At 42.6% G+C, this 115,549-nt stretch overlaps 15 protein-coding genes and 3 non-coding genes across 25 annotated transcripts; 9 read left to right on the top strand and 9 right to left on the bottom strand.

The window, feature by feature from the left end:
- Window positions 1-567: 567 nt before the first annotated feature.
- On the bottom strand, window positions 568-10,606 carry LOC115757502 (paired amphipathic helix protein Sin3-like 2). Of its 4 annotated transcripts, none has more exons than XM_030697755.2 (23): window positions 10,213-10,602; window positions 10,020-10,130; window positions 9,131-9,310; window positions 8,870-9,050; window positions 8,697-8,795; window positions 8,408-8,581; window positions 8,025-8,322; window positions 7,210-7,346; window positions 6,595-6,670; window positions 6,478-6,507; window positions 6,077-6,270; window positions 5,366-5,520; window positions 5,002-5,129; window positions 4,636-4,890; window positions 3,713-4,399; window positions 3,549-3,625; window positions 2,804-3,406; window positions 2,623-2,720; window positions 2,408-2,546; window positions 2,158-2,310; window positions 1,883-2,046; window positions 1,350-1,461; window positions 568-1,199 (listed from the first exon to the last, which is right to left on the bottom strand). In XM_030697755.2, exons 2-23 carry the CDS (start codon window positions 10,091-10,093, stop codon window positions 1,065-1,067), a joined length of 4,149 nt encoding a protein of 1,382 aa, XP_030553615.2. In that variant the 5' UTR covers window positions 10,094-10,130; window positions 10,213-10,602; the 3' UTR covers window positions 568-1,064. The 4 variants fall into 4 exon arrangements, with proteins under 4 accessions (XP_030553615.2, XP_030553614.2, XP_030553616.2 ...); XM_030697754.2 differs by having other exon boundaries at window positions 10,020-10,095; XM_030697756.2 differs by having other exon boundaries at window positions 8,025-8,319; window positions 10,020-10,095.
- A 1,742-nt stretch (window positions 10,607-12,348) lies between these two features.
- Window positions 12,349-17,205, bottom strand: LOC115757462 (ABC transporter B family member 15-like). The gene is made up of 7 exons (XM_030697689.2): window positions 16,789-17,205; window positions 16,646-16,700; window positions 16,318-16,496; window positions 15,761-16,218; window positions 15,050-15,590; window positions 13,979-14,878; window positions 12,349-13,878 (listed from the first exon to the last, which is right to left on the bottom strand). Exons 1-7 carry the CDS (start codon window positions 17,053-17,055, stop codon window positions 12,493-12,495), a joined length of 3,786 nt encoding a protein of 1,261 aa, XP_030553549.2. The 5' UTR covers window positions 17,056-17,205; the 3' UTR covers window positions 12,349-12,492.
- A 5,919-nt stretch (window positions 17,206-23,124) lies between these two features.
- LOC115757490 (ABC transporter B family member 15-like) lies at window positions 23,125-27,943 on the bottom strand. Its single transcript, XM_030697729.2, has 7 exons — window positions 27,320-27,943; window positions 27,182-27,236; window positions 26,871-27,049; window positions 26,331-26,788; window positions 25,619-26,159; window positions 24,611-25,498; window positions 23,125-24,510 (listed from the first exon to the last, which is right to left on the bottom strand). The coding sequence occupies exons 1-7, from the start codon at window positions 27,566-27,568 to the stop codon at window positions 23,125-23,127; spliced, it is 3,756 nt and encodes a 1,251-aa protein (XP_030553589.1). The 5' UTR covers window positions 27,569-27,943.
- Window positions 27,944-28,272: 329 nt separating this feature from the next.
- Window positions 28,273-32,989, bottom strand: LOC115757463 (ABC transporter B family member 15-like). The gene is made up of 7 exons (XM_030697692.2): window positions 32,729-32,989; window positions 32,567-32,621; window positions 32,264-32,442; window positions 31,503-31,960; window positions 30,789-31,329; window positions 29,771-30,661; window positions 28,273-29,634 (listed from the first exon to the last, which is right to left on the bottom strand). The coding sequence occupies exons 1-7, from the start codon at window positions 32,972-32,974 to the stop codon at window positions 28,273-28,275; spliced, it is 3,732 nt and encodes a 1,243-aa protein (XP_030553552.2). The 5' UTR covers window positions 32,975-32,989.
- Window positions 32,990-36,105: 3,116 nt separating this feature from the next.
- Window positions 36,106-36,926, bottom strand: LOC115757466. Its single transcript, XM_030697698.2, has one exon. The coding sequence runs from the start codon at window positions 36,845-36,847 to the stop codon at window positions 36,257-36,259; it is 591 nt and encodes a 196-aa protein (XP_030553558.1). The 5' UTR covers window positions 36,848-36,926; the 3' UTR covers window positions 36,106-36,256.
- A 2,522-nt stretch (window positions 36,927-39,448) lies between these two features.
- LOC115757465 (putative rRNA methyltransferase YlbH) lies at window positions 39,449-43,643 on the bottom strand. 2 transcript variants are annotated; one of them, XM_030697697.2, is made up of 10 exons: window positions 43,352-43,643; window positions 43,136-43,233; window positions 42,854-42,949; window positions 42,406-42,510; window positions 42,188-42,292; window positions 41,878-42,016; window positions 41,270-41,385; window positions 41,135-41,191; window positions 39,748-40,005; window positions 39,449-39,664 (listed from the first exon to the last, which is right to left on the bottom strand). In XM_030697697.2, the coding sequence occupies exons 1-9, from the start codon at window positions 43,497-43,499 to the stop codon at window positions 39,925-39,927; spliced, it is 945 nt and encodes a 314-aa protein (XP_030553557.1). In that variant the 5' UTR covers window positions 43,500-43,643; the 3' UTR covers window positions 39,449-39,664; window positions 39,748-39,924. The 2 variants fall into 2 exon arrangements, with proteins under 2 accessions (XP_030553557.1, XP_030553556.1); XM_030697696.2 differs by having other exon boundaries at window positions 39,449-39,649.
- Window positions 43,644-45,125: 1,482 nt separating this feature from the next.
- LOC115757464 (probable prolyl 4-hydroxylase 7) lies at window positions 45,126-48,280 on the bottom strand. Its single transcript, XM_030697693.2, has 8 exons — window positions 47,626-48,280; window positions 47,436-47,522; window positions 47,183-47,240; window positions 46,985-47,089; window positions 46,494-46,551; window positions 46,226-46,401; window positions 46,076-46,136; window positions 45,126-45,690 (listed from the first exon to the last, which is right to left on the bottom strand). The coding sequence occupies exons 1-8, from the start codon at window positions 47,727-47,729 to the stop codon at window positions 45,380-45,382; spliced, it is 960 nt and encodes a 319-aa protein (XP_030553553.1). The 5' UTR covers window positions 47,730-48,280; the 3' UTR covers window positions 45,126-45,379.
- Window positions 48,281-50,464: 2,184 nt separating this feature from the next.
- Window positions 50,465-51,761, top strand: LOC115757477 (thaumatin-like protein). The gene is made up of 2 exons (XM_030697715.2): window positions 50,465-50,758; window positions 50,948-51,761. Exons 1-2 carry the CDS (start codon window positions 50,599-50,601, stop codon window positions 51,682-51,684), a joined length of 897 nt encoding a protein of 298 aa, XP_030553575.2. The 5' UTR covers window positions 50,465-50,598; the 3' UTR covers window positions 51,685-51,761.
- A 569-nt stretch (window positions 51,762-52,330) lies between these two features.
- On the top strand, window positions 52,331-52,408 carry LOC115757514. The gene has a single exon (XR_004017341.2). It is a non-coding gene; the product is annotated as a small nucleolar RNA Z199 (small nucleolar RNA).
- A 229-nt stretch (window positions 52,409-52,637) lies between these two features.
- On the top strand, window positions 52,638-52,730 carry LOC115757516. Its single transcript, XR_004017342.2, has one exon. It is a non-coding gene; the product is annotated as a small nucleolar RNA U54 (small nucleolar RNA).
- Window positions 52,731-52,858: 128 nt separating this feature from the next.
- On the top strand, window positions 52,859-52,955 carry LOC115757517. The gene has a single exon (XR_004017343.2). It is a non-coding gene; the product is annotated as a small nucleolar RNA R64/Z200 family (small nucleolar RNA).
- A 4,628-nt stretch (window positions 52,956-57,583) lies between these two features.
- On the top strand, window positions 57,584-64,467 carry LOC115757469 (AAA-ATPase ASD, mitochondrial-like). Of its 3 annotated transcripts, none has more exons than XM_048272993.1 (2): window positions 57,584-58,710; window positions 63,906-64,467. In XM_048272993.1, exons 1-2 carry the CDS (start codon window positions 57,682-57,684, stop codon window positions 64,440-64,442), a joined length of 1,566 nt encoding a protein of 521 aa, XP_048128950.1. In that variant the 5' UTR covers window positions 57,584-57,681; the 3' UTR covers window positions 64,443-64,467. The 3 variants fall into 3 exon arrangements, with proteins under 3 accessions (XP_048128950.1, XP_048128949.1, XP_030553561.2); XM_048272992.1 differs by having other exon boundaries at window positions 57,587-59,109; window positions 64,305-64,467; XM_030697701.2 differs by lacking the exon at window positions 63,906-64,467 and having other exon boundaries at window positions 57,588-59,319.
- A 4,673-nt stretch (window positions 64,468-69,140) lies between these two features.
- On the top strand, window positions 69,141-71,024 carry LOC115757491 (AAA-ATPase At3g28580-like). Of its 2 annotated transcripts, none has more exons than XM_048272994.1 (2): window positions 69,141-69,206; window positions 69,327-71,024. In XM_048272994.1, exon 2 carries the CDS (start codon window positions 69,350-69,352, stop codon window positions 70,802-70,804), a length of 1,455 nt encoding a protein of 484 aa, XP_048128951.1. In that variant the 5' UTR covers window positions 69,141-69,206; window positions 69,327-69,349; the 3' UTR covers window positions 70,805-71,024. The 2 variants fall into 2 exon arrangements, with proteins under 2 accessions (XP_048128951.1, XP_048128952.1); XM_048272995.1 differs by having other exon boundaries at window positions 69,144-69,206; window positions 69,340-71,024.
- Window positions 71,025-71,148: 124 nt separating this feature from the next.
- Window positions 71,149-72,954, bottom strand: LOC115730422 (AAA-ATPase At3g28580-like). The gene has a single exon (XM_030661032.2). It carries the CDS (start codon window positions 72,862-72,864, stop codon window positions 71,293-71,295), a length of 1,572 nt encoding a protein of 523 aa, XP_030516892.2. The 5' UTR covers window positions 72,865-72,954; the 3' UTR covers window positions 71,149-71,292.
- Window positions 72,955-82,232: 9,278 nt separating this feature from the next.
- Window positions 82,233-82,838, top strand: LOC125312960. The gene has a single exon (XM_048273055.1). The coding sequence runs from the start codon at window positions 82,233-82,235 to the stop codon at window positions 82,836-82,838; it is 606 nt and encodes a 201-aa protein (XP_048129012.1).
- Window positions 82,839-93,803: 10,965 nt separating this feature from the next.
- Window positions 93,804-95,535, bottom strand: LOC115732579 (AAA-ATPase At3g28580-like). The gene has a single exon (XM_030663254.2). The coding sequence runs from the start codon at window positions 95,514-95,516 to the stop codon at window positions 93,948-93,950; it is 1,569 nt and encodes a 522-aa protein (XP_030519114.2). The 5' UTR covers window positions 95,517-95,535; the 3' UTR covers window positions 93,804-93,947.
- Window positions 95,536-96,994: 1,459 nt separating this feature from the next.
- Window positions 96,995-99,133, top strand: LOC115731277 (AAA-ATPase At3g28580-like). Its single transcript, XM_030661930.2, has 2 exons — window positions 96,995-97,111; window positions 97,347-99,133. Exon 2 carries the CDS (start codon window positions 97,372-97,374, stop codon window positions 98,899-98,901), a length of 1,530 nt encoding a protein of 509 aa, XP_030517790.2. The 5' UTR covers window positions 96,995-97,111; window positions 97,347-97,371; the 3' UTR covers window positions 98,902-99,133.
- Window positions 99,134-107,671: 8,538 nt separating this feature from the next.
- On the top strand, window positions 107,672-109,555 carry LOC115731278 (AAA-ATPase ASD, mitochondrial-like). Its single transcript, XM_030661933.2, has 2 exons — window positions 107,672-108,180; window positions 108,262-109,555. The coding sequence occupies exons 1-2, from the start codon at window positions 107,720-107,722 to the stop codon at window positions 109,280-109,282; spliced, it is 1,482 nt and encodes a 493-aa protein (XP_030517793.2). The 5' UTR covers window positions 107,672-107,719; the 3' UTR covers window positions 109,283-109,555.
- Window positions 109,556-115,549: the final 5,994 nt, after the last annotated feature.

Raw genomic sequence — 115,549 nt, 5'->3', positions numbered from 1 at the left:
GATATTTTCTTATGGTTTAGAGATTAAGTTGAACATGTTCCAAAAATTCAAAGACCATATTGATTAAATTAAAATTTTGGGTTCGGGGACGACATTTAACATTTTGTTATAATTCAAAGACTAAGTTGAACATGTTCTAAAAGTTCAGAGATTATATTTAGTCAAATTAAAAATTTATGGACCACATTATATATTAGGCTAAAATTTAAAAATCATATTGGTTAAATTGAAAATTCAAATATCATATTACACATTAAATCAAAATTTATGAACCATTTGTATCATTACCCCAAATTTCTACCCATAATTACTGCTGCAATTTCATGATGAGCCTGGGCGTCTCTTCATTTCTGCCACTGAATTTACAAGTTGTGAAAAACGATTGAATAAGCTCAAACACATTCCACATTGTTTCTGTAGGAATGCAGATGCCACTCCAAATCAAAGTTCACTTTCCAGATTCAGAAACTTTTATTGTATTTCCAGCATGTTAAATTTTTGCATAATTTTAGGAAATGAAAGAAAATCGGGTGAAATATCAAAAACAAACATCTATGCCGGGCTGAGAAAAAACTTAAAAAAAAAAAATCTTATTACCATTGTCAATCCAAAGTTTAGTATGTGATTACAGAAAGTTCCCAACTTTTTACCCAATAGTCAGTCACGACAGTTATCGGCCAAGGGCAGAGCAGCTCCTACTCGGACATAGTTTATGATGCTACATTTCAACCATGTAACATACAACACTATATACACAGCTGCGATAGATCGCCGCGTGACGCCAGACGAGACAGTTGGCCATTTCCAGATCACGGACTGTTAGACAGGGCAACTGATGAGAACACTGGTTGTCAGCTAGATTGTAATTGCCCAAAGGAAACCACCATAGACCTCGTAAGTCAGTGTTCTCTTCTACCCACGACGAAGTCGATTACCGAGGTTTTCCTCAGATGACTTTGTTCATAGAAAGAAGAGACGATGCCCCGTGCACAGAATGGAGCAAGGTTTCCGACATACTAATCTTTCGCCATGTTTTACTAGCTTCTGCTGTAACATTTGTGCTTCTACTTTGTCGACAAAAATCTGTGGAACCTTTGTACCTTTTCTTGGTAACGAGATGAAGATCGAAACCCGGGCGAGCTTTTCCTTCTCCTTCTCCACCGGAAAAGGAAATCTTCAGTGTCCAGGACATATGAGGTCTGTCATTAAACACTTACAATATCAGAAAGTGATCAAAACAAGGGAAGTAAAAGATGTTTAAGCTTGCTGAGAGTAGAATCTGCACTTCTCTTATCTAAACAAAAGACAGCAACACGTTACATCATCTAGAGGGATAAAGTAATCAGAACCTTCGATGAGTTGCAAGCCACTTTGCATTCCAGACCATTAACGACATGAATGCCCTCCAAGGCCATACAGAATACAGAATTTTCATCCAGGCCAGCATATTTACGTTTGTTCCTGTGTATATCAACAGTGAGTTACATTCTAGAAGGCATAGATCCTTGTTCGCATGCGACAAGTGGGTATGATGTGCTGATGGGACGTGCATGAAAAATCAAGAAACGTGGGTGAAATATCAAATTACATGAGTATCTATTTCAAAAGCTCCCATGCTCCTTACAGAAAAGAGTCGGGAAACATGAAGAAGGGCCACACAAGTCTCCACCTCAACCAAACCACATTCTTAATCAAATACTTCTCTGCGTTTGCTGTGCCTAAATGGCACATTAAACTAACAGTCTAGAAACCACGTTGGAGAACCAGAGAAATGGGTCCTCAACTAATTTAGAAAAAAACCTCTTGCTGATGCTGAATTTTTAAAAATATCTACTGTCTTCTCGGGAGTTCTACATTTGTGAGTTTAAAGAGTTATACCCACCTTGAAAGAAATATGTCATGTGGCTCCTTTCTGATAGGAGAGGCTATCAGATAATCATTGTGCAGATAAGCAGCAAAATTAGGGTCTATGCAAACCGCAAACACTTCCGGTTTTTCATTTGGATTGTCCATCAGCTGAATGGACAAAGAAGGAGCAGCAAATGACTGCAAAAGGAACAGAAAAGGTTATGGATACCCAGAAGGGGAACAAAAGAAACAGAAAGTTCACCAGGCAAGTTGTCAAAAACAATGTCATTCACGGAAATTTGAACTTACAAATTCAATTCTGTATATGTTCTCATCATGGAGGAAGATGCGTGCATTCTCATAATACACTGGATCAACAAACCTCGCACTTTTCCTTGATTTCTCGTAATCAAACAATTGAAGAAGCTTATTGTCCATATCATCAGAAGCAACTAATTGAAGCTGTAAGAAAAAATTGCCATTCAAAATACTTCTAAAAACTTTGAAAGGTGAACTCAATGTTGGAAAAAAAATTATATATATGTACGAGTCAGCTGACCTGCTTCACGAGCTTATATATCAACTTGTCCAATGTAAAGAGCACATAAGACTGATTTCCAATTATGTCTCTGCATTCGTCCTCAAATTTTGCATTATCAATGGTCCCATCAAGCAGGTTGTACAGGATCCTCATAAACCTGCAAAGTGTAATAACTTGAAGTAAGGAGAATCTATCTACTCTGACAATAATTCAAGAGGTGACTACTACTAGACCTGGCATATGGATCTGGAGAACCGATATCCTCCGAAATTCTGCGTCTATCAGTGTTTATTGAGTTCGTCTTTGCTGATAAAATTCTTTCGTAGAGAATCTGATTTCCAAGGATGTTCAATGGATTCAGTAGCTGCACAGAAGAATAAACAAACTGCAGAACCAAATTTCAAACAGCCTTACTTGATGAAGCCTAAAAAGCACATAGAAATCATCATTTCCATAGAAAATCTGGGAACACTTCCTCTCCGCAGGTAGAACAGCCAGCACACGCTTTGAAAGGGGCTTCACTGAAGAAAGGAAACGTTCTGACAGTGGCAACGAAGCAGAGTCTCCATTGCGAGGCGCATCAGATGTACCCTCTGCCTCATCCTCACTCTCAGCCTTACCATCATCATCATGGTCCACATCTTCCTCCTCTTCATTCTCTTCATGAGAGCACTCATCACCCGCAGAATTGCTACCCGATACATCACCTGTTTCAGAAACATCTTCACTGTCTTCCTCATCAGCATGATTTCTTCTCCTACCATCCCGGTTACATGCCTGTTCCACACCAACAGGGTGGTTCTCTCTGTCATCTGCATGGCAATTCGCCTTAGGCAGAGCCTTCGCTCCACCATCTCTATTGGCAGCAGAGTTGTCTTCCTCGTAGTCAGCAACTGGAGATAATTCACCTTCTTCTTTTTCAATTTTAGGGGACCCAAATGAATTTCCATTGTATCTGTTGGCTTTTGTGCCTTCCTCAAGCAATCCACTCCCAGCAACTTTTGTAGCAGTACCAGCCTGAAGCACCAAATTAGCTATAAATAGGCATTAAAAGAAACGGAGAATCGTTCATCAAGGCATATAGTCCACAGAGTCAATGGATTCAACTCTAACACTGGTGAATGTGCTATGAAATGCCTGAATGGGCAGAAACTCATACCTCCAGTAAGGGAACAACATCAACCTTTCGGTCCTCACTTGCACCATTGCTAGAATTACATGGTGGCACATCACCCCCTAAAATAGCAACAAAAAAAGTCATCATTGAGATCACTATCAACAAGTCAAGCAATATCATACATGTCATTAATTCATCTCTCAGACCTGACATTGCTGGCAATTTAACTCGTCCAAAACAATTTTCTGAATTTGCAAGCTTCGCGTCGTCAGTGGCTGGTTCGGCAGACCCAGCTTCTATCTTCAACCTAGACATTTCTTCAGTCACATCTGCATTCTTTAGTTCCTTCCCAGGAAAATGAACGCAGTGACCAGAATCATCCCCACGGGCATGCTCTGGATCTAGGCAACTGTTCTCTTTGATTGACATGTTTCCATTTGGCAAATTTATCCTAGAAGTACTTGCCCCGGATGAAATATTCTCTGTCCTACTGTCCACAGGCTTTGGATGCTTTAGATCTACTCTAGTACCGTCAGCCTCTGGACTTCCATTAATTTCAACTCCCTTGGATGAAGTGACAATTCTAGCACCAGAAATGGTTTTGCCAACAACTTCAGCACTACCTTTCTTGTGGGACCTACAAGGAATACTCAGCATTGGCTCCAGAAATGTAGTCCATAGCCGCATAACTTTATTTAACTGTTCTTTGGTGGAGCAAACCTCTTCACATGAGTACTTAACAAGTTTGTGCAAGTCTTCATGAATGCTACCATCAGAGAATAAATATTCAAAATGGGGGACAATGGGCTGCCTATTTGCAGCGGCAATGGCGAGAATACTATCATCCTCTTTTTGCCTCTTCTCTTTCATTTCTCTGATCTCAGCAACCAAAGCTGCACAACAAAGTTGCATACGTTATTAGGCAAGAGAATAACCATGAATAAAGAGACCAAAACACATGAAGACCCACACACCCTACATAGTTTTCAAAGAAAGAGATGTATGCCACCAATAGCAAGCCTGCTGGTGGTGTGCAAAGGGATAAGAACAAGAAATCAAAGAGACACGTCTATTCGATGAGACATACGTCTAATGTCCACCAGAATTCTGGAGAATCAATTAAGCTTACATTTTGTGCTCAAGTTCTTTGAATCCTGCTGTTTGAAGTAGAAGCTGCGGTGATCAAGTGATTTGTAGTGGTTTTTGGCATATATATCAGCCCAAACCTTGTTAAAATCTGAACGACACTTTGTCCACTCCTCCTGCTTCTGTTTAAGGCGAATCAGTATGACAGGCAATGCAAGAGTGGGGTTTTTCCGAAGGATCTCCAGTACATCCAGGCCATGGTCACCATATAAACGTTCAATGCATCTTAAGTTAAGAGCTGAAAAAATGCAACATATGAGACTTGATGTGATTCAGTTGTAAACATAAACCTCAGTTAGGAGGCACTAAATTCAAGTATTTATTGAACAGTTTACGCCTGAATACAGACCAGTAAAATAATTCTCAACATGGATAGAAGTCTCCATATTGTGTATGTTGTCGCTAATGTTATTCAGAAGCTCCTCTGCACGCTTAGAAGTTGAGCTTACAGATTCCAGTAGCATGTCCAGTTCAAATCTACAGTAAGTTGCAAAGAGTCAGTAAGAAGCCACAACCTTTAATCCAATATTAACCAATTTAAACATGATATATGCACAGCGAAATGAAGCATTTATTAGCACTACTACTAATTTATAACAAAAAGGGAAACAGCAGCGTGCTGATGTACATGCCAAATTTAAATGTCCATGAATTGTACGACATAGAAAAAGATAAAGATAAAATAAGCTTAACTACAACTAGAAATGCTCTACCTATCATCTTCACATCTGAACAAGCTCTCTTCATACTGATTCCTTCGCATATGTTTGAAAGAGTAATCCTCGCTACCTGAAGTGACTGACACCCAGTGATCATTCAGTACTTGCGCACCAACCTCCGATCGCTGGCTTGCAGAAGGTATTGGATACTGCAAAGCAGTACAGGAAGGATCAAGTATCCCACAGAGAACATTACTCTCTTATCGGTAGTAAACAGAAGATGGAAAGACTTTCTATTGAGAAAATTATTTGCTAAGAAACAAATCTATTTTCACAACCTCTCCGAGAACATGAGAAAAATACGCAAGCACAAAAGTGAAGGCCTCTCAGAAACCAAAAATCAAGAAACATGAGGACATGTCGAGGAAAATTACATATGACATGTTAAATGAGAACTAATCTTCACAGCACTATTCCAATGTAGAATACAGAATAAGGCTGAAAGCCCAGGAAAATACACAATAAGCAAAGCAAGCAACAAACTACAAACCTCTCAAAAACCAAATTAGAGATCTCACAAGAGTTATCAATGCATCAGGAAAAACTGTAGATGCGGAATGAAAACCACCATTACACACAAACATAAGGATGTCCACATCGATTAAAAAAGACAAAAGGTCATCGCTGAAAATAAGAGCCATATGAATAATGAACAAGCAACCCTCACCAACAATGCAACCAAAAGTAAACTAACAAAACACTTACATCTTCTGGCAGAAGACGGTAGCTCGGAGTACAACGTTGACAATCAGAGAGGTCAAGTTCTTGAATGGATTTCCACATGTACTTCTCCTTATGTCTTTCCTTGTCCTTTGTTCCTTCAGGTTCACGCTTCTGTTCTTTATCTCTATCCTCTGCCTTCACTGATCTGGGTACACGACTATCACACGAGAGCGACTCTACAAGTGATAAAATAGCTATATCAGAATTTTTTCCATAAGGAAAAATATTTCACATGATTCCAGAATATAGCAATTGAGAATGGTCATTGGACCACCTCACACCAATATATGTAGAAAAGTTTAAGGGAAATCACTCAGAAAGGACAAAGAAGTGTTCTAAAGACTGACTTCAGGCAAAAGGTATGAAAGGGTAGTTTTACTTACTCTTACTCATGACACCGGCCAGAAAGCCATCTGCAAGGACATCAGTAATTAAAACACCTAACATGAAGCGAGAAAAGAATAAACCAGCCAACTTATGAACAATATCTCAGTCAATACCAATGTTTTCACAGCGTTCCAGAAAATCATTGAATTCATCCATGAGATCTGGAAACTTCCCCAGCAAATCAGTCACCTGTAAAAATTTGTACCGAATCACAAAAGATAAAATATGATTACATTTCAGTCAAATGAAAGTGATGAAGACGACAGTGACTCTCATTGGGCTCTATTTTATGACGTAAAAATTTCCTCTGTAAGGCTTTTGCCTGCCAAATTAAAAATTTTAAATAACTCTGAGTCCTCAAAAGATATCTTGAGAACGTTCATTTTCCCAAGTTCACTATCAAAAACCAAATGATTTAGTTACATCAAAAACTAGCAGGGCCAAAGTCTGAAGTCCATCTAGGAAGGGAACTAGCAAAAGGCAATAAACAGTTCAACAGTTCAATCGAGGAGCTAATAGATTCAGAAAGATTATGACAAGAACATATGAGGAAGAATCGTCTGTTTCAAAAGATAAAGAAAAAGACACGAAAAGATGGATTAGTTCATAAGTAGGATCACCTGACATCCTTTAACAGAGTGATGGCTTGATCCATCAAACATATGGATATTTTTAATAAAACCAGCGACCATAAATTAAAGAATACAGGAGCTGCCTAGACAGCCTACCAAATTTTGCAAGTCAATTCTTTTAATTATTCCATTGCTATACATGTGGAGACACTTCAGAAATGCCTGGTAATCATCTGAGCTGCCCAATCGCTCCTTAACCTTTTCACAGAAAATAAACCCTTCGTTGTACATGCCTGCACAACATTTGAGAACTGCATATGTAAATGAAGGATGAAAGAGAAGCAGCAAATAATTTCTCAACATCATGATGAACTGCTATAGTAAGCAAGAATTTAATTTACAAAGCTAAAATAATAATTTAAAAAATTCCACTTCAATCAAAGGCATATATTCCATTACTTATGTAAAATGGTTTCATGATTCTTCAATTGCTAAAAAAAATAAAAAGGAAAAATTGCAAATTTTACCAATAAAGATACGGGAAAAGCTATACTTAGGTACAGCACAAATTATCTATTTCCTAAACATGACAAGCCTATATAATTATACACAAATATAAACGATGATACGCCTAGCGGCAATACTACTATATGTATTGACACCATGACAAACCAACAGCTAATGGTGAAAATAAAATGGAAACAGGCAAGAAGAGAGCACAAACAGAAGAAGATCAGGAACCGACAATTTCAAATCCAATCATGGATTTTATGTTAGTCAGATTAAATCTTTGCACTCAAGAATTCAGAAATGAAGACAAAAAAACTATCTGCATGTATGTACGGAAGTTTTGTGCATGCATACACAAACATAAGATCCACCCCTAATGCCATGTATGAGGTTATACAAGAAAAAATGCAAATACTCATAGTGGGCATACAGTATACCATCTAGTTTCATGATTGACTCACTCTTCAAGGCATTTTTGTCATCAGCAAATGGCACATTCGCATTCATTCCAAAACCTTCAACTTTCCTGGAAGATTTCCTTTTGTCGGAAGACCTCTGCAAGTGGAGATCCTTATTATCATGTCCAGACTCTCTATCATCCTGTTCACGATTTATCCTATCTCGGTTATCCCTCTCGAGACGCTTTTTCTGGTCCCTATGTACCTTTATCATAGATTTCTCATCTTCCACGTCAGGACGATCAACACTAAGATCACGATCAGCATCTGAAGCAATAATCCTATCCCGACGATGGCATTGCTGACAAAAAGATAAGAACCAAATCCTTGTCCTCAAATCCCCCAGAAAGATAACATAAGAATTGTCAATAAGATCGAGCAACTACCTTGTCACTATGCATTTGCCGCATTGCAGGTGTGGCCATATTCCGCTCATTATAATGCTGTAATGAATTCTGACTGTACGGGATATTATGTGCCAAAGGTGTTGCGGAATTATCGGGTAAAAATCTTGTGAATTCCTCCAGCAAGTCTGCATGGTCCTCAAAAAGAGAAGCTACCTAAAGTAGATGACAGAGACAAGTTAAAAAAAAAAGATAGGGAAAGTTAGATGAGAAGAAACTCCAAAAAATTAAAAGCCGGAAATATAAAAAATTCCACAGGTAACAAGCTGACCTCGCTGTAGACCTCATTTATATCCTTGTGCTCCTTCCGATACATATTCAAAATCTCTAGAAATGATTTATAAACATGCTCATCATTTTGAAAACGTTTCTGCAGTTTAACAAAAACAAATTAGGGATCTGATGCACGCACTGAATCAAACGAGAAATAGGCAAATACATTACCTTTATCTTGTTTACAAAACTAATAGCTTCTTCAAACTCAACTGTCCTCTTAGTAGGAGCTTCATCCTCATCCAAAGTTATTTCATACCCTTTCGGTAAGAATGTATTGAAGCCCAAAATTAAATTGTTATGCCCCTTGAACAATTCCTTTACTCTAGCTATGACACCTACAGTATCAGTTCTGCAAATGTGAAGAAACACATCAAACTGGTGCTCATTAGTTCTCGTCGCTCAAACATCTGCTAGGGCTGTTGACACTACCTTTGAGCCTTGAAATCTTTCATGACCTCCAAGAACATGTCATACTTCTCCCTTTGATCTTGAAACATGTCTTTGACTTCCTTGAGATATGTTAAGGCATCATCTGTTGTCAATTTCTGAGAGGCACTAACCCCTCCTCCTCCTCCCATTCCGACTGCAGGAACTTGGGATTGCCCATACCTTTACACTCGAAAGGAAACCACAATATATACTCTACGTCAGCATAAATAGATACAAAAGGAAACTAAGTTTGGTACCTTATTCAATGTTAAGTCACAACATACTCTGATATCAAACCGCATAGTTTCCAAAAGTTATACACAACAGCATGAACAGGCAAAAGAAAATAGAATTTGTTATATTTTTAGATCTAGATAGTTTACGAGAAAATAAACCTGCCCAATACAGCAGACTATGATTATTTTGCATAAGACGGCTAGAGCCTAGGACAAGCATCAATCGGATCCACTTCAAAAGCATACTCTGTTGATGGATTAATAGGGCATGATAGCAAAGCGAAGAAAATCTGATCTTAAGTAACCATCTTGGCCTTGTTCTCCAGAAAAGTTCAGCAAGTCCCACCCAAATTATATGTCAATACTTGATCCCTCCCACAAAGCAAACTACCATCCATACAATCTCACCCAGAAACGAAAAAGAGAAACTCCGTAACTTACGTTTCCAATATCCCAAGATCAACCTTGAGCATCAACAGTGACCAAAAAAAAAAAAAAACCTATTTACAGGAGAACAAGAGACCGTCCCCTGAGTACCACGATCAAGCTAACTCGTTTTCATCAATATAAATAACCAATAGCCAGAATCTCCCACAAACACAGAAAGACAACATAACCAGCGAGATCAAGAGAGAGAAAGATTGGAAACTTACAATTCCCCCTTTGAAGAACCAAAGGGCCGTTTGAATTGAGAGTCAGGGTAGACATCATCCCTTATTCTCTTCATTGCTAACAAAAGAAAACATAAACACACAAGAACAAGCCTGCTCTTCACACCAAATACACAACAGCATAAAAATACAAAAGCGGCAAGACCCAGAGGACAAAATCTCCTGATTAACTTACTCCGCAGTTCCTCAGTTGCTTATTGCAATATATACAACACTGAGGAATTAGCAGATCTCAGGCACAGAAGAAAAGAAAGGAAGAAACAAAAGCACTAGGCTTTGATCGCTTTACGAAGGAACGAAAAGAAAACAGCAGTGAACAACACGTCTTCCAACTCTCTACCTCTCAAAAAACTCACAATCACTTGCACACATGAGAGGGAAGAATCGGGAGACACCCAGAGAGCGAGAGAGAGAGAGAGAGAGAGAGAAAGTGAAGAAAAGGATGAATTTTTGCGAGGAGCACGGGGCTTATATTGGGAGGGTATTGGCGAGAATAAGTGGAGTCGGGACGTGGAAGAAATCCTCGTTAGATTGCGAAATGTTTCGAGGAAAAATACGCTGCAAACAGGGAAACAGGAAACAAAAGAATGCCTTTGTTTGAGCTTGTTGGGGCATAAGGTGGTGTTAAAAGCCAAGAAAAAAAAATTAAATTAACGTTTTTCCGTTTTGCTTTTTCTTTTTTCCTTTTCTTTTTGTTCATTTTAAACTTAACGATGAGGTCTTTGAAGTCGTGTAGTTTGCTTCCCGTGGGCTTCAGACATGATGCATGGAAACGTTATTCTTTTTTTGTTATTTCTTATTTTAGCTCTTGCCCTATTCGTTTATTACATCAAATTTGTTTGATCTTGACCGTATCGAATTAGGTAGACGTATTCAATTTTGGCGTCCTTATCAACCTTAGCCATGTTGCATACGATGTTCTCTCTAAAGTATCGTGTGTTTAACTTTCTAGTTCCGGAGAAATTTAAGTCCAATTTATGTTTATCCAATAAAGATTAGATCATACGTTAAATTTCAAAAGAGCCGGATGCCATTCAATATCCTCTCGTGATTGGGATTGCAAAGTGAGTATGCTAATTGTAATCACTAATAGTCTAGATTTAGTGAAAATCCTATCTGTTCGGGATCGACTTTCGCTTTTAAATGTTAACTTTTAATGTGCGATATTTGACTTTTGACAATCTATATGATGACTAAATCTTAATAAGTGGATAAATTCCTTTGCGAATATAGAGGTCGACAAATGAAAGTCGAGTATGATTGTAGATGGCTATCTATATTTCCCAAATTGAGTGAACAATCCAATACTGAGCAGCAAGTATTCTTTTTCAGAGATGAAGGTTCTAATAAATGGATTATAGCGTGGTTATGGTTAAATAGACATGACTTGTCAAACAACCTTATTAAGAGCTAAATCTTACATTCTACCTGAGAACTTGTAAAGAGAATTATAACAAAATATTCGCGTTTGCACAATTTTAGTACAAAAACATATGTTTGTCAAATAGTTTTATCACTGTTTGTTTTACGTTGAAGACATAGATCAATTCTCTATAAGCGCAAAAGTTCGAGAAGATACCAATTTTTTTTGGATGGTAACAAATTATCAATTTATTTATTAACTTGTCAACTTTTATTTGCCTAATTGACTAGCTCTTGGAATTTTCTAACTTTTATATGAAATTATCAACCTGTGTTTGATTTTTTCTAAAAAAAAAAATTACTACTTTTTCATAGTTTATTTATCTTAATTACCAACATTTTGCATTTATTAACTCTTTGTAGAAATTTACCAAACAAAAACAGTGCGACTCGCCAACTTTTCTCTATTGAACTACTATAAAGTGTTGGGTTATTTATCTCTCTTTTGAGTTACTTGTTTATTTGCTTTTCTTAATTTGCCAACTTTTCTTTCGTTTACAGACTTTCATTTGCAATTTTTTCTAATGACTTAAATTACCAATTATCTTTAAAAGTTACCAACCTATCTAACAACTTTTTTTCAATGAAATTATCCACTAATTTTTAGTTACAAGCTCTGAGGTGAAGCACTTAACAAAAATTTTGTAACCCTCACGAACGTTTCCAGATAAAGTTTTGGACAGGCCTGGGCATTGCTTGGGTTATTCATCCTCAATGATGTATCTCATTAAGTGGTGTTTTTACTTTTTAGTTACTGTTACTGTTGGATTAGTGGAAGATTCTTTTCTTAATCTCTGTTTTTTACAACTTTATGGACAAAAAGTAAAAAATAAAGTTATTCGCATCTGATATTCTTCAATACTGAACATGTGGAGCAAGTGAACAACACTGTACCATAATGAAGCATTTTATTCATGTAACTATAGCAAACAAGCATGAACCAGTCCTTACTGTTATCATGCTCTTAGTGCCTAGACAATATTTCCCATGGTTTTTCCCCGCTGTGTTGACACAGATAGATTCACACTGCACATTATTCGATACGTTCCGAGGCGCTCGGCGCGCTCTGGAGGTTCACCAGCGAGTAGTAAGCTCCAGTCGGACCCTTAGCCAACAAGGAAGAGTGGCTCCCCTTCTCCACCACCTTCCCTTTGTCTAGCACGGCAATCACATCGCACCCTTGTATGGTACTCAACCTATGCGCCACCACTACTGTGGTCCGTCCGACCATTAAGCGCTCCAGCGCGTTCTGCACCACCTTCTCCGACTGGCTGTCGAGCGCGCTGGTCGCCTCATCAAGTAGCAACAGCGTCGGGTTTCGCAGTATGGCTCTCGCTATGGCGACTCTCTGCTTTTGGCCCCCGGAGAGCTGGACTCCTTTGTCCCCGCACCACGTGTCGTATCCATCCTTCAATGCCACGATGAAGTCGTGAGCGTTTGCAGCCCGTGCAGCCTCGATGATTTCCGTTTCGCTCATCTCATGCGATATTCCATAGACAATGTTCTCTCTTATTGTGCCGGCGAATAGAGTCGGCTCCTGACTAACCAATGCGATGTGCTTCCTTAAGGCCCTGAGGTGGTATGACCTCATGTCTCGTCCGTCAATTTTTACCGTGCCTCTGATTGGATCGTAGAACCTTTCGATCAAGCCGATGAGGGTTGATTTTCCGGATCCGCTTTGTCCGACTAATGCGGTTGATTTCCCCGCTTCTATTTTGAATGAGAAGTCCTTTAAGATGATGACATCCGGCCTTTCCGGGTATGCGAAGTCCACCCTGCAAAACTCTACATGGCCTGTTATTTTTCTTGGTTGGTAACCTTCAACGTCTTCAGGTTCTATTCTGGTCAGCCGGTCCAATATGGCGAACACGGACCCAACCGTGTCCGAGCCCTTGGCAAGGTCTGTGGTCATGCTTCCGGCGTCTGCAATCACTTTGCCGGTGCTGATCAAGATCATGAACGTCTCAAAGAGCGCTTTTGATGTGATTTGCCCTTTCGAAATCAACTTGCCTCCGTACCAGAAATCTAAAGCCCAAACGCACTTGGTAAAGAACTGCGAGGCGGCTAGTCCGATACCAGCATACCACGACTGCCGGATGCTCTCTTGTTCCGGGGCTTCCTGGGCTCTCTCGAGCATTTTGAGGATGCGCTCTTGGGAAGAGAATGAAGTGATAGTTCGGTGGTTGGAGACAGCATCCGCCGCGAGCTTGCTACTTTCGTCCTGAGCCTTGATGGCCTTCTTAGACATGGTCTTTAGTAGCATTCGTCTCATGTAGAAGGAGACTATGACAAGGGGTTGCGCAGCTATTATTACGACGGCGAGTCTCCAGGCAATGATCAGACCCATGGTGAACGCGATTATTATCGCCGAGCATGTCTGCACGATAAGAGCCATTCGGTCACCCACCAAAGATCTCACCTGCACAGAAGTGGCAAAGCAGAAGCAGCATCAGCCATCAAGCATGGACAAGATATAGAGGACTAGAATGAGCAAAGTTGCGGTAAGGAATAGTATTTACCACATTGGCATCTTTGGCGAGTCTAGAGCAAACCGAACCGCTGGAGTTCTGATCTTGATCGAACCAACCGACTTCGAAAGTCAAGATCTTAGAGAGCATCTTCTCTCGGATCCTCTTGGTCAAGTACTCCCCCATGAAAGCGAAAGTGTAATGCTGGCTCACATTGACCGCGAGCGAGAACACGGCCAAACCCAGAAAGGAGAATGCATAAATCCTTATCTTTGCTTTAATCTCCTCGTGGTCATGCAAAAAATAAACCGAGAGCATTGAGCCCATGGCGAAAGAATACACCGGTTGAACTGCGCCAAACAAGATTGCGCTGATGCACCCCAGGATCGCTTGTTTCCATTCTGGCAAGTTCAATGCTATCAATCTTCGGAAAGATGGATTGGGGATCTTTTCATCATCCGAAACAACCGCCGCCGCCGCCGACCCCGCCGACCTCGCTGAGCTGGTGCGACTCATCTTAGATAGGCTGTGGCGGCTACTAGTAATATGTCCATCCATGCTAAGTATGGAAGATGCGATTTGGTTCTCGGGTTTCTCAACTTGATCTGTCGGTTTCTGTTTCTCTGATTTCTGAAGATTGACTAACGAGGTGTAGAGGCCGTCTTCATTCTGGATGAGCTCTTCATGATTGCCAGTCTCTATCACTTGCCCGTTCTGAATGACAGCGATGTTATTGGCATGTCGTATGGTAGATAGCCGGTGAGCAATGATGATTGTTGTCCGACCAATGGAAGCTCGATCGAGCGCATCTTGGACGATTTTCTCCGATTCAGAGTCTAATGCGCTTGTTGCTTCATCTAGGAGTAGGATTCTGGGCGCTTTAATAATCGCTCGCGCGATAGCTATTCTCTGCTTCTGCCCCCCTGACAATTGGATGCCTCTTTCCCCTACCTGCTGATTCAAATGTAAGCTTATGTACCTTCACATGGTTTATGTAACACAGTACAGATGCAAGATTCTCCGTATTGAAAACCTATAGCACGTCATTGGTATCGGACTCGAGGGAGCAGGCACCTAACGCATTGAAAATATATACAATTTGAGGAGAGAGAAGGACCGGACCTGCGTATCATACCCCTGAGGCAATTGACTGATGAAATTATGAGCATTCGAAGCCTTGGCCGCTTCGATCACCTCCTCCATCTCGGCGTTCTCCTTGCCAAAGAGTATATTCTCCTTTATGCTAGTCGCAAAGAGTGTCGGCTCTTGGCTCACTAGTCCCATTTGAGATCTAAGCCATTTGATTTGCAGCTTATGAATGGCGATCCCGTCGAGGAGTATTTGTCCGCTGAGTGGGTTGTAGAACCTCTGCAGGAGCGATATCACCGTGGATTTCCCGGAGCCACTGCCACCAACCAAAGCTAGAGTCTTTCCTGACGGGACAGTAAGAGAGAAGTCTCTGAAGATGATGTTTTCAGATCTCGACGGATATGCAAACTCGACATGGCTAAATTCGATGTTTCCTTCCAAATTCGGTATGGTCTCGCCCTCCATGTTCTCTGGATCGATCGAGGGCACTCTTCTTATCACCTCCTCTATACGCTCACCTGCCGAACACGCTTCCGAGAAGTACTTGAGGTTGGACAAAGCAGTACCCAATGCCCTTAAATCGTACAAGACAAGACCAAACAAGTCAGGATCAGTTCCGTCTAGAACAAGGCGATTTCCTGAATCTTAAAGCAGCTTAGGCACAGGACTACTTTTCCCGAATGTATTATCAGCAAGAATGTGAGTTAAAATCAAAACTTCAAAAGAAAGCCGGACACTACTTACACTCCGCCAAAAGTAATGGCCGTGCCAACGACATAAACCGTTCCCCCTTTATAACCATGGTCCATGACCATCCTACTACCATAATATGCCATGAAAGACCAAATGGCGAACACGATACTGTTGCTTCCGATCGCCAGGCCTTTGGCCAACCCCTGCCTCAGCCCCAACGTCACAGAGCCTTCAAGAGCTTTAGAAAACTCGGAAAGCGTTTTGCTCTCACCGACAAAGGCATATACTGTTCTGATGGAAGAAACCGCCTGTTCTGCGATTGTACCAGCCTTATTATACTCTTCCCTCATCTTTCTTGCAATTATTATTAGACTCCTCCCATATATCATGCCCGGGATGATGAGAAACACAACAAAGGGGAACCCAACTATTGCCAGTCTCCACAACATTATGAATGCCGCAATGTAGCTCCCAACAAACAGCGATACGTTGACAAGAAAATTGGGGACCTGTAATTTCAATTCAGTCAAATTTAGCTAATACGCAGGTAATCAAAAACATAAATGAAACACAGAATATCGGAGAGATTAAGATTCTGAAGCGGGGACCTTCTCGCTTAGGACGTCCTGAATCACGAGACTATCGCTGGATACGCTGGTGACGATATCGGACGTGCTCGTCACATGCATGTCGAAGTAGGTCACGTCTTGCCTGAGCACAGCTCTCAAGTATCTGGCTCTCATTCTTGCCGCTTGCCTCTCACCAGTCCTGGTCCAACAATACCCTTCTGCATATAATCATCATCATCCCAGCACGGTCAGGAAATGTTAGGCAACTAGAACACTCAACAAAATCTAAACTTTACTCCAATTTGCGATTCTTCCCAAGATAAATGAGGAAAACCCAAAAGGGAACAAGAGAAACGGTGCGACCCACCTAGAAAACAAGCAAACGTCAATCCACAGGCGATGTATAAGAGAACGAGTGCATTCTGCAGAAAACACAAAACCAGAGTGAGGGAAAGAGATCACTATCGCCTGCCTAGTTACGAGAACTCAGAGAGAGATGGTTGTGTCTACCCTGTTCATGCTGTGACGAAACGTTGCAGGATCCAGAGAAGATGCAGAGCCGATGTCGTTCATGAGCCGACTGGTGACGAAGAGCACGAGGGGAGTCGAGAAGCCATCGGCGACGGTTCCGATGAAGCCGAAAACCATCAAGCACTTGTCCGCTCCATCCGCATGCATGAATATGGAGCCTATCGACGACCACCAACCCATCTTCTTCTTCTTCTTCTTCTTCATCCTCTCCTCCGCTGAGACGTTGCTCTGCGTCTCGTTTCCCATCCCTGTCTTCCCAAGTTTCTATCCGGAACTGCCAACAAAAAAGATTCTCAACTCTCACATCTGTTGATTGGCTGAATGGTGAATGGTTTGACTCTAAAATGTTGGGTGCTTCCTCCATGGAAAACAGTGAAAGGTGAGATCAGAACCGAAGCTTAAGAGGGCTGGTGGTGTCTTCTCTGGCCAAGAGCAACCATTATTTATAGGCTGCTCGTGGTCGTGGAGACGGAAGATGGTTGATTAAGTGTATCGATTGAGATTCTGACAGCTTCAAAAGTCAACTGATCTCAAGAATCGGGACAAAAAAAATAATCAGTTCTTGCCAACAAATGTCATTTTTGACGCTACTAAGTAGTTTAGGTACGTAAAAATAATAAAAGACAAGTCTTCAATAAAAATTGTGTACTTTAGTACATACGCTATACTCAGCAAGATTATCTACCTCGTTTAATGGAAGAACTTGGATTTTCAAAGCACCCTTTTAAGGAAAATTTACGATTGACCTAAGAACGAGATTTTCGACGTTTTCATAAGAAAACACCGACATAGAACAGAATATGCCGAACGAGATAATTTACAAAGCAGATCGAACAATCATGGATAGATTTTGATTTTTAACTTATCACCGGTTAATTACTATTTATATCCCGAGTTGACAGGATAAAATAATGAAAACAAAAGAAGGAGATAATTTATGTCTTGATTACTGTCACCGGCGAAGTGAGGTGAGGAGTTGACTTCAACGTTCCGTGGTTAGGCGTCATCAGTGACGCTTAATCGAGGCCCCTTCTTTTTCCAGCTCGCGGGGCTTAATTTCTCAATTCGCTTTGATTACGGATGGATCACGACTCTAAATATTTCCACGTTTGTTGTTGTTGTTGTTATCCTGATTATATTTGTATTCTGTATTCACATTTCACGTGTGCAGCACGGAAAAATTGTCCAAAACGTCTTGAATTTACTGTAATTTTGTCGGTTCGGTCTGAAATTATTTAATTATGCTAATTGAGCCATGATTCTTTTCACGTTTTTTCAATTGAGTCCATCCCATCAATTTTGACCGAAAATTGCTGACGTGGACGCCGGTCGTGCCACACAGCCATCTTTCGTGGCGCGATCGGTCTTGGCGTGGATAATTTTTAATTATATTTCATTATTTTTTATTTATTTATTTTTTAACTGTGTCTAACGAGGGCCAACGACCCCCGCCCTCGCCCATACCTTGCGAAGGTCACTGGCCCTCCCCGGTGACCGACGATGGTCGATTAGCGGCCTCGCGGCCATAGTTAAAAAAAACAAAGAAAAGAAAAAAAAGGGAAAAAAGTAAAAACTAACTAAAAAGATTGCAATAATACATTAAGATATAATTAAAATTTTCCATGTCAGCGCCGGCCGTACCACGTAAGATAGTCGACATCCACGTTAGTGGTTGTCCGAGAAAATTGGCTGGATGGAATTAATTGGTAAAACGTGAAAATGTTTAGTACCCAATTCGCAAAATTAAAAGGCTTCCCTTTTCTGGTAGTGATAGCCCATGTCACCTTGCCCTAGAATTAGATAGATGAGGTTCTTGAAAGTTAGTTTAATTCCAAGATTATATTAATCTAGTAGAAAGAATATCGGGGTGGTCTCTTTCGGAATCAGAAAGATGCTTACGGTCCAAATCATATGCTATCGTTATACGTATTGACTATTACGGAGTAGTTATCGTTATTATTGTGGAGCACGCTACTGGTTGGAACGATTCGCCGACGCGGGGCTTGAAACAATAGAATAACTTGGGTCTCGATTAGCCAAGTCACAGCGGGGGTCACATTATTTTTTGAAGAAAAATAGAAATTTTTTAAATAAACTTCAATTCCAGGAATCCTCGGACAGAATTAGTAACGGTCGGAACCGAAAATCGGAGGGAACATGGGGATCGATTCTTCCAAAGAGCGCCCCCTTTAGTCCCGTTCGCAACATTTCAATCGGTTCACGTGGAATCTGGATCGATCGGACTATCGATGCGTACGGGATTAACTTGATTTAATGAGATGAGTTTCGATAGATAGATGGGTTTTATGGACACATCCTTTCTCCGCCAAATTTGCCCTTCTCCGACACTGCAGTCGCATCACCATTGTCAAATTACACTACCACAAGGAAGCATTCTCATCAGGTAATTACCAGAAACAAGCACGGTTATAAAGGGGAATGGTTTATAAAGGGTGGATCCATGGGACTAACGGATGGCTTCTAGTTCTTATTTTTTAGAATCGGTCTTTAGTGGGCGGTTCCTGGTTCGACGGTGGGAACCGTCCATTCGGAACATGCTCACCCCTAGTTTCCTCGTGTGCTGGATCACTTTTGTATATACACTAACTTACAAAACATTTCATTAATCATATCTAATAGAAGAATTTAGATCTCCATAGCACATCCAAGGAAAAATTAATGAGGGTCCTAAGACCAATCTTCGAATTTTTTCTTACTGAGAAATCGACATAGAATGAAATAACCAAAAAACCCGTAGGATGAATAAGATTAACGACGTGTACCGATGCAATGTCACTGGTTAATTACTATCTATATCACAATGGGATGACCGAAGGTGTCAAATAGATGGGTCGAATCGGGTTTGGATCGGGTTAAATATGGTCCGACTTATATTGACCCATTTAACCCGTTTTAACCCATTTTTATACCGTATAAATTTAATGACCATATCCGACCTAACCCATACTAGACCCGACCCGACCCGATCTGTATTACTTAAATACTTATATATTTAATCAAATCATGAAATATTTATTTTTATATTAAAACGGTACTGTTAAGGCACTTCAAGTAATTGAATTTTTTTCATTTTTTTTCATTTTGATAAAAGTAATTTTTTTATTATTCGCCCCCACCTCCGCTTGCCGCCAACCACCGCCACCACCGTCTGCCACCGACCGCCGCCACTGCCACCACCGCCCGCTAGCCAACTCCGCCCGCTGCCGTCCACCGCCATCTCTACCCACTGCCGCCACCGCTCGCCGCCAACATTGACAAACTCCCGCTTGTGTGTCGTGCTGGAAAACCAGATATATATCTTCATTACCAGCGAGCCGCCCTCGGTTTTGACTCGCCGTTTTCCTCTCCCATACACCTTTGGCCTGACAATTGAATGGAAATTTGCGCATGTCCAATCTATTCGCGTATGACTCAAGAGGCAGAGAGAGAGAGAGGGGTCGAGCAATGGAGAGAAGCCATGTGAGATTCTTGATGAAGTAGGACTTCCACTCATCCCAGCAGTCAATCTCGCACACCGTCGGCATGTAAATGAATAAAAACGTGTTGGAATTAATTTGGTTTTCCATAGCTGGATGACTGGGTGCTATGCCGAGTCTACAAGAAGAACAACGCCCACTGGCCAATGGATCACGAGAGGGATGACTCGACGGAGGATACGTTCGAATCCATCCCTCCTTCGTTGACGATGATGAACCCTCAGAACATGAAGCTACACCTCCCGAAGTCGTCGGCCACAAGTTACGGCACATTTTTCGAGCACGAGCAGAACCTTTTCGAAGGAATGATGGGGGCTAACGGTGGAGGCGGCATCACCGAGAACGCGATCTCTCACCTCGCATCACCCTTGGGCTTAAAGCCAAAATTGACCATGGTCCACGCGCCCAACGGTTCGAGCCCTCTTCCCTTGAAGCGGCCGCTTCACTCGCTCTATCGGAACGACGAGGACATTGCCGTCGAGGCGAGAGACCATTCATTGGTCAAAAGACAGTTCGCCCGGAGGTGGCAGAGGTGGGTGGTGGCAGGCGCCCAGTGGTGGGCGGCAGCGGCGACCGGTGGTGGGCGGAGGTAGCGGTAGACGGGCGCGCACGGCGGTGGTAAAAATGGGTCGAAGGTTACAAGTAGTGTTTAGGAAGCTATAAGCCATGGGTCGAAAATAGGTTTAGTTAATACCCATATTTGAATAGCCTTTATAGGCCTAAACCTATATTTGACCCATTTTTTAAATTTACTAAACCCATATGTGACTCAAATAAATGAAAGTGAGTTAAAAAGTGGGTTAATGACCCATATTGACACCTTTAGGGATGACAATAAATGCACTACCCATAAAATAGAAACACACGATCGAAACAGCGATCGCTCCGACGGCATCAAATCTTTCCGGATATGCGGGATGCAGCCACGGCTCATCATAGATAAGAGTCGACTTCAACGTCCGTTCCGCCCGGATCACGGGAGATGGACGAGTTTCATTCCTGTAATGAAGTCTAATGAAAGTGTGCGTGGTTTCCAGATATATTTTTTTGGGGTGGGTCTCTTTCGGAATCAGAAGAATGCTTAGAATCCAAAGTACATGATTAGCATCTTTATTATGATAATGCATTATGGAACACGCAAGTGGTTGGAAGGATCGCATTCATTAATTAGTTTAGGATTACCGCAATCGAAACAAGTATGCCAACGTTAATTAGCTGGCCCGATCTCCTTATAAAACATAAATCTTAGTGCAGGGCCCAATTCCGGTCAAAACCCATTTTTTAATTGGTGTTCCAAAACCCGGCCCCTGTCGAGTTTTCGCCTACCGATACTGTTAAAAATTCGACGCATCATTCCATGTGTGTTAGCATTAGGTGACTCAAGGCTCTCGTCGCCGGAGACGCCGCTGGAATTTGAATAGGTTTAAGCCAGCCAAGCAAGAGAAGGAAACACGAGCATTCAATTTTGGATTTCGACAACAAAAGTCAAAACGGACCGAAGAAATGACTCCATCATGGCAAACGAGACACGACCGAGCAATTCGCTGGACCGAGCATGGTCGGAAGTTTATAAAAAAAAAAAAAAAAAAAAAAAAGGGAATCTTGAACTTGCAGCCCGGCTGTGTCCGAAAATAAGGAAGCACATGGATTGTTATGTGAAGCACTTGAAGTGTGTATGATCTTTTCACCGCGAGTCGCCGAGTGTACGTAGAACGGCATGCATATCGCATCTTTAATGTTATCATTGGTTAGAAACTTGATGAGAGAGCATTTTGGAAAAAAATTAAGATCCGAGCTAAAATGTGCGTTCTTTATGAGGGAAGAAAAGGGAGAAAGAGTTAGAATTGAAATCCAAGTTAAAGTTTGATGCAGAGAATTAAGACTGAATTGCGTCACAAACATCGGTATACCCTACGGAGAAGATGCCGCTCTCCATATCATTTTAACTTGGGAGTTCTTTTGGCCGAAAACGGCTGGGGTTCAGCCCGTGGAATAAGTTCGACATAGGGTCGCATTATTTTGAATAAAAAGAAGATTTAAGTAAACTTAAAATTTATGAATCACCATACAGTACCAGTAAGGAAACTGAAAAATAAAGAGTAAACATGGGTTTTGCTTTTGTAGAATCTAGGCTCCAAACGATGCGTCACATCAAGAGAAGAAAAGGATACAGGCATGAAGGGTCTACACTTGCGAAGTAACATTGAAGTAGTCACGCAGCATTGTTATCAGGACCCATTCAGAAGGTGGCTAGAGAGCTGTAAAGCTCGGCCAGGACCCTTGGCCAACAATTTCCCCGTCTCCAACATCGAGCGCGCTCGTTGCTCACCTCGTCCAGCAGCAACGCACTCGAGTTCATCAGTATGGCCCGGGCTATGGCGGTGCGGCTGCTTCTGACTCTGCCCGAGAGTTGCACGCCCCTAACCGGGGCATTTGGTGTCGTGCCAGTCCTTTAGTCCCGAGATGACGCTGGGGAGACAGAACTGACTTGTGGAACGGCTGAATACGATACAAATGAACAGCAATGACTTTTCCTGGCCAGACCCAACATCACTTGGTGCTTTTGGAACTGCAATGGAGATGGAACCGTTTCTGGTATATCTGGTTCAGAAGAAATCGGCAAACCTATAGGAAATTGAAAAGGAAGCTGGACTCCTACCTAGTTGATTCTTTTCTTAATCCCTGCCTTTGACAACTTTACGGACAAAAAGTAAAGCAAAGTTATTCTCAGCAAATCTTCAACACTGAACATGTAGAGCAAGAGAAAAACAGTGTCTTATAAATGAAGCATCCTCCGGAAAGAAAAGAACTATCATCATTACTCGATACATTCTGAGTCGCTAGGCGCGCTCTGGAGGTTCACAAGCGAGTAGTAAGCTCCGGCGGGACCCATAGCCAACAAGGAAGAGTGGCTCCCCTTCTCCACCACCTTCCCTTTGTCTAGCACGGCAATCACATCGCATGCTTGTATGGTACTCAACCTATGTGCCACCACTACTGAGGTCCGTCCGACCATTAAGCGCTCCAGCGCGTTCTGCACCACCTTCTCCGACTGGCTGTCGAGCGCGCTCGTCGCCTCATCGAGTAACAATATTGTCGGGTTTCGAAGTATGGCTCTCGCTATGGCGACTCTCTGCTTTTGCCCTCCAGAGAGCTGGACACCCTTGTCCCCGTACCATGTGTGATATCCGTCCTTTAATGCCACTATGAAGTCATGAGCGTTCGCAGCACGGGCAGCCTCGATGACTTCCATTTCACTCATCTCGTGCGAAATTCCGTAGACAATGTTCTCTCCAATGGTGCCAGCGAATAGAGTAGGTTCCTGACTGACCAATGCGATGTGTTTCCTTAAGGCCCTGAGGTGGTATGACCTCACATCTCGTCCGTCAATTTTTACCATGCCTCTGATTGGATCGTACAATCTTTCTATCAAGCCAATGAGGGTCGATTTTCCGGATCCGCTTTGCCCGACTAATGCAGTCGATTTCCCCGCTTCGATTTTGAAGGAGAAGTCCTTTAAGATGATGACATCCGGCCTTTCCGGGTATGCGAAATCTACCCTACAAAACTCTACACGGCCTGTTATATGTCCAGGTTGGTGACTTGCCATGTCTTCGGGTTCAATTTTGGTCTGCCGGTCCAATATGGCGAACACGGAGCCAACTGTGTCTGATCCCTTGGCAAGGTCTGTGGTCATGCTTCCGGCATCTGCAATCACTCGGCCTATGCTGATCAAGACCATGAACGTCTCGAAGAGCTCTTTCGAGGTGATTTGCCCTTGTGAAATCAACTTCCCTCCGTACCAGAAATCTAAAGCCCATGCGCACTTTGTGAAGAATTGCGAGGCGGCTAGTCCGATACCAGCATACCACGACTGCCGGATGCTCTCTTGTTCCGGGGCTTCCTGGGCTTTCTCGAGCATATTGAGGATGCGCTCTTGGGAAGAAAAGGAAGTGACAGTGCGGTGGTTAGAGACTGCGTCCGCCGCGAGCTTGCTGCTATCGTCTTGAGCCTTCATGGCCTTCTCAGACATGGTCTTTAGTAGCATTCGCCTCATGTAGAAGCAGAATATAGTAAGGGGTTGCGAAGATATTACTACAAGGGCGAGTCTCCACGCTACGATCAGACCAATGGTGAAGGCAATTGTTATGGCTGAGCATGTCTGCACGATAAGAGCCATTTGGTCACCGACCAAAGACCTCACCTGCGCAGAAGTGTCGAAACAGAAGCAGCATTAGCCATCAAGCATGTCCAAGATATTGAGGACTAGAACGAGCAAAAGTGCGGCAAGGAATAGTATTTACCACATTGGCATCATTGGCGAGTCTAGAGCAAACAGAACCGCTGGAGTTCCGATCTCGATCAAACCATCCAACTTCGAAAGTCAGGATTTTAGAGAGCATCTTCTCTCGGATCCTCTTGGTCAAGTGCTCCCCCATGAAAGCAAAATTGTAATGTTGGCTCACGTTGACCAAGAGCGAGAACACGGCCAAACCCAGAAAGCAGAATGCATAAATCCTTATCTTTGCTTTGATCTCCTCTTGGTCTTGCAAAAAATAAACCCAGATCATTGAGCCCACAGCGAAAGAATACACTGGTTGAACTGCACCGGACAAGAACGCACTGATGCATGCCATGATCGCTTGTTTCCACTCCGACGTGTTCAACGCTATCAATCTTCGGAAAGATGGAACCGGGATCGTTTGATCACCCGAAACAACTGCTGCAATGGACTTCGCTGAGCTGGAGCGACTCATCTTGGATAGGCTAGGGTGGCCACTAGTACTATTGCCATCCATACTTAATATGGAAGATGTGATTTGATTCTCAGGTTTCTTAACTTGATCTGTCGGGTTCTGTTTCTCTGATTTCTGAAGATTGACCAATGAGGTGTAAAGGCTGTCTTCATTCTGGATTAGCTCTTCAGGATTGCCAGTCTCTATCACTTGCCCATTCCGAATGACGGCAATATTATTGGCATGTCGTATAGTTGATAGCCGGTGAGCAACGATGATCGTTGTGCGACCAATGGAAGCTCGATCGAGTGCTTCTTGGACAATTTTCTCTGATTCTGAGTCTAACGCGCTCGTTGCTTCATCTAGGAGGAGGATCCTGGGTGCTTTAATGATTGCTCGCGCTATAGCTATTCTCTGCTTCTGCCCTCCCGACAATTGGATGCCTCTTTCCCCTACCTGCTCAGACAATGATACACAATAGATAGATGCAGGATTATTCCTATCGAAAATGTTTAGCATGTCATCAGTATCAGACTCAAGAAAGATGAGGGAGAGAGACAGAAGAGGGAAACGGACCTGCGTATCGTACCCCTGAGGCAACTGACTGATGAAGTTATGAGCATTCGACGCCTTGGCAGCTTCGATTATTTCCTTCATCTTGGCATCCTCCTTGCCAAAGAGTATATTTTCCTTTATGCTAGTCGCAAAGAGTGTCGGCTCTTGGCTCACTAGTCCCATTTGTGATCTAAGCCATTTAATTTGCAGATTATTAATGGCGATCCCATCGAGGAGTATTTGTCCGCCGAGCGGGTCGTAGAACCTCTGCAGGAGACATATCACTGTTGATTTCCCCGAGCCGCTGCCACCAACCAAAGCTAGAGTCTTTCCTGACGGGATCGCAAGATAGAAGTCACTGAATATGATGCTTTCAGGTCTTGACGGATATGCAAACTTGACGTGTCTAAATTCAATGCTTCCTTCCAAATTCTGTATGGTGTTCCCCTCCATGTTCTCTGGATCGATCGCGGGCACTCTCTTTATCACCTCTGCTATATGCTTACCTGCCGAAGACGCTTCCGAGAAGTACTTGAGGTTGGATAAAGCAGAACCCAATGCCCTTAAATCATATAAGATAAGAGCAAACAAGTCAGGATCAATGGCTTCTAAAACATGTCAATTTCCTGAATATTACACCCTCTTAGGCACAGGACTGCTTTTCCTGAATGTACTATCAGCAAGAATGCGAGTTAAAATCTGATAATCTAAAAGAAAGCTGCACGCCACTTACATTCCACCGAAAGTAATGCAAGCACCAACGGCATAAACCGTTCCGCCTTTGTAACCATGGTACATGACCATCCTACTACCATAATACGCCAGGAAAGACCAAATGGCGAACACAATGCTGTTGCTTCCGATCGCCAGGCCTTTTGCCAAGCCCTGCCTCAGCCCCAACTTCACGGATCCTTCAAGAGCTTTTGAGAACTTGGAAAGTGTCTTGCTCTCACCGACAAAGGCATAAACCGTTCTGATGGAAGCAACCGCCTGTTCTGCGATCATACCGGCCTTATTATACTCTTCCCTCATCTTTCTTGCAATTATTATCAGAGTCCTCCCGTATATCATGCCCGGGATTATGAGGAACAAGGCAAAGGGGAACGCTACTATCGCCAGTCTCCACAACATCACAAATGACGCTATGTAGCTCCCGACAAACAACGACACGTTGACAAGAAAATTAGGGACCTATAATTTCAGTACAGAAAACATTTAGCTATCACAAATAAAATATGACATAACAGAGAGATTTAGATTCTGGATCAGGGACCTTCTCGCTTAGGGTGTCCTGAATCACGAGACTATCGCTGGATACACTGGCGACGACCTCAGACGTGCTCATCACGTTCATGTCGAAGTAGGTCACGTCTTGCCTGAGCACAGCTCTCAAGTACCTGGCTCTCATTCTATGGGCTTGCCTCTCACCCGTCCTGGTCCAACAATACCCTTCTGAATACAATCATCATCAGCATCATAGTCAGAAAATGTTCGGGCAAAATCTAAACTTTTCTCCAATTTCCAACTCTTGCCAAAATAAAACAAAAAACCCAGAAAGGGAACGCGAGAAACAGTATGACCCACCTAGAAAACAAGCAAATACCAATCCACAGGCCATGTACAAGAGAACCAGTGCATTCTGCAGAAATACAATCCAGAGTGAGGGAAAGAAGATCAATATCTCCTCATCACGAGCTCAGAGAGAGAGATGGTTGTGCGTACCTTGTTGATCCTGTGATGAAACGTTGCGGGATCCAGAGAAGAAGCCGAGCCGATGTCGTTCATGAGCCGGCTATTGACATAGAGCAAGAGGGGCGTAGAGAAGCCATCCGCAACGGCTCCGATGAAGCCGAGACCCATCAACCACTTGTCCACTCCATCTGCGTGCATGAATATGGAGCCCATTGACGACCGCCCCTTCTTCTTCTCCTCCCCTTCCTGAACCACATTGCTCTGTCTCTCATTTCCCATTCTTGTTTTTTTCCCAAGTTTCTTCCAGGAACAACCAACCAACGTCAAGATTCTCAACTCTTCTGTTGATTAACTGGTTCACTTTAAACGTTGCTCTGCTGGTTGCTTGATCCTAGAAAGACAGTGAAAAGACCAGATCAGAACCGAAGCTAAAGGGGTTGGTGTTGTCTCTTTCTTGGCCAAGATCAACCATTATTTATAATCTGCTGGTGGAGATGGAAGTTATTGACTGAACTGTATTAAAGTATGCCTGGACAGATCCGTAACTGTTTTTATGGCCCATGCTAGTGGTTGGAATAATCGCCAAATATGGGGCTTGAAACAAAAATAATTGGATAGGACTATCACAATCCAAGGCTCCAAGTACGCCAGCATTTAACAGAGGAGTCCCCTCTACCTATTACTATAAGGTCGGCCGTGTTCGGCCAAAATGTAGTGGGGCCAAGCCCGTCGAATAAAAAATGTTCACGTCAATGCCGGTCACACCACATAGGATGGCCGGCGTCCACGTCAACTATTTCCGGCCAAAATTGGCCGGATGGAGTCAATTGACATAAACGCAAAAGGTTTAGAAATGTTTTTTATACTTTTCCCTACTTTTGTGGAATCTAGAGTAGATCAACTGTTGATTATTAAAAACTTAATTTGATTCAGTAAAATGCATCCCTTTAGATAACTGATATTGGAGTAGTCACGCAGCAATGTTAGGACATCTGCAAGCTGGCTAGAGAGTAGTAAGCTCCCCCAGGACCCTTAGCCAACAAAGAAGAGTGAGTCCCTTTCTCCACCAATTTGCCCTTCTCCAGCACTGCGACCACGTCACAGTTGTGGGTGGTGCTCAACCTATGAGCCACCACCACACTGGTCCTGCCCACCATCAAGCCCTCCAATGCGTCTTGCACCGCCCTCTCCGATTGCCCGTCGAGCGCGCTCGTCGCCTCGTCCAGCAGCAACACGCTTGGGTTCTTCAGTATGGCCCGGGCTATGGCGATGCGCTGCTTCTGGCCGCCAGAGAGTTGCACGCCCCTGTCGCCGCACCAGGTGTCGTACCCGTCCTTTAGTCCTGATATGAAGCCGTGGCCGTTGGCCGCTCTAGCGGCTTTGACGATCTCCGTCTCAGCGACAGCACGGGAAACTCCGTAGATGATGTTCTCCTTCACGGTGCTGGCGAAGAGTGTCGGCTCCTGGCTGACCAGGGCGATGTGCTGTCTCAGAGACCGTAGATGGTATGATCTTATTTCTCGGCCATCTATCTTGATCGTCCCTCGGAGTGGATCGTAGAATCTCTCGATCAGGCCAATGATGGTCGATTTCCCGGACCCGCTTTGACCTACCAAGGCGGTCGACTTCCCCGCCTGGATAACGATGGAGAAGTCCTTTAGGACCATCTCATCGGGCCTAGCTGGATAAGCAAAGTCCACATCACGAACTTCCACATGGCCCGATATCTTTTCGGGTTTGAGGCCTCGCGGGTCGTCGGGCTCGATGTTCGTTTCTCGGTCCAAGACGGCGAAGACCGACTTCATGGCATCCCAGCCCCCGGCGATGTCCGTGGTCATGCTTCCGGCATCGGTGATGACCTTCCCCGTGGTGATCAAGATCAGGAAAGTCTCGAAAACCTCTTTGAAGGTGATGTAGCCCCGCGAAACCAGCTTCCCACCGTACCAAAAGCCGAAAGCCCATGTACATTTGGTAAGGCTCTGGGATGCGCTGAGCCCGAACCCAGCGAACCACGACTGCCTCTTGTTCTCGCTCAGCGGGCCTTCTTGCGCCTTGCTCAGCATCTTAAGGATTCTCTCTTGGGAAGAAAAGGCAGCGATGATTCTGTGGTTGGACACTGCTTCAGCAGCTAACTTGCTGCACTCATTTTGTGCTTCAATGGCCTTCTGCGACATGCCCTTGAGCAGGGATTTTCTTCCATAGAGGCAGGCAATGATGAGCGGCTCGACAGCTATCAGGACAATGGCAAGCCTCCATGCAATCACCAGTCCCATTATGCAGGCTATGGTTACTGCTGAGGTGGCTTGTACGAGGAGAGACATTTGGTCCCCTACTAAGGATCTCACCTGCGAAAAATATCGAGAACCAGTCTCATCACAACGATTATGCTGTTTGATCATAAACAGAGCATGTTAAAATGGTAACAATTCTCGTTAAGCCTTCCATGAAATGGAAAACAGCTCAGACTATGCGACGGCGTACCACATTGGCGTCTTTCGCAAGTCTAGAGCAAACGGCGCCACTCAAGTTCTCATCTTGATCGAACCAACCGACCTCGAAAGTCAGAATCTTCGCTAACATCATCTCACGGACCCTCTTAGTCAAATGCTCCCCGATATGGGCGAAATTGTAGTGCTGAGACGTGTTGATCAGCAATGAGAGCACAAAGAACCCCGCAAAGCAGAGTGTGTACGTCCTTGTCTTCTCCTTAATCTCATCATGATCTGTTAGGAAGTAGACCGATATCATCGACCCCATCAAGAACGCGAACACCGGTTGAATGGCACCCGCCAAGACAGCACTAACACATGCCATGGCTACTTGTTTCCATTCCGGGCGACTGAAAGCTAATAATCTTTGAAGCAATGAAGTTTGAAATGTTTGGCCTTCTCTTGTGTTCCCCCTCTCTTTCGATTCTTGAGTTGATTCCGCAATGCCAGCTGAGCGGAAGACGAAGGCAGTAGGATTGCTTGCAAAACCGATCTTAGGAGAGGATGGTGACCTTGTGGATGTGACCTCAGCTTTGTCTTGAGTTTTCTTGCTCTCCATTTGTTGAAGATGCACGAGGGAAGAATATATGCTTTCTTTGCATTGGATCAACTCTTGATGCGAGCCGGTTTCCATCACCTGGCCATTTTGGATGACAGCGATGACGTCGGCATTTTGGATGGTAGATAGCCGATGAGCGATGATGAGGCTGGTTCGCCCGACCGCAACTTTTTCAAGGGCTTCTTGAACGACCCTCTCCGATTCCAAGTCCAAAGCGCTAGTTGCCTCATCAAGGAGGAGAATTCGCGGCGATTTGATTATAGCTCTTGCAATGGCAATTCTCTGCTTCTGTCCTCCAGACATCTGAATGCCTCTTTCACCGACCTATCAACGTATATTTGATCGGATAGGATCATAATTGAGATATCATCAGGAAGAAAGGTAGGTGTAATTAAATCCGTCCCGACGAACTTAGAAAGAATTGAAAGAAAACCCGAACCAAAAAATGCACCTGTGTATCATATCCCTGAGGCATTTGAGAGATGAAATTATGTGCATTGGAAGCTTTGGCTGCTTCAACTATCTCTTCCATGGTGGCATCTTCCTTACCAAAGAGGATGTTCTCTTTTATGGTGGTGGCGAATAAGGTTGGCTCTTGGCTCACCAAGCCCATCTGTGACCTTAGCCACTTGAGCTGCAACTTATCAACTGGAACTCCATCCAGAAGGATTTCCCCATTGGGAGGATCATAAAACCTCTGCAATAAAGAGATCACCGTAGATTTCCCCGACCCGCTGCCGCCCACGAGAGCGACCGACTTCCCCACTGGTACCGTCAAGCAAAAGTTTCTGAAGACGACGCTGTCAGGCCACGATGGGTATGCAAACTCCACGTGCTTGAATTCGATTTCCCCGGAAACTTTGTCCAAGATCTTCCCTTCCAAGTTGTCAGTATCAATCTTGGGGACTCGATTGATCAACTCCGTGATATGATCCACTGCGGAGATCGCTTCCGCAAAGTACTTCAGATTTGATAAACCAGCGCCAAATGCTCTGTGTGTTAAAGGTCTAGTAAGTTATTAAAAAGACTAGAAGTGCATCTATCTTTGGCTCCATGCACCACAAACACAATACTTACTACAATTCAAACATTAAAAAAAAAGGGAATGGGGGCTTCTCATCAATCAAGAAGTTGCTGCGGAAAAGCAGAATGTAAAGACACTCACAATCCTCCGGCGGCTAAGCCAGCTCCGACGGTGTACACCGTACCGCCCTTGGCGCTGTGGTACATGACCATCCTGCTACCATAGTAAGCCATGAAGGCCCAAATCCCAAACACAACCCCATTGCTCCCAATGGCCAGGCCTTTGGCCAAGCCCTGCTTCAACCCCAGTCCGACAGATCCTTCAAGTGCTCCAGAGAAATCACTCATGGTCTTGCTCTCACCGACGAAGGCATAAACCGTTCTGATGAAGGACACGCCTTGTTCCGCGACTGCGCCGGCCTTGTCGTACTCTTCCGCAACTCTTCTAGCTAGTCCCACCAGAGTCCTCCCACAGATTAAGCCGGGGATTACGAGGAGCACCACGAAGGGAAGTCCCACAAGGGCTAGCCTCCACTGCAGGAGGAATGCTGCTACGTAGCTCCCAATGAACGTGGATGTGTTCATCACAAAGTTTGGCACCTGAAAACAACCGCACAAAAAATTGCTACACTGATGTCATGGTTATATTCAAATGGAACTCAAATCACTTGATCACTCCTTTTCTTTTCTTAAGACATTGGCAATTGACCGGAAGGGCCTCCCGACTGCCGGGTTCATTAGTGTCGAACTTTGGTAATTTTCCGCTATATTGTGTGTGATTTCACGCAAATAACATGACGGGTCACTGTAATTTCACAATGTAATCGTCGTCAAATGAGCTTAGCTCCGTTTTAACTTCAATTTTTTTTTATGGGTGTGGGTAAAATTTGGGCTGCTCATTACCTTGTCGCTAAGAGCATCTTGAATCACGAGGGTATCGTTGGAGACGCTCGTGATGATGTCGGATGTGCTCGTGACATTCAAGTCGAAATAGCCCACGTCTTGCCTGAGCACTGCCTTCACGTACGTGGATCTCATCCTCGAGGCTTGCCTCTCTCCTGTCCTCGTCCAACAATATCCCTCTGATAAATGTAATAAAAAAAAAAAAAGACATTGGAAGATCAAAACCCTATGAAGACGAGCTGACGAGGCGTCCATCCAGAAATTGATAAATCATGTTGAGGTTGCCACAGACGAAAAGCCTACCTAGAAAAGCAGCGACGAACAGTCCGCAAGCCACGTAGACCAGGGACAATGCATTCTGCAAAATACACATGCATTGCCAAAAGGAAAATGCTCATCAGCTTTGCTGTTCTTTTTCATCCTCTGCAGCTTTGCTGTTCCGTAGCCCAAGAGCAAACACGTTACCTTGTCGACGACATGCGTGAACTGGTCTCGGTCCAGAGACGACGCGTCGCCCATGTTGTTCGTGAGCCGGCTCCACAGGAGCAGCAATAACGGTGCCGAGAAGCCGTCGCAGGCCGACCCGAGAAACCCCAGAGCCATCAACCACTTGTCCACAGCATCTGCATGCTCGAGAATGAAACTCGCAGACCCGGCGATCCTCGTCTTCTTCGTACCGATCGCGCCGCTCGCATCTCTCTCGCGCCCCATTGTTTCCCCCCCCCACCCCACCTTCCGATGACGTTTTGTAGCGACGAGGATGAGCGTGGTTTGAGAAATGCGCGAGACGGAGCGGCGGCATTGCACGTGTATTTATAGCTGGAGAGAAAAAGGCGGCATTTCTGGCGAATTCGCCGGTCGGGAAAAAATGACGCAGGTGGTCTTCTTTAACGTTAACGCTTGCGCAAGAAGTACAATTTAGTTACACTAAGCAACACTGGCACTTGGCAGTGGGTTTTGACCAGAGAAAAAACAAAAAACTTGGCAGTGGGTGTCATTGGTGACGCGTACGGAGCCAATTTTTCCGTGCACCATTAATCGCTTGAAGATTTTTACCGGTCGGTTATGATTTTCGCGCTGGAATGACTCGTGTCGTGACTTTAATTTTGATAGGTAGTTTTGAGTGCTCCGTCTCAAAAGTTTAAACAAGTAGATGAAGTCCGACGGAAAGGCATGATTAAAAAGAGGTACGTAGATTTCATAGATGAGAGATGTGAGATATTGTAATTCATTTCTCAGGTGCAAAACCGGATCTAGAACGTCAAGCGAAACTGATGAACGAGGAGTCTCCCGTTGCTCGAAAAAATCTGAAGTCCACAGACATCTGTACCCTATAGACTTGCAGTGCGAGATGTTTTAACGAACGACACACTTCGGGCATCTTCGAGGTGGATTGATTTAATTGCATCGAATCGATTGATCTATTTCATGTTTTTCCGGCGAGCCGCCGTCAGGAATCTAGATTTTGGTGTTGACAGATATGTTTGGGAATCAACATTCCCGAAAGTTGTAAATAGTTCCCTCTTGTTCTTTGACCATTTCATGTAACTTTACCTTCCTTACCCTATGCAAATAAATAAATAAGGAAAACTACCATAAAAAATTCTACACTATCTTCATTGTAATACATTTATTCTAACTTTTTTTTGTGATATCAAAAATTCCAAGCTTGTAATAGAGTGACACATTTACCTTTCATTAGGATTGTATTAAATATTTCCGTTAAAATCTGACATGGCGCTCACACGACGCCACGACAGAAATAGTTAAAAAGAAAAACTAAAATTAAGTCAGCGTTGTTCGTGTTTTACTGTTCATCTTCTTCGACCTCGCCGTCCCTGGCCAAAGCTCTTCCGGAGCTCGTTCGTCGCTGCGCACTGTCGTTTGGACCTCCAAAAGCTTCGTCATAGCTGCTGGCCATGGCGGCCGCGAGCTTCAAGATCGGATTTAGCCTCTAAACTTGCGACCGCCATGGCCGCTCGAGCTCGAAGCTTGGCCTGAGGTCGGATTTGCCAGACTTGGACAGCAACCAACGACGATGGTTTGGTTGGGGTGAAATCAGCTCGACAAGGTATCAGGGTTGCCCAATCTCACCATTTTTCTCTCTGTTTCTCTCCTATTTCCTCCGAGTGCATCGGGTTTTCTTGCCCCCTTTTTGTCTGCTCCTTTTTCTCTAGAAAATGGAGGATGCATCTGCTGGATCCTTCTTGGCCGAGAGCCTCTCTGGCTTTTATTGATGATGACGAAGAAGCAGAAGACGATGATGAAGAATATCCGCTTTCGCCAAGCTTCGAGCTCGAGTGGCCATGGCAGTCGCAAGCTTAGAGGCCAAATCCGATCTTGAAGCTTGTGGCCGCCATGGCCAGCAGCTACGACAAAACTTTCGGAGGTCCAGGAGGCAGTGGGCAGCGACGGACGAGCTCTGGAAGAGCTTTGGCCGAGGGACGGTGAGGTCGAAGAAGATTGACAGTGATGATGAACAGTAAAACGCGATCAACACTACTTTAATTTCAGTTTTTCTTTATAACTTTTTTCCTGATGTGGCGCCATGTAAGTGCCACAGCGGGCTTGAGTCAAATTTTAACGGATAATAAATGTGTCATTCTGATGTAAATTTAAGATTTTTGGTGTCATAAAAAAATTAAGATAAATGTATTACAATTGGCATAGTTTAGAATTTTGGATGATATTTCTCCAATAAATAAATAAAAATAAGGAGGGGTAAATCGGAGGCCTAGTAGTTTAGATTATATATGTAGTTTGAGCCACTTCTCATTGACCAAATCAACAGTTCGCAAGCTTATGAAAAGCCCAAATCCATTTGAGCTAAGGGAAGCTAATTATACATCATTTGCGCTAAGGCAAAGCAAATCAACAGATCAATATAATTTTTGAATTTTAGCTAAGTGTGCAATATCGCTCATGAACTTTTAATTGTTGAAGAAACATCTCATGTAATATTTTGATGATTTTCAAATTATACATGATATTTATTTTATCTTAAAATTTTTGCATCATGCGATGGGTAGAAGACTCGCATTTAAGCTGTAAATTTTCCCTTTTCTTTCAAGTAAGTTTATCTATAACTAAACACACCCACACTTACATAGCAACAAGAACTTCTCATCATTTCTAAGGGACGAATCCATTCGAGGAAAACACAGTCGCATTGTACCATAATCTTAGTAAAAGCTTTGCTTGGACATGACATATGTGGACGAGACAAGATGAGGAGGAGGGTCATCACATTTTTGTAGATGCCCGCTTGAGTGTCATAATTTTGTCGTTCACATTAGTGCCGCATTGGAGTAAAATCGATCATTTGAGTGCTATTTTCGATCGAAAGACGTACGTAGATTTTTTACTTAAATTTTTTTTAAATAAAAATAATTCCACATAAAAAAATACCGCATTGATTTTGTTGTTATTAATATTATTTTGAATTTTATTTATTTTTCTGTGTTCTTTTTTTGGTGTCGACGGGGATCGAGCTTTGTTGGCTGCTAGCGGCCCTTCGTGGCCCCACCGACCGTGGGTAAAGCAAGGTCTTTTGCGTACTCACCCGCGGTCGATAGGGTAGCGAAGGCCCTCGCCGGCCAAAAAAAAAAAAAATAGAAAATTCAAAAATTTAAAAGAAATAAAAATAATGGTCCACGTCAGCATCAACAATGTCACGTCAGATTTTTTGATATTCACGTCAAATTTTCGACGAGGCAAATTACCGATGGCATTTAAATGATCAATTTTAAATTTATATCGCTTAAAAAAAATTGGCAAAAATGAGTGTCGTGTCAAAGTACCGCCACTCTTGCTGGTCACATAAGTATGGACCTTGAAAACACCATGTCATAATTGCTACCATTCGATTTTGCAAATAAATAATAATATAACTCAAATATATATTGCAGCAAATCACGAGGAAAAAAAACAGAAAAAACAAATTTGTGTTGACCGTTCGTTGAATCTTCTTCACAAGACCAACCCAAAAAAATTTCACCTCCGTCTCGCATCAGAAACCAGGTGCTGCCTGAACGTCGCAATGAACGTTTCGACTCTCTCGTTCAACTCCTCGTCCGACAACTCCTCGTAGACTGCTCCTTGATCGTCCTCTTGTACCGCATCTCGCTCCCCAGCCCCACTCCAACCATCTTTTTCTTGGCAAACAGATTCCTCGCGTTCGCCGCGTGCACTTTCGACCGCCGCCGGGGGAGGCCCAGAGCACCGCCGCAGTTTTCTCTTCCTTTGCTTCTTGGGTGTGCGTTCCCCGTCGTCCGTCGACTCTGTGTCTTGACTCTTTCGGTGGCCCGGCGTCGAGCTGGAGCGCATGGAAGTTAAGAGAACGACCAGGAGGATGGCGTTGAGGAGCACGAAGACCCACCACACCTGCCAGCACTGCTTCCTCAAGGAGGCGAGGACGGCGCGCTTCAGGCACAGCGCGGCGAGAGCAGTTCCAGCCGTGAAGAGCAGCGTCGGGACGTGGTCGTCTTCGAGGTCGCCGCCGCATCTCGTTGATGTCACGGCGGAGCACATGTACAATCCCTTCTTCATTTCTTCCACGGATACTGCAGAATTTGAGGCAGGCATATATGGATTTCTTTGAGTTCGAATTTGGAGGTCGTGCAGAAGGCGATGTGGTGGGGCGTAGTTATACACGAGAGAGCGAAAGGTGCGTGCTCTTCGATCTTTTGATTGTGTCGAGGTGAGTGAGGGACCAGCGTGGATTAAGCCTTTGGTGGCGTGGCTGATGATGTGGTCGCTACACAAGGAGACATCCCGACATGTTGCGACTTTTCCCGGCACAGGTTTTCGAAGGAGGGCAAAAGAAAGAAGAGAGAGAGAGAGAGAGATAGAAATTCCCACCGCTGTTCGTAATTTGCCTAAGAAAAAGATTTGATTTTTAATTGAACGGTTCAAGGATTTGATTTGAATGCATTAGGATCGCGTATTCAAGCCGTAGGGCTCACCATTTCGATTGATCTCATGGTAAGTCCACTATTGTGTGGGTGAAGTCTTACTCGATGAACGTAGATGGATTTATTTGGCATTCGTACAAAAAAAAACAGCCAAACCGAAAGATTTGAATAACACTAGAATTTATGTATGTCATATAATATATCAAACCGTGCGTAATTTAGTATCTTAAAGAGACTTGTCGTGTAGGTATAGCAAAGAAAGTTACAAAAAATTTAAATTATACAACATACTTGTCACGATAAAAGTTAGTTTGATGGAACTAATTTCTCATAGCATATAGCAGACCATACGGTATAATTCCCTAAAAAAATATCTAATTTTATGTTTAGTCTCAAATATGTCTCAAACTTTTTTTGTCTCAAAAAAACTCTTAACTTTAGTTTCACTCCTAAATCTGCCCGGAACCATTTTTTTTTTTTTTTGTCTTAGAAAAAATCATAAACTTTAGGTCTAGTCCCAAATATATCTCGAACTTTTTTTGTCTAAGAAAAAATCACTAATTTTTACTCTAATATAAAATCTGCCTCATTAGCCCTCCGTCCAAAAATTGCCATTAGTAGTCCCTAATTTTTTTATCCTAGAACGGTTTCATTTTGGAAAATTTCTTTATTGGAGTGAATTTAATATTCACATGAAAATGCCACTTGCCCCATTACTTTGCTAATGTGGGGGTTTTTTTTTATCAACATGAAAATGCCATGTCAAGTTGAGATTGGACCACAGGGTAAATTTGAGAATACATTGAAAATTTGTTATTTTTTTAAGACAATATTGGGGATTGTACCTAAAGTTTGGGATTAGATTTGAGATTGGACTTAAAGTTTGGGGGTTTTTTTTAGACAAAAAAAGTTTGGGCAGATTTGAGACTGAGCCTAAAGTTAAGTTTTTTTTTAGGAAATTATGCCGAAACATTACAAACAAAAGTGTCCAAAATTTGACCAAAAAAAAAGGGGGAAGCTAGACTCCTATTATATCGATCGTCGGTTAAAGTCTATCATCTTGGTAAGGTCGTTTTATGTCATTATCATTTGTGTGTTTCGATGTGGATTACATTGATCTCTGTGTTAATATATAAAGGGTTTCCATTTATCATCCAATATCCAAGTTGCACTCAGATCCTACCGCCATGTGGGCAGTTCCATCATCCATGTATTGCCTCAGGATTACCATTTTTATTTTTTTTAACCTTTGAACATTTCGTTAGATTGATATTAGTGCAGCAATGACCTAAGTGCCGCAAATCCTAACAAAATTAGATCGATGAGGTTAGATGCTCGCGAGGAAAGTGTCGACATGCTAGGAATCGGGCATGTACCATTGTCAATCCAACGTCTCGATGAGAAGCGAACCGCTACTGCACGCCGGCCTCATCAGTCCATACTGCACCTCACCTCGTGACAATTAGTCAACCATGCGATGCTCGGGTTCTGCTTATCATCTATATGGTGTTGATGCAGGGGCGTCAGACCAGGCGGGTGTCACATTGTGTCCACCGGATGCAACGGTCTAGATATGTCCAATTCCCATGGACCTGCTCGGAAAAGACATTTGACATTGACCAGCATGCTTCTTTAGGGAAGTGGAAGTCATGAACAAAAAGCTCTCATCCTCGTGCCTTCTACCGAAAGCCAAGTTAAATGATGACTTGTCCGAGCAGAATGTTTGCCCCATTGCCGAAAAAAGCAATGTGGTCAATCCCTTGGAAGAAAACCAAAAGAAATGGCAACAGGATAAAGGGTCGACATATCATCCCATAGCTGTCATGTCTGCTCCAGAAGGAATGGCAACAGGATGATCTATATGCAACTAAGGCAATCAAAACTTGAATGTCACAAATTCCACTTGTTTGTTGACAGATCCTATGAATCCTGGATAACGAAAGAAGCCGTCGCCCGCCTCGCCTTCCCTTGATATTAACCAAACTTTGCTTCAAAAAGAAACCTCGGTTAGCCCAAAAGAAGGATGCTTTCATTTGGGTTCACTCTTGCATATTTCCACCCGCCAGAGAGAGAGAGAGAGAGAGAGAAAGAGAGAGAGAGAGAGAGAGAGAGAGAGAGAGAGAGAGAGATAACACAGCACCATCTAAGTGTGGCCTCTAAGATAAAAGCTAGAAGCTAAAACCATGGATTCTGACTTCCGACCTCACGACTATCACCACATCCAGACTCGATATAGCATTTGACCAGATTGCTTATTAATATGATGAACTGTAAACTAAACCCAGCAAATTTTTTCTCCTCCAAGTACTGCAGTTCAAGCAAAAATAAAGATAGAAACTCCTCTGTACTGTGATACAAAGATTATGCAGATCCTAAGTCCTATCTACTCTAAAGAATCAGCTCAAGGCTCATGGACTTGACTTTCCCCTCTCAGACTCACTTTGAAGCCAGCCAAGAATGCTATGACTCTTACCTGCAACACGTGAAACTAATATTTATGTCCCTAAATCTTCCTACATGATCATAACCGTAAATCCATTTGCACGCGAGCTGGATGAAAAAGCAAATTACTGTAAGAATCTGAAACGTGTCTCTGCTGAAGCGTGATGAATATCAAGAGGAAGAGGAAGAGGATTCTGTCACCCGTTCATGGCATTCCGAACACTCTTGACGTTGATAGTAAATGGCTTAACAACATATTTTGCTGTAACGAAGTAGCACTGGATCACTTCCAGGTATCAGCCAGAGTTAAGTCGACTTCCTCTTTTTTTGGGACCACTTAGGCCCATAAATTGCCAAATGCGTCCGGCCAAAGCGTCGATCAGTTATCTGCATATTCAGAATACCACCTCACAAACATAAGTTTCCACAAACTTCCATCTCTAACAGAGAGCATAGTTGTTGACTTCATAGTATGTCATGAATTTTGCAACTATGACGGCAACAAGCACAGAAATGAGAGCTTCCACTACCAACGTCATGGATTTTGGAATGGTGAAAGCAGCAAGCCAGGAGTAAGGACTTTTATTGCCAATCGTCAGCAGTCTGAAAACTTATACTATGTCACATTGAATGAGGGAGGGAAGATGGAGCAGTTTAATATGCAGCCTTTACATGCTAGATTAGTTTGTTCAATTTGAATAGCAGTTCCAGCATTCCTTAGATAACATCCATTGCCTAGCTTGTTAATTTATATTAACATCATATGTTCTTTAGTTTTCAAGATCTTGTTTAACATGGAATCATGGACATTCAATTAAGTGACATTCAAGGAACATTTGAACCATCTCGAAGTACAGCAAAATGCATACATTGTAAAGCTATTACAAGTAGCAGTTTACCAGATTAGATAAAAGCACAGTGAAAGTTAGTGAAGTACAGGGTCTGCAAAGTTCTAAAGTATCGCAAACATATGAACACACAGTTGGTTCTAAATTTCGTTACAGGGTTAAAAGGGTTTATTGGGATAGTAGAAGTGCTCTCAAGGACCACTTCAATTGTTAATAAATAAATCCTGAAGAAGCATGAGTCAAGTCAAGTACAAACAAGGATGGAATGACCTAGTGAAGTTGTTTTCTGCTGTATCGATCACACAAAGTGCCCTGTAGATATAACGTTTCTGCTTTACCAGAATGAAATACACCAAAAAGTAATCCTTCACCACAAAAAAGACGAACTTATATATGAGTTCCATAAGTAAGTGTTTCAGTAAGTGTAAAGCATGGTGAAATGGAAATAAGAGTAAGAAACTAGCATTCTTCCTAGCATACTGTTTGCTTAGAGGCAAAGTACAAAGAGTTGGTTTCCACAGGAAAGATCTTCATATGAGCAAAAATTGTCAGTGCTTGGCAAAAAAATTAATGAAACTCGTTATTCAACATAGCATTGGAATATTCCCAGTGTTAGATTGGGCACATGCAACTGAAAGAGAATGCCTAACAACAAAGATACTACACACCTTTACGAGGCATCCACAAGAATCCAGCATGTTTGTTCTTAGAGGATATTCCACCACCTTAAAAAGAAATTGAATAGATGAGATGAAATGAACCAAGATGATTGTGCAAAGAATAGAGTTTATGCGCCAACTTACGACAAAAGAATCTTCTCCCACTAATGGCGATTTAGAGATTTGGTCCATCAATACTCCATAGTCAACTTGCATATAAGGGGGTGTAACGCTTATGTAGTCAAATGAACCTTCTTTACCTGTAGACAATGCAAATCTTCATATACTGGACACAAATTGACAACAAGAGTGATTCCACCCCTTCCAGTCAATTACTCAGAAAACGCACCAGCCAAATAGTGAGAAAACTACTTCAATGAAAAATTTCACAACTTTTCTATCCTTCATGAAGTCAACTTTTTGTGGCATGATTATCAGACTGAGCTTATCTTCAAGCTTATTACTTGCCTTTCATGACGGTCTGAAAGAATTGTTAATACATGGTGCAGCTGCAGTAAAATTCACCTCAATTATGGAGGAGATACAAACAAAGATCCACCCGAATAGACACAACCAAAAGCCAAAGCACAAAGCCACAAACCACAGCCACCTCTAACAGACATTAGTTGCTATGACCTACAGGCTATAAACATCCTTATTCTTGTTCTCGCTGAACGATCTATACAAGGAACACCTATATGCATGCCACAATTAATAAAGAAAGCAATGCGTGAGAGAGAGAGAGTGAGTACCTACGAATTGCTCTGCTCGGTCTAAAAAATCTTCCACACGGACCATGTGAATAACTGCAGCATCAAGAAACCCAGTCCATTCTAAATTTGGTCGTAAGACATCTGACACAACCCACGGATCCATCTCAACAAAGTGAACCTGAAATCTCACCAGATGAGATAACTAAGATACTCAATAAAGTCTCTTGGTCATAAGTACATTTCTGCATATTCACAATCTGAATCAAACTCGATCTTCAACAAACTCAATCCCTACCATAATTTTACAAGTTTTATTACTATCAAAGCAACTATAGTACAATCTTCGTACCTGAGAACAACCTCGGCTGATGGCCTCAATTCCAACTGATCCTGTACCACTGTACAAATCTAACCAACGACCAGGCCTTAAAGATGCAGGACTGCCACCGGCCGCCTAACAAAGTTCCAGGAGTTGGGATAAGCGTTCATCACTAAACAACCAAACTAGAGATAAAGAAGGAGGAGAAAGAAGGGTTTGGTGGTGGGGGGAAGCGCGGGTGTGGTCACCTGCAATATAGAAAAAGCTGCAGCCTTGACAACTTCCATCATAGGGCGCACATCCATGCCCTTTGGTGAGAGCAACTTCTTTCTTCGAGCCGTCCCTCCAAGTACCTGTTGTTTAACGATCATACTTTTGCCTTCTATATTGTAAGACTAGATTTGATGCAGAGCAACCAGGCCTAAAATCTAATCTAAGTGGCCATATCATCTCCAAAAGGATTCAATCAGTCCAATTTCATCCAAGCCACCAAAAGGAGTATAATTCATGATAATTTGAAGGGAATGCTATGGCAAGCTTCTGAGAAAGAACCCAAAAATTCTTCAACCTCATTCATCAGATTATTCCGATGACACGGCCTTTCAAAGAATAGCTCAATTATGTCAATTTGCTCCCTTCCCGCCAATAAATTAAGAAACACTCAACCTAGCTAAAGAAAAATGGAAGAAAGTAAACCTGTAGCAGCTTATGAGTGGTCCGTGGGGGTGCGGAATCCTCCTGCTGAGTTCTTTTGCCCTGTCCTGTGTCTTGCATATCTTTTCTCCTTCTTGCCTGAGCAACATACAGAAAAACAAGGCAAAACCAAATCGATTCGAAGTCAGGTCTTGTTACCGTCTCTCTCCAATGCAGGAATCACGCTGAGGTCTTCAGACATTTGCGAAAACAGAATAAACAGCACATAACCACATATCACCACTCGGCACTGAATGTTCATTTGACATTTCCGCATAGACAGACCTTGTTAGGAGAAGGATCGGACAAGAACTCATCAGGGTCGAGACCATAACGTTCGAGCAACTCTCTCTTGTCCTCACCCGCCAACCCACTTCCCGATTCTGATAGATAACGTCAGGAAAGAGAAGGGACGAAGCCCAAAGATTGTCATGAGATTCTCGTTATTAAAACACTCTAGAGACAACAACATACCCGCGAGATTACAGTATAAGAGCGTACTGCGAGCGAGAACGAGGAAGCTAGTTTGTGTAATTGTGGGCCTGGAAGTGAGGCCGAACCGGAGGAGCCTAGGCGATGAAGAGCACAGGTTGAAGTTGTTGGTGTTAGCGTGAAGCGGGGAGTAGGCTGAAGACGATGGGACCGCCATTTTCTTCGCTTCGAGCGAAGAAGGAGAAGACCCCTCAATACTTGGCACTCAGAACCGCATCGACCATTGAATCTGTCCAATTGATATCCTTGAAGATGATGGGTCGATGAGCGACTCGACTCGACTCGACTCGACCCGACCAGAAGCTGCTCAGTGATATGAGCTCGCATGAAACCTTGTCTCTCTCGCATACGGATAATCCCTTTTATATGTTCAAGGGGGAAAAGAAAAGAAATCGGACATAATTCTTATTCATTTCAATTTTCACGTGCCCGATTAATTCAACTTGTAAAGGGTTCCCAATTGAATTTCTTTCTCGCGATCTCTCTGAAGGAACAATCTGATTGTTACGATATATATAAAGTGAGTCGAAATCTCACTCATTTTCTAACCAAATATTTATACTTTCGTTTAAAATAAACAAGAGAGTGCGTATAATTTTCGTATCATATTAATATTATTTTGTGTTGATGGAAGACTTCTTCTCGCAATTTAATTGTATAGAAAAATAAAGCTTATAAAATGTCGCGTTGAGATTGCATTTGTTACTTATAATGGAAAAGAGAGCTTGAATTTGGAAAACTTGCACAAAAAGAACAATTTAACAATGGGAAAAGGCTTGGACCAAAAAAAAAAAAAACAATGGGAAAAGGCTATCAAAAACCCTAAATTAGACTCAATATGAAATATTTACCCTAAACTTTTCTATGTGGCACCAAAAAATTTAAACTTGTTATTGTGTAAAATATTTTTTTTACCCTTTATTAAGGTTGCGTTGATGAATACCTTTAAAAGTATGCATATATGGACGTCTGGCAAACAATGTTGGCATGCCCACGTGGCTTAAATGAAGACGTTATTTTGGCTAAAGGATCATTTGATGGAACCTTGACAAGATAAACGTATCACATAAATACAAGTTTGAGGCTTTTTATGTTACAATAAAAAGTTTAGGGTACATATTTTACATGAAGCTTAATTTGGTGTATTGGATGTTACAAAAAAAAAAAAAATCAGAGTAAATATGTCACAATAGGTATAATTTATAATTTTTTTCCCATCAACAATTGAAATGTTCAATCTTTAAGACGTTCATTCAATGGATTTTCAATAAATAAATTTTTTTAAAATAAAAAAGGAAGTAGAAGAAAAAAAAATTAAAACGGGGTTATAAGTAACCGTAGGTGATGCAAGATGTGACGAGTTTTAAAATGGATTTTGCTAGCATAACGATTTTTGGATGATCATGACAATAATAATAACAAATTTTTGACGGAGTAAACCCCACATAATTTGTAATTATTTATTATTAATTTGTGTGGGTTGCGATATACTGTCAATCTCATAGTAAATGAAAAACTGTCACACAAGCATATTCTTTTCAAAGATTAAGGATTGAGTTGTTACCTAGGAGAGTAGAGATTTAGATTATTACTTTACAATTTGGTACTTTTTTTTAGTTGTTTAAATTGATTAGATTCTAGATAATGTCAGACGAGTGTTTTTTACCCCCCTCACTTTTTGAATAGCTTCCGATTAAGTTTGACCGAGGCCCCCTTTGTGACTTTTGGGTAATTTATAATCATATTAGTCTATTCTTCAAATTTTAAAACAGCTTATCTCGTTGAGTTAGAATGATTGTGTAATAATCACCAGGAATCAGTAGGGACCAATTTGGATCTTCTCAAGCAAACAAGCAATTTCATGTCAAAGCACCACAATGGACTGAGGGAGAACCGGCGAAGTATATGTAACTCCACTGTGACTCTTATGCATATATATACTGTATAGACTACTCAACTTCAATGGCTGCGTGTATGTACATTTCGGCGAAACTTCTACACTCCTCTCTCCGCGGTAGCCCCGGCGAGAACGAAACTCTAGGATGAGCAGGCCCCGCAGCTCTTCCTACAGTACCCGTACGCGGCGTCGTTGGAGCCCACCATGTAGAGAGTGTTCTTTTCACACTCCCCGACCTTCGCCCACAACGCACAGTTCTCGTTTTCATCCTTGCATTCCCCCGCAGCGACCGACCTCATTGGCCTGTCAAAGGACCTGACGTGGATCCACTTGGTCGCAGACCACTTCTCTCCCTCAATGACGGGGCAGCTCCCGTGCAAGCTAGTATTGTCTGTGGTTGCATCGGGATGGAGACTGAAGAACAGCAGAGCGTCGCCCTTCCTCGGCTTCACTGCAGATACACAAGTAATCGCAGTTACGCAAGTTAATAATGAAATGAGGACAGGATCAGAACAGAAGAGTGATTTGGTTTGAATGGACAACAAAAGTAACAAGAATTATAACTAACTAGCGTCGCCCTACATAACTACACTGTGTCCATTGTCTCAAATGACTCCAGTAATCGTTAACCACATCGTCTTTGCATGTTTTGAAGTCTACTGGAGCGGACTCGCACTAGCATCCGTGTAAGCACGAGCATTATTACAGCCCGAGTCATGCTGTTAACATTGAATTAGTCGCATGTAGCGCTAAAGTGATTGCCTGTAAACTAGACAACAAAACCAGAAAGTAGAAAAAACACCAAAGTGCAAGACTAGCGAATCTGATCCACGCACCGGCATAACCATTTTTTGCACAATCAGACCAACCATCTTCCTTTGATTGAGATTTTCTGGCCTGTGAATTGGAAAGGAAGAGAAAGACTAAGGTTCAGCAACACCATATTAGAAAATAGAAAACCAAAGCAATGAGAAGAATTGCTTAACCTCTGAATGGGGGAACACTGTTTCCCCGCCTCTCGCGACATTAGACAAGTACATCAAGACAGTAGCCACTCGGTGGCCACCAAGCTCTTGATTAGCCTTGTCGTGAAAATAATCATAATGAGACTCATACTTCTCTCCGAGCTCATATCTGAGGACTTGAATTGACTCTCCATTTTCTGGTTATATAGATCAAATTAGCACTCAGAAAGACGATAACGTCATGGAACATGCAGAAGTAGCTCATCCGTGAAATACAACAGGACCTCACCTTCAGGAAGAAAGGTCCATGCAGCAATCCGAGCCTCGATATTAGCAACAACTTCATCCTTCAATCAAGTGTAGAGTCAAGACAACACATAAGTCCGAAACTATTATTTCGAGTATGATCAAGCTGGAAATCTCGCCCAAAACAAGGGCTTCTATACAAATTCAATATACACAATTGTGGTTCTGGACTGGAACCCTAAGAAGCAGGCTTCTCAAGTACATTCCTACTCAGAGTATCCTTCAAAAGCCACGTTCCCAACAATTAATACATAGACATGCAGAACCTTTTGAGCTGACTGTCGAAATCAAAGTCAATTAGCAACTCAAACGTTCAACATGCCACTAGATGCGAGTAACTAGCAGTATTTGATAATGTATTGATCCTAGATCTCTCAAGGGACGCTGTGAATGGCGCAGATAGATTGCGGTATCTATTGGTGACGATGGAAAGAAAGAAAACATCATGGAAATTCAAAAGAAGAATCCACTCACCTGAGCTTTCTGCAGAAACATTCCGGAGCTCGTCCGCACTTCACTCGTTATACTCTTTCCCGATTCGTTATCCGCCACCATGGACTTCTCCAACTTGTCCCTCGCCTAATCCACCAAAAACCAATCATGTCAATCCGAAATTCTACCGAACCTCCATGAAGCCCACAAAGACGAAATTAGAAGGAACAAAACACTAACCAGTTTGATGAGATGATCACACTCATCTTCCGATAGAAACCCCTTATAGATAAAAGCCCTGTGACGACAAATTATGGGGACATCTTAACCAATGACCTTCCAACTCAGGAATTCACAGCACATACACTAGAGAAGACGTTAGCTGATTCAGACTATTCCTGATTGAACAATCCAGTGCATTGGCAATTGGAAGGACAATATCAGCAAAGCAGAAACACAGAGACAGAGACAGAGACAAGAAAAGCTTGAGCACCTGGGGTTCCAAGACAGTTGAGTGACTCGGGTCGGATCAAAAGCAACAGAGGATCCAACAGCCTTAGCTCCAAGACCCGATCCATGCCTGCCAAAATTTCCAGTAACAGATCACCATCATGTCTTAGTTCAACAATGACACACATCTGAAGCAGTGAGCACGAGTTTTAGTAAAGAGAGAATTTTGTTACGTCTTCTCCCCAAGCAGCCATCTTGGGATGGGAACAGCAGAACCACGCACAGGCAAGAAGAGCAGAAAACAGAGAGAGAGGAGGAGAAAATCCTGGACACCCATTACAATGAAAAGCCTGCTTTCGCCAGGAGAAACTCGTTCTGGGATTTTTTGTTATTGCCGAGCCAAAAAAAAGTCAAAATGCGACCTTTGAAGAGCAAAGAAGAATTAAAAAAACAGTGGGTCTCGGGTACACAGAATCAATTCAACGCGAATTTGGAGGAGACTGGTCAGGGAGTATCCAGCAATGGGTTTGGACTCGGGTCATCTTCTTTTTCCTTTTATTTTCCACGAAAGACAGAGTTTAATGGGCGCCCACGGGATTCCTGGGGTTTCGCCGGAGTTTTTCCTGGGAAGACGATGTCGAAATGTCAAAGCTTTTGTGGTCACTCCGTGTTCCTCTTCTCTGGAAGCTTCGGTTCGGCTCGGTGACGAGTCGGCGTTTGCGTCCCGGCAATGGCAGGGACAGGGACTCAAGCTCGAGTATTGAGAAACATTCCGTCACCGTCACCGTCACGGTCACGACCGTTTTTGTCAGTTCCAACGATCAACTCCGATGCCCCACGTACCTTTTTCTTTGTCGGAAAATCTGAAGTGGCCAGACCTTTCTCTTTTTTTTCTTCTTCTTTTCCTTGCAACAAAAGCAGAGCAAGAAAAATGCGCAAAGTCATTCAATGGGGTGTTCGGTAGACACTAAGAAAAGGTGCGATTTGGGGTTTAAATGCTAGATTCTGCAAAAGAAGGGTAAGACAATCCATGTGAAGTCTTTAAATTAGGTGGCAAAAGTAAGTTATTTATTGTTGAAGAAGTCTGTCTTGGGGAAGATTTTTGCTTATATAATGACTGTCCCATTGATATTGTGAAATTAAAGAAAATGTGATGTTTTTGGAAAATATTTTTTTGAAAGTCATTTTCCAGAAAATCTCGTATTTTTCGGTGTTTGGCTAAGACTTAAAAATGAACTGGGAATTGATTTTCCTAAAGAAAATAATTAAATAATTAGATTTTTTTTAAAATTTAAATTATTTTATTTTTAAATTAATTCTTTAAAAAAAATTTCTCTCTCTCTTTTTCCCTTCTTCCTTCTTTAATTTCTTCTCGGCTAGTCACCGACCACGGCGGCTGCGGCGACCAACCACAAGCTAGGCTCGGCCTCGCTTTGGCCTCGTCGGCCTCGAGCGAGACCAAGCCTTGCCGGCCTTGAGCGAGATCGAGCCTCGCTCGTTCGATGCTAAGCTTGGTCGAGCTAGATCCAACGAGGCGACGTCGAGGCTTGCCTCGCCGATCATGGGTGACATCGAGGCGAGCCTCATCGAGCCTTGAGCTTGTCGGCCCACGTGTCATGGGCGATCGCTTAGGAGTTGCCTTCACCGAGGTCCACGATTGGCGGAGGAAGGAGGAGCGGGCGGAGAGGAGGAGGAAGAAAAAGAAAAGAAAGAGAAAAGAATAAAATAAAATAAAATAAAATAAAGAAGAAATTAAAAATATTTAAAAAATTTATAATTTTTCACTTTTTAAAAAATAAATAAACATATTAAAAAATTAAAAATATAATTATAAAGAAAGGAAGTGTGAAAGAAATGAGGAAGGAAAGATGAGGAAAATGTTTTCCTCTTCTTAAATTGAGGAAAACATTTTCCCCACTTTTGAAGGAGTTTTTTCATGGATGGAAAATATTTTCCTAGGGTAGCTTATTTTTCGCGAATCAAACGCCGAAAAATCTGAAAAATGTTTTTCAGGAAGTTATTTTCCATGAAACAAACATAGTTTAAGTACTAATAATATTTCCTTGATTCGCTCTTGGCACTAAAATTGTGCATTGATTCTCGAAAAATCTATTCCTTGAAGCCTATGTCATATACTATTACTATGCCATGCTTAACTCTACTTAACTTCACAAAAATTCTTTGATTATGTTAAAATTTCTACTTTTAGAACATTATTAACAAAATCTATTCCTTGAAGCCTATGTCATATATATATATGGACTATGCAGGTCAATGTGATAAGAAGTGATTCTAAGGTGAGAAGTAAAAAACTTCCAAAGTTGGCAAAAATCTTGCCGTTGAAAATCACGTTGAAAATTCTACAGTCAATTTTTTACCAAACAATTTCTACTCGCAAGGTTTTTACCAAATGGATTTTTGACTTCCGGCGAGAAATCAGTAGAAGTGTTACCATGCGCCGCCTAAGTAAACAAACAATCCTCATCCAAACGAATATTTTACAAAGAGTCGATATTCCTTGAAACGAAAGGAATCAACCGTCTCAATAAACAGATCAAGACCCATTGTCTCCCCATTTTTATTTCTATTTAATGCTAATAACGCCAGTGTAGCTCCAAAAAGTAAAAAAGGATTTGGCGCCTAATTAATTGCGTATGAACAGGTACCGAATGCCCAAGTTGACTTGCTCCCGTAGAATCAAGGTCGTAAAGGTTCATCCACGACCGCGATAAAAGATTCCTCAGTATAATTACTTTAGTTTTGAAAACCAAGAATCTAATGAGTCAGTCATATACATACGCCGTTACATGTCGATTATGACGAGAAGTTTTAGATGTTTCGCGTCTAATGAAAGGCAAATTAGGATGGATTTTGGAAAAGATTATGGTGGGTTAAGCTTTTCTTAAACACTAATTTTCAGGGACTTTATTTTTATTTGAGCATGGACCCTTCTCCGGTTTAATTATACTGGCAGAGAACGACAGAGCATCTCTGCGCTGAATACATGGCTTTTCCTCCGTCATTCCCCTATGCTTGAAGCAATTAACAGTTCATATCATACAGAGCAGATGATTCCCTTGCAAATCCCACCTCCTAATGGTCAATTCAGTCGACCTGAGATTTTCCTGCGAAGAGAGGGATAAGTCGACACGCTTCAATCCCTTTTCTTGCCTCTGAAGTCTGCCGCATCAAAGACTTGCAGTGCAATGGAAGAAGGAGCGCCCAATCTCATCGTCTTCTCCAACTATAAAACGCAGTCACAAGCCCGACGTTTCCTTTACTCGTCAATCCTCTGGTTCAGAATGAAGTCCTGGGACCTCGTCTCGTCTTTCTCTCTCTTCCTGACCGGTCTCCTGTTGTCATCCGGTAACGATACCTTCGACTAGACATATGTTCTCGAACTGCAATGTAATGGATGTTGTGTCTCCTATGTTCTTTTTCATTGAACGGCATTTTTGATGCTACGTACACAAGTAATTTGCTATATATGTTTGTCGCTGTCGTTCTGGTTTGCCTGGTGAAAATCTTCAACGAATATGTAACGGCATTACGCAGGGAATGCTGTGTCGGCAGAACAAGTGGCCTTCTATATCCACAACAAATGCCCGTTTCCCATATGGCCAGCCACGGCTCCCAACACGGGCCAACCAGTGATCGCGGACGGAGGCTTTTACCTCCCGCCGGGATCCACCAAATGCGTCTTGGCCCCGCTGGGGTGGACCGGTAGGATCTGGGCCCGCACCGGGTGCAGGTTCGAGTCCAACTGGCCGCGGGCCTGCGAGACCGGGGACTGCGACGGGCGGCTCGCCTGCGGCGGGCTCATCGGGACCCCTCCCGCCACGTTGGTCCAGGTCTCGCTCCAAGCGGACAAGGCCAAGTCGAGCTTCTACGACGTCAGCCTAGTCGACGGGTACAACATCCCTGTCTCGGTCCAGTCGAGGCCTGTGTGGCCCAAGTGCGGCATCCCAGGGTGCACGAAGAACTTGAATGGCATTTGTCCTGAGGAGTTGCAAGTGGTGAATGGGGAAGGGGAGATTGTGGCTTGCAAGAGCGCCTGTTTGGCATTCGACGCCGACAAGTTCTGCTGTCGGAACGAGTATGGGACGCCGAACAAGTGCAAGCCGAGCGTGTATTCTAAGATGTTCAAGGATGCCTGTCCGGGTTACTATAGTTACGCCTTCGACTCGCCCCCGCCGCCGGCCACTTGTGTCTCCAAGGAGTATGTGATTACCTTTTGTCCCAGCACTTGGGGCGCCGAGCAAGTGCAAGGGTCGAACCATACCACTTCATAGACTAGCGATTGGACAATCAATAGCAAGGTCAATGACATTAGTGGACATGAAAAAGTTATTCAATTTGATTTTGGGCGAGGACTCCATTGTTATATTGTAAAGGTACATGTATACGGTCGATGATAGCACATAACATGGATGTAAATTACGTTCTTAAAGCAGTCTTTTGAAAAGCGCACGATATTGCCGAAATGCATTTGATGTGGAAGTATGATTCTAGATGTCGATTGATTTTATTCGTTTGAGATAAAGGGACCTGAGACAAAATAATCCTAATCCACACTCTAAGCAAGTTTATGCAGGAGCGAATTTGGGCCCAATCTGTCGTGCGGAATGTTAGTTCGGGCCTCCAATCAGACAACAGCCGAAGGAAAGAAGGCCCATCATCAGTGGTAATAGCCATGGGGCCGCGATGGCCGTACGATCTAGGGTTTCCTGCTCGAGCACCCCCATCAGTTCGATCTATAAAAACAGGCACAAAGCATCTTGCTCTTCCTCCGCGGCGTAGAGGCGCGCGCTCTCGATCTGTCTGCTTCGCGAAATCCCACAATCTCGTGCCGTTCCGTTCGATCTCTCGCGCATTCTTCAAATCCCTCGTCTTTTTGAAGCTTTTTCTTGCTTTTGGTTGTCCGGTCGAATCTGCTGTGATCAAGTGATGAGAGAAAACTGCAACAATATGAAGGGCTTAGCCCCAGGATTCCCAGTATTTAAGTCTCTGATGATTGCCTCTTCCTCTACTTTCTTCTTTCTTGTTTTTCACACAGATTTTTCGTCTTTTCGTTCTTGTTTCGCCGCAGAGATGTGATGAGTATAATCAAATTTGGTCCGTGTTTCTGATTAAACCGTGACTGATTACCCTTTAACCAATACTCTGATCTCTCTCTTAGTTTCTTAATTTCTTTCGTTTCTTGTTCTGATTCTTCTTTTCATTTGTTGGGTTTTGAGTCATGGATGGCTCTGTGATTACATGGCCCTCTCTTGGGCAATATACGCTATTCCGACTAGAAAGATCATGAGCTGAAAATACGATGTTTCTTATGAGAGCCATTATTTGTCGATGTGTTTTTTCAGTTTTGTTTCTATTACAGAAACGAGATCATTTGCGAAACAAATGGGAAAGTAATGATTTTTGTTTTTTGGGTGGTGGTAAATGGTAATCTCTTGATCGTTTCCACTTCTGCAGTGATGATTTACGAATGAGAAGTAATGCACATGTCAGACTTCAGAGATTTTCATCGATGAGAAGATACATTCGACGCTCTGAGCAGAAGTGTGTGACATTTCAAACTTGTCTTAATCTTTCGCTCTCGCGTAGTTATTTTCATTATCTTAGTTATGTATAGATCTTTGTTGGGTGGTATATGCACAATCAGGAAAATGCATCATTCTTTCGCAAAATAATAAAACGTGAATGATGAATCAAGGTACAAATATTGAAGATTGATCTAGCTCTCTTCATGGTTTGGAGTGACTTAGGAGGAAGTAAAAGTAAAGGTGGCGGTTTTTAGTTGGGAGTAGTGAAGCTTCAGGATGATATTGTAAGGCTCAATGGCCACTTTTATAATGAGAAGATATCCAAGCAAGTCGTGGTGAAAAGTTTCTTTGATGCTGCGGCTGTCACACTTACGCATTGAAGAGTTTTAGAGAGAACATTCCATCAGATTGAGGTCAATTTGGGTTTGGCCAAAGTTAATATGAGCTGGAAGGGTGGAACGAGAGCTTCAATGGCTCCTAAATAATGAATCCCAATTTTCATTTGTAGACTTGATTTCTGGTAATGAAGCATTGTTGGACAATTAGGCATTGAGATTAGCAATCAGCTATATGTAGTCAGGTGTTAATTTTGTGTGGATGGTAGAGCCTAATTGTAAGCAGGGAAGCTATTTCTCTAGAAGTAAAGGTGGTTACTTGGTAATGGAGAGTTAGGAGAATAAGATAATGAAAGAGCACGCTTGGCAAAGTTTATTCGATGAGCAAACAGTTGATGAAATAATTACAATTCACTGAGTATGAATTGCCAGAAGGATAGCTTGGTTTGCACGCTGTGTGGGAGTTTCCTCTGCAATTCGTGCTGAAGTTGTAGCTTTGCCGGAGACTTTGAAGTACCTCGAAGCTAAAACTGATTCTACATGCATGCTTGTAAAACTGATAGCTTATGGTTACATGGTAACACTTTTGAAAGTGGATTTTGCTTCAAAAGTGCTCATTTGTTTGGTGATGTAACTTTTGAAACACATATCTATTTGGTAAAAAAAATTTACTTTTGAAAGAAAATTCTACTTCGAAAGGGAATTTTCACTTATGTTTTCCCAATTTGAGAAGTTAAAAAAAATTGCTTCTCTTCTCGCCTCATCTTCTTTCGACCACAATCGCTTTTGTTGCCGCCCACAACCACCATCCCCTATTGCCGATCACCGTTGCTGTCCATCATTGCACGCTACCGCCCATAGGCAACCTCTATCGGCCGTTGCCCATTGCCACTTGCAACCCATAGGCTAACCACCGATCATCACTCGTCGCCGCCCACCACCGTCACCGCACACCCTCGCCGACTGTCCCTCGTCCATCGCCCCTCGCCGCCAACCATCACCAACCTTCGCCAGCCCTTGCCCATTGCCACCCACGACCCTCGTTGCCAACCTTTGCTTGTCGTTGCCCATCCCCGCCAACTGCTGCCTATCGCCGTTGCCCACCACCAACCTCCGCCGGCCGTCGCCCACGACCGACCTCTATCGTCACCCTTGACCTGCCAACCATTGCCCCCTGTCACCAACCGTCGACCATTTCGCCGGTTGCCACTGCGTTGACCGTTGTAGAAAATAAATAAGTTTTTTAATAATAAAAATTATTTTTAAAAGAAATTTAATATTTTTTGAAAAGAAAAGTAGAAATTTTTTGGCTATCGATAATAATTTTTCATAAAAGATTTTGTGTTAGTAACGTTTCGGAATTAGAAATTTTTAATAGTTACTAAATAAAATTTTTTAGTCAAAAATCAATTTTTGCTCCTGAGTATAAGTATAAAAATTAATTTTTGATCAAAAGTTAATTTCTGAAGTAAAAGTATTAGCATGGGCGCCCTTAATCACTGATAGGCTTTCTCTCGAACGTTTGTCGACGTGGGCGGGAATTGGGGGGCCCTTAAATGGCGTCTGGCCCCATTTCCATGAAGTCCAAGTTGTTCACTGCTACTGCGAGGCCAATCAGCTGATTATAGGTTGCTAAGGCCCTCGCTTGTAACTGGTTGTCTAACCCATCTACAACTATTTTGGGCCATCTTTTTTGTGCAGAAGCAGTCACGAGGGAAGGATAAAATTAATGCCCATCTAATGTCATACTCCTGTCATCATGATGTTATTGATTAATATTCTACTTTTGTTCCTGGCGTGGTGACCCCTTTGACTCATTCACCCTTACTTTTCGAGAGCCTTCGTGTCGAAGATACTCGGACACTCTTCAATATGTGATCGACATGTGATCGGCTCTTCGGACAAGCCGACACATGAGTCCTCGATAGGCACGATGTCAATTTTAAGCATCTCCAATTAATTATGAGTTTTGATTAAAAAAATTAATTATAAGTCAAAATATAAATATATCTAAAATATATATGCTTAAGTCATTTATCCAACCACCCCAAAATTAATATAATCAATCAGTCAAAAGAAAAAAAAAAGTCTAATCGTGAATTCTTAACAGAAAAAAGAGAGAACAAACTCACTGCTTATATATATGATAAATTTATTATGTTTATATAAAAATATACTTTGATGTACAACCTATTTCAATGTATCGAAATTTTTTATTATTTGAGAAATGATATGTCGCTATGTTGTGCCGCATGTCAATGCTTACTTAGACTAGAGTCTCCCAAGCTCAGCCTTTCCATCGTCAATTGCTCTCTCCCTTACTTAGCCCACTACAGATCTTAAAGGGAAACTCAGGGAATTGTTTGAGGACAAAACACTCCATTACATTTTGTTATGTCGGATATGACATCCTAGGAATTATGAGGAGGCAATCCCTAAATATAAATGATACCCCTAACGATTCTAGATAAGGAAATTGGATCTAACGGTGGAGATCCGATCTCTCAATCTACGATCTACCCCTAGCAATCACAAAATTTCATTAAAATACAAGCGCAAATTTCCATAATACCCCCTAACAATATTCTAGAATATGTCTATAAAAAAAAACTATAGGACAGCTAGTCATCTTGGCCACCTCCTCTGCCATTTATGCCTCGAAAAGAACCTCACATCTGTGACTTACCCGCGTGCTAAACACTGTATATGAGAAAACGATGGAATTCAATATGATTGGGTGATATGCATACTTATCTCTTAATTTGCTTAACATGTACAAGTTAACTTTTTTTAACTTCCTAACTTGTAAGTGCGCCTAATATAGTCTCAACCAAAAGTATGTGACAACATCCCATAGATGACGTAAGAAGTTCATTAATCGAACCACCCTAAAATACTTTTAGGTTCTTTAAGTAGGGTGACGAGCGATTACTTTGGCGACAAGTTAACTCAGGGATTCGGTCGAGAGACTTCGCGCCATATGTATAGCGACAAAGCCGTACTTACTTTAAGCAGTGGAAGCTAAGAAAGGTGGAATGAGATTGCTCTCTCCTTTGACACCACAAAACTCATCAAGCACGTGCTCGCGTTCAATGAATTTCTGAAGACAACGTCAGCTTCAGGCAAGGCATATCTTTAAGCCGCCCAACTTAGAGCCGAAACTCCAATGACTCGTCCTGGTGCAGGTCGCTACTATACGAGTCTATCCGAAAGTAGCCATCCAAAGATGATGTAAAGTTTACCTTCACCATTATCACCCTCCTAAGTTGAAAGAAAATAATTTTCTTTCATTCATTTCAGAAAATATCTCGAATTTTTTGCGTTTCAGAGTTCAGACGAAGCCTTTAAGGTCTTGCTTAGGAGCATACAAGGCATATCTTCAAGCCGCCGAACTTGGACCGGAAGGTTTCTGAAGTCAAAGGGACGCCTCAAACAAGAAGCTACCAGTAAAATGTCGACGTTTTCCCCCTGAACTGAACGTTCTATGGTTGATTGATTGGTGGTAGATCAGAGGGCAGGGGCTATCGTAGATCGATTTAAGAACGTGGACCATCAGCCACTGCCGGCGCATTTTGTATTCTCTTCTGGTTGCCTTCCTTGAAGCTTCCTTTTGGGGCCCTCCCCCTGTGAGATTACATCACAAGCCATGACATCAGAGTCATATTCAGATAAACTGAATCCATTTTCGTTTTCCCATCACGAGATTAGGGCTTGAACCACCGACCGCACCCGACTAATCCTCCCGTTCCCAACGTTCTAATTAAAGCGTGCAAGAGCGCAACGTTCCGTTCAAACCTTGACCCGCATCATATCCACAGATCATGCATCGATATCTATATATGCTCATATATTTCCATATCAAAAAAAGCGGAGAAGAGACTCATTCAGTCCTTTAATGGTGGTTACCACTTCTATCTCCTCCAATTAGCAATTAAAGACTCGCACGGCTGACCTCATTGTTTGGAGAACTGCTATAAAAACTTAAGCTTTTGGAAATATAACTAGGCTGGCAATTAAGGGCCTAGAAATAAATAATTAGGAAAATAAATATAGGCTTTGAAAAAGATTTAAATTAAGGACCTTTTGCTCTCTGATCATGTGAGATGTGGTAAGATTACTGTCAACTATTCTAAAACTTTGAGCTATTACATGAACACGCGATGTAATCTTTAAATATTCTAAGCATTCGTGATCAGTTTGTCCATGAACAAGACAAAATAAGTTTCGAAGGTCAATAATGAAGTCTCCACCGACTGGCCGAGAATTTTCCTTGTGAGTTTGTGTGGGCTAAGAAACTTCTGGGAATTGGTTCTTGATGCCCAAGACTCTCGCTGTGTATAAAACAGCAACAAGAAGAGTTTCTGTACCTACTCAAACTATTCACTCCCCTGGATCTTGAGAGAAAAACATGTTTACCGGAGAGATGTTCACGCGCTTCGGATCCGCGATCGGCGGTCTGGCGGTCATATGGGCCATGTTCCAGCAATACATCCCTCCGCAGCTCCGGGAGCACGTGGAGCGGTACACCCACAAGCTGGTGAGCTTCGTCAATCCCTACATTCAGATCGTCTTCCCCGAGTTCTCCGGGGAGAAGCTGAAGAGCAGCGAGGCCTACACGGCCATCCAGAACTACCTCACCACAAACGCCACCGCAGGGGCCAAGCGGCTAAGGGCGGACTCCGTCAAAGATAGCAGCCAGTCTCTCATTCTGAGCATGGACGACCACGAGGAGGTCACCGACGTGTTCAACGGGGTGAAGGTCTGGTGGTCGTCGAACAAAACCACCCCCAAGAACATGTCCTTTTCCTTTTATCCAAAGACCGAGGACCGGAGGTTTTACCGGCTTACGTTCCACCGGCGGCACCGGGAACTGATCACGCAATCATATGTCAAGCACATCTTGACCGAAGGGAAGGCGATTGCGGTTAAAAACCGGCAGCGTAAGCTCTATACAAACAACGCTAGCGATAATTGGTATGATTACAAGCAAACCAAGTGGAGCCATGTGGTTTTCGAGCACCCCGCGACGTTCGAAACTCTGGCGATGGAGCCGAGCAAGAGGCAGGAAATCATGAATGATCTCAAAAAGTTCAGCAAAGGGAAAGAGTACTACACCAAAATAGGCAAGGCCTGGAAGCGCGGTTACCTGCTCTACGGTCCTCCTGGGACCGGTAAGTCCACCATGATCGCCGCCATGGCTAATTTCTTGAACTACGACGTGTACGATCTTGAGTTGACGGCGGTCAAAGACAACACCGAGCTGAGGAAGCTGTTAATCGAAACTTCTGGCAAGTCTATTATCGTGATCGAGGACATCGATTGCTCGCTTGATCTGACGGGCCAGAGAAAGAAAAAGGACAAGGACGAGGAAAACAAAGGCGGTGACAAAGACAATCCCGCGAAGAAGATTGAGAAAGAAGAGAAGAAAGGTAGCAAGGTGACTCTATCTGGTCTTCTCAACTTCATCGACGGTATCTGGTCAGCTTGCGGGGGAGAGAGAATCATCATATTCACCACTAACTATGTGGACAAGCTCGACCCTGCGCTCATAAGGAGAGGAAGGATGGACAAGCACATTGAGATGTCGTATTGCTGCTTCGAAGCATTCAAGGTTCTTGCAAGGAACTACTTGGACATCGAGGATCACGGGCTCTTCCCGACCATCAGCGAACTGTTTGACGAGGCCAAAGTGACCCCAGCCGATGTCGCAGAGAACCTGATGCCTAAGTCGGATGGTGAAGATGCGGAGACTGGCTTGAGGAACTTGATCGAAGCGCTCAAAGTCGCAAAGGAGCTGGAAGCGAGGAAGAAAGCCGAGGAAGAAGCGCGAGCAAAGGCCGGAAAGGAAGAGCAAGAGAAGAAAGAAAATGGCGAGGAGGAGATAGAGAAAGACAGCGGAAAATCTGATAAAGAAGTGAAGGAAAACGGGGTCATCAATGGAGGAATGGCTGCCAAAGACGTGAAAGAGAATGGCTTCGCAGCGTAGACGTTGAGGCCAGCCGAGACTGGAAAAAATGGAATGATATGTAGATTTACTCTGCCTTGTGTTTTCTATCTTTCCTTTGTTTTTCATTTTTACGTGGGTATTCAACTCCTCTTGACTTGTTCACTTTTTGCTAGAATTGCCTAAGCTGAGCACACCCAGTTGCTTGCTCGCTCACTGGGTTGCCTTATTCTAAATCATAAAGAGAAACTCCAAAGAAGAGTGTTTTGGAAGAGAATGCTCCAATGCTTATTGATTGTATTGAATATGAGATGTTACAAATGACGGTAAGCGACTTGACCCCTCAAATTACGAATATATTTTATCATGATTTAATGGTACCATCTACTAAGTGTCGTATCTATAATCTGAAACCGACCTTATCAAGGCCGATTCTCAATTTTTGGAATCAAGATCTCACGTTGTTCTCATGTTCACTTTTTTTTCCCTTTGAATTTTTTTGTGAAATTTTTTAATAAAGGCTTGAAACACTCTCATTTTCTCAAATGATAGTTTGAAATGGTCGTTATTTCAAATAAGAGTCTGAAGTGCCTTCATTTTCTCGAATAAGGGCTTGAAGATGTCATGTTAGTCTCAATGAAGGGTCTGACATTCTCGCTGGTCAAGGGTTTTTTCGTCTTTTAATTTTTTGATTTATTTTTTTCCATTTTCTTTTCTTTTCTTTTTGCCGATGGCTGGTCAGGTCCGGCCACCGACAATGCCCAAAGAGGGTTGGGCGAGGGTCGTCCTTTTAGATCTAGTGAGCCCAAGGCGAGGGATGACCTCACCTACGCGAGGCTGCCTTGAAAGTCACATATGAGGGTCGCCCGAGGCTAGTCCTCACCAGCCATAGGTGGAGGTGTCAATATAGGTCTTTGGCTATCTTTTTAACCTACTTTTTTTTCACTTGGGTCACATATGAGTTTAGCAAATTTAAGAAATGGGTCAAATATGGGTTTAGACTTATAAAGCCTATTCAAATATGGATTTTAACTCGATCCATTTTCGATCCATTTTTGGATCTTTGACCTCATTGCCCCAACCCGCTCGCTTGCTTTGTCCCCACCACCGGTGGCGCCGACAGGCCGCCGCCTGGTGTACCAATCGGTAGAGCTCGATAATCGTGTCATTTCCTATTGACCACCGAATTGTAAATCGGCAGCGACATAGTGAACAATCAACATCCTTTGTTGGTTCACGAGTCGAACCGGTCGGGTTGAACACCCTTATAATCTGCCATTGTTAATTACAAGACCTCTTTAGAATACAAGTGAGAATTTCAATAATTATGTATTGGGAAAATTTCCAAAAAAGTTGTTGACCTATTGAACCTATGCAATTTAGTTTTAAAACTTCCAAGGGCCAATTTAGTCCCAAAACTTATTGCACTTATTGCAATTTAGTTCCAAACCTTTCAATTATTTCAATTTAGTCCTAAAACTCATCATGATTTTTAATTTAGTCATTTAAGCAATTTTGACCGGAAATCGCTCACGTGACGGTCTGGTTAGCGACATTTGTGCTGATATGGATATTTTTTTTAATTATTTTTAAATTTTTATGTAATATTTATTTATTGTTTTCCCTAACCCCGAATTGGGAAGGTCGCCGTCCATAGGAGAGGGTTGGTGACCCTTGCCCGGATCCAGGTGAGGGCTGGGATGGCCCTCGCCTAGTTTTGGGTGAGGGCGTGGCCGATGAGGATTGGATGGCGACCTCATTGGTCTAAGGTTACGAAAAAAATTAAAAGAAATATGAAATAAAGAAAATAATAGTTTTTTAAAAAAAAAAATTGACAAAGTCTACGATTTTCGGTCAATATTGGGAGAAAGAACAAAATTGAAAAATTATCAAAAGGTTTATGACTAAATTAACAAAATTGAAAAGTTTATGGCTGAATTGATACAAATGTAATAGGTTTAGGACTAAATTCACTAAATTAAAATATTATAACTAAATTGACACAAGTACAGTAGCTTTATAACTTTTATATAACTATCCCTTCAAGTATTTCTTAAAAAATCGTGGACTTCAAGGCATGCCCGATCATATTAGCCACCTTCACGACCTTTCGTGCCTCGTAAACCTTCGGTTCATGACCCACATGCGTGCTCAACGCGGCGCCTCACAAAAACGACGTCGTCCGATATGTTTGGTGATATTCATGCTCATCGTTTGAACACCAAAGAAACTAACACGAATTAAAAATCTACCATTAGCGGCCCGAAATTTCCAAGGACATCGCTATCGCAGATGGCCTTTTCAAGTTTTTCTCTAAAAAAAAAAATAAAATAAGGAATGCTCCCAAAGGGGGCCGGGCTCCCAAGCTAGACTGTTCTTTCTTTAGCTCCAAGGGGTTTTTTTTTTTTAATCATGACATCACATAGATGACGTTAGAAGTCAAGTAATCCAACCGCCTTAACTATTTTAGATTATCCTTTCTCCTCATGTAATACAAGCCACCTAACATGTCATAAGGAGACAAGGATCCGCTCCAAACAAGAAACTTCGAGGACACTCTGCTTTCGACTTCCAGGAAAATGTTTGTGTTTTCTCTGCATGTGTCCAAAACTGCTGCCGTTTCTCATAATCATATTTAAGAACGCGGGCCATTTGCCAGTTAATTACAAATTTAGTTTTGGAAAGATTTGTTAGAAATATGGAATAAATTGATGGGCGAATGAGTGAGAAATTGATACTCAAAAAATACCTTTGAGTTAAAAGTGGGAAGTGAAGGAAAAGAAAATCACTAATCCCACATAGGGAAGATAGAAGGCTTCATAATACTTTATATATAGTTACGCTCCTTTGGAGTGGTAACTATCATAGCACAAACACTATACCTCGGAGGTGCAAATCCCAGGCCCGACGAGCTGAAACTTGGGCACGAAAGTAGGACTGAAAAGTGGGCCTAGCGATAAGCCCCTTTTTTTTTTTTTTTTTTTTTTATAGTGTTCAGTTTCAATTTGTTCATGAAACCTCGAGCACGTACTAAAGAGGACGAATATGTTTTAAGAAAACTGTGTCAAATAGAGGCCTCGGTATTTATTTGTATCGATTCCATTTCTTTTCAGTATTATTATTGCAATTTCATCTCTGTTCAATTTTGTTATTGTATTGTTATAATTTCAATTTTAGTATGATTATCAACTTGTATACTGTTCATGACGTTTATACTAGAGCCACATTGAATTTGTTACAAGATTTGCAAAGACCGTAATTGCTCCCTCCTCTTCCGGGGAGCTTCCTTGTAATACGACATCACATCCTATGACATCAGAGTCGTGGTCAGGACCGAAACCATTTTTATCTGCTTATGTTGTCAATGACGACGTCTGCACGGGACTCGTAATCCTGGTGGGTTGTGGGGCCAAAAGATAAAGAAATCTTATTCTCTTTAACTTGTCATGTGCAACTAACTTTAATCATAAACAAATAGGAAAGTTCTGGGAATTGTTTCTTGATGCCCAAGAATGAATATTCAACTACATAGCTTAGCTTCTCTCTCACTCTATAAACCTGCAACAGGAGGAGCTTCAGGACTACTTGCTCAAACTAATTCAGTACACTGGACCTTCCCACAAGTTTCAATAGAGGGAAGGACAAAAAAAAAAAAAATGTTTTCGGGAGAGATGTTCACGGGCTTTGGATCTGCGATCGGCGGTCTGGTAGTCGCATGGGCCATGTTCCAGCACTACATCCCTCCCCAGCTGCGGGAGCTTGTGGAGCGGTACACCCAGAAGGTGGTGAGCTTGGTCAACCCGTATATTCAGATCGTCTTCCCCGAGTTCACGGGGGAGAAACTGAAGCGCAGCGAGGTCTACACGGCCATCCAGAACTACCTCAAGGAGAAAGCCACTGCGCGGGCCAAGCGGCTCAAGGCGGACTCCGTCAAAGATAGTAGCCAGTCTCTCATTCTGAGCATGGACGACCACGAGGAGGTCACCGATGTGTTCGAGGGGGTGAAAGTCTGGTGGTCGTCGAACAAAACCACCCCCAAGAACATGTCCTTTTCCTTCTATCCGATGACCGAGGACCGGAGGTTTTACCGGCTCACGTTTCACCGGAGGCACCGGGAATTGATCACACAATCTTATGTCAAGCACATCTTGACTGAAGGAGAGGCGATTGCCCTTAAAAACCGGCAAAGAAAGCTCTATACAAACAATCCTAGCCAGAATTGGTATGGATGGAAGCGAACCAAGTGGAGCCATGTTGTTTTCGAGCACCCGGCGACATTTGAGACCCTGGCCATGGAGCCGAACAAGAAGCAGGAAATCATGAATGATCTCAAAAAGTTCAGCCAAGGGAAAGAGTACTACACTAAAGTAGGCAAGGCCTGGAAGCGCGGTTACCTGCTCTACGGTCCACCTGGGACAGGTAAGTCCACCATGGTCGCTGCCATGGCTAATTTCTTGAACTATGATGTATACGATCTCGAGTTGACGGCAGTTAAAGACAACACCGAGCTGAAGAAGCTATTGATCGAAACTTCGAGCAAGTCTATTATCGTGATCGAGGACATAGATTGCTCGCTTGATCTGACGGGCCAAAGAAAGAAAACAGAGAAGGACGACGATGACGACGACGATGACGAAAACGACAATCCCGCAAAGAAGATGGAGAAAGAAGAGAAGAAAGGCAGCAAGGTGACTCTATCTGGTCTTCTCAACTTCATTGATGGTATCTGGTCAGCTTGTGGGGGAGAGAGAATCATCGTATTCACCACCAACCATGTGGAGAAGCTTGACCCTGCTCTCATAAGGAGAGGAAGGATGGACAAACACATAGAAATGTCGTATTGCTGCTTTGAGGCATTCAAAGTTCTCGCAAGGAATTACTTGGACATCGACTATCATCCGCTGTTCAGGACGATTAGCGGACTGTTTGATGAGACCAAAATGAACCCCGCCGATGTTGCGGAGAACTTGATGCCTAAGTCCGACAATGAGGATGCGGAGACGGGCTTGAGGAACTTGATAGGAGCGCTCAAAGCAGCAAAGGAGCTGGAAGCGAGGAACAAAGCCGAAGAAGAAGCGCGAGCGAAGGCCGAAAAGGAAGAGCAAGAGAAGAAAGAAAATGGCGAGAAAGAGAGTGGAAAATCTGATGAAGGAGAGAAGGAAAATGGGGTCATCAATGGAGGAGTGGCTGCCAAAGAAGTGAAACAGAATGGCTTCGCAGTGTAGACGTTGAAGAAGCCAAGCTAAGACTGTAGAAATGGAATAAGGTGTAAATTTCTTCTGCCTTGTATTTTGTGTGTGATTTGTGGCATCTCTAGAGCATGTAGAATAAGAAAGATTGGCAAAACGTGTGAAAAATCTTGGAGTGGATGAATATGTTTCTTCACCGTTGTAAGCTTGAAGTTTAGTGCATTCGTCAGTAAGAAATAGGAATTTGTTTTTACCAATTATGTGTTTCTAACCTTTTCACATTATGCTAGTTGAGCATATCCGGCCATTTTGACCGGAAATTACTGAAAGGAACATAGGAGTTTTTTGCTAGGTATTTGAGGTGGACAATTTTCAATGAGATTTTACTATTTTTTTCGATATTCTTTTGTATTAATTGTTTCTATTCTTTCTTTTTCCCTATGCCGGCCACCACAAGGACTTGTTGTTGGCCGGTCGCCAAGTGCCACCCTCTCTGGCCTCGGGTGAGGGACACCGAGCCTAGCCTGGTGATGGCAACCCTTAAGGGCGGACCTCGCCTTGAGGTGGGCGACTTCCGCCGGGCCTCGTCGATGCCCGACGGAGGGAAAAAGAGGGAAAAAGAAAAGGAAAAAAGAGAGAAAGAAAAGAAACGAAGGAAAATAGAAAAAAAAAAAGAACAATAATAAAATATTAAAAATATTATTAACAATTATTCACGTTGGCACCGGCCATACCACATAGGACTATCGGCATCGGTGTTAGAACTTTTAGACAAAATTGACCGAATAGACTCAATTGGCAAAACATGTCAAGGTTGAGGGCTCGATTAGCAAAATTAAAAGGTTTATGACTGAATTTACAAAAATGCAATAAGTTTTGAACTTTTTGGATAATTTTCCCAGTGACTTCCTAACACAAATGAATCCGCAATTTAGCTCAATATCCGCTCTTTGTTCCTCAAGTCCATACTCAATTTCTGGAAAAATTGTCAAAAAAGTCCTAAACATGTTTCACTTTTGCCAATTAAGTCCTAAACCTTTTAATTTTGTCAATTCAATCCTAAATATTTTACATTTACGCCAGGTAAATCTATTTTCAATCTATGGGGTCTTAGCAATTCCGTCTTCGGACAAAAGATAGGGAATTCCTAAACTTTTTTTTTTTTTTTACCAATTCAGTTCTAAACCTTTTGCATTTATGCCAATTTAATCCATCCAACCAATTTTAGCCGGCCAGCACTGATATGGACCCAATCAATGCTGATGAAGCAATTTTAAATAATTCTTAATATATTTTCTTCTCAAATTTTTCTCTTTTTCTCTTTAATTTTTTTTTTTTAATATTGTTCACCCTCTTCCTCCTCCCTCCTTCCACTCAAGAGAGGGCAGGCAAGGACCTCGCCACTGGCACAACCACCGCTGGGCGAGGCTATTGGCGCCGTCGCTATCGAGCTCGGCCTCGCCCACCTTCTGCTCGCATACCAAGTCCCTCACCCATCTCGCCCAGCTCGTCTCAATCCTTTGGCTAAGTCCCTCATCCATCGCAGACCTTCTATTCGCATACCAAGCCCACTACTCATCTTGCCCAGCTCGTTTCAGTCCCTCACCCATCGCCCACTACCCATCTCAACTAGCTTGTCTCAATCCATCACCCATCACACACCTTCTGCTCGCACACCCATGATTGGGCGAGGCTTGGCGGTGACAGCTACGCTATGGCTGGGTGAGGCCGGCCTTGCCCAGATTTGGCGAGGTCGACCTCGCCCAATCATGGGGTGGCTTGGCCTTGCCCAGGCGTAGTGGCAGCGCCAGGGGCTTTAGCCTCGCCTAGAAATGTTCTGAGAGACTTCAGCCTCCACGTTCTTTGTGGGTTTCATTCATTCAATCAGACCCACTAGTCTCTGTTGATTTAGATTACTCAAACGAGAAGTGCAGAAACAAAATACTAAATCGCAAATCCCTTAATACAATTGTCATTATTGATGGAAGGGGATCAAAATCTCAACTTGATTAGTATAATCTTCCTTATTTGAATAATATCTGGTGCAATCACGTGGCGAGGACCCTCTAGAGATAGAAGGGGAAATAAGATGAACAGTAAAAAGGAATAGAAAAAAAAATTTAAAATTTAAAATTTAAAATTTAAAAATATATTAAAATATTACTAAATATTGCTTTGTTGGCGTCGGCCGGCCAAAATTGGTCGGATGGACTGAATTGACACAAAAAAGGTTTAAGATTGAATTAACAAAATTAACAGGTTTAGGACTGAATTGGCAAAAGTACAATGGGTTTAGGATTTTTTTGACAATTTTCCTCTCAATTTCTGATTAGGTTAGGTATTCCCAATCTTATGGTGTGAGAACCTTATTCTTCTCGTTCATCTTGCTTGCCAAGTTGGAATCAAACGATCTTTAGACGAGCCGGGGTACATTTTCAGGGCATGGAAGATTCGCTCGAGTTGGAGCATTGACGTGAAACATTCTGTTCCCATCGTAAGAATTGAAGTTATTTTGTTAATTTTTTTTTTTGTTGGGGGGTCGGAAAGTTATTTTGTTAAGAAGTCCGAGGATAAAAGATCATTTACGATCAGATGGATCGACCGTGGGATGAAAACTTCGGCGCAAAGCGAGGTTGGTTGACAAACATGTGTGCATTTCCTGGTTTTCCGAAATTGAACTGACCGGACATATAGCCAATCACACAGTGCATCGATGGCTTTATGATCTAATGATAAACGCATGTAGTTCAAGATTCCAAAAGAGAGTAGCAAAAGTTTTTTGGTCTCGCCGGTAAAAGTTTGGGGCTTTCAGTGATGCGGCAAATTTTTTGGATGTTAGTGTCACACCGGGCAATCTTGAGGATTTTTTGTGTTAAACATAGGATACTTTTGTCATATTTATACTAATTTGAGGTCTTGATGACAAAAAAAAAAAAAAGAATTTGGGGTTATTAGAGCCACAATGCGCATAATTTAAGATTCTTGATGGTATTTTCAGAAGAAAAAAAAAATTCCTTGTTGAGTGATGTTATTCCTCGTCTATTTCACAATTTCCACATCATTTTTTCGGAAATATGAAAAAGGCTGACTTTTTTTCCATGTTTTGTTTAGTTTATTTTTAATTTATATTATTTCAGCATGCTATTTGTCATTATGAAAGAGGAGAAAGTGCTGAGAATTGGAGGCCATGTTGGGTCGAATATGGTTGGGCTCGGGTCGAGTACGATCGGATCATTAGTCGCTAAAATTATTTTACATAAAAATAGTTTAATATGGGCGGGAACCATTTTCGACACATCCAAATCCTACACGATTTTTCACTTGCCTATGCTTGCTCAGCAAGACAAGAAAGCTTCAAGCCGCCTTGCTTGGAGCAGAAGGCATCTAAAAAGTCAGGACACACTCCGCAGTCCGCACGACTTCCATCAACATGTGGCATTTTTCTCTGAAGCGTCCAAAAAACTTCTATGGTTTGGTAATTAGTGATGGACAAGACGCGCTGTTAATTTGAGAACGTGGACCATTCGCCGAGTTTAATTTGTAATTTTTTGTTCTGGTTGCATCTTGGTCGGAAAATACATGTCTTTTGTCACGATGCCTGCTGTATCGGCTTGCCCCTTCATAAGTCGAGATAGAATAAAGCGTACATAATAAAGACGCTTAGTATCTGCTCTTGACTCAACACACTTGTATAGTAATATGAGTACAGAGAGACATCACTCGGCATAACGGCATGACATCAGAGTCATAGCTTGAGAACCAATTTAAAATGAATTATCGAGAAAAATTTTCTTCTAAAAGCGATTTGTTATATTGATTTGAATAATTAGCAAACAAAAAAAAATGATAGAAATATTTTTTGTTCATTTATTTTTTTTAAACGATACAAACGATCATGTTTAAGAAAATATATTTCGAAACGTGAGTTGTTCGCGAAACAGACAGATGTCACCTTCGATTTGCTTTGGTGAGTGGGGCTCTCGCAATTTTGCGTGTTTTTTGTAAGAGTTTCCGAGAGGGCTCGGTTTAATCTAATTGTTTGCTTATTTCCGATTCCAGTAGACCCCTTTTGTTCTCGTGACGAAAAACCACCATTATTCCGGAATAAATCGATATGCGAACAGAGTTTTTTGTGACTTGAAATCGAATTGAAACTTTTGTGAAAAAAGAAAGAAAGATAATCTACAATCAAACCAGATTGAGTATAAATAAGGTTTGTTATAATAATTCTGCTAAATGGTATGGACTTAAAGTTTAAGCTATTGGCAGGTGGCTTTCCGACCAAGTTTGATAACGTGGTTTCGCGTTGGTGCTTGTTCTGCACGAGGACGAAGGATAATGCTAAAAAAAAAAAAAGTAAAGAAATTATTTAATTAAATCTGACATTAGCCATGAAAATATTTAACGCTTAGTCTTCTTTCGGATTGATACCAAAGCCGAGTAGGAACGTGAACATTTTGTCTTTCTTTATCCGGAAAAAAGCAGGGAACGGAAACATCCGAGCTGTTGCTTAGGATCTTCACTGTTGTTCCTTTTGTCGTTCGGACTTCGGAGAGGGCCTTATAACATATGCCTCGTCAAGCGATATTCGATCACAAACCAATTCGCAGTTTAAAGCTCAGTATCGCTCTCTCAAGTCTGTACAGAGTTTCCAATCAGTGTTGCCGTCGTCGCGGATTAGTGCGTTCTGCGCCGCCCCCAGCATCGAAGGTTGATCTCTTTGTACCTGGAATCGAAGGGAGCATAGGACGAGCGCTGCGGCGCATCTCGGTGCGAGAGCTTCACGGGTTTGTATCAGAGGTACGAAAAATATGATCAAAGCATGTGTTTAGAAGAATTCTCTGCGCAGTGATTACTTAGTGCCAGCAATTTTTGTGTACTGAAGAAAATTTGGGCTTGTCCCCGTCTATCTCCTTACAGATTCAAGATTCAGAGACACTAAGATGTTTGCCCAGTACGGATCGGCGATCGGCGGCCTCGTGCTCGTACAGGCAATGCTCCAGCAATACTGCCCTTCCGAAATCCGGGACCTCTTGGAACGTTACTTCCACAAGGGGGTGAGCTTCTTCGATCCCTACATCGAGATCTCGTTCCACGAGTTCCCGGGCAAGTACATGAAGCGCAGCGAGGCCTTCACCGCCATCCAGAACTACCTCACTGAGAACGCGGCTTCCCGGGCCAAGAGGCTCAATGCGGATTCCGTCAAGGACAACCGGCCCCTCATCCTGACCATGGCCGACCACGAGCAGGTCACCGACGAGTACCACGGCGTGCAGATCACGTGGTATGCGAACAAAACTGTCCCCGCGACCACGACCTTCTCGTTCTATCCCGTGACGCAGAACCTGAGGTACTACACGCTCAAGTTCCACCGGCGCGACAGGAAATTGATCACTCAATCTTACATCGACCACGTGCTGACCGAAGGAAAGGCGATCGTGAGCAGAAACCGGCAGCTGAAGCTCTACACGAACGACCCGCAGGACTCCATGTGGATCCATGCGTTGTTCAAGCATCCCGCGACGTTCGAGACCTTGGCTATGCACCCTGACAAGAAGAGGGAAATAATGAACGACCTCACGAAGTTCACCGAGGGGAAAGAGTACTATGCTAAGATCGGCAAGGCTTGGAAGCGCGGGTACCTGCTTTACGGTCCGCCCGGGACCGGTAAGTCCACCATGATTGCGGCCATGGCTAATTTCCTAAACTACAACGTGTACGATCTAGAGCTCACGGCCGTTAAGGACAATACGGAACTGAGAAGGCTTCTGATCGAGACCTCGAGCAAGTCGATCATTGTGATCGAGGACATCGATTGCTCGCTCGATCTCACGGGCCAGAGGAAGAAGGCAGAGGAGGAGGAATACGACATGGACGACGACGATCCTGTAAAGAAGATGACCAGAACAGAGAAGAAGAGCAGCAAGGTCACTTTGTCTGGTCTTCTTAACTTCATCGATGGGATTTGGTCCGCTTGTGGTGGGGAAAGAATCATAGTATTCACGACCAATCATGTCGACAAGCTCGACCCTGCTCTTATACGGAGCGGAAGGATGGATAAGCACATCGAGATGTCGTATTGTTGCTTTGAAGCATTCAAGGTCCTCGCGAGAAATTACCTGGACATTGAGCACCATCCACTGTTCGAAACAATAAGCCGGCTGTTCGGCGAGACCGACATGACTCCTGCCGACGTCGCGGAAAACTTGTTGTCCAAGTCCGACGGCAAAGACGCGGAGGCTTGCTTGGGGAACTTGATACAAGCGCTCGAAGCAGCGAAGAAGAAGGACGAGGAAGAAGCGCGACTGGAGGCGAAAAGGGAGAGGCGAGAGAAGAGATTGAAGTGGTGGAGGGAAACTACAAAGAAGGCGAAACGTATGCTAAAGAAGGGGAATTGAGCGGTTTCATCGGAGAGAGAACGAGTCCTGAGGAAGTGAAAGACAATGGAATGGCTGATTCAACTCAGATGGCGGGTCCAATTGAGATCAGTTTAACAAAATTGAAGTCGTTAAGCAGAATTTGGAAATATTTAGCAGTCCACATGAATTTTTTTTTTACCCTGTTATTGCTTTGGAAATTAGTTCACTCCTTTTAACAACTGCAGATCATTTGGGTTATATCAATCGCACTCCAAATCAAATATTACATGGACAGCTAGATCCAGTTGAGATGTTAGAACGTAATTGTGATAATCAAAATACTATTTACGATTGAGATTATATTATCCTAACCATATTGTCGGGAAAAATTATTTCTTATTTATGTAATAATTTAAGATAATGCAGCAAATGTCTGACTTACAAGAGGGAGATAAATCCATGAAGGCTACTTGATTTTCTCTGTTTAAACCAATCGCACTCCATTTTACCCCGTTTTCAGCTAAATTTCAACGTCTGCAGCTGCAAACACCATTCTCCCCCACTTCCTTAGCGGCAACTCCTCCACCGACGTCGCCATTTTCCTTCGCTTCTTTAGCGGATGTTCCACTCTCTTTCCCTTCCTCTTCCTCCTCGTTGACTTTCTTCTCTCGCCCCTCCTTGGCCTGCGCCCGCGATTCTTTCTCTTTCTTCTTCCTTGCTTCCTTCTTGGCCGCTTCGAGCGCTTCTATCAAGTTCCTCAAGCAGGTCTCCGCATCTTTGTCGTCGGACTTAGGCATCAAGTTCTCCGTGACGTCGGCGGGTGTCATATTGGTCTCGTCGAGCAGTCGGCTGATTGTTTCGAACAGAAGGTGGTCCTGGATGTCCAAGTAATTCCTCGCAAGAACCTTGAATGCCTCGAAGCAGCAATAGGACATCTCTATGTGCTTGTCCATCCTTCCTCCCCTTATAAGGGCAGGGTCGAGCTTGTCCACATGGTTGGTTGTGAATATGATGATCCTTTCTCCCCCACAAGCTGACCAGATACCGTCGATGAAGTTGAGCAGACCAGATAGAGTCACCTTGCTACCTGCCTTCTCTTCTTTGACCATCTTCTTGGAGGGATCATCGTTTTCGTCGCTGTCGTCGTCGTCATCGTCATCATCCTTCTCCTTCTTCTTTCTCTGGCCTGTCAGATCAAGTGAGCAGTCTATGTCTTCGATCATGATGATCGACCTGCTCGAAGTTTCAATTAGTAGCTTCTTCAGCTTGGTGTTGTCCTTGACTGCAGTCAACTCGAGATCGTACACGTCGTAGTTCAGGAAATTAGCCATGGCGGCAATCATGGTGGACTTGCCGGTTCCTGGCGGGCCGTAGAGCAGATAGCCACGCTTCCAGGGCTTGCCTATTTTGGCATAGTACTCTTTCCCGTCACGGAACTTCGTGAGATCATTCAAAATGTCCCGCTTCTTGTTTGGGTCCATGGCTAAGGTCTCGAAATTGGCGGGGTGCTCGAACGCAACGTGGCTCCAGTACTCGCTCGGATTATTAGCGTAGAGCTTTTGCTGCCGGTTTTTATGCGCGATCGCCTTCCCTTCTGTCAAGACGTGCTTGACATAAGACTGCATGATCAACTGCCGGTGTCGCCGGTGGAACACGAGCTCGTAAAACCTCCGGTCCTCGGTCATGGGATGGAGCGAAAGGGACACGTTCCTAGGGATCTTTCTCGAGGCCCACCAGACCTTAACTCCCTCGAATGTGTCGGTGACCTCCTCGTTATCGCCCATGCTAAAAATCGGAGATTGGCTATCTTTGACTGTCTCCGCCTTGAGCCTTCGTGCCCGCAAAGTGGCGTGTTCCTTGAGGTAGCTCTGGATAGCCAGGTAGGTCGCGCTGCGCGCGAGCCGTTCCCCCTCGAACTCGGAGAACACGATCATGACGTACGGATAGAACAGGTTCACCAACTTGTTGATGCACCTGTCCACGAGGTCGCGGATCTGGGGAGGGAGATATTGCTGCCACCGGGGAAGCATAACCCAGATGACCGCTAGGCCGCCGATCGCGGATCCGAAGTTGGACAACATCTCTCGAGGAACAAGCATGCTTAATTTCTCTATGAATTGTGAATATAAGGGTGCTGCTTTTGCTTTTGAGGAACTCCTCCAACTCCTGGCCTTTGCTTTTTATACATCATATTTCTTGGTCATCAAGAACAAATCCCAGTTAATTCCAATTAAATCATATGATGGAAGCAAGTTGCAAATGAAAAACAATGAAGGTGGCCCAAATTTTTTTGGTCGTCTTGCTGCGCTGGGCCCAGTCACCCGAGCCACGGCCTTGGATTCCTCGTCGGTTGTCCTACCAATTTGGACCATACCGCATGTCATGTCATGATGAATCGAGAGTATCGGGATTTGTCTAAATAGGAAAGAAATAATTTTTACTCTCTTGCCAAATGAATGATCCATCTAATCGGTTAGAAACACCACATCGCATGCATCATAGCCATGGATTTTTGGCATTTCTCCCTCGCGTCGTCGACTTGATGTTATCATAAAAGCACGCGAAGGGAGCTCGTCGTCTGGTGTTTCTCTGCAACATGAGAGAAACAGACACGCAACCTCGGAAGGCGACGGCGCGACGGCGACTAGCCTGCGCTGCGCTTTTCTTTTTCTGTCATTGGAGAAAAACTGGAGGACGCCATGTCGGCAAGGCGATGAACTCGGGAAATTTCCACGTCGTTGTCCGGATCGCTCGGGAAAAAAAAAAATTACTCGTTCTATACCGTCACGCTGCGAATTTTATTGTAAGAAACACCAATTAGCTCTACTTCTTCTTCGCCTTTTATTAGCCTGGAGATTTTTCTCTGCTTTTGTTTTTCGCCTGTAAACCCCATGGGACTAACCGAGATATGGCAAATCTGATTCAAACACCACTCAGTTTATAAAGAAAAAAAAAAAGAAGAAAAAAACTCAAGCTCATTTTTTCAAATAAAAGCCTCAAATGAATTTTATTTTAAAAAAAGTCGGATCAATGGCATTTTCATCATTTAATTTTTTCCTTCCTTTTTCCTTTGTTTCAACCGCTTCCTTTTCGTCGGCGGCCGATCTTAGGCAATGGCCGGCCATCGGTGAGGGTTGGGCGAGGCCACCCTCGATAACCACAGTCGAGAAAAAAAAGTAAATGACGAAAATATCCGTGATCATACCCTTTTTTAAAATAATGAGATCATTGAGGTCGTTATTTGAAATAAAATCCACTTCATGCATGCATATGAAAGTACTCCGGGCAGTTTGATTTAAAAAAAAAAAAACAGAGACAAAAATAGAAATGATCATTTTAGGTAACATTAGGCTAGAACGGGGCTGTGCTACCTACTCAAGCGAGAAACGATAGTCGTGAAGCACGAAACGAGTTCGTATGAAGAAGAGTACGTCACGACCTATCATTTTGATGATGACTCGGACTTCCATGGTGGTGTGATCCGAGAGCACTTAGTGCACCCCGATAGCAACTTCATAGCCTATTATAAATTTCCCGGGGCCGATGCGCTTTTTCTCTCCTCGTCCAACCCACAGACTCTCTTTCCACGCACCTTCCGAGTCCCGAGAGTGGATCTAGCGCCTGTAAGTTGCGATTTATTCCCTTATGCAACGATCCAAGATAATCACGTTTAGAGACACGAATCATAGATTCATAAAGTCGAAGTATTGATGCACCTTGTTTTGGATCCATCGTTCTTGATGCGGAATTTGCGACGATCCGTTGCTCAAGAGCTTCTCCTCTATGAACCCCCTTGACACCGGCTTCAATAAGACGGCCCCTCACGTATCGTTTCTGACGACTCCTGATGTAAGGTTATGTGGACATTAGGGTTTAGAGGAGGGACTTGAGCTCTATTTATAGAGATTGAAACCTTATCCTCTCATTATAGATAAAGCTTATCTCGGCCCATACTTATCCAGTCTCATATCAAATTTGAATTAGGAAATCTTTCATCTATCTTTATTAGACCAATTTATGTTTACAATATCAATTAATAAAGCCCACATTTGAATATTAAAAATATGTTCTAACATTCTCCCACTTGGGCTAGATTAATTGAAATCGTCTTGTATATGCGCATCTTTATATTGGTCTAGAGATAATTCCCAATAGTCAATCCGATCCCATAAAGTCTTAAGTACCGAATCATAGCAAGATCGCATTAAAAGACACAGAGCCATCCATGATCACTAATGCTCTTAACTTTACAGATACGGATTTGATATGGTAGTATGGCAAACGGATAACATCTCAAAAGAGACACCTTATATGTTATCCTCTTTGTCGATCACCATTCTCTTACTTTATGTGTCACGAAACCCGATGTGTCACAAGAGAACATCCTTATGGTTCCAACAAACCCACATATATCTTATCTTTATAGTTAACTATACTTTATGTGTAACAAGACATGCACATGGCCAAAAATAAATGCCCCAGCCATTACTCAAGGTTTACACAATACCTTGAGATTTTAACGAATATGCATTCAATAACACATTCATAAATACTCAATTGAATGTAAAAGAATCAATACATATCAAAACCGTTACTAAAAGTAACATAATACAAATGCAAACTTTATTAGAGCAAAAATAGAAAGCTCCCACTAAACAATTGCATCCCACGATGCTTCTAAGCCCATGCTAATAACATGTCGTTCAAATACGCAAGGGCATAGACCTTTAGTCGGTGGATCAGCAATCATAGCATCCGTAGTAATATGCTCTACTGCAACGTCACCATTCCGTACGGATTCCTTTATGGTAAAAAACTTGACCTCCATATGCTTAGACCCCTTGAGACCTCCGTTGTTGTTAATGAACAACACCGCAGAGTTATTGTCACAATACAACCGTATGGGTCTATCAACAAAATCAAACACGGTCAACTCCCTAATGAGATTTCGGAGCCAAATAGCCTGAGTAGCAACTGAAAAGCATGCTATAAACTCCGCTTGCATGGAAGAGGATGATATCATTTTCTGTTTCTCACTTTTCCATGATACTGCACCACCCGCTAGCATAAAGATGTATCCCGTTGTCGACTTCTTGTCATCCCGACAACCAGCATAATCCGAATCTGAATACCCTATTAGCTGCAAGTTTTGAACATGTCTATAAAATAGCATATAGTCTCCGGTCCTCTTTAAGTACCTCAAAACCTTCTTGGCAGCAACCCGGTGATCGTGTCCTGGATTTGACCGATATCTGCCTAGAAGTCCATTTGCAAAAGCAATGTCTGGTCTAGTACAAACCCGTGCATACATGATACTACCAAGTGCACTAGCATAAGATACATTCTTCATCTGTGCTTTCTCAATATCCGAATGAGGACATTGTGAAAGACACAATTTATCACATTTGCGGACATGAGCAATTCTTGGTTTGCACTGTTGCATATTGAATCTCTCCAAAATACGATCAATATATGCCCTCCGAGATAAGCCTAAGATACGATGAGAACGATCCCTATGAATGTCAATTCCAAGGACAAAAGACGCTTCTCCAAGATCCTTCATATCAAAGTTACGTGACAACATTCTCTTTGTCTTATGCGGTTATTCAATGTCGGTGCTAGCAAGCAAGATGTCATTAATATAAAGAACGAGAAAAATAAATTTCCTCCCACTGACCTTGCAGTAAATACACTGATCTAACTTGTTCTCAATGAACCCAAAAGAAGTAACAATACTATAAAACTTCAAATACCACTGTCTAGAAGCTTGCTTCAAACCATAGAAAGACTTTTTCAATCTACAAACCAAATTACTTGTATCATCTACTGCAAAACCTTCAAGTTGTGCCATATAAACCTGTTCATCAAGATCTCCATTCAGAAAAGCGGTTTTAACGTCCATCCGGTGAAGCTCCAATATCAAAATGAGCTACTAAAGCCATGATTACTCTAAATGAGTCTTTAGAAGAGACTGGAGAAAAAGTTGCCTCATAATCTACTCCTTTTCTCCGAGTGAATCCTTTAGCTACTAATCCGGCTTTAAATTTTTCAATCTTTCTTGTGGAGTCTTTCTTGGTCTTAAACACCCATTTACAACCGACGGGTTTATATCCTTCGGGTAATTCAACAAGCTCCCAAACATCATTATTCTTCATAGACAACATCTCATCTTTCATCGCATCTAACCATAAATTAGACCGAGGACAAGAAATAGCTTCTGCATAAGTCACCGGATCAACAACACAACCGATATCATAATCCCGCTCACCTAAATAAACTATGTAATCCGGTGGTATAGCTGATCGTCTTTGTCTAACAGATCTCCTTAAAGGAGCATCTTCAACCTCATTTTGTTCTTGAGAGGCTTGAAGAACTTCATCAGGAACTGCTTAAGTAATGTGTTCTTGAGCCTCAACAGGTTCGATCTGTGGAGTAGGAGCCTCCACAATTGTCTGTATAGGTATAGAAAACGACATAGAAGTACTCATCGTACCGTTATCTTCAATAGTCCGCGAACAATCACCTTTTTCTGCCACATCAAGCTCTAGAAACTTTGCTGTCTGTGAATCCACAATTCTCGTTCCTCCATTGAGATTATAAAATCGATATCCCTTTGAATGATCTGGATAAGACACGAAATAACATCGAGTGGTCTTGGAGTCCAACTTGCTCAAAGTCGGATTATACAATTTTACTTACGCGGGGCATCCCCAAACTTTTAGGTGATTCAAACTAGGTTTCCGCCCGATCCATAACTGGAAAGGAGTAAGAGGCTCAGATTTCGTAGGAACACGATTCAAAATATAAAGCGCCGTTTTCAAAGCTTCACCCCACAAAAAACCAGGTAAATTAGTTCTGCTAATCATACATCTCACCATATCCATAAGTGTACGATTACGCCTTTACGCTACACCGTTACGTTCGGGACTACCGGGCATAGTAAACCGAACCACAATCCCAGAATCCTCTAAGTACTTGGCGAATGGCCCTTTAAGCTGTCCAAGATCGCCATGTCGCCCATAATACTCACCACCGCGGTCAGATCTGACAATTTTTATGACTTTTCCCAAATGTTTCTCGACTTGACTCCGGAAAATCTTGAACTTGTCAAGAGATTCAAACTTTTCCTTAATCAAATACAGATAACCATATCGAGAATAATCATCTATAAATGTGATGAAATAAAAATTTCTACACAATGTTGCTCTATAAGGTCCACTTATATCCGTATGGATGATCTCTAATAAATGAGAACTACAGATCGCAGTTTTCTTCTTTATTTTAGTCATCTTACCTCTACAGCAGCTTACGCATGCGTCTAGATCACTTTTGAGAGTGGGCGTAATGTTTGTCTTTATTAGTCTTTCCACTCTTTCCTTAGAGATGTGACCAAAACGTTTATGCCATAATGCGTAAGACTGTTCCTTAGGTAGAGGTATTTTAGAAACAACGTTTTCGGCCGTATAAGCGACGTATATTTCGTTAGGAGACAAACATAATTTGTACAATCCATTGGACATAGTGCAATACCCAACTTTATTTGAATTAAAAGAAATAGAAATTGCATTGTTTGAAATCTCAAAAGAGTAACCACACATGTCCAAACTTAATACGGAAATTAAATTCCGTCTAAAGGAAGGTATATAAAATGTGTTCCTTAACATCAAATTAAAACCAGAATCTAGAATTAAAATGACATCTCCCACGAACTCGACGTCGGCTTTATCGTTGTTTCCTACGGTGAGCTTTGATTCTTCCTTATTTGGCTTCCTCCGGTTTATGAATCCCCGTATGGTAAACGCAACATGATTAGTTGCACCGCTATCTAGCCACCACGACCAAGATGGGGCTTCCGACAGATTAGATTCACAAACTAGTGCAAAAGAATCATTACATTTAGGTTCATGCTTAGACAACCAATTTTTATACTTAGCGCAGTCTTTCTTTATATGTCCTCCCTTCTTACAGAAGAAATAGAGACCATCCTTACTAGCTTTACCGTCCTTTTTAAAGGTCGGTTTCTTTGAACCCAAGTTGTCAGATGCACCAGCAGATGAATGAGTTTCTTTGTGAGCACAATTTTTGTGCCCCTTACCCTTTTTAACACCGTAACTAGAAGCGGTGTACATAACAATATATGCTTTACTTTTCTTCAGCTTAGTCTCCTCCGATACTACCCTTGCAATCAAGTCATTGATTGTCCATGGTTGATCGGCGGTATTATACTGTGTTTGGATGATGCCAAATTCGGGTAGAAGGGAGTTGAGTGCAAGATGCACAATACAAGCATCGGGGATGGGTACATTAAGGGCCTTAAGTTTTGATTGCAAATCAACCATCCTTAGGACATAATCCTTAACACCAGCAGAACCATCATACTTTAAACTGAATAACCCCGACATATGTGTCCCAACTTTAGCATTAGGCGAGTCACGATTTCTAGCTACCAAGGCCTCCATCATCTGCCTAGCAATGATGTCAGCATCAAAATCACTTCTAAGATGTTCCCGTATGGATCGCTTCATCGACAGTAAGCAAATCCTATTGCTCTTTTCCCAAGTAGCAAACCGTGTTTTTTGGGCATCCGTACTAGCATCGATGGGAGCTATCGGTCTACCCTCATTGAGAGCAACATGAACATCCGCTAGTTCCATACCAAACAAAAAATCCTCTCTCCACTTCTTAAAATTAGAACCGGTAAGAATCTCAATAGTTATGGAGTTGCCGTTCACAAAAAAGGTGACTGAAAACATCAATATTTATAATTAGCATAATGTGAAAATTTACCTTGAGAGTTACATACATCATCATATAATCACCTTTAGGCGTAAGACATGATATGCGGTTGTATACTCTCCGCATTACAAATGCCATGAGAATTTATTCTAATCTTCGTTAATCACCACCTTTGGATGTATGAAATCACTTAAACCAACCAATTCTCAACCATATGCTGTATATGCAACCCTCCATGCAACAACACGCAATTACCTCCTTTGGGAGTATAACTATGCATTAAAGCATGAGACATCCCAATATTTTATAAACCGTTATTTATTAAATCCAATCAAGCGTGCCGCTTTGGCGATCACAACCCAATTAGATTTTTCTGAAATTGGGATATAAACTTTATATTTCACATTAACCGTATGCATGTAATTTCAGAAACTAGGGGCAATTATCCACAAAATTACATGCTATGCTAATTCACATTATGATACCCAACATTACATGTCAAACAATAAACATGTAAAATAAATATACCACATGGTAGAACATAAGCATACGAGGACGCCGATACCTAAAATATCTCGAACAGAGCGCTCACGCGTCTCAAAGCTTTTGTGCGTTATCCCCACGCGCCGATACGTGCGTAGCACGTGTTCGAGTATCAGCCGGTCCTGAAAATCAGTCCGATCGATTTTCCCGATCTAACCGCTATCCCTTGACTAAACCGGCGAACTAGGTCACGCAAACTCGGTCTGACCGGTCAACGACCGATTCGACCAAGAGGCACGAGTCAACAGTCAATCGATTTAGGTCGGGATCACGAGTCAGGTCGAGTCATCAAATCGGAGCGGGTCTACCCGGACTGAAGCGACGTCATGTGACGTCGGCCCGCACGTGTCGAGCACATGCGGACCCATGTCTAGCATGCGTGGGGATGATTTTCTCTCATGTGTGGAGTGCCAGCTGGGCACACAAAAAGTGTGCTTATTTCATTCGATTGAATTGCAGGAGTAATGATCCGGAAAAACTTGGATTAGCAATAGTATGTACGGGCTCTAAATTATCTAACCCAACTTAGAGCTTATCGCCGGTGTAGCTCTTATCCATAATCCTCAAAATAATTAAACAATTATTCAATGCAAAGTCAAATCACGTTATAACATAAACGTTATCTCTCACAAACCATATCCATACAATCGGATCCAACAAACGACCCCTTCTGTATGATCTCAATTTGCATTGTTTTTCGTCAAATATCAAATCTTGTTTATTGCTCGCCGGGAATTGAGAGATCGGCACTCTATTCTTTTGCTTTACCGAATAAAAAGTTTCGAAAAAAAAAAAAAGCCAAAACGTGATTTCGTGACCTAATACGTGTTCGCTCCGATACCACATGTAAGCTGCGATTTATTCCCTTATGCAACGACCCAAGATAATCACGTTTAGATACACGAATCACGCATTCATAAAGTCGAAGTTTTGACGCACCTTGTTTCGAATCCATCGTTCTTGATGCGGAATTTGCGACGATCCGTTGCTCAAGAGCTTCTCCTCTATGAATCCCCTTGACACTGGCTTCAATGAGACGGTCCCTCACATATCGTTTCTGACGACTCTTGATGTGAGGTTATGCGGACATTAGGGTTTAGAGGAGGGACTTGAGCTCTATTTATAGAGATTGAAACCTTATCCTCTCATTATTGATAAAGCTTATCTCGGCCCATACTTATCCAGTCCCATATCAAATTTGAATTAGGAAATCTTTTATCTATCTTTATTAGACCAATTTATATTTACAATATCAATTAATAAAGCCCACATTTGAATATTAAAAATATGTTCTAACAGCGCCATAGCTCGCCGCCTCTCTCCCGCCAAGTCCCGAGAGTGGGTGGCGCGTCCGTCTGCAGCAAAGACCAATCCCAAGTTTTGTTTGAAGGTAACCCCGCATCGCCTTGACACGTTATGATGATGTGATGATGAGATGATTTATTGTGTGCTTCGCATTTCGTTCTTGTTCTTGTTCTTGTTCTCTAACTCTGTTTGTGGTAATACCCTCTCCATTTCAAATGTGTAATTTCTATCCTCTGTTCCTTTCTATATGCCATAAAAACGAGTTGTTCGTTCTTCGACTTGTCTCAAACTGAAACACCGCACATACCCTTGGATTTGTTGAAAGTATAAAGTTGATTTTGAAAAGAAAAAAAGGGGGGAAGCCAAATTTCATTTCCCTTCTACATGTGTTTGGCGGTGGATGGAGGAGTAAGGGTTTGACTTTGTCAAACTTGTAGCAAGTGGATTTGCCATGGAAAAAGAATTTCCACACATCCCATTCACACTCTTTGGCGGTGAAGTGCAGCAAGTGGATGGGATTAAAAAAAATTGCGGCAGTTTTTTGTTGTGCTCTTGAAGTCGGTGTAGCTCCTCCATTTTCACACTATGTCAGCCAATTTATGGTTGTTTTAGGCGGTGGAATATATACTATAAATAGGGGTGTTTGTCCTTTTTTTAAAAGTGTGTGTAGCCTTAGCGGAAGAGTAGCCTTAAAGTGGAGAGAGTTAGAGAGAGTTGTGAAATTGTATCTCAAGCTTAGCAAAGCTTGTGTATTTTGTAAAAGCCTTAGCAAAGGCTATTTTGAATACTACTCTCATATTTACATACTCGAATTCTCTCTTGCGTTGAAACCTCCAAATTTTCGCAACCCTTTTGGTTCCTACAATTGGTATCAGAGCTAGCTATGGCATCCACCAGTTTCGTTCAATTGCAACTTCCAAAGTTGAACGGGAGGAATTTCAACAACTGGTCACTCCGGATGAAGGTTCCGTTCAAATCCCGGGATTTGTGGAACTTGGTGGAGAGTGGCTACACCGAAGTAGCCGATTCTGAAGAATTCAACGCTTTGAAAAAGGAGGATAAGGATTTGTTGGTCGAGTCCCGAAAGAAAGATCAGAGAGCATTATATGAGATCTTTCAAGCGGTGGAGGAGACGATATTTGAAAAAATATCATGTGCGAAGACCGCAAAAGCGGCGTGGGATATTCCGCAAAACTCCTACAAGGGCGATGATCGAGTGAAGCGAGTTCGACTTCAAACACTTCGAGGTGATTTTGAGTCTTTATGCATGAACGACTCTGAATCTATCTCGTCGTACTTTGATCGTGTGCAAACCATCGTTAACCAATTGAGGGTTAATGGTGAAGAACTCCAAGATGAACGAGTCGTAGGAAAAATCTTGAGGTCTTTGACTGAAAGATTTGACTACGTTGTTGCGGCAATCGAAGAAGGCCAAGATATATCAACCATGACGTTGGAGCGGTTGATGGGGGTCATTATGCTCACATGAGCAAAGAATGAATCAAAAGTCCGTCGGTGCTTATCTCGAGCAAGCTTTGCAAAGCCGAATCGCTCACTCAACTCGAGGAGGGCATCATGGTGTTCGAGGCCGTAGAGGTGGACGAGGTAGAGGTGGAAATGCTAATTCCACTGGAAGAAATAAAACGCGTGACAAATCAAAGGTCAAGTGTTTTAGGTGTAACAAATTCGGACATTACAAATCCGAATGTCGAGCAAACATGGGGCACGAGCAGCCAGAATATGTACATGCCGTTGATGCTGATGAAAGCGTTGTGTTAGCATGCAAAATGAATGACTCGAGTACGAGTGATGTCAATATATGGTATCTCGACACTGGGTGTAGCAATCACATGTGCGGCCGAAAGGAGCTATTCTCGCAGCTAGACGAAACGGTTCGTGGTGAAGTCAACTTCGGGAATAAATCAAAGATTCTCGTGATGGGCAAAGGTAACATTGACATCAAATCAAAGGATGGTACTAATGTTACTATTGCGTACGTTTTCTTTGTGCCAGGACTTTTCTGGAATTTGTTAAGTATTGGGCAACTTTCGGAAAAAGGCCACAAAGTTGACATTGAAAATGGAGTTTGCACTATTAGAGGTGTAAACGACAAGTTGATCACAGAAGTGCATATGACAAAGAACCGGATGTTCCCTCTATCTCTCCAGACGAAGTCTTTGTTAAGTTTTCAAGCCATGGCCAAAGATAGCAAGTGGTTGTGGCATTTTCGATTCGGTCATCTAAATTTTCGTGGACTAAAATTATTGATCTAGAAAAAGATGGTGACCGGGATGCCTTTGATCAACAGTCCAGATAGCCCATGTGAAGGATGTCTCATCGGAAAACAACATCGAGAATCCTTTCCAGTTGGAAAAGCCAAAAGAGCAAAGCAGCCTTTGGAGCTTGTACATACAGATATTTGTGGCCCGGTTGAGGTAGAATCGGTTGGACAAAAAAGGTACGCATTAATTTTTGTTGATGATTTTACCGAAAAAACATGGGTATACTTCTTGAGAGAAAAATCTGAAGCTCTTGGCAAATTCAAGGAATTTAAAGTCTATGTTGAGAAACATAGTGGATTTAGTCTAAAGACTTTGAGATCAGATAGAGGTGGAGAATTTACTTCCAATGAATTTGACAAATATTGTAAAATTCATGGAATAAAGCATCAATTAACCGCTAGCTATACGCCTCAGCCAAATGGTATAGCAGAAAGAAAGAATAGAACGATTTTTGAAATGGCAAGAAGTATGCTCAAGGCTAAAGCTTTACCAAAGAAGTTTTGGGCGTAAGCCGTTGCTTGTGCTGTATTTGTCCTAAACAGGTGTCCAACAAGGAGTGTTCTTGGAAGAACCCCCGAAGAGGCTTGGACCGACAACAAGCCAAATGTTTCATTCCTACGAGTATTTGGGTGTATTGCATATCCCCATATACCAGATGAACGAAGGAAGAAGTTGGACGACAAAAGCCAGAAGTGCATCTTCATTGGTTATAGTGAGGTGACCAAGGGTTATAGGTCGTATAATCCAATCACGGAAAAGGTAATTATTAGCGGGGATGTTCAATTTTTTGAACATGAAGCCTGGGACTGGAACCAGAAGGGTGACCCTAAAAACATCACCATCGAAGATGAACCAACAACGGGAGAGTCAGAAGAATCTCCAACTGAAGTTCTATCATTTTCTCCTAGTAGTTCATCTTTTTCACCAACAATGGTTTCGGAACTGTCACTTCAGCGTTTGCAACGACAATGCGAGACTCTAATAAAATTCAAGGATTATGTGGTCACAAGAGATGATGATAGTGACAGTGACGAGATCATTGATGAAACAATAGCAAATTTTTGTTTATTTGCTGAATGTGACCCCATTTCCTATGATGATGCAGCTATAGATGAGAAGTGGATCTAAGCAATGGATGAAGAAATCCACTCCATCAAAAAGAATGACACATGGGTACCGACTTCTTTACCACCTGGTAAGAAGCCCATTGATGTCAAGTGGGTGTACAAGAGGAAGTATAAACCCGATGGTCGGGTGGATCATTACAAAGCCCAACTAGTCGTGAAAGGCTATAAGCAAAAGCCAGGTATTGATTATTTTGAAGTATTTGCACCGGTGGCTCGAATGGATACCATTCGAATGATATTAGCACTAGCAGCTCGGAACCATTGGAAGATCCATCAAATGGATGTGAAATCTGCATTTCTCAACGGTTTCCTTGATGAGGAAGTTTACGTGGAGCAACCACAAGGTTATGAGAAGAAAGGATGTGAAAATCAGGTTTACAAATTGAAGAAAGCATTATATGGGCTAAAACAGGCACCTCGAGCTTGGTACACGAGGATCAACACATACTTATTGAAGCATGGTTTTCAAAAGTGCCCATATGAGCATACACCGTATATCAAGTCAAATACTAACGGTGATCTCATCATAGTATGCCTTTATGTAGATGACTTGATATTTATAGGAAACTGTGAAAAACTATTTGCGGAATTCGGGGAGGCCATGACAAGTCAGTTCAAGATGACAAACTTGGGATTGATGTCATATTTTCTAGGCCTTGAAGTAAAGCGGACAAATGATGGCATATTTGTTTCGCAACAAAAATATGCTAATAATATTTTGAAGCGATTCAATATGGAATCACTCAAAGCAATTTGGACTCCCGTAGCAGAACGGTTGGAGCTGAAGAAAGAAGGAACCGGTGAGCTAGTAAATCCCACTTATTTTAAAAGTATTGTTGGCAACTTAAGATATTTGACCTCTACGAGGCCGGACATTATGTACGGTGTGGGAATTATTAGTCGGTTCATGGAGAAACTGTACCAATCACATTTGGAGGCAGCAAAAATAATTCTACGGTATGTCGGTGGAACTCGTGATCATGGAATTTTATACTCTTACACCGACAACTTCAAGTTAGTGGGATATACAGACGGTGATTGGGCAGGTGATATTGAAACGCGGAAAAGTACTTCCGGATATGCATTCTTTCTCGGATCGGGAATTATTTCTTGGTCCTCGAAAAAGCAACAAGTTATTGCGCTCTCGACAGCTGAAGCAGAATACATAGCAGTAGCTTCGACCTTGCTCTTATACGGAGCGGAAGGATGGATAAGCACATCGAGATGTCGTATTGTTGCTTTGAAGCATTCAAGGTCCTCGCGAGAAATTACCTGGACATCGAGCACCATCCACCGTTCGAAACAATAAGTGGGCTGTTTGGCGAGACCGACATGACTCCCGCCCGTTGAATAAAAATTAAATGTCCGTCTTTTATTAGTTATTTCAGCAGTTTTTTTTGGTAGGAAAATGAAAGGTCAAGAGTCAGCAGTTACTCTTACAGGTGATAATGGTTTTTAATTTTGGTTTATGGCTATTAATAGAATTGCCTATAATTAAGTATTAGATGGGCGTACTACAACCTATAAGTAAATCATTGTATTGCTTGTAAGGATAACACAGAATCGAGAATAAAGCCTCTCTTTAGAAATTACTTTTTGTCCCTACAAGTCCATAGTTTGCAGCCACAAATTGTTCTACAATTTGGTATCAGAGCCGATGGGGAGTTCGGTGGGGAGTGTAACCAATAATGTCCCGCTGCCTCGATTAACGAAGGTGAACTACGAGAATTGGAGCAACTAAATGAAAGCTCTTCTCGGTTACGTGGATTGTTGGGAGGTGGTTCAAGAAGGTTTCGAAGAACTAGCAACTACCGCAGGATATACGGCGGCTCAAAATAAGGCATTGAAAGAGACGCGATCAAAAGATAAGACGGCATTGTACATGCTTTTCCAAGTTGTTGATGAATCGGGCTTTGAGAAGATTGCTAGTGTGGAAACTTCAAAAGAAGCGTGGGACATCTTGGCGGCTACGTACAAAGGAGCCGATCAAGTTAAACAAGTTCGCCTTCAAACTCTTCGCAGAGAGTGGGAAGGCATGAAGATGAAGGAGTCGGAAGGTGTGTCCGATTACATCACGCGTGTTCAAACCGTGGTGAATCAACTCAACCGAGACGGAGAAAAGTTGTCCGATGCGCAGGTCGTGGAGAAGATTTTGAGGTCGTTAACCGACGGTTTCGAGAATGTCGTATGTGCCATAGAAGAGTCGAAGGATCTAGCAACGTTCACAGTCGATGAGCTTGCCGGTTCCCTTATGGCACATGAACATCGTAAGAAGAAGAAGAAGGAGGAGACACTTGAGCAAGCACTTCAAACCAAAGCATCGATCAATGACGAAAAGATACTCTATTCTCAAAACTTTCGAGGTAAATGGCATGGCCGTGGTGGTCGAGGAAATAGTCGCGGTGGAAGAGGCCGCGGTCAAGAAGGGTATTATGAGGAGAAGGGGCAATCAAACCAACAGAATTGGCGAGGAAGAGGACGCGGTCGTGGAAGAGGCGGCCGGTCAAATTATTCCAACATCGAGTGCTACAAGTGTGGCAAATATGGTCACTATACGAAGGATTGCCATTCCGATAAGTGTTACAATTGTGGAAAGGTGGGGCATTTTGCAAAAGATTGTCGAGTCGAGAAAAAGGTGGAAGAGACAACCAACCTAGCCACGGAAGATGAGGTGAAAGAAGGTTTTCTCTTAATGGGATACAACAAAGTCAACACCGACAACGACACGGTGTGGTACCTCGACACGGGTGCAAGCAACCATATGTGCGAGCACGAGCATTTTTTTAAAGAGATGCGAAAGGTTGAAGCTGTAAATGTATCGTTTGGAGATGGTTCGAAGATTGAGGTAAAAGGCCAAGGTACGATTTATTATTTACAAAAGGATGGTTTAGTTGGGTCAATCCAAGATGTGTATTACGTACCAAACCTCAAGAGCAACATTTTAAGTATGGGGCAACTCATGGAGAAAGGTTATTCGGTTTTTATGAAAGACCGGATATTACTCTTGAAAGACAAGCAAGGGCATTCAGTCGCTCAAGTTGAAATGGGGAGAAATCGGATGTACAAACTGAATTTGAGAAGTGTACGAGAAAAATGTTTGCAAGTCAACGTAGAAGACAAGGCGTCGCTATGGCATCTCCGCTTTGGTCACCTATATCATGAAGGCCTAAACAAGTTGGCAAAGAAGAACATGGTGCACGGACTACCGGACTTGGAATACGAGGGAAAATTTTGTGAAGAATGTGTGCTTGGAAAGCATGCGAGAACATCGTTTCAAAAGAAGGCAGAATATCGGGCGAAGCAACCTCTTGAGTTGATTCATTCCAACATATGTGGACCAAGCACCCCCGAATCTTTCGGTGGCAAAAGGTATTTCATTTCCTTTATTGATGATTTCTCACGAAAAACTTGGGTTTATTTTCCGAAAGAAAAATCCGAGGCGTTCGAGGTGTTCAAAAAATTCAAAGTGCTGGTGGAAAGGGCAACCGGTAGACACATCAAATCTGTACGATCCGATAGAGGCGGCGAGTACACTTCGACGGCTTTCATGGAGTATTGTGAGGAGCAAGGCATAAGGCGATTTCTAACCGCACCGTACTCTCCACAGCAAAACGGTGTGGCCGAGAGGAAGAACCGAACCATTCTCGACATGGTTCGGTCAATGCTCAAGAGCAAGAAAATGCCGAAGGAATTTTGGGCGGAAGCCGTGCAATGCACCATCTATGTGCAAAATCGGTGTCCAAATGCGAAGTTGTATGATCAAACACCACAAGAGGCATGGAGCAGACAAAAACCGACGGTCTCTCATCTCAAAGTATTTGGCGGTTTGGCCTACGCACACGTGCCGGATCGGCGAAGAACAAAGCTCGAAGACAAAAACAAAAGGTACATTTTTATTGGGTATGATGAGAAAACAAAAGGATACAAGCTATTCGACCCGATAAGCAAGAAGATTCTAGTGAGCCGTGATGTACAAGTTCATGAAGCAAATGAGTGGGATTGGAATAAGGCAACAGAGGGTATCATCACGGTTGGAGAATCATCAACTGCTATACCAACAACCATATCCGAAAATTTTGAAACTATTGATGATGAAGATGAATCGCGACAACCCAAAGTGCGAAGTTTACAAGATTTGTATGATTCGACAAGTGAGGTACACCTTGTATGTCTTTTGGTGGATTCCGAAAATATAAGTTTTGAACAGGCGGTGCGAGACGAGAAGTGGCAAACTGCCATGGACGAGGAAATTAAAGCAATAGATCGCAACAACACATGGGAGTTAGCAGAATTGCCGAAAGAAATTCAGCCCATTGGTGTAAAGTGGGTGTTCAAGAGAAAGATCAATGCGCAAGGGGAGATAGAACGGTATAAGGTGAGACTTGTAGCAAAGGGATACAAGCAAAAGGCGAGAATCGACTATGACGAGGTGTTTGCTCCCGTTGCAAGAATGGAGACAATCGGATTGCTCATTTCACATGCGGCTCAATTCAAATGGCCAATATTTCAAATGGATGTCAAGACGGCATTCCTGAATGGTGTGCTCGAAGAAGAAGTTTATATCAAACAACCACCCGGGTACATGAAAATCGGAGAAGAAAAGAAGGTGTTGAAATTGAAGAAGGCACTTTACGGATTGAAGCAAGCACCGCGGGCGTGGAATACGCGTATCAATATATACCTCAAGGAGAACGGGTTCGAGCAATGTCCCTACGAACATGCCCTATATGTGAAGAAGAGTGGAGGTAATATGTTATTTGTTGCTCTTTATGTCGATGACCTCATTTTTATGGGGAATAATAATGAAATGATACAAAAGTTCAAGAGCACAATGACACGGGAATTCGAGATGACAGATTTGGGCTTGATGAAGTTTTTCCTTGGTCCGGAGGTAAGACAAGGAAAGACGGGTATCTTTGTATCCCGGGAGGCATATACAAAGGAGATTTTGAAGAAGTACAAGATGGAGTCTTGCAATCCGGTTTCAACACCAATGGAACCAGGTGCAAAACCCTCTAAGTTTGATGGAGGAAAACGAGTCGATGCAAGCAAATACCGGAGTTTAGTGGGAAGCCTTCACTATCTCAAATGCACAAGGCCGGACCTTGCATTAAGTGTTGGCATTGTAAGTCGGTTCATGGAGGAGCCGGTTTATTCACATTGGAAGGCGTTGAAGCGAATCCTACGGTACATCCAAGGAACAGTGTCACTCGGGTTATTCTATATAAATGCGGCAGATTACAAATTGGTCGGGTACTCCGACAGCGATTGGTGCGGAGACTTGGACGATCGGAAAAGCACATCGGGATATGTGTTTTTTATGGGTGATACAGCGTTTACCTGGCTTTCAAAGAAGCAACCAATCGTGACACTCTCGACATGTGAAGCTGAATATGTGGCAGCATCTTTGTGTGTACGTCATGCGATATGGCTCAGAAATTTGTTGGGCAAGTTGGAGCAACAACAACTCGGTGCGACTATGATACGAGTTGACAACAAATCAGCAATTGAGTTGAGCAAGAACCCGATGAATCATGAGAGAAGCAAGCATATTGACGTTCGTTTTCACTTCATCCGAGATCAAGTGAAGGAAGGAAGTGTGGAATTTGTGCAAGTGGCAAGTCGGGACCAAGTCGCGGATATCTTCACAAAACCGCTACCGACGATACTTCTCGACAACTGCAAAAGATTGATCGGCATGAAGGATGGCAGAAGCATTTAAGTTTACGGGGGAGTTTTGTTGAATAAACATTAAATGTCCGTCTTTTATTAGTTATTTTAGCAGTTTTTTTTTTGTAGGAAAATGAAAGGTCAAGAGTCAGCAGTTACTCTTACAGGTGATAATGGTTTTTAATTTTGGTTTATGGCTATTAATAGAATTACCTATAATTAAGTATTAGATGGGCAGACTACAACCTATAAGTAAATCATTGTATTGCTTGTAAGGATAACACAGAATCGAGAATAAAGCCTCTCTTCAGAAATTACTTTTTGTCCCCACGAGTCCATAGTTTGCAGCCACAAATTGTTCTACACTGCCGACTTTGCAGAAAACTTGATGTCCAAGTCCGACGGCAAAGACGCGGGGGCTTGCTTGGGGAACTTGATACAAGCGCTCGAAGCAGCGAAGAAGAAGGACGAGGAAGAAGCGCGACTGGAGGCGAAAAGGGAGAGGCGAGAGAAGAGATTGAAGTGGTGGAGGGAAACTACAAAGAAGGCGAAACGTATGCTAAAGAAGGGGAATTGAGCGGTTTCATCGGAGGAAGAACGAGTCCTGAAGAAGTGAAAGACAATGGAATGGCCGATTCAACTCCGATGGCGGGTCCAATTGAGATCAGTTTAACAAAATTGAAGTCATTAAGCAGAATTTGGAAATATTTAGCAGTCCACATGAATTTTTTTTTTACCCTGTTATTGCTTTGAAAATTAGTTCACTCCTTTTAACAACTGCAGATCATTTGGGTTATATGTTTGCTTCTTCTTCTTCTTCTTCTTTTTTCAGCTGTCGGAAGTTCGGCTAGACAATCGTCTGTCCTTTGATTTCCTCAAACTACATGGTCCATGGACCAAATTTTGGTTCGATCCCATGTTCTTGGTCTGTTTGTTCCATCTCCATCATCTCTTATCTTCTCCGGCAAAACAGCAACCCCTCTTGATGAAGATAAACGCTGAACAGAACAAGCTTCTCCGTTCTCACTCTGTTTCTAAAATACCTTTTAACTGATTACTCCATCCATCCTCACCGTTAACAAAGTTACCGACAGTTTTATTGAAGTTACCATGGTTATTTAGCGTCACATATTACTCAGTTTTGCAGAAGTACCCACAGTAATCGTATTATTTTAATTTAACGATAATTTCCACAAATTACCGATATATCTTTGCGTATTTTACCCCAGTATATTAACGTTGTTAATTGTTATTGAAAATTACCCACTCTCATTTGAGTCCATTTTTCAACTTTTATTTGATTGGCTTAAAATTGTTAACTTTTCAAAGAACTTACCAACATTTATTCGACAAAGACACCATTGTTTTAAAGTTACTAACGGTTGACATCTAAATGCATTTCATAAAAGTCAAGGATCGAAATTGTTGATAAGGACAAAATTCGAACCCTAATGAAAAGACATCGATATTGGGTAATCTTACATCCCAAAATCATCATCCAATATCAGAAAAATGCAATACAGAATCGATCTCATAAACCAAATGAATAATCTTTCGCCACATAACTCAACCACCGGAAATTCTTTTCGTTATGGATTTCTCGAATCTTTACATAAACAAGTTAACAAAGCAATGCATGCATATATGTTCACAATACCGTCTCTAAATCATTCACAAATACTAAAAGGTTATATATGCTCGATCCAGACATTTATGCAACAAAAATGTCTTTTCATAACACATACTATAGTTAATGCATATCACTTTTGAAGGGCTAATATCCAAACAAGCCTCCAACTTTAGTATTTGTGACAATTATATCCAAAAAAAAATTTTGTCTCATAGAAAACTCCACAATCTTTACTTTTGTCTCAATTCTACCCATCTAATACCAAAAAAAAATCCTCAACTTTAACATATGTCTCAATTATATCAAAAACTTTTTTTGTCTCATAAAAAAAATCCAAACTTTTATTTTTATCCCACTTCTACCACCGTCGACTTTCCGTCCATAATCACCGTTAGTTAATCCTACATGGCTCAAGTTTTCTCGCCAAACTTACCAATGAATCTTGAAAATTTATAAACAGTAGGTATCGGGGACAACAAGATTTTAGATCGTTTGTCCAAATACCTCCATGTCTAACCGTTCTTTGGGCTGTTGAGTTCACAAGAGAATACCAAACAAGCCATTTTAAGTGACTCCGTATCTTCCGGTAATGTGTAGGAAAAGCAAACAACAGAAGAGAAGTTCAGGAATTTTTTTCATGTCAGATTTGCTAGGGTGTAATTCATTAATGACGTAAAAATGCCACATAGGATTAATTAATAGTGATTATGGATGCAAGGATAACAGTAGTAGAATCGCTAACGGTAGTAGAATTGGGATAAAAGTAAAAGTTGAAGGTTTTTTATGAGACAATTTTTTTTTTTTTTGGATATAATTGGGATATATGCTAAAGTCGAGGGTTTTTTTATACTAGCCGGTAGAATTGAGACAAAAGTAAAAGTTAAAGGTTTTATATAAGAAAAAAAAAGTTTTTGAAACAAATGCTAATGTTGGAATTTTTTTGGATATTGGGTCCACTTTTGAAATATGAGTTTACAAAACGAAGAAGAGATAACACTCACCGGAAAACACCTATGATAACCAACACTAATTACTCGAATTGTCGAACTCGCAATCCTATCAAATAAGCGGGAAATGACGTCAAAGTCGAGTATAATGCTATATTAACTACAAATCGGCTAAACCAAGCTTACTCGCTAACAAAACAATTTATACACGCTAACAAGGTTCTCGTTCGAAGCGGATAGGCAAGCTTGAGCACAGAATTTTAGAATTTCGCTCCTACTAAATAGTCGCTTCAAATCATCTCCTGTAGAATCCACATCTCTACAGCGCTCTTATCGTTCATCTCCATAAAAATCTCTCATCTTAACAGCTCAAAAATCGGGCCTAACAGTTCAAATTTCACATGATTTCGAAATTGTGCCCTAATTCCGGAGAAGCATTCCGATCAGACGAATGAAGGACTTGAATCCTGATCATTGCAATTCAAAGTAAATCCGGCTTGGCGCGGTACCCTTGGCATGTACTTGTAAAACTCCTCTTTCCCTTTTACCCTTTCTTCGTCTTCTATTCCCTTTCTTTCTTTTCCTCTTTCTCCTTTCTGGCCGTGCGTGCTCTCTGTCTAAAAATACAAGCTGAGCGTCACTTTTCTCCTTTGTTGACCGGTCAATTTTTTGGGGGCCACCTTTGACCAAATCAAATATTACATGGACAGCCAGATCCCGTTGAGATGTTAGAACGTAATTGTGATAATCAAAGCACTATCTATGATTGAGATTGTATTGTCCTGACCATATTGTCGGGAAAAATTATTTCTTATTTATTTAACAATTTAAGATAATGCAGCAAATGTCTGACTTACAAGAGGGAGATAAATCCATGAAGGCTACTTGATTTTCTCTGTTTAAACCAATCGCACTCCATTTTACCCCGTTTTCAGCTAAATTTCAACGTCTGCAGCTGCAAACACCATTCTCCCCCACTTCTTTAGCAGCAACTCCTCCACCGACGTCGCCATTTTCCTTCACTTCTTTAGCGGATGTTCCACTCTCTTTCCCTTCCTCTTCCTCCCCGTTGACTTTCTTCTCTCGCCCCTCCTTGGCCTGCGCCCGCGATTCTTTCTCTTTCTTCTTCCTTGCTTCCTTCTTGGCCGCTTCGAGCGCTTCTATCAAGTTCCTCAAGCAGGTCTCCGCATCTTCGTTGTCGGACTTAGGCATCAAGTTCTCCGTGACGTCGGCGGGTGTCATATTGGTCTCGTCGAGCAGTCGGCTTATTGTTTCGAACAGAAGGTGGTCCTGGATGTCCAAGTAATTCCTCGCAAGAACCTTGAATGCCTCGAAGCAGCAATAGGACATCTCTATGTGCTTGTCCATCCTTCCTCTCCTTATAAGGGCAGGGTCGAGCTTGTCCACATGGTTGGTTGTGAATATGATGATCCTTTCTCCCCCACAAGCTGACCAGATACCGTCGATGAAGTTGAGCAGACCAGATAGAGTCACCTTGCTACCTGCCTTCTCTTCTTTGACCATCTTCTTTGCGGGATCATCGTTTTCGTCCTGGTCGTCATCGTCGTCATCCTTCTCCTTCTTCTTTCTCTGGCCTGTCAGATCAAGCGAGCAGTCTATGTCTTCGATCACGATGATCGACTTGCTCGAAGTTTCAATTAGTAGCTTCTTCAGCTTGGTGTTGTCCTTGACTGCAGTCAACTCGAGATCGTACACGTCGTAGTTCAGGAAATTAGCCATGGCGGCAATCATGGTGGACTTGCCGGTTCCTGGCGGGCCGTAGAGCAGATAGCCACGCTTCCAGGGCTTGCCTATTTTGGCATAGTACTCTTTCCCTTCACGGAACTTGGTGAGATCATTCAAAATCTCCCGCTTCTTGTTCGGGTCCATGGCTAAGGTCTCGAAATTGGCGGGGTGCTCGAACGCAACGTGGCTCCAGTTCTTGCTCGGATTATTAGTGTAGAGCTTTTGTAGCCGGTTTTTATGCGCAATCGCCTTCCCTTCCGTCAAGACGTGCTTGACATAAGACTGCATGATCAACTGCCGGTGTCGCCAGTGGAACGCGAGCCGGTAAAACCTCCGGTCCTCAGTCATGGGATGGAGCGAAAGGGACATGTTCCTAGGGATCTTCTTTCTCGAGGCCCACCAGACCTTAACTCCCTTGAATGTGTCGGTGACCTCCTCGTTATCGCCCATGGTAAAAATCGGAGATTGGCTATCTTTGACGGTCTCCGCCTTAAGCCTCCGCACCCGCAAAGTGGCGTGTTCCTTGAGGTAGCTCTGGATAGCCAGGTAGGTCTCGCTGCGCGCGAGCCGTTCCCCCTCGAACTCAGAGAACACGATCACGACGTACGGATAGAACAGGTTCACCAACTTGTTGATGCACCGGTCCACAAGGTCGCGGATCTGGGGAGGGAGATATTGCTGCCACCGGGGAAGCATAACCCAGATGACCGCTAGGCCACCGATCGCGGATCCGAAGTTGGACAACATCTCTCGAGGAACAAGCATGCTTAATTTCTCTATGAATTGTGAATATAAGGGTGCTGCTTTTGCTTTTGAGGAACTCCTACGACTCCTGGCCTTTGCTTTTTATACACCGTATTTCTTGGTCATCAAGAGCAAATCCCAATTAATTCCAATTAAATCATATGATTGAAGCAAGTTGCAAAGTAAAAAAAATGAAGGTGGCCCAAATTTTCCTTGTCGTCTTGCTGCTGGCCCAGTCACCCGACCCACGGCCTTCGATTCCTCGTCGGTCGTCCTACCAATTTGGACCGTAAGTTTGGACCATAGCGCATGTCATGATGAATCGGGAGTATCGGGATTTGTAGGAAAGAAATAATTTTTACTCTCTTGCCAAATGAACGATCCATCTAACTGGTTGGAAACACCTCATCGCATGCATCATAGCCATGGATTTTTGGCATTTCTCCCTCGTGTCGTCGACTGGTGTTTCTCTGCAACACGAGAGAAACAGACGCAACCTCGGAAAGAGACGGCGATGGCGACTAGCCTGCGCTTTTCTTTTTCTGTCATCGGAGAAGCACTCGAGGACGCCATGTCGGCAAGGCGATGAACTCGGGAAATTTCCACGTCGTTGTCCGGATCGCTCGGGAAAAAAAAAAATTACTCGTTCTATACCGTCACGGTGCGAATTTTATTGTAAGAAACACCGATTAGCCCTACTTCTTCTTCGCCTTTTATTAGCCTGGAGATTTTTCTCTGCTTTTGTTTTTCGCCTGTAAACCCCATGGGACTAACCGAGATATGGCAAATCTGATTCAAACACCACTCAGTTTATAAAGGAAAAAAAAAAGGGGAAAAGACTCAAGCTCATTTTCTCAAATAAAAACCTCAAATGAATCTTATTTCAAAGAAAGTCGGATCAATGGCATTTTCATCATTTAATTTTTTCCTTCCTTTTTTCTTTGTTTCAACCGCTTCCTTTTCGTCGGTGGCCGATCTTAGGCAATGGCCGGCCATCGGTGAGAGCTGGGCGAGGCCACCCTCGATGGCCACAATCGAGGAAAAAAAGTAAATGACGAAAATACTCGTGATCATACCCTTTTTTAAAATAATGAAATCACCGAGGTCCTTATTTTAAACAAGATCCACTTCATGCATGTATATGAAAGTACTCCGGGCAGTTTGAATTTTTTTTTAAAAAAAAAACAGAGACAAAAACAGAAATGATCCTTACCAAAAATAAAATAAAAAAACAGAAATGATCGTTTTAGGTAACATTAGGCTAGACCGGGCTGTACTACCCACTCAAGCGAGAAACGATAGTCGTGAAGTACAAACCGAGTTCGTATGAAGAAGAGTCGTCACGACATATCATTTTGATGATGACTCGGACTTCCATGATGGTGTGATCTGAGCGCACTTAGTGCACCCCGGTAGCAACTTCGTAGCCATTATAAATTTCCTGGGGCCGATGCGCTTTTTCTCTCCTCGTCCAACCCACAGACTCTCTTTCCACGCACCTTCCGAGTCCTGACAGTGGATCTAGCGCCATAGCTCGCTGCCTCTCTCCTGCCAAGTCCTGAGAGTGGGTGGCGCGTCCGTCTGCAGCAAAGACCGATCCCAAGTTTTGTTTGAAGGTAACCCTGCGTCGCCTTGACACATTATGATGATGTGATGATGAGATGATTTATTGTGTGCTTCGCAGTTCGTTCTTGTTCTTGTTCTTGTTCGCTAACTCTGTTTGTGGTAATACCCTCTCCATTTCAAATGTGTAATTTCTATCCTCTGTTCCTTTCTATTTGCCATAAAACAGAGTTGTTCGTTCTTCGACTTGTCTCAAACTGAAACACCGCACATACCCTCGGATTACAGGTTGAAAGTTTCATATTGGAGAGACATGATGTTTCCTGTGGAGATGTTTGCGCACTATGGGTCCGCGATCGGCTGGCTGATGGTCCTACGGATGATGCTCCAGCACTACTTGCCATCCCAACTGCGGGACCTCGTGGACCGATATATCCAGAAGTGGTGGATGAGCCTGTTCGACCCCCATGTCCAGATCTCGTTCCCTCAGTTCGCGGGCCAAAGGATGAAGAGCAGCGAGGCATACATGGCCATTCAGAACTACCTCACCAAGAATGTCTCGTCCGTGGCTAGGAGACTCAAAGCAGATTCCGTCAAAGACAGCCGATCTCTTGTCCTGAGCATGGATGACCATGAGGAGATCACCGATGAATACGAGGGCGTGAAGGTTCGGTGGTTCTTGAACAAAGAAGATGCCACCAAGACTTCCTCAGCTTCGTTGTATGGCGCAACAGAGCCGTCGAGATTCTACAGACTCACATTCCATCGAAAGCATAGGGAGTTAATCATGCAATCTTACGTGAGGCACGTATTGACAGAAGGGAAGGCGATTGAATCTATGCATCGACAGCGGAAGCTGTACTCGAATGGTGATGATCGGTTCTACTCCAGGTGGAGCCATGTTGTTTTCGAGCACCCGGCAACTTTCGAAACGTTGGCTATGGATCCAGACAAGAAGAGAGAGATAATGAACGACCTCACAAAGTTCACCCAGGGGAAGGACTATTATGCTAAAATCGGCAAGGCTTGGAAGCGCGGGTATTTGCTCTACGGTCCGCCGGGAACTGGAAAATCCACCATGGTAGCTGCCATGGCTAATTTCTTGAACTATGATGTGTATGATTTAGAGCTCACGGCAGTTAAAGATAACTCGGAGCTGAGGAGGCTTTTGATCGAGACTTCAAGCAAGTCTATCATCGTGATCGAGGATATTGATTGCTCTCTCGACCTCACCGGCCAGAGGAGAAAGGACGGGGCCAGCGGCAGCGGCAGCGGGGGCGAGGATAAGAGCCCACTGAAGAAGCTGACCCATAAAGAGGAGAGCAGCAGCAGCAGTCAGGTCACTTTATCTGGTCTTCTCAACTTCATCGATGGAATTTGGTCATCTTGTGGGGGCGAAAGGTTAATTGTGTTCACTACAAATCATCTGGACAAGCTCGATCCCGCTCTGATAAGGAGAGGGCGGATGGACAAGCACATAGAGATGTCGTATTGCAGCTACGAGGCGTTCAAGGTTCTCGCGATAAATTATCTGAACATCGATGACCATCCTTTGTATGAAACGATCGGCCTGCTGTTCAACAAGACCAACATGACTCCTGCAGATGTTGCGGAGAACTTGATGCCCAAGTCCGACGACGAGGATGTGGAGGCTTGCTTGAGCAACTTGATACAAGCACTGGAAGCGGCGAAGGAAGAAGCAGCGAAGAAGAAGGCCGAGGAAGAAGCACAGGCCAAAGCTGAAAAGGAAAGGCAGGAGAAGAGGTCAAAATGGTGGAGGAAGGGTGGGGTATGGGCGGGGTCTCTGCTAAAGAAGAGCAGATCAACAACACAAAGAGAGTGACCATGCAAAGTGGAAGGGATCAAAACTGAAATCAGCTAGCAAACTGGAACGGTAGATACGTTCTTGTTGGCTTCTAGTTTCTAACTTTTTAAGATTAGGAAGAGCAGAACTTCTAGGATAGGGGCTTAAATGAGGGGAGAGTTTAGTGGTCTAGATGAACTTTTTTCTCATTCTTACTTTGCAATTTGGGTTGTGCCTTTGAACTCTTGCAATTAGTAAAATTCCTGGGTTAGCTTCTTTCTTCTGTTGAAACTTAGGCTCGGTAAAGTTTATCTCGGTGCCGCGACTTCCCCTTTTGCTTAAGTAACACTCGGACCAGATTTCGATTCACGAACAATTGGCTTCTTTTGTTCTGAACAAATGGGCAACGGGTAATTAAGAAGTTTATACTGATGTTGGGCACATAGGAAAGATCAGCAATTAAATCAAGAATCAAGATGGTTGAATGGATTATGGATCCGCGTAGAGATCAGGTAGGCTGGGGATTGCGTAAGTAATGATATGTTTAGAGTGCAGGTCTAACTTGTTAAGATTTGATGCACAATTACTGTTAAATTTCTATCTCGAGTTTGAATCCATATATTAAACTCGATACCCATTGGATGAGGAGCGACGGCACTATCATAAATATCCAAGTTTGATTTGGTTCAGTATTGGATTTCACCCATTGAAGGAAAAAAAAAACGATAAGCAATTAGACTTGGGCAGTACGTGTGGGGCCAAGAAGAGAAAAAGTAAAATAAAATAAAGAAACAAAAGAAAGGGAAGGGTTTTGCTTTTAGGTTCTTATCGACACGAGCCGCATAAGGGTTTCAGGTCTCTCTATCTTTTCTGACGAGCCAAACAAAAAGGGCAAAAAAGTCGCACAAGAAAAGAAGTTCCTTTTCGCAAAGAGGCGCACTGCAAGAGAAAAAAAAAAAAGAACAGCCGCACAAGAAGCTCTCGGGGTTAATTCGCATCTTTGATCTGTCGTACGTAGAGCTTCACAAACAGTTAGCTTTTTTTCGTGAGTTTATATCTGAGTTATTTTATTTGTAAACACTTAGAGTTTGGATATAATTTAGGTGTGGGAAACACGAGCGTATTGAATGATTATAAATCCGATTCTCCGATTATAGTGGATTGTTCTTGTTGGCTCTTCCGTGGATGTAGGTACCGATATTCAAACCAAACCACGTAATCTCCGGTGTCCAACCTGGTATCAGAGCCCAGGTTACCAACAACTCTGATACCGGTGTTGGATGGTTTTGGGCCTCTCTCATCCCAAAAGTTAGCTCAAATGATAAGGCTTTCTCTCACACTTATAAATCAACTACCAACCCCTTCCACAATCGATATGGAATAACCCCAACAATCTCCCCCTTATACATCGAGCCCGAGTCAGAGGCGGCGACAACCCATATCTCTTCTCATGTAACTGTTGGATCCGGACTTGTTAGTAACCCGGGTTACGATACCAATTGTTAAAATATAACGCGCAGAAAGTAACCAGATCTTGCAAATAAGTCAATGCGAAAAACCCGGAGAAATAATGATAAACGATAAAAGACACCAGAGATTACGTGGTTTGGTCCGAATATCGATACATATATCCACGGGAGAGCCAGCAAAAACAATTCACTATAATCGGAGAATCAGATTTACAATCGCTCAATGCGTTCGTGTTTTCCACACCTAGATTATACCTAAACCCTAAGTGTTTACAAATAAAACAACTCAGAGCTTGAGTTAGATATTCTGGATTGTGATTTGGGCCTTTTGCTTGTCTAATTATTATCCGGATATTGTATGATTGCAATTATGTCCGAAGTGAAAGCTGAAATTGAGAAGTTTAACGGAAGGAACAACTTTGAGTTATGGAGTTTCTAGATGGAGGCGTTATTGACAACTTAAGGTTTAGCGGAAGCACTGGAGGGCAAGACTAAGTTGCCCGAAACGATAACAAATGCTGAAAAGGATGTGGTAATGAGGAAAGCTAGAAGTTTAATCCTATTGAATTTATCGGATGAAGTGTTAATAAAGGTAGGTGAGGAGAAGGATACCGCAACATTGTAGGCAAAACTTTAGGCGCTTCATGTAACGAAAGGTTTGAACAATCACTTGTATATATTGAAGAAGATGTTCCAGTTTAGATGTACTGAAGGTACATCTATCAGAACTTATCTATATGAATTTAATAAACTCATGATGGATTTGAAGAACGTCGGTAAGACACTTGATGATGAAAAGCAGGGCATGATGTCGTTAGCTTCCCTACCAGAGTCATGGGAGCACTTTACTAATTCATCATTGCAGGGGCGTACTACGATTACCTTGGAAGAGGTAAAACCTGTCTTATTTTCTAAAGAGTGGCAGAGAAAGTTGTGAGATGATAGTCTAGCGTAGGATGTAGCACGAGAACTAGTGATTCGGGGTAGAGAGCAACAACGAGGGTCCAGAAAGAGTAAAGATAAAAGCAGATCTAAGTTACACCATAGAAAATCCAAGGGACACATGAAGTACTTTGAGTGTCACGAGGAGGGGCACATCAGGAGAGATTATCCTAAGTTGAAAAACAAAGGTGATAAGCGAAAGCCATAACCAAGTATGGCGAACATTGTCGAGGAGAGCACGAGTGATGTAGAGGCTATCTTATGTGTGACTACATGCTCGTTAGGAGACAAATGAGTGCTAGATTTAGGGTGTTCTTATCATATGATGCCTCATAGGAACCGGTTTACTACTTACCATATTGTAGAAGGTAGTAGAGTTCCGTTGGAGAATAACGCAGCCTGTAAGGTTATGGGGATAAGGATAGTTCGGATTCGGATGCATGATGGTATAATGCGCACATTAACAGACGTGAGGCATATACCGGAGCTCAAGAAGAACCTTATTTCTCTAGAGATACTCGATGATCTCGGGTGTAAGTACACCGCTGAAGGTGGAGTGCTAAAGATCTCTTGCGGTGCCATGACAATGATGAAAGGGAAGAAAATGAGTTCTCTCTATTATCTACGCGGGAGACCATGACAGGAGCTGCTGCGGTTTCATCAAGTGAGTCGGATTCTGATTTAACTCGTTTATGGTATATGCGGGGAAAAGTATACTAGAAATACCATAACTTTTGTACGGCGTTCACTTGAGTGCCATAACTTTTCAAAACGTTCACTTGAGTGTCATAACTTTTAAAAATCATTCACTTGAGTGCCATGTTGACGTGGCAGCCGGAAAAGCCGACGTGGCAGCTGGGAAAGTTATCGTAGCACGCCGGAAAAGTTCTCGTATACGCCGAAAAGATGACGTGGCACTTCGAAAAGCTGATGTGGCACACCGAAAAAGTTCTTGTAGCACTCAAGTGAACGATTTTTCTCCGACGTAGCACTCAAGTGAACGATTTTTGAAAGTTATGGCACTTAAGTGAACGTTTTAAAAGTTATAGCACTCAAGTGAATGCCGTACACAAGTTATGGCACTTCTAGTGTACTTTTCCCGGCATATGTGTTTAGGGCACATGAGTGAGGCAAGTATGACGATGTTGAGTGATAGAGGGGTTGCTAAAGGGTCAGAAGACAAGTAAGTTAGACTTATGTGAGCACTGCATCTTTGGGAAGCAACGCAGGATTAAGTTTGCTACAGGTATTCATTCGACCAAGCAATCGGTAGAATATATTCATTCGGATGTCCGGGGGCCGTCTTCGGTTCCTTCGAAAGGAGGTGCTCATTATATGCTGACATTTATTGACGACTATTTCAGGAAGGTATGAGTATACTTTTTGAAGCACAAATCTGATGTGTTTAATTAGTTCAAGAAATTTCAGACATCGATTGAGAAGTAGTCATATAAACAAATCAAGTGCTTGAGAACCGATAACGACATGGAGTTCTATGGTAAAGATTTTACTGAGTTCTGGAAGAGAAACGGAATTTGAGACATCGCACAATACCCGGGATACCACAACGAGAATAGCGTGGCGAACGGAAAAACAGAACTTTACATGAACGGGCTCGAGTATGCTTTCGCATGCTAGAATAGGCAAGGAATTTTGGGCCGAAGTAGTGAACATGGCCTGTTACATGATTAATAGATCTCCATCATCTGCTATCGAGTGGAAGATTCCAAAGGAAGTATGGTCGGAGAAACCTATTGATTACTCCGGATTACGAATATTTGGATGTCCTACGTATGCTCATGCGAGTGATGGTAAGCTTGAGCCGAGGTCGAAGAAGTGTATATTTCTAGGTTATGCCCATAGGGTGAAAGGCTACTAGTTGTAGTGCACCGATCTCATATCACTCAATTTTCTAATCAACAGATATGTGTTCTTCAACGAGACTACAATGCTTCGACATAGGAGTCTTGAGACACAACCACCAAAGCAAACAGATCATGGTGTTAGTAGTGAAGTGGAGCTTCAGGTGGAGACTCCAAAGACTTCAAAGGTAACAGATATTGAGATTGCAGATGAGACCGCAGTTCCTCAAGTCGGTGATAGTGAACAACCAAGATAGCCGCAGCGTAGTATAGCCGCAGACAGACAAATAAGGCAAATTAAACCACCGATACGTTATGATTATACATATATTGTTTATGCTTTGACTTTAGGTGACGAGATGGAGACATATGAGCCTTGGACTTACTCTGAGGCGATGGCTAACTCTGAGTCGTTGTTGTGGCTAGGGACTATGAGTGAAGAGATGAAATCACTCTATTGAAATCAGACATGGGAGCTAGTTAAAGTACCCAAGAGCCAGAAGATTATCGGAAGTAAATGGGTCTACAAACGGAAAGAGGGCATTCTTGGTGTTGAGGCGGTGAGGTAGAAGGCAAGATTTGTCGCGAAGGGATATACCCAGCGGGAAGGCATTGACTACAACGAGGTGTTCTCTCCCGTGGTAAGACATACTTCTATTCATGTTTTACTTGCCTTAGTTTGCTGCACAGGATCTCGAGTTAGAGCAGCTTGATGTGAAAACAGCGTTTCTTCACGATGAGTTGGAGGAGCAGATTTACATGAGACAGCTAGAGGGATTTGCTATTCCGGGTAAAGAAGATTATGTTTGCTTATTAAAGAAATCTTTATATGGGTTGAAACAGTCTCTTAGGCAATGGTATAAGCGTTTTGATGCTTTCATGGTTAGTCAAGACTATCCAAAGAGTCAGATGGATAGATGTGTTTATTTTAGGAGATTGGAGGACGGGTCTTTGATTTATCTGCTATTATATGCTGATGATATGTTGATAGCAAATAAAAATATGTCCGATATTGATGTCTTGAAGAGGTAATTAAGTGCTGAATTTGAGATGAAAGATTTAAGTGTTGTAAAGAAAATATTGGGTATGGAGATTTTGCGTAATAGGACCGTAGGATTATTACGTCTGTTTCAAAAGAAATATATTGAGAAGATTGTAGCACGTTTTAATATGCAATCGCCGAAGTCCGTGAGTACACCATTAGCGAAGTACTTTAAACTTTCGGTTAAGTTATCACCGTAGACCGAGGAGGAAGATGAACATATGTTCCATGTTCCTTATTTTAGTGCCATAGGTAGTATTATGTATGCTATGGTATTACTAGGCCCGATATTTCATAAGTCGTCGGTGTGGTTAGTCATTATATGAAGCATCCTGGTAAAACTCATTGAGAAGTTCTAAAATAGATCCTTAGATATTTGAACGGGACAACAGACGTTGGCATAGTGTACCGGAGGGACAAGAATGACAGTGAGACCACCGGTTTTGTGGACTCTGATTATGAAGGTGACTTGGATGAGTGCAGATCTTTAGCGGGGATGTATTTACGCTAGCAGGTGGTGCGCTTAGGCGGAAGGTGTCCTTGCGGAACCACGTAGCCCTATCGTCGACTAAGGCGGAGTACATAGACCGACCTTTATAGCGAAAGAGACGATATGGTTACAAGGTTTGCTCTTGGACTTTGGGTTAGAACAGAAAATTGTTTATATACACTGTGATAACCAATGTGCGATATATCCGGCATATAATCCGGGTTATCACAAGCGAACGAAGCATATCAATATCAGGTACCACTTTATCCGAGATGTCTTAGTGAAGGATAAGGTTGTTGTGAAAAAGATTGCTACAACAGAAAATCCAACTGGACATTATGACTAAATCTGTTCCTTTGGCGAAGCTCAAGCTTTGCTTGAACACTATTGACGTCCGCAAAGAGTGAGCGTCCATGAAGGCGTTGGAAGAGCAGCATAGATAATGAGCACTACTAACTTGGCTTCAAACATCGAGCTAAGGTGAAAATTTATTAAATTTCTGTCTCGAGTTTGAATCTGTATATTAAACTCGATACCCATTGGATGAGGAGCGATGGCACTATCGTAAATATCCAAGTTTTACTTGGGTTAGTATTGGATTTCACCCATTGAAGGAAAAAAAAAACGATAAACAGTTTGACGTGGGCTGTACGTGTGGGGCCAAGAAAAAAAAAAGTAAAATAAAATAAAGAAACAAAAGAAAGGGTAGGGTTTTGCTTTTAGGTTCTTATCCTGACACAAGTCGTATAAGGGTTTCAGGTCTCTCCATCTTTTCTGACGAGCCTAACAAAAAGGGCAAAAAAGCCACACAAGAAAAGAAGTTCCTTTTTGCAGAGAGGCGCACCGCAAGAGAAAAAAAAAAAACAGCTGCACAGGAAGCTCTCAGGGTTAATTCGCATTTTTGATCTGCCGTACGTAGAGCTTCGATACACAGTCAGTTTTTTTCGTTCTTCGTGAGTTTACATCCAAGTTGTTTTTATCCAAGTTGTTTTATTTGTAAACACTTAGGGTTTTGTTATAATATAGGTGTAGAAAACACGAGTGTATTGAGCGATTGTAAATATGATTTTTCGATTATAGTGGATTGTTCTTGCTGGCTCTCTCGTTGATGTAAGTACCGATGTTCGGATCGAACCACATAATCTATGCTGTTCTTTATCGTTCATCGTTATTTCTTTGGGCTTTTCGCATTGACTTATTTGTAATATCTTTGATTAGTTTTCCGCGCGTTATATTTTAAAAATTACAATAAAAATAAAGAATAGAGAGAAAGAGAAATCGAGACATGAAAGATTTATCTTGGTTCATCCTTAAATTATAGCTATTATATCCACCAAAAGATTCCATTATAATTAGTACCTTGGACACTTCTATTACATAACTTAATTATAAGCGAAAAAGAATATATATAACAATAGCTATTCGGAGAAAAACATGGCCGGAATAGCTCCTCCATACCCTCGTGTGCTCATTTAAGAGAGGAATCTCATGCTTTCTTATCGATGAATAGCATCAATCACACCCAACATGAGCATGATCATTTGTTTAGGAAGAAAGAAGCCTAGGCCGTTCCAAGCATGCGAAAGCATGCGCAGAGACTTTCATCATGTGGTCTTTGTTCCGTGGGAAAGGGGCGGAATGGGATCGCTCGATGTTATTGGCTATGTAAGCAGCATGACATCCAACCCCTCGGCGTCACACTCTCGTGCATCGAGATGTGCTTTACTGATCTGCAATTAAATACGAATTAAAACTCCATAGCCAATCAGGCTAAGACAGTACACAAGCTCTGGATTTCTGCAATAAAATAGTACCGGTTGCTGACTTGATAGTGCGGTCTTAGTCGTTTGAGAAAGAGACGAAGTGGGTGGGATTGCTTGTCGTGCTGTAGAAAAAAAGGTCAAAAGTAATAATTTTTAGGGCATCTGCGACGATGCGCGTCAAGTTGCAATAGGTGGTTCATTTCCATCGAAGCTAATCCTCTTCTGGGTTGGGTATGGTTCTGGTCCTGGTGGCCCTCAGTTCATTCAGTTTTGGGAGATTCCTGTTCGGCTGCCATGCTCTGTTTTTTTTTTTTTGGGGTTGGGGAAGGGTTTGGCTCGTCTGAATCAGAACTCAGAGACTAAGCCGGGATCATCATCGCTCTGCCAAATATCCCGAACATTAAGCCGCCAAACTGTTATTTTGTAGATAGCAAAAGTGTTAGATTGGTTTCTGACACACATTTCGGAAAAACCGCACAGGATTTTAGAGATTTTGATCTCGCTCGACAGCTGTGTGTGAACGCAGCTTGCCAGTAGGATGCTTTTTTTTTTTTTTAACAATATCAAATCTATTTTTGTTGAATTCGACATTTGTTTTCTCTGATTTACAAAATACTTCTCCAATTTGGGGTAGACAGTTTACAAAACTCTAATAATGCAGTAATCTCTCTGAATCTCTACTTGTTTCTTGGGAGGCTCGATTCAAAGTTACCAAAGACCGACTCTTAAGTAGTAAGCCATAACTATCCAATGGCTCGAAGTGGCCTGGCAAGATATCGATTCAACCAAAGAGATAGAGAACGGACACCCCAAGAAGGTCGTGTGTAGTCTCCTCGGATACGAATCGCAGTGGGGTTGAGTCCAACCTCGCGATCGACATGACAGTGCCTCGTTGAGACCGGTCTCCTTTGTTTCAGCGAAGACTTTCGGCAGACATGGTCTGCCAGAAACATCATAGGAAGCATCCTCCCCCGCTTTGCGAGCATCCTGAGAAACAAATAACGACTAAGAGACAAACATGGTGACGGGGACCGACCGAACTTTTGAGTTTTACTATGAGCACCTGCCATTCCAACTGGGACCCATCTAACTTCACCAATAAGATTTGTGCTTTTCGGAGATTCCAGAACTGATTTCTCGATCAAAAAAGACCAGGAAAGCGTCGAGCATTTTGCCTCCTCCCCACGTTTCTCGTCGGCCGTGCAATTTTCAGGATAAAAACCCTCGAGTCCCACAAACGTACACGAACTACTTTGCGCTTGTGTGCTCCTAGTGACGGAGAGTTAAAGATGAAGATCGATGCGCCGGCCACGACGCCGAACTCGGGCGGAGCGGGCAACACGTTCGCCCACCTGGGTTCGATGATGGCGGGCGCCATGTTCGTGTGGGCGATCCTGCAGCAGTTCCTGCCGCACGACCTCCGGACCTACTTCGACAAGTACTCGCAGCGCTTCTTCCGCTACGTGTACCCCTACATCCAGATCACCTTCAACGAGTATGGCGGGGAGCGGTTCATGCGCAGCGAGGCCTACTCGGCCATCGAGAACTACCTCAGCTCGAGCTCCGCCACGCAGGCCAAGCGGCTCAAGGCCGACATGGTCAGGAACAACCAGTCCCTGGTGCTGAGCATGGACGACCACGAGGAGGTCTCCGACGAGTTCAACGGGGTTAAGCTCCGGTGGACTTCGGGCAAGAGAGGATCGAGGAGGCAGTCGGTGTCTTTCCACAGCGTCGGGGACGAAGAGAGCGGGTACTTGCTTGGGTATGCAATGTTGGGTGCGTCTCTGTTTGATCTCTCCTCTTAACAGGTTTGGTTGGCTACATCTTATAGGTTTTACAAGCTCATCTTCCACAAGAAGCACAGGGACCTCATCCTCGGGCCATACCTGAGCCACGTCCTGAAACAGGGCAAGGAGATCAGGTTCCAGAACCGGCAGCGGAAGCTCTACACGAACAACGGCTCGTACTGGAACCACGTCGTGTTCGAGCACCCGGCTACGTTCAACACCATCGCTATGCACCCCGACAAGAAGCAAGAGATCATCGACGACCTGATGACCTTCAGCCAGAGCGAGGACTTCTATGCGCGAATCGGGAGGGCCTGGAAGCGCGGGTACTTGCTGTTTGGCCCGCCGGGGACCGGCAAGTCCACGATGATCGCCGCGATGGCAAACCTCCTGAAGTACGACATCTACGACCTTGAGCTCACCGCGGTGAGGGACAACACGTCGCTGAGGAGGCTCCTGATTGAGACGTCAAGCAAGTCGATCATCGTGATCGAGGACATCGACTGCTCGCTGGACCTGACGGGTCAGAGGAAGAAGCAGGAGAAAGTGGAGGAGGGCAAGGATGGCGAGGTCAGGGACCCGGGGAAGCAGGCGGCCAAGGATCCAGACGGCGAGAAGCCTAGCAGGGTAACGCTCTCGGGGCTCCTGAACTTCATCGACGGCCTGTGGTCGTCGTGCGGCGGAGAGAGGCTGCTCGTCTTCACGACCAACCACATCGAGAAGCTGGACCCGGCGCTGATAAGGAAGGGCCGGATGGACAAGCACGTGGAGCTGTCGTATTGCAGGTCCGAGGCGTTCAAGGTCCTGGCCAAGAACTACTTGGGCATCGATGCCCACCACCTGTTCGACGATATTGGGAAGCTATTGAACGAGGTCGACCTGACGCCGGCCGACGTGGCCGAGCACCTGATGCCGAGGAGCCCTTCCCAGAATGCCGAGGTTTGCTTGGAGGGCCTGGTCGTGGCGCTCGAGAAGGCGAAGATGGAGGGCGAGTCGAAGGCAGAGGAAGCGAAGTTGAAGGGCGAAGAGAGCAGAGAGGAAGCGAAGGTGGAAGCAAAAGAATGAGTGCTTGTGCTTGGGTCGACCGAGAGAGCGAATAAACAAAATCAGAGGACGGAGCTGGTTTAGCAAGTATTGTTCTGATTTTTTTTTGCATTTCCTTCAAGTTCCACTTGCCCTTGCTTGCCCAAATAAAAAAAAAAGAAGGGCCAGTTTTAGCCAAGATTGCGAGCCTTAAGTTCTGGTTCGGAGGCTAGTGAGAACTTGATTTTTGTACTATGCCCCAATTGAAATGTTCAGAGAAGTTTTGGAAATGTCCAATGGAACGCCTTGCCTCAATATATGCATTATTGCATTCCTAAAAATTGACCCAATGTGGTGATTAGGGGACAAGACTAGGTAAGCATCTGTTTCTGCTCGACATCATTCGGGTATTTTTGGCTGGCGGACATCACTCAAGGTTCAGCAAGAGAATCGCGCCATAGAAATACATGTGTTTCAGATATCTTAGCGAATCTCTCTAAGGTTGGCCGGCCAAAAACGAAGAACATATCTCAGTTTAGCGAAGGAAGGAAGGAAATACGAGAGAGAGAGGAGAGGATTGGAAAGACTTGTCCTCTAGGCTAAATGAAACCAGCACGAGTCCCAAAAGAGTCCTCGAAGACAACAGCTGAGTAGTCTTTGATTTTGATTAAAATGAGAAGACGAACCTTGTCAACGGCCCTGGTCATGTTGGACATACAGTTCGTGGAAGACGGATATGGAGTGGGCTCTGGTGTAGCCTTTGGGCTCAATTGCGTGGACATCATCCTAATTCACTTCTCGGTAAACTTTCATGGACCCGAAGGAGGTCATTACTTGGGCTGGCTCCATTTTTGTTCCCTTTCTTTTTTTTTGTTGAGAAGTCATTTGCAATTTGCTAGATTTGGAAGGTGTGATTCTCGTAATATTATTACGATGTGAATGAGATTTTTCTGTCGACCAAAAAAAAAAAAAATAAAATAGATTGTCACATTGGAATTTGGTGCAGGAAGTAAAGATCCTGAGCTGGCTTAGAAATATGCCACTAAGCCAGAATTGTAACAAGGCACAATAGAAAAGAGAAGGAAGAGAAAAAGGTAAGTTCCCCGATTGTCATGGATGCATGAGTGGTAAGGCTATGCCATCATGTGGATCTTACTTTAAGGAATTTCACCAAGAATGATTTGGAACACAAACCATTTTGGATCAAGAAATTAATGACTTGCACTTCGATCCGAGCAGAAGAGGATCTCCACTCCATGAGCCAGATGGCCGGATCTATACGCTCGATCCCCCGACTTATCAGAAAACAAAAAGGACAAAAATTGCTTGTCTTAGGAATTACATGGGTCTCAAACAAATTAAACCACGAACAAAATATTTATGCCTATGGAACATACAACATTAATCTCCTTTCCTGGTTGACATACTTAGTTCAGTCTTACCTTCTACCAGAAAGGTCGGGCCAGCAACCCATTTGAACACAAACTGTCTTTCACAAGCACGGGTTCGTCCAAGGCATGCAGAGAAAATTACGCCCTTGTCTGTCAGACCGCCTTGACCTATTTGTGTCCGGAGTTTGTGCTGCAGTAAGATGGCACCATCTTGATCTCTTCCCATCCCGTAATTTTTCGTGAAGCACATCAATCATCCTCCCAGTGGAGCTTTAAGGTTGGCATCCCGCATCAGAATAAAACCCTTTTCGCTGCTTCCATTTCGCATATCAATGGTGTTTGACAATACAGTGTTCTGCGCGAAAATTGAAGCCGATCCCTAGATTCATCTGGAAACTAAAAGGCCAGGGATGAGTCTGCTGATCAACTTCTTCTGCTCGGTTCTTCCTTTGAATCAGATGGGGCCCGGGGTGCTTCAATGGGTTGTCAATTCGTTTGACTATGACGTATTAGGTCGATTAACAACAGGCTGTCCGAGACCAGAAAAAGTCGGAATGTCTTCTGTTCTGGAAGGGTTGTTGACCTCGTGTATTCAACATCGTATATTCAACCTAAGTGCATGGATTCTTCGTTCAGACACGAGACATCTCTGTCTCCGTTTCCCCCACCCCAACGGCCTTCCGTTCACATTGGTAGAGTCAATAGTCTTCGTTGACTCCGTCGCCACTTCCCTTTATTTTTAAATGCCATGATCTTTGGAAGGACTAGGAGTCTTTGAAATATCTAAAGAAATGATGCCGATCTTCTCAGTTTAAGGTTAAGCGTACAGTTGGGGCAAGATTAACTCTTAAAAAGATGAAAGGTCAGTCAGCCATATTAGTTATCTCCTATCACTGTATTAATTAAGTGCTTGGCTCCCCGAGTCAGTTCAAAGTTCAAAGTCCAAAGTTTTGCCAACCAGCTAGCATCCTCTTGTCTTTGCTCGAAGCGTGGTCCAGGCTGATCCATAGTAGGCATTACGCCACATCAATCCATGACATCGGCACCTCTCACTAGGTAAGATTTATTTGTGCATAATTTGATCTTAAACGAAGAGTCGAAACTCATAAAAACAAGAGATTTGTGAAAGACTTGTTACTAGATATCGGCAAGCCAAAAAGATAGAACCCCCGTGATCTTTTAAGAAAACTTTAATAGCATCGGTGTCTATGGCCTTTATAAATGCTGGTTATCAATTTTTCCTCGATGGCTGTGGCATGTTGTTAATATGGATGAGAGTAAGCTAACGAGTCACGACGCCAACAAGACTTTATAAAAGAGTGACAATTATGTGGAGATGTAACCCTTGTACTTGTCCAGTAAGGGTAAAGATGTATATTGTATGGGTCGCACGAGCAACACACCTCTTTATTATAGATGGGTTTATATAGTCTATGGTGAAGCGCAATCGAAGTAGTTACTGATGTGTCCAAGGTTAGTCCAATCGAATCTAAATAAAACTAGTTAAATCACAAATATTAATGGAAAGAAAACCTGCGATTTGATTTATGATTCAATGTTAGCACAGTATCTTAGCTCGTAACGATGGGAACATGAAAGCACTTTTAATATTGGGATGGAAGTTGCTAGAGAAGGAGAGAGTAGACTCAATAACGACATGACGTCATTCAATATAAACCTGAAAAACGTGACTTCTGTCGCACTGAGTCTTTTTTCCATCTGGAAATTCTGTTTATAAAAATGAAAAGTCATTGCACCAATTGCAGTGTAGGAAGACTAAAAAATTTCATTGACAAAAACCCAGATTATAGCTATAAATACATGCGCCGAGATGTGTGTTCTCCGGAGCACACGCATGATTGAAGAAGACGAAGAAAGAAAGAAAATGGAGTTTGAGGGGCTCCTGTCGCAGGAGAGATAGCGCCTGCAATGCATAAAAGCACGCGCCATCCTTCTGCGACAAGACCCCCTTCAACTCCTTCATCCATTCATTTTTCCCTCCATTTTTGCCCCTCAAATGTTCCATCACCCCGATTTTTTTTTTCTTCTACTTCTGTGGTTTAGTTAGTGATTAGCGTATAACAATGGAAGAGTTTCGAGTTGTTGTCGTTGTTGTTGGTTCGGTCGCCGTCTGTCTCCTTCAACGACTCGCTTTTTTCCACGGCGGCTCCTCATCTTGTTCCGTGCCGCGGCAATGCTACCGTCTCTCTGTAAGCACTCCTTTACCCCTTTGTTTCTTCATTTTCCTGTCTGTATTTCCCGCGTGAGATCTGTGTCTCGTCAGAACCACAACCGAAGCCAAAGCTCCAGATCTCTGTTCTTCACCTTTTGAGGAACTCGAATGCGAAAGGGATGATGATGTTAATTTGGCTTCTCGCCGTGCCGGGAGAAGAACTGTTTCGTTTACGGTATGCATGCCTAATTCTGAGGACAGGCGTTCAAAGAATCCAATCATTCGAGAGGGGCCAGGCGAGGAAGAAGAAGAAGATGCCCCACGTTAATCCATGGTCGTGCAGGAAATTATCAAAAAAGTTATAAAACCTTTCACACTTTTATTAATTCAGTTCTAAATCTTTTAAATTTGTAAATTCAATCCTAAATCTTTTCACTTTTTGCCGATTCGGTCATAATAGTCAGAAATTGCTAGCGTGGGCACCGACTTTCTTATGTGGTAAAAAGATTTAGGGCTGCATTGATAAACTTAAAATATTTAAGACCGAACTAGTAAAAGTATTAAAGGTTTAAGATTTCTTTAATCATTTTTCCTCGTCATGCTGACTATGAGACGGTATTGTTTGATTATCTTTTTCATTACGTAATAATAATTGATTAATATGCCGTCAACTACAATGTCAGTGTCTACGGCGACGTAAGAGAGAGATCACGTTGTGATTCCTCGTATTTTGTGGTGCAAAGGTTCTCTGCAGTTAAGCGTTGACCGTTATGTATTAATTTCCCATAAAACCTACATGGATCGGATGGCAGCTTTTCCTAATATTTATCTCATAATTTAATCCTTACGTGTCCTCCCGCACACGTCTCTTTTTTTACCCTATGTTCAAATCTTCCCATTTGTTCTTCGATGATTATTCTTTTCACACTAGCACTTTGCACGAAGACAAATGTATGCAGGCACCAGAATTTAAAACAGCTTTTCCTAGTTTCATTCACCCAGGATATTTTGTCTATTAATTTACTGAGCACGTGTTCCTCGTACGCACAAAACTTTTTCTATTCTAATCTTCCATTTGGTTCTTCAACGTGTTATTCTAGTTTCCTTTCACACTAGCACTTTGCACATAACAAAGATAAATTCAACACTAGATTGCGAGAGTTGCATTGCATTTCTCACTTCTCGAGCAAAGACGATTCGACAGTTGGCATCTGCCGTGTGTATTTTAAAGTAATTCTTATAGATTTTTCTGTGAAATCTGTATATTTCTGTCATTAATTAGATTCCGCAGAGTCCGGAGAGTCCGACGCGCAGTGGAAGTGTAAAATGGATTTCGATCGGAGATGGCTGTTTCTGGCCCGTGCACGACCAAGGAGGCGCCATCTTGCTTACTTGGAGAAGCATTTTGAATATTCAAGTGTGCAAATGTTGGGGGTGTGAAAACATTGCCTTATTAAGGCTTTAATATAATTGTTTGACCTATGTAGAATGAGTTCATAATATATGTCTAGTGTTGGAAAGGCAGGCACCCCTTTGAGGTGTCTAAACATTAATTCTCTTTCGGTAGACGAAGTTTGCATGATTGAACAAGTTAATTATTGCTTTGATGTGTACACATTAGACTCCGTCAAAAGAAGAAAACGGACATTGGAACTGCGACCATATCTTCTTCCGTTTCTAGTTAGAGCAAATCGTTCCTCTCGTTAGACAGTAACAAATATTAAAAATAAATATAAGTGGTGTCCACCGATATAGCCTATTGGTTAAATACTTCCGCCAACCATGAAAATACATTCATCCTAAGGGTTATATTTATTCTCTCCATTTCAGGAAAAATTGTCCAAAAAGATCTAAGCCTTTTTAATTTTACCAATTGAATCATAAACCTTTCTTAAGTTTTGTCAATTGAATCATAAACATTTTTTCGTTGGTTTGCACGAATTCAATCGGCAGAATGTGAAAAGGTTTTAAGATTCGACCGACAAAGTTAAAAGGTTCATGACCGAATTGGCGAAACTTCGATGGACTCGGGACTTTTTGGGATAATTTCTCCCGACTTGCATGTGAAGGATATCATCCGCACGTGATTTCGGGGTCGTTGTCGTGTGTCAAACTAAGCCGCTTCTGCGAAATTCGCAAAGCGAGATCATACACACCGTGCACACATTTCCTCCGTCAGTTAGCACGAGGTTGCTTCCTCTTTGGTTGTCTCTTGCGCATCGACTAAGGGACATATCTCAACTTAAGTCTTCCGATTGACCGACTTAGTATTCTCCCTGAACTTCTAAGTCTTCGATCCACCTACGTTGCAATTCCGTGATGGATGCCACGGATTTTATGAGGAAGGCATCAAGAAATCAAGAGACTAACTAACATGGTGATAGTAAATGTGAACATGAACCCAATAAAAAAAAGTAACGTGGAATAATTTCAAGCAACGTGCTGCCTCTACTGTTTATGGGTCACATGGAATGGCAAATTTGAGATAAATAGAAATCTACTCGTAGGATGACATGGTATCAATGAGTTGCTTAAGAATTGAAAACGGGGCGTTTCATCTAAAAGACTATGCTTCGAATTGGCAACCCTTTATTAACGAGAAGGAGCTTATGAAAGGTAACTTCAGGGAAATTCCTTATCTTTTTTTTTTGAAATTTTTTTGAGTTTTTACCAAAATTTTGATTTTATGAATTTTTATGAAAATTCCCCTCTATTGACAGGAAGCTTGAGGAAACTTTCCTAATC

This window comes from Rhodamnia argentea, chromosome 11 (genome assembly GCF_020921035.1).
Source record: "Rhodamnia argentea isolate NSW1041297 chromosome 11, ASM2092103v1, whole genome shotgun sequence".
NCBI classification, from domain to species: Eukaryota; Viridiplantae; Streptophyta; class Magnoliopsida; order Myrtales; family Myrtaceae; genus Rhodamnia; species Rhodamnia argentea.
This window is presented reverse-complemented; position numbering and strand designations above follow the sequence as displayed.

What these genes read in the sequence shown, in the direction of transcription:
- LOC115757502 (XM_030697755.2), bottom strand. Translation starts at nt 10,093, where the DNA reads ATGAAGAGAATAAGGGATGATGTCTACCCTGACTCTCAATTCAAACGG. An exon ending in AAAGATTTCAAGGCTCAAAG is followed by an intron (nt 9,051 to 9,130) that starts GTAGTGTCAACA and finishes TCACATTTGCAG; the next exon opens with AACTGATACTGTAGGTGTCA. An exon ending in TAAATGAGGTCTACAGCGAG is followed by an intron (nt 8,582 to 8,696) that starts GTCAGCTTGTTA and finishes CATCTACTTTAG; the next exon opens with GTAGCTTCTCTTTTTGAGGA.
- LOC115757462 (XM_030697689.2), bottom strand. Translation starts at nt 17,055, where the DNA reads ATGGGAAACGAGACGCAGAGCAACGTCTCAGCGGAGGAGAGGATGAAG. An exon ending in TTCGTCACAGCATGAACAGG is followed by an intron (nt 16,701 to 16,788) that starts GTAGACACAACC and finishes TGTTTTCTGCAG; the next exon opens with AATGCACTCGTTCTCTTATA. An exon ending in TCGCCAAAGATGCCAATGTG is followed by an intron (nt 13,879 to 13,978) that starts GTAAATACTATT and finishes ACTTCTGTGCAG; the next exon opens with GTGAGATCTTTGGTGGGTGA.
- LOC115757490 (XM_030697729.2), bottom strand. Translation starts at nt 27,568, where the DNA reads ATGGGAAATGAGAGACAGAGCAATGTGGTTCAGGAAGGGGAGGAGAAG. An exon ending in GGTATTTGCTTGTTTTCTAG is followed by an intron (nt 27,050 to 27,181) that starts GTGGGTCATACT and finishes GATTGTATTCAG; the next exon opens with AAGGGTATTGTTGGACCAGG. An exon ending in TCGCCAATGATGCCAATGTG is followed by an intron (nt 24,511 to 24,610) that starts GTAAATACTATT and finishes ACTTCTGCGCAG; the next exon opens with GTGAGGTCTTTGGTCGGTGA.
- LOC115757463 (XM_030697692.2), bottom strand. Translation starts at nt 32,974, where the DNA reads ATGGGGCGCGAGAGAGATGCGAGCGGCGCGATCGGTACGAAGAAGACG. An exon ending in TCACGCATGTCGTCGACAAG is followed by an intron (nt 32,622 to 32,728) that starts GTAACGTGTTTG and finishes TGTATTTTGCAG; the next exon opens with AATGCATTGTCCCTGGTCTA. An exon ending in TTGCGAAAGACGCCAATGTG is followed by an intron (nt 29,635 to 29,770) that starts GTACGCCGTCGC and finishes TATTTTTCGCAG; the next exon opens with GTGAGATCCTTAGTAGGGGA.
- LOC115757466 (XM_030697698.2), bottom strand. Translation starts at nt 36,847, where the DNA reads ATGCCTGCCTCAAATTCTGCAGTATCCGTGGAAGAAATGAAGAAGGGA.
- LOC115757465 (XM_030697697.2), bottom strand. Translation starts at nt 43,499, where the DNA reads ATGGCGGTCCCATCGTCTTCAGCCTACTCCCCGCTTCACGCTAACACC. An exon ending in CCGATCCTTCTCCTAACAAG is followed by an intron (nt 42,950 to 43,135) that starts GTCTGTCTATGC and finishes TATGTTGCTCAG; the next exon opens with GCAAGAAGGAGAAAAGATAT. An exon ending in CAGCTTTTTCTATATTGCAG is followed by an intron (nt 42,293 to 42,405) that starts GTGACCACACCC and finishes GAACTTTGTTAG; the next exon opens with GCGGCCGGTGGCAGTCCTGC.
- LOC115757464 (XM_030697693.2), bottom strand. Translation starts at nt 47,729, where the DNA reads ATGGGTGTCCAGGATTTTCTCCTCCTCTCTCTCTGTTTTCTGCTCTTC. An exon ending in TGGCTGCTTGGGGAGAAGAC is followed by an intron (nt 47,523 to 47,625) that starts GTAACAAAATTC and finishes AAATTTTGGCAG; the next exon opens with GCATGGATCGGGTCTTGGAG. An exon ending in TGTTTCTGCAGAAAGCTCAG is followed by an intron (nt 46,552 to 46,984) that starts GTGAGTGGATTC and finishes ACTTGATTGAAG; the next exon opens with GATGAAGTTGTTGCTAATAT.
- LOC115757477 (XM_030697715.2), top strand. Translation starts at nt 50,599, where the DNA reads ATGGAAGAAGGAGCGCCCAATCTCATCGTCTTCTCCAACTATAAAACG. An exon ending in CGGTCTCCTGTTGTCATCCG is followed by an intron (nt 50,759 to 50,947) that starts GTAACGATACCT and finishes GGCATTACGCAG; the next exon opens with GGAATGCTGTGTCGGCAGAA.
- LOC115757469 (XM_030697701.2), top strand. Translation starts at nt 57,682, where the DNA reads ATGTTTACCGGAGAGATGTTCACGCGCTTCGGATCCGCGATCGGCGGT.
- LOC115757491 (XM_048272994.1), top strand. Translation starts at nt 69,350, where the DNA reads ATGTTTGCCCAGTACGGATCGGCGATCGGCGGCCTCGTGCTCGTACAG.
- LOC115730422 (XM_030661032.2), bottom strand. Translation starts at nt 72,864, where the DNA reads ATGCTTGTTCCTCGAGAGATGTTGTCCAACTTCGGATCCGCGATCGGC.
- LOC125312960 (XM_048273055.1), top strand. Translation starts at nt 82,233, where the DNA reads ATGGCATCCACCAGTTTCGTTCAATTGCAACTTCCAAAGTTGAACGGG.
- LOC115732579 (XM_030663254.2), bottom strand. Translation starts at nt 95,516, where the DNA reads ATGCTTGTTCCTCGAGAGATGTTGTCCAACTTCGGATCCGCGATCGGT.
- LOC115731277 (XM_030661930.2), top strand. Translation starts at nt 97,372, where the DNA reads ATGATGTTTCCTGTGGAGATGTTTGCGCACTATGGGTCCGCGATCGGC.
- LOC115731278 (XM_030661933.2), top strand. Translation starts at nt 107,720, where the DNA reads ATGAAGATCGATGCGCCGGCCACGACGCCGAACTCGGGCGGAGCGGGC. An exon ending in GTCGGGGACGAAGAGAGCGG is followed by an intron (nt 108,181 to 108,261) that starts GTACTTGCTTGG and finishes TACATCTTATAG; the next exon opens with GTTTTACAAGCTCATCTTCC.